This window comes from Medicago sativa, chromosome 6, assembly GCF_051527215.1.
Source record: "Medicago sativa cultivar Bolivia chromosome 6, Bolivia_mono, whole genome shotgun sequence".
In the NCBI taxonomy this organism is placed as follows: domain Eukaryota; kingdom Viridiplantae; phylum Streptophyta; class Magnoliopsida; order Fabales; family Fabaceae; genus Medicago; species Medicago sativa.
The window spans coordinates 13,480,042-13,598,304 of NC_140754.1; the positions used below are offsets into that span (position 1 = coordinate 13,480,042).

At 34.9% G+C, this 118,263-nt stretch overlaps 9 protein-coding genes, 1 long non-coding RNA gene and 1 pseudogene across 10 annotated transcripts; 2 read left to right on the top strand and 9 right to left on the bottom strand.

Annotated features, from left to right (window-relative positions):
• Positions 1-7,588: 7,588 nt before the first annotated feature.
• LOC146913002 (uncharacterized) lies at positions 7,589-9,350 on the bottom strand. The gene is made up of 2 exons (XM_085716276.1): positions 9,212-9,350; positions 7,589-8,728 (listed from the first exon to the last, which is right to left on the bottom strand). The coding sequence occupies exon 2, from the start codon at positions 8,643-8,645 to the stop codon at positions 7,749-7,751; it is 897 nt and encodes a 298-aa protein (XP_085572402.1). The 5' UTR covers positions 8,646-8,728; positions 9,212-9,350; the 3' UTR covers positions 7,589-7,748.
• A 7,969-nt stretch (positions 9,351-17,319) lies between these two features.
• On the top strand, positions 17,320-19,832 carry LOC146913003 (phenylalanine ammonia-lyase-like; annotated as a pseudogene).
• Positions 19,833-22,811: 2,979 nt separating this feature from the next.
• On the bottom strand, positions 22,812-23,411 carry LOC146913004 (S-protein homolog 5-like). The gene has a single exon (XM_085720562.1). It carries the CDS (start codon positions 23,409-23,411, stop codon positions 22,908-22,910), a length of 504 nt encoding a protein of 167 aa, XP_085576688.1. The 3' UTR covers positions 22,812-22,907.
• A 10,731-nt stretch (positions 23,412-34,142) lies between these two features.
• LOC146913005 (uncharacterized) lies at positions 34,143-36,447 on the top strand. Its single transcript, XR_015015680.1, has 2 exons — positions 34,143-34,402; positions 36,180-36,447. It is a non-coding gene; the product is annotated as an uncharacterized LOC146913005 (long non-coding RNA).
• Positions 36,448-42,383: 5,936 nt separating this feature from the next.
• On the bottom strand, positions 42,384-42,830 carry LOC146913006 (S-protein homolog 29-like). Its single transcript, XM_085720843.1, has one exon. It carries the CDS (start codon positions 42,828-42,830, stop codon positions 42,384-42,386), a length of 447 nt encoding a protein of 148 aa, XP_085576969.1.
• Positions 42,831-45,914: 3,084 nt separating this feature from the next.
• LOC146913007 (F-box/LRR-repeat protein 4-like) lies at positions 45,915-47,584 on the bottom strand. The gene is made up of 3 exons (XM_085720844.1): positions 47,389-47,584; positions 47,153-47,295; positions 45,915-46,010 (listed from the first exon to the last, which is right to left on the bottom strand). Exons 1-3 carry the CDS (start codon positions 47,582-47,584, stop codon positions 45,915-45,917), a joined length of 435 nt encoding a protein of 144 aa, XP_085576970.1.
• Positions 47,585-53,042: 5,458 nt separating this feature from the next.
• On the bottom strand, positions 53,043-57,160 carry LOC146913008 (uncharacterized). Its single transcript, XM_085720845.1, has 2 exons — positions 55,471-57,160; positions 53,043-53,176 (listed from the first exon to the last, which is right to left on the bottom strand). Exons 1-2 carry the CDS (start codon positions 57,158-57,160, stop codon positions 53,043-53,045), a joined length of 1,824 nt encoding a protein of 607 aa, XP_085576971.1.
• A 4,455-nt stretch (positions 57,161-61,615) lies between these two features.
• Positions 61,616-62,062, bottom strand: LOC146913009 (S-protein homolog 29-like). The gene has a single exon (XM_085720846.1). It carries the CDS (start codon positions 62,060-62,062, stop codon positions 61,616-61,618), a length of 447 nt encoding a protein of 148 aa, XP_085576972.1.
• Positions 62,063-64,984: 2,922 nt separating this feature from the next.
• LOC146913010 (F-box/LRR-repeat protein 16-like) lies at positions 64,985-66,166 on the bottom strand. Its single transcript, XM_085720847.1, has one exon. It carries the CDS (start codon positions 66,164-66,166, stop codon positions 64,985-64,987), a length of 1,182 nt encoding a protein of 393 aa, XP_085576973.1.
• Positions 66,167-83,414: 17,248 nt separating this feature from the next.
• On the bottom strand, positions 83,415-85,183 carry LOC146913011 (uncharacterized). Its single transcript, XM_085720848.1, has 2 exons — positions 83,519-85,183; positions 83,415-83,468 (listed from the first exon to the last, which is right to left on the bottom strand). Exons 1-2 carry the CDS (start codon positions 85,181-85,183, stop codon positions 83,415-83,417), a joined length of 1,719 nt encoding a protein of 572 aa, XP_085576974.1.
• Positions 85,184-95,233: 10,050 nt separating this feature from the next.
• Positions 95,234-106,630, bottom strand: LOC146913012 (F-box/LRR-repeat protein 16-like). Its single transcript, XM_085720849.1, has 5 exons — positions 106,604-106,630; positions 106,071-106,514; positions 105,338-105,992; positions 99,397-99,481; positions 95,234-95,519 (listed from the first exon to the last, which is right to left on the bottom strand). The coding sequence occupies exons 1-5, from the start codon at positions 106,628-106,630 to the stop codon at positions 95,234-95,236; spliced, it is 1,497 nt and encodes a 498-aa protein (XP_085576975.1).
• Positions 106,631-118,263: the final 11,633 nt, after the last annotated feature.

Sequence of the window (118,263 nt, forward strand, 5' to 3'; positions counted from 1 at the left end):
TTTGTATCTCTTGGTCAAGTGGCAGGTTCGATCCAAAGAACAACTTGTACCTATCTCTTGTCCCCTGGTTTGTCTACTTTGTCAATGTTTACCTAAATCCCCGGTGATATGACAACCCGTAGATTCCAGTCCGTTTGTCTTGCATTCATAATCAAAATGTTGCACGGCATTCATATTTTGAAAGTCCGAGAGCGTATTTTTATGTCCAAAAACAGTGCAAATGTTAATATTTAAGTATCTTCGTCCCGTCAAATCAAGGACTCCATCTCTTGACTCTCCGGACAAAGAAACTTAAATAGGGGCAGCTGTTATACCCCAATTTTGGACCTAAAAATACTAGCTCAATTCTTCTTTTCTTGCATTTCAAGTCATTTTAATTTGTCTCTGATTAATTGCATTTTTCTCTGCATATTATTTCAATGTTATTTGCAAAATTCATGAAAAAGGGCATTTTAGTCATTTCCTATGTTAAAATTTCTTTCAATCTTTGAAAAATTGTTTGAGTCTTTTCAACTGGTTTGAATAAGTCCTTATTTCAATTCCATGTCAAAATCCATTTTAAGAATTGCATTTAAAGTCATTTTAAGTCAGTTTAGCCCCTAGGGGCATTTTAGTCTTTTCATGTGTTAAAGTCCTGTTAAATCTCTTAAAATTGTCTCTGAGTCTATTAATTTGCTTGTATAAGTTCTTGCTTTAGTTCTCTGTTAAAAAATCATTTTAAAATTGCATCTGAGTCATTTTGAGTCGTTTTAGTCCCTGGGGGCATTTTGGTCATTTCACATAAAATTTCTGATTCATTTTAATCTGCTTTGTTGCTTTTAATCGTCTCACTTTACGTTAATTTTCAATTTACTTTTTCAATTCAATTTCAGTTTTAATTTTCATTTTGGTCCTTAAAGCTTTTGTTATTTGCATTTCAACCCTTTTTGAGTTTGTTATGGTCAAGGTCAAAGTTGGTCAAAGTTTGTTACTACTTAGTCCATGTGGCACTCTCCCATTGGTCAAGAATTATTGCATGGCACCTATAAATCCAACTCACCTCACAATTTCTCATTCAACCATTGCATTTTCTCACAAATCCACAAATTCACATTTTCATTTTCCCTCCACCTCTTTCATCTTCAACAACCTCCATCACCACCCTAACAAACTCTAACCACCTTCTCTCTCACCTCTAACTAACTTCCTCCACCCTAAACCACCCTAACTAACCCTCAACCACCTCTTCTAACCAATTTCCACCACCACAAACCACCACTATCTTCATCATTCAACTTCCATAACCACCACACTTCCACAATAACTACCGCACCTCCACCATAATCCACGGTTGCCGGTCCATTTCGCCACCGTATTCAACGACGCAAAACTTCAATTCTCAACCGATTCATCCACCAATCTTAGCCTCAAATTCACTCACGGATTCAACACCAAACGACTCAAATTTTTTTCGAAACTGAATGTTCACATTCTTCACTCTCTCTCTTCCAAAATTGTTACAACTTTGTTCACTCTTTTCATCATTCTTAGATTCAACTACGACGGATTCCGAGAAAGACACGGTGCCAGCTTCACCGGCGGCCACACTTGAATCACGTGAGGGAGAAAGGAGGGAACAAGAAAACGGAACCGGCACAACAGTGTTCAAAATAGATTGATCCAAACAGAAACGTCCAAATCGAAGCTCGTAGTGAACCAGCAGCAGAGTGAGACTTGCAATCCAGGCCGTTCAAACTTGCGGTGAAGCCTATTTGAAACCGAAGCTGCAGCATCAAACACGTTTAAACCGTCCAGATTGAAAGAAGAAGGATCCGCCATTGTTGAATTCAAGGTCGCGTGAACAGTAAAGAGAGAAGATCCGGACGAAGAACAGAGAGGTATTGTTCCTATTTTTTCGTTTTTGATATTGATTTGTTAGATCTTTTGGAATTTGAGCTTTAATTTTTGAGAGTATAATTAAAAAGAATGAAGAAAGGGGAAGAAATAAGGAAGGGACTGTGTGATTGTTTGTCTGGAACGAGAAAGAAGAGCAAAGCCTTGTAGTGTTTTTTTAACACAGCCAAACACCCTTATGTTGACCCGTTTTCATCAAACCCATGACCCTGACCCGTTTAAACAAAACCTACCCGTTTTCTTATCATGGAATGGGCTTGGGCCCTTGTGTGTTACTGATTTCATTTTTTTTGAAATTCCTTGCTATTCATACGCTGCAAACTGATTTTCACACCCCTGCCATGCCTAAAAGCTCTTTGAAAATTCCACAAAATTTCTAATGTTTTTCTTGTGATTATTGATGAATCTTGATGCTATTCTCCAGTTGAATTTTGATTGAAAGAGTATGAAAAATATTTTGTGTCCTTGTTAGCTCAATGTGTTGATTCTTGTTAAAATTTTGTTATAAAGACTTTTAAGCGTTTGTGAATCTTTTGTGGTAATTTTAGCATTTGAAACCCATCTTTTGGGATGTGATTTCATGCTGAAATTCCCTTCAAAATTATGTGTAACGTTTGAGTGCTTTTTGTTCACTTTTCCTTGTAGAACTTTGCGTAATTTTGGAGTAATTTTGGGTTTGGAATTTAATACATAATTGTGGCCATGAACATGTGTTTTTTTAAGTGAATTTCCCTTTGGTTTTGATATATGCTTGCTGTTTTGATATGGTCTTTTGTGAATTTTGTGTTTGGTAAATAATGTGAAATAAGAGTGCATAAATAACTTGAAAATCTTGTAAACTTTGGCATGGTTAAATCCTTAGATTCTCATGTTAGTTTTCTTGAAACAAGTCATTCAAAACTTCTCCAATATTATGAGAATCTAGGCTTCAATCTAGTTTTAGTTTATTTGCATTAAATTTCAAGTTCTTTTATCACTTTTTGTCAAGCTTGTTGGTTTACTTTTCTTGCAAGTTACAAATAGCTTCACTATGCTTTTTAATACTAGTTTCTATATCATTTGTGCTACTAACCCTTTCATTTCATGTTTCATTCATCCATGAGCATTTCATCTCCCTCTTATATTTTTAGTCTTTATTTTCTTGCAATTTAATTTCATGCAAAAATTAGAATGTAAAACTTAGGAATTTTGTAATATTTTTCTTATGCTTTTTAATTTCTTGCAAGACCATAGAATGTATCTAGGCCAATGATGTAAAAGACAATGGACTCTAATGATGTACACCGACACAAGCACCGACACATGCACACACATCACATAGATCTTTTTAGATGTATGGCTGGGATATGCATGTTTAGATGTATGTTTAGGATTGCATGTTTAGATGAATGCCTAGGATTTACACTTAGAAAAAAATCATTTTCCAAAGAAACATGAATAATATCACTCAAATCATTTTCTAAATAAACCTTGGGATCAAAATCCCATTGTAATTTTCCCTTTCATTTTCTTAATCAAATTTCAACGAAAATTAACCATACTTGACCCTTTTTTCCAAAATAACTAATCAAACCCCACTTTTTCTTAAATCTCATGCCTTTAAGGCCTCTCAATCTCCATTCTTCAAATTCCAATTTTCAAACTTAAAATCAATCAACAAAAACAAAAACATTTTTTTTGGAAGAGAACTACGGTGGATTTGATCCCTTAAACGGGTACGTAGGCAAGGACAATATTCCTTCAATTCAAATAAAATAAAAATTCAAACACTTTCTTCTCCCTCCAATTCTTCACTTAGAAACTCTTAGGTTTAAATAAATACTTTCAAAATAGCATTGAAAAATAAAGCGTGCGCGTAGAAATTAAAGACGGTTCCTATAGGATACTATAGTCGTTATGGGTGCCTAACACCTTCCCGTAGCGAAAACAACTCCCGGACCTCGATTCTCAAGGGTTTTGCTTACTTTTTCCCTTCCCAAGAAAAAATGAGATATCACCGGTTAGAAAGGTTCAAACGTAATCAATGTTTGACACCCGAAAACCAAGATAAAACACATGTCTTACAAGATCTTTCTCCTCTTCCTCATCATCATCATCAATAATAATCACGTCCTCTTCGAGAGTAGGCATACTTTGATTCCCGCTGATTTTTGGCCAGCCTGTAAGCCTTTCGAGGGTATATTCATGTTAATTAGACATCACAACCAGACTCCATTATTCAAAACCTGTGAAGCTCAAACACAAACACAAACACAAACATTGACACCGGATACGACACTAACAGTTAGATAATATATATAACTTATGAATAAACATATTTTATCATCCAGTGCTTTTCACCACACACAAACACCGATATCAGATACGACAATGATAAATGAAGATGAGGAAATAAAAAATTATAATAGAATAGAAGTTTAGCAATCAACCTGGTGACAACTTTTGTCATGTTGTTGTTGACTAGCACCAACATCACTGCCATTGAGTTGTGCTGAAAAGGAATAGATTTCCTTGTTGTTGTTAGTGTTGGGGGAAATGGATCGAATTCGAATAACATACATTTTTCTTAATGAACTTCAACAACACAACACAAGCAATCCTTCAAAAAAAGAAACACAACACCAGCAAGAAAAATCAAATAGCACAAAAAAGAGATTTTGAAGAGTTCACAAATGTGTGACGTTTGGTTTGGTTTGGATATCTTTTATAGGCTAAATTTTAAACATGAAACGGTCATATTTTCCTAGTTGAAAAGTTGTGTCCATTGGAATTAATAGAATTTTTTATGAAATTATGCCAACTTTTATTATTTTCCAAAATAAAAATACTGTGAGTTTAATACTTACTGAGAATGTATTATTTTTTTAATCAAATTTGGAACAGACATATATTTTCTTTATATTGAGATTGCTAAAATATCTTAATTTATTATTCAAAATACAAACTTATCATTGCTATCTACATTTATGAGTTTCATTCACTCTTTTTATTTGTTCATTTGCAAATCATTCAATAAAAAAAACTGATCGTAAGCGTGACTAGAACGGGTGTTTAGGATGCACATTGGTTCGGTTTTGAGGTAAAAAAAATTATGTTTTAAAATAAAATTAGACTACTATTTTTCCCAACCTACCCATTTCTCGTGCCTCCTATTCTTTTATAGACAAAACAACATCATTGTTTTATTCTAGATCATCAGAAGTATTCTTGCAAAGCATTTCCGAAACACAGTTAAAACCAGAGGCCTTGCCTATATGGAATAATTCCTCCGTAGGTTATTGATCAATTTTTTCCTACAAGGGCACTCATATTTCAGAAATAACACACAAAATGGTACAAAACAAAACCAGCAACACCAAAATCAAAAAACATATTCAAACCACAACTCACCTGCAGAAGACGCCACACAAAAGGATCACCATGTGACTAGCAAGTGCAATTCAACAGGCGGAGGTATAGACCAAAATCAACCAAGTGAGTAAGACCTCGCATGTAAGGATAACTGTGCGACCAGCAGGTGCAACTTGACAAACCGATTAGGTTATCACATCTCGACGGACTCATCACTTAGATAGTCTACTTAGAATAATTGAACGGGGCTTGACTGTTAATTAATTTCAATAAATGAATATGGAGGATTCAAAGAATCCTAATCGCTGCTAACATTTTGCAACCAAACATGTAACTTTGCTCTGTTGCAAATTTTGCAAACTCTAAACCCTTAACATTTTTATATTATTTTGTTCCCAAATAAGTAAAGCGAATTGTTTGGACGAAACGACAATCCTTGTGGATACGATACTTTACCTATCACTTTATTCCTTGGTAAACGATTTGTTACACATGCTAATCTGACCATCAAATAGCAAATACGAGCATTTATTCACGGCATGTTCCACGAAATATAAAAGAAATTTGTTATCCTATATTTTTATCTAAGCAAAACAATCCACTAGACTCACAATTATATTTTAGATATCTAACAACTTATCCAAATAAAAACGTATTTAATTGAAGTTAATCAGTTTTTTCTAAAAGTTTCTTACAAACCGAATTGAATCTCACATGAGGTTTATTATGGACCGGATACCTCAAAATAGATCCAAACGGAACCCCCAAAACCCCTTATTCACATATGATTACACACACACATATTTTGTGAGAATAATAACTGCTCTTGTGTGCATGTGCCTCGCGAAGGTAACCAGGTGGCAGACGCTTTGGCAAAGAATGGTCAGGGCCTGGCTATGTATTCCTCTCAATGGTGGCCTTCCCCGCCTCCGTTCATCTCCTCCCTTCTCTTTAGGGACAGCTCTGGGCCTTCTTATGCTAGACTGAGTAGTTCATGATTGTTCTCCCTCCCTGGCTTGTAGGGTTGGGTTTTTGTTTGGTTCTTTTTCTGTTGAATCTTGTTGTATGCGGTTCAGGCCTCTCCTGATTTTATATTAATTTTCTAGCTTGATAAAAAAAAAAAATATTCGATGTGAGTGTTTTTGTTTGCTAAAAAGCACTAGATGATAACATGTATTTATGCATAATTTATATTTAGTTGTTTATTTGTTAGTGTCACATTTGTGTTTGAGCTTCATAGATTATGTACTGAATTGTGGAAGTAAAATTAAAAAAATTAGAATCAACAGTGTGCGCTTGTTGTTGCTGCTACTTGGCAAGGCACACTCAGAAATTTAATCTGGAACTGTTTTTTTGTGAATATGATTATTGAAAAGATTGATCTACCCTTTTTGTAATCTTATAACTCATGAAAAATAAAAAATAAAAAATATTGTTTCCTGATATTTGAAGGTTTAATCTGTGTGTGTGTGTGTGTGTGTGTTTTTTTTTTTAATCTTTTTTAGTTTTTATTAATGTGCTTTTTATTATGAGAGGTGGTGGTTTGTATTGAGAACACAATTTGATGATTGTAGTTGGTATATGATTTATTATTGGAACAATATGAAAAATGAGAACTTTGTTAATGGATCTTAAGATAACGATGTTTTTTTTAGGAAGATAATGATGTTTTGATGCTAATGTCTTTATTTGGTTTGTTTTCCACATTGAAGTGCCAAAAAAAAAAAAAATTTCTGCTACATACAAAAATCCAAGAAATGGAAAGCCTTGAGTCTTGAGATTTTGCCACAATTGTATTAATATGGGGAAACGATAGAAGAGGTTTATTTTTTGAATGACCAGGTTGTGGCCAAAGTGCAGAGGCATTTAAATTGCATGTGAGTTGTGGTTTGATTATGTTTTCTGATTTCGGTGTTTTCGTTTCCTTTTGTACCATTTTGTGTGTTATTTCTTAAAAGTGAGTGCCTTTGTAAGAAATATATAGGTGAACAACCTACAGGTGCATTATTCCGTATATCCAAGACCTCTAGTTTTAACTCGGTTTCAGAAATACTTTGCAAGAAGGCTTCTGAAGATTTGAAATCGAACAATGCTGCTGGTTTGTCTTTAAAAGAAGATACTTTGGATAAGGTGTGTTGATTTTCTTCCCCATTATTTTGTAGTTTACACAATAGGTTTAATTTTCACAATACAGTTCTAATGAATGATTTTCATATTTATTATATACTCTTAAGAGCTTTTAGTAGATCAATCAAGGCAACGGTAAACTGAGAAGCAAAGCTCCCAAGGTGGAATATAAAGGGATTGAGAATAAATGCAAATAATAAATTGAGGGATGGAGAAATGGGATGGGAAACCAAAATATCACATAATAACTTAATGTACATAGCACATGAGTACTACCAATTAAGAAACCTAATTGCTAATTATAACTAGCAAAACATAACAGAAAAAAATCAAGACCTAGCTACCAGCTATCCTTAAAATAACTCCACTTCATCATCTCAAAGTCTGAGTCCTAGGTTGGGAGCACCATCTCCCTTCTCGCCACCACATCCATCAACAGCAGCAGGGTCACCTGCACCACCAGCAGCAGCTTCAGTAGCCTTGGCAGAAACAGCAGAAACAGCTTCAGCAGCAGCACTGATGCTATCATCAGAGAGGTCTTGAGAAGGTCCAACGATTTTGTCCTTGCCACCAGCACCGGATTTTTGAGAACCACTACCATGCCCGCCATCAGAACCAACACTGCCTGATGCTTGTGACTCACCGGATTCATGAGAACCACGGTCACCTGCATAAACGGTAAATGTAACAGGAGATGGGACCCAAGCTGCACTGGCAAAACCACCACAAACGCCGGGTGGGAGTTGTCCGGCACTGGTGATATTGCCAGCAACAAGACCACCTAAAAAGCCAATTGGGAGCAAAACTCTACTCTGATACCTCGCTCTCTGCACATCAAACTTTGCTCTTTTATTAATAGCTTCCTCAAGTGCGTTTTTCTTACGCTTCAGACTAAGTTTCAAGGCATCCTTCGCTTTTCTTATTCTTGCCACTTCCGAATTGATCCGGTTAACCTCAACTTCTAGGTCAGCTCTCTGACGGATGCCAAGGTTAATGGTAGCGATGAGGTTCGTTTCAAGATCAGTGACCCAGGTTCCTTCAGCATGGTAACGATTCTTTAATTTCTGAACCAGCTCTAACATGTCACGAGCATCTGAATCAGCAAGATCTGAGACGGTGCGATTTAATAATCCATGGATCAGACTACAAAGCGTAGATAGCGCAGAAACGTCTCCAGGATCCGCTAACTTAAAGGTTGCGCTGTAACAGTTCATGAAATTAACAACCAAAGTTCGGTCTTCCTCGGTAAATATTATTTCTTCGACAGATGACATTTTAAGTGTTCTCTCTTCAGGTGACTTGATAAAGGTAAATGTGATGTTGAGAAATAATTCAATAATTAGGGATGTGTTCTCTGCTGCTTGAAAAACAATTAATAATAAACATCAAATTGGATATATTATTTCTTGCATAAATGTATTTTGTATTAGATTTCAATAAAGACTACAATGATACTATTGTATAATTCAAATTAAAATCATTTTCAATATCATAAGTCAAGTTACATTCAGTGTAGAAAAAGATAAAATTCACACAATCACATATCATAATCAAAGATTTTCAAACCCTAATGTCAAGGATTTGAACCAAACAAAATTTGAGAAATCAAGGATTGACAAACAATAGAAAAATCATAAAATTCCCAAATTTTAAAACCCTAATTTCAAGCATTGGCAACCAAGGAAATTGACACAATCACAATCAATAATAAAAGGAATTCAAGCATGGCTTTCATGAAAACTGACACAATCACAATCAATATAACCATAACCAACTTTGATACCACAAAAACAAAATGAATAAAATAGCATTAATATCAAAATCAATTTAGTGATCGTACCATTTATAATTTATGGACCAAATTTGCATCACAATCACATTTTTGAAGAGAAATCGAAGAAAAAAGGGGAATAAAGGGATGGAAACTGCTGCCTTTTGGGTTGTGATCGAAGGAAAAAGAAAAAAAACCTTCAATTCTGGAAACCGTTCAATTATGGAAAGAAAGAAAAAGAGATTAATTGGCCTTTTAAAAAGGGCTTTTAATATTGGATATCATGTTGTAGAAGAAGGATCATATCACTAAAACTGCTAGTGGTGTAGTGGTCACACTACTTAGATGTAACAATATGGTGCGGGTTCAAATCACTCCAAGGATGATTTTTTAAACCCTAAAATCGGGACTGTTTAACATATAAGAAATTTAAGAATTCTTTTTCATAAAGATTTTTTAAACCCTAAAACAAAGCGGGATTAATGGTGCGGGTTCAAATCACTACAAGGATTCATAAAGATTTTTTAAACCCTAAAATCGGGACTGTTTAACATTTAAGAATTCTTTTTCATAAAGATTTTTTAAACCCTAAAACAAAGTGAAATTAGAGTTTAATCGGAACAGTTTAACATTTATATAAACAAAAACTAGAACTTTTACCACTGCTACCGCCCGATAATCATAAAGATTTTTTAAACCCTAAAATCGGGACTATTTAACATTTAAGAATTCTTTTTCATAAAGATTTTTTTAACCCTAAAACAAAGCGGGATTAGGGTTTAATCGGAACAGTTTAACATTTACTAGTCTAAATAAGTCCATAAAAGCCAAAGAGTTTTATTTGCAAAGAGGGTTGTCAATGATTCAACAACTCTCTTTGACAACACTATGCACAACCCTGTTTGTCAACTCTCTTTAACCCTCTTTATGGACTTCATTGACAACCCTCTTTGACTCAACAACTCATATCATTTATAACCTAAATGATAAGAAGGATAACTGATTATCATACCTAGAAAAATGGAATGCACTTAAGATTTATTTGCAATTGGTAAAGTCCATAAAAGTTGGTGAAATCATTGATGAATAAAGCATAATAAGGATGTACACCGAAATTTAGAATAGGTGATGTTTAAGCATCACTATGCACAATATCAAAAGGAAACAAAGTACAAAAAAATCATAAAATGGTAATCTTCTATATATATCTTTGAATTAGAAACTTGAACTATTCTTAGGCTTTCATTGTGCCTATGTGGCACCTCTAAAGAAGCTTGATTTCTACTCTCTTATTCTATCTAATCTAATAGTTGTAATAGATAGATAGATAGATTAGAAATAATGTGCAATTAAGTATAAGTGACGTAAATATAAAGATAACTTTTCACTGCTCTCAATTAATATATAAGCCAAAGAGTTTTAACGGTTACTCTACATTTCGTATGTTCATATAAAAGACTTTTTTTTTTTTTTAAGGAACACGTAAAAGACTTATAAACTAATCAAATTCTGCTTTGTTTAGTTCTATAGAGCAATCAAATTGCAGTTATAAATTAAATAAATTAAAATAGATAGTGCTCAAATAAATTAGTTATTAAATTTTAGTTACCAAAAAAATGTTACAGTATATACATACTTCCCTATCAAGTAAAAAACAATAGGTTTCATATTTTCTCCACATGAACATCAAACAAAGTTTTAAAATTATAATAGTGATCACGATACTGCCAATATTTTTATAAATACAAACAATTAAGATTAATATTAATTTATAATCACTATGATTTATCACACCAACCTTTGAACTATTTTTCTTTTTCTATTCCTTAACTATCCTACCACTCACTCACTCATGGGGTTAATGACAGTCTTTTATATTTTTTTAGTTTTCAGTTATAGTTTTATCAAGTGCTATATATTGTCACATTCATAATCAATATATATTCTTTGTGCATCGATCTGCTAAGTGTTTGTAGTGTAAAATTTGGTTTTCATTGATCAACTCTTTCTCCAAACAACTTTCGGTGGTAATTATCAATTTTATATTCTGATTTTTGGTCATCTTTCTTGCTACTCATATACATCTTTGCTATTCGTTGATTTATGTAAGATAGAGACTAAGTTAATCTATTATATAGATTCGTCAAACATTTTTCTCTACATCTTTCTCATTGACTTGAGAATTGGCGTAACATTTGTTAATCTACTATTATATAAATTGGTCAAATACTCTACATTTTTATCATTGACTTGAGAATCGACATAACATTTGTTAGTCTACTTTTCTAGCTTCTTTCTTATATTTTCTATTGTTTAGTATGGATATAACTATTTTTCCATGTGAATTAGGAGAAGAAGACTAAATGTTGTTGCTTCTATTGTGTTCTTACCGCCCAAAAACTTGTCAAAAATGGTGGCTCATATGTCTTTAATCATTATATTTGCTTCAATGAAATTAAAAATTATACAGTTTGTATCGAAGATGCTCTCATTCTGTTTCTATTCCACTTCCCATGTTAATACATAGTTTAGATTTAATCAAAACATTACTTAATTCGAGTAACTATTATCAATTTTTATTTGAGATGAAAAGGAAAAGAGGTGGCTACAGTTTTGCTTTGAGTTTAAATTGGAGATTTTTCGAAGAGACGAAGGATGAAGGTTTCAACAGAGAATGAGTTGATGGAGCTTATCTAAGTAGTTGCGTCATAAGAGATGAATGATGAAGGTTTCAATAAAGAATGAGGTGATGAAGCTTATCTAAATAGTCACATCATCATAATTAGTTTAGATAGATGTAGATTGTCTTTACCGTTAATTTTGTAAAGACATAGATAAATATAGACTATTATATATTAGAGGAGATGATCAAATTTTCTTGCTTATCGGCATGCTTCTTTACTCTTTTAACCAATTCCGAAGGTAATCATATACATATTTGTTTGTATTGAGGTTTAAATATACTTTACGAATTCAGTGTACTCTTTTATTAGTCATCCATCTCATTTTAAAAGGTCTCATGTAAGCTCCAATTAAACAATGGACCGCCATTTTGGTATACATTAGTTAAAAAAACATTTCAATAGATATTTTTATGTCTACTTTTGTAACACCCATACCAGACGGCTCCGAACATGCATAATCATCCTGCTTATCTGAAACAAATAAGGATTGGGATGAGACATAATGTCTCAGTGAGTTCCCCTAAATCCTAGGCTATAGGCAACCTTAAGGGGAAACCTACGGTCACCACATGTCTACGTTACAACCTGACGGTTGATTATACGTGTGTGGGGACTTGCATACTTAGACGGTAGTGCATACTATGGCCGTCATATTCATATCTTACTTGTTATAGGCTTCTCATCTATACATGTCATGGCGGTTGAGGGAACCTAAACCGCATTGCCAAGTGTACGCTTTACGTAACAAGGCCTAAACATAAATAACATAGCATATTCATGACATGATTCTAATCCGGACGATTAGGGAAACCTAAGGTCGTCACGGCATAGCTTTCTTTACTTGTCCTATACATATCTTGCTCTCGTCTAATAGCATTTCATGCTCTTGTACTTAACTTAATCATACGTGTTTTCATTCGTGAACATAATCATAATCATAATCATATCATACATAAATGTATCTAAGTTCATTTATTATGTTAGCGTTGAACAAACAATTATTATCTTGATTCATTTTACGGATAGTCCCGGGTGGAGTAACCCCGAGATCAATCCCATACATGACCGATGCACGTACATCGGACTCCCTCGGTGTCGTGCGGGTCCCTTGCGGCTTGAACCGTTCCCCTTAGGTCGAGAACCTCCCGTATCCCCCTGGCGTGGATAACAAGAGACACGAGCACCTACGTCTTGTTACTCAGTGACATGCGGGTCCCTTACGGCTTGAATCGTTCTCATAATGAGAACCCCTTGTATCCCCCTGTGTGGATATCAAGAGACATGTCACCTACTCTTATTAGTCATAGTCTTGTCGTGCATAAGTTAAACATATACATACTTGATTGTTTACCTCGGAAACTTAATCGAACTGATTAATGGTAAACTCTTACTTCTTCATATACATACTTAATCATGGTGGAGAGAAATAACCTATCAATCCACAACTTACATACTTGCTAAGTCATTCTAACTCATGTGCGAAGAGGTTACACTTCGCGTCTTAACACTAGGGATCTTGCTAACTTGTTAGTTCTCGACAACTATGTCGAGGCTCTAGTTTTCCCTTACTTAATATACATCTTGCTACCCCATCATACTTGAACTCTCTTGAGCCATCCTTGTAATACATGCTAAGATTGCCATGATTAATGATGCAAGGATCAATTGACGAGGTGTGCAAATTTCAATGATTTCTAAAGACCGAAAGTGTCGAAACCCAAGTTCCAATCCGTTTATGAGTTCTAAGATTTAATAAAACCAAGTTTGTTCCAGTAGAAAAATAAGTGAAAACAGCAAGAGAATACTTCGGAACGATCGCTACGGACCCCCACACGACTGCCCCAAGCACCCGAACGCAGAACAACGCGGAGGTTGTCCTGTCTGGGGCGCCAGGAGTGGGGCGCCTAGCGCTAGCTCCCTGTGTGTGGGCGCCTAGCGCCCTTGTGCAGGTGCAGCGCTCCGAAGCTTGCGTTTTCGCATGTCCCGGCTGCGGGTTTTCGCCATTTTCGACCCAAAACTCGTCCAATTCGACCCTGTAATGCACCAAATACATCCAACAACATGTATAGACTTATTTAAACATATCTCATGGCAATTTTAACATATATTTAGCAAGAGATGACATTGGGTACTTAAGTCTCATAAAACTAATCTAACATAAATCATGATTGCTACACAAGATTAATCAAACCCAAGGGTAAGTAATCTATCTATGGAACTCACCTAGGTTGTTTCTTGTGTTTGCCTCAAGCTTCAAGCTTCTCAAAGTTCAAACCCTAACTTTGAATCCAAGCTTCTACTCGTTCCCTTTGTTGTTTCTTGCTCTAGAAGTTGCCATGATCCTTGCTTGATCTCCAATTCCATGAAATTGAAAGCTTTGATGGTAGAAGATTTGAGGGAGAGGGCCGATACAAAGAGGGGGAAAAAGGATAGAACTCTTTCTCTCAACCCTAGAGAGAGAAAGATTATGAGAAATGAGATATTTTTGGGCCAATCCCACTTAAATATCTCTTTCGCGTGAAATTACCAACATTTCCTTGACTTAAGCGTGTTAAATCCGGCACTGATACTTAATTCGTAATAGGCTGATATTACATAATAAATATTTTACATACTTACTTTCCTTGAATTTAATCCTCTGATACATTTGTCTGATAAAAATTCCATTAGGTAAATAGCGGGATGTTACAACTTTCTTAACTATATCAAACGGTTTTGTTTAGAAGGTATATTTCATGAAGAAAAAAAAATTAAGGAATCATTAAAAAAAATTCATATATTTTATGTTTTCATTATAAACAATTTGTATTTTTTAATATTTATATAAATTACGTACTTTTTTAACATAATGTAAATAAAAAAAAAACAAGAACGACATAATGTAAAAAATTAGAATGCAACCAGACACTGATCTAATAACAAATAGTCTTTCTAACATATAAGAGAGGGTTGGAATCAATTCTTAGTTCTTAATATTCTAAAATGAGTACATAAATAATATTTATAGTTTGAACTAGCTCATGACAAAAAAAAATTATAATATCTATAGTTTGACTAGCTCATGATAAAAAAAATTACAATATTTTAGTTAGTATTTGTCGCTCCCTCTAATTTTTTGGGCAAGATCCGCCACTTTGGATGATTCCTTAAAATTTGGGGTTTTCTTTACTTTTTTGGTCAGCCTATTTTTTATTTTTAAATTCCTTTTTATCTTTTTTTTGTTAATAGAGCAATTGGCTTTTCAACCAAAAATAAGGTAAAATATAATTGCCTTTTAATTCCTTTACATGTCTTTCACAAACAGCAAATATATTCTTTAAAAATAAAATAAAATTTACAAACATGCACCTTTTCTTATATAACAAAAGAAAAACATAAAAAAATTATCAAATAAAATGCATTTAAGGTTGTGCGATAAAAATTTCTATAAACCTCTATTTATTTTCTTAGGGTTAATAAACCTTCAACTTTTTTTTAAACAACTAGAGAAATGCTAATTATTTTTTCAGTTCCCAATTTCTTTTTAAAAAAATGTTGTTTTAAATCCCCCTCTCTCTCTATCTATATATATAAAAAAACATTTTAAACCAAAATTGAGTGTATTTAAATGAAAAAAATTATAAGTTCATTGTATCAAGATTACCGATTTTTAGTCAATTAAATAATTTTTTATTATTTGACCTTATTTTAACAAACACGTGCAACGCACGGGTTGAATTCCTAGTTTTCATAAAATGGTAATTTTATTTGTTTTTCAAGTGGACATGAATGACAAAAGAAATCCTTCTTAAACTTATTACAAAAAAATTATTTCTTTTAAGTGAAGAGAGCTTAAAACAGGAGCACCGGGATGTACCTAGCAGTTGTGCCATAATTTTTTTGACAAAGGCGGATGGTGAGAAGTCGGTAGTGGTTAGTCTTGTGGTAATTGGATAAAGATGACATGGGCTATCACATCTCATTATCTTTGTCTAAAAATGTAGAAAATTGCTCTCCCATACAAAATTGATCACTCCCATACAAACTGACTAAAATACACCCACGTGAGCTTAAAACAGGAGCACCGGGATGTCCGAAGCGGTTGTGCCATAATTTTTTTTTTTTTGACAAAGGCAGACGTTGACGAGCTGGTAGTGGTTAGTCTTGGGATAACTCACGTTAGGGTTATAACCTACCTGAGTTAACTCACATGGGATGTACCAATGTAGCGAACGTGATTTAAGTCACGTTGGGTATAACAACTGCATGACTTAAGTCACGTTGGGTATTTTCGTCAGTTTGTATGGGAGAAGAGCAATTTCCAAAAAAAAGTAAAGTTGTTTCTTCAAATTTATTTGCATTTTAATAGGGCTTTAAAAATGAGCCCAATCATTTAAGGTGTGTAATTGTAGATATTCTGGACCAAGAAACAACGAGGGTTCCAATTCAAGAACCAAAAGTGAAGATATAACTCATTCTTCATTCTCATTAAAAGAACAATTATACTCATTTCAAACTGTATCCCTAAAAAATAAAAATAAAAACTCATTTCAAACTTATAGCAAGATGTTTTCTTAACCAAAATGGACCATAAGTGACACCACTCTCTAGTCCATAGAGTTACATTACATTTTCCCAAGTTAAAACAAAATATGCTTTCTGACCAAAAAAAAAAAAAAAACAAAATATGCTTCTTTCATGTAAATCCCACACAAACAAATTAGCCATAATGCTTGAGCAACCATTTAAAAAAAAAACATGATAGAGAAAAGGAAATGAGGTTGATACATAAGTATTCTTCCATTTTTGTAACCCATAGTCCAGAGGTATTGGATAATCAAATCAATACCTTCACATATGAGGTAAGCAATGTCAAACAAAAAGACAACTAAAGCAAAAACAAAAGATAACTAATCAAAAACAAATGCTGACTAAAAATTACACTAAGCATGTAAGACATTTGAATAGGATGAGAATACTAATTAATTAAACCGAGGGAAAAGTTTTATTAATTAATGTGACACTACTGGCCATTTTACAACGGTCCTTAATAAGATTTAAACGAGTTCCTTGAAATTACAAGGCTAAACTCGTACGACCAATATATATTAAAAAATAATTTAAGGAGTTGGAGGGTGGGCATCTCCCAATTCATCCAACCCCTTTCTTTGCGACCACTTTGAAGTGTTGTCTGCATCCATTAATTGGATCCTAGTCCAAGGACCACACCCATAATCGTTCAAACAACCTCCATTTACGTTTATTTGCCATAAACAATCTGTGCATTTGTCATGATTTTGGTCCCAAACGTCAAGATAATGACGACGGGTATCTTGAGGCCATATGAAACTGCAATAGAATAACGTAACTCTAAATGGATTAGCGCTTGGTTTGAAGGAAAACACGTAACTTTCTCCCCACAGGACTGTGTGATCTCCAAGATCGTTGTCTTGGGATTTGCAATGAAGAGTCATCTCTGTTCCGGTGCCGGTTTGAGGCTGTATGTTATTGACAATGGTAACTGTTACCCTACTAGGAACAAAAAATGCAGATAAAGTCTCTCTAACCTCAAATGCAAATAGTATGATTAAGAGTATTGAAAATTTTAAGGTAATTGGACTTGTAACTTCCATTGTTGTATGTATTATGCCTAGGAGACTTACATCAACGTTAATTTATAGAACATAAAAAACTCAACAAAGTGCTTCCAACAAAGGAAAATATTTGCAAATTCAAATACCTACTTTAAAAGATATTGAATTAGCCTGGTTGACCAGATAATTTACCTTTTATGAAATTAAATGGGAATTTATTTCAGCCAATATGGAGCTCATTAAGGGTAATACAAGTGTGGCAGGAAAAAATTTTGTTCAAAAGGACCTCTCTCAATTTTGTCAACGAAATAAATTGGCTTAATTGTGCAAAATATTTTTGAATTATTTCCTATTTTGTGATATTTTTCCGTTACTAACTAGCAAGATATCTGTGCTGACGCACCGGTACCCGTCGGTGGATGAATTATACAATAAAAACTTGAATATATATGATATTTGGATAAAAATATTTTATTTTAATATATTTTAGATAGATCGAATTGTTAAAAAAATGTTTCACACCGCCATAATAAGGAGTTTGACACAATTATTTGAGTGTGCGATATGATATTTTTTTTTAGCCAAATGTGATAATATTTAAATTAAGCGAAATTTTGTTTGACAGAAAGGACATTTTGCTACAATGAATAAAGAGCAATGAGTTGACAAAGACTAATGTAATTTAATAGTAATTAGAATTCAGCATAGTTAAGCCATCCGTTTTTTCTCAAGAGAGAATCAAATTATTGAATGGCTTTCATGAGGAGTAATCAAGTTGGCATTATGAGAAATACATGAATAATCTAAGGAAAAAAACGTAATCTTGAGTTTTCTGATCATGAAATATTCTACCCGGAACTTGAGTTTTAATTCTTCCAAAAATTGTAGCGCGATCTAGGAAATTGTGGCACGCTTTGGCATATGATTATGGTGCAAATGATCGGTTATTTATATGGTACCAACATTGTTCGGATGTGTTGTTCCATAATGATACTTTTGGATGGCATTGTTCAGATATTTGTTTTCACAATGTTTTGGTAGTTACTTTGTGATTCTCTCACTATCTTGTGACTGAGGCTAAAAAATCACTAGAACAGGTTGATAAGTTCCATAAGCAGATTTTAGCATTATGAACTATGAATGAGTTTCTACAAAGCTCTTAAATATGATTATTTCATTGCTAACGACTAGGAAACGGAGGAATATATCAAGAAATTAGAAGAGAATTTCCCAAATTGCAAGATGAACTTTGTGAAGTTGTTGTTAACGTTATTGACGACAAGGAAACTCGTTGTTTGATGCCAAAATTTTGCATAGTCACAATTGCAAAATTAAAGTCAATATTTGAATTTTGATACATGTAATTGTAACTTTTAAATGTTGTGATTGATCTGTACATTTCAAAGTGAAACAGTGTCAATGTCAAACATATGTTAATAGAATGATCATCAATTAAATGTTGATCTTAGGGAAATTGTCTACATTTCTAAACCAAAGGGTGTAAAATGATCTTAGTTGAAATTAAAGATAGTAAATCGTGATGAAATGTAAATTCTATAATGATGCACTATTTAATAAGGAAATAGAAAACCTAGTACTCTTATATTATAACAATGTTATGGTGAGAATATTTAGAAAAGTATGCAATATGAACTTATACAAACAAGTTTGGCCTTGTTTGGTGCAGTGGTTTGTTTAAAAGATTATGTATATTTTATAAAGGTCATAGTCGATGAAGGAGGAAAAGTGGTAGTGTTGCTAAAGTGAAAGATGGAGTTAGAAATTCCCAAATCTCAAATACTTATTTCTCTCTTATGTTCAAATATGTTCTGCAATTACTATGTTCTGAATGTCTTATTAAGCGTGTTGTAATGTGTGCTAAGCATGACCCTAATTTTGCTTGCTTGAAATTGTCACAAATGAGTTTATTCAATCTCTACATCATCTTGGTCAAAATGAAGCTGCAACATTGATGGAACATATTTTGTATAAAACTGCTTGTGTACGTTAGTGCAGCGATGAAAACGCATGAGATTGATTTTTATAGAAAGGCTAAACAAGATAGATATGTACTTAGGACTTGACCACAATGGTTAGGTCCACAAGTTGATGTTATTAGGTATTCAACAGAATCAATTGAGAGAGAGATTAATTCTGTGAATGATAATACTTTGATTGATGTGAAAAAGAAGAAAGCTTTACATGGTGGAAACAATATTAGCTTCGGCTGCAGTTGGAAAATTAATTTTTTTTCTCAAATGTTTGTGTTGGTTAATGATTTCTACAACTATGGTTTGCCTTCAAATCTCTTTGGTGGTAAAAGTTTAAGTTTGGATTATGGACTTGAAGACGGTGAGTTTGCAATGGCTGCATATTTCTGAGCTTCAATTTTTAGCTAATCTTGTTACTAATCATGTTCTACAACAATTGTAATTCCAGAACATATATTTAAACAAAGGAGAGAATTAGGGATTTGAGATGCGGAGATTTAGGGATTTCTAACTCCATTTTTCACTTTACTCTGCCTTTCAATTCGGTTCAGTTTCTTTCACTTTAGTCCTGAGTCCTGACTAGTCAGCAAAAAAATATTTTCCACCTCATCAGTTAACATAAGTTTTTAACGCTAGGACTAAACTAAAACCGGAAGTGCATATCTAGGTACTACTTTGTTTTTAATCTTGAGTTTAGGACCTTTGTGGCAGCCAGGTGCATGGTCTGGGCCAAAGAGACCATTTTTAAAAATTGAAGAATAACGCATTATATAGTGTTCAAACCATGGCAAATTGCACCGCAATTTCCTAGGTTGTACCATTATTTGGAGCTCGTATACAATACAATACTGAACTTGATACAAAATCACACCACCTCTATGCCAATTGCGCCACAATTTTTTGCAAACCAAAATATCTAAATTGCTGAACCAAATTGCGCCGTGACTTCTCCAAATCAGGTCTCAAATATCTAAATTGCTTAACCAAATTGCGCTGTAAGCTCAAGGTTGCATAAATGTTTAGATCATACAACCTCTTCACATAATCTAACATTATAGGGACCTCTTCGCTTGGATCTAATATTATTTGAAGAGGCAAGTGAAGATGGTACTAACATTTAGATGGTACCAACATTGGAAAATTCACAAAGAGAATTTAAAGAAATTTTTTGAGGGACTAAAATCGAAATTTGAAAATTTTATAGGGACCAAAAACTTATTTTTTTTATGATATTTAAATAAAGAGACATATGTAAACATATAATAAATGTGTGTTCAAATCCAAACTGATCCAAATAAATCCTAATGGTGAGCAGGTCGCTTTTATTGCAAGATCGGGAGTTAGTGTCTATTTTCAAGTTTTTTTGGGATGGATATGGTGTCTCCTCAAGTGAACCGAGAGTTAAGGGGGTGCTTGGTGTTTAGTTTTTGGAGTGTGGTGGACTGATAGCTTTCGACTCGAGATCGAGAGTCAGTTTCTTGACACAAGTTTTAAGGCTTGTTTTGGTGTCTTCTTCAACAAATCGAAGAAGGGGGTGCTTGTTTTGGGTTGAATGATTGTTGGAATAAATCATTTTTTGGTGTTTTGTTGGGCTCAATTGTGATGATGATAAGATGATGTTGTGTTTACATGGGGTTTTGACCGGTTGGAATGTTTTGTGGATGGATTTTTGTGAGTAGCGGTTGATAGGTACTTGAAATTTGTTTTTGTGGTCATTCACGACGATGTATGGAGGTTTGTCGTTGGTGGTTAATTTTCTTATTGGTGTTAGTGCTAGGCTTCGATTAGGTGGTGTTTATATTGGTGTTTTTATGAGTTTCTTTTGGGTATCCTCCTATATATGGTGCATTTACTTTGTAGTTCCAGTCTGTCAGTCACTGTCCGTTTTGAGCAGGGATTGTGTTATTAATAAATTTTGGGTGCGTTTGTTTCAGCTTTAAAAAAAATAGATTTTGGGTTCAAAGAATCTAGAGATTTTTTTTTAGAGATTTTTCTAAAAAAATCTAAAGCTATTTCGTTTGTTTACTAACATAAAAATCATTTTTTAAGATTTGACACTCTTACACTTGAATTCCTTGTGTTTATAAAAAAATAGATTTTGGAAAAGCTACTTGAAATAGCTTTTCATTTTGAGGCTAAAAATGATTTTTTTAACAAAATGGATTTTTTAAAAAACTTAAACAAACACAACAAAAATGAAAAAAGTGATTTTTTTTTTTTTAAAAAATAGATTTTTTTTCATAAAAATCTGAAACAAACATGGCCTTTGTTGTTAAAGAAAATAATAAATGATTTTGTGAAAGAAAGAGTTAGACATCTTAGTAAAAAGCAAGTGGGTGTAACTTTTTTTTGACAAAGAAAGTGGGTGTAACTTGTTATTTTACTATTTAGTGTTTGAAGGTGTGTGTAAATTTACAGTTTTATATATATAAATATGATACCAACATATCCATTGACACCAAATCTCATCCATTAAAATGGTTTAATCTAGAGACTATTAATTATTCACTTAAAAGTGTACGACTACATCAAATTTATTTATTTTGGTCAAGTGGCCTAGTGGCTAGAATTCACCTTTTTCAAGGTGAATAAGTGGTTTCAAGGTGAATAAGTGGGGTGTCCGGCGTTAAAACCCGGCCCCTGCATATAATAATGCATGTCCCTGTCAACTGAGTTATGCTCACCGGACACATCAAATTTATTTTACACACCTTTATTTCCACTTGATTTATTTTCTCATCCTTTCTCTCGCCATATACCATTATTGTTTTTTTTTTTACAATAACATTATCATTTTTAATAATTGAAAAACTCAACCTGCTAGGCCTGATCTTCAATCATTATTTGGTGTATTATCCAAATGATGCTCATGGAAAAATACATTGGTTGAAGAAATCAGATTAAGATCCCTAACTGCCAATCAGACTAAGATCCAAATTTTCTATCAAATGAGTTTAGAACCCCAAATTTTTATCTATTCTCTTTTAATAAAATATTCATCTTTTTTCAACTATATGTCTCTAAATTAAATGATGAGATTTGGTGTCAACTAATCCGTTGACACCTAGTGTCAACGGATCCTAACTCTATATATATTCCATCAAATATATACATTATATATATATATATATATATATATATATATATATATATATATATATATAGTTGAATGAAAAGTCAAGTGTTCATAAAATAATTAAACCTTCCTTCAAAAAAAAAAAATTAAACCTTATCACTACTACAGAAATGACATTTCACATCGGTGGAAATCGACTTTTCACGTTGGGTCCCAAATGTGATTTTCAAATGTTTAATACTTTTAATTTGCGCAATAAGTAGTAGGTTTCAACAAAATATTTAAAGACTATAAATTTAGTTGACTAAAATATAATTTTTTAGAGGTATATTTTTATTAATTAAATTGGCATTACATAGCCATTTTACAACCGTCAAATGCTAAGATTTGAATGAATACCTTGAAAGTACAAGGCTAAAGCTCCATATGAAAATAAATAATTTATGAGTTTAGAGGGTGGCCATGAGCCAATTCATGCAATCCCTTCTTCCGTGGCCACTTTGAAGTGTTGTATGCTTCCATGAACTCGATACTTTTCCAAGGTACGCACTTACCATCGTTCAAACAGCCTCCATTTACGTTTATATCCCATGAGCAATGTTTGCATTCGTCACGGGCTTCGTCATAAATGTCAAGATAATGTCGATGCGGGTTTCCAAGCCATGTAAAACTGCAGAAGAATAACGTATTTTTAAATGGAAGATGTGTTGGTTTGAATGAAAACACATAGCTTTCTCCAGGCATGACTGTGTGATCTCCAAGATCGTCATCTTTAGATTTGCAATGAACAGTGATGTCTGTGGGAGTTGGAGCCAATACCTTATTGTAAATAATAATTGTTACGTTATAAGCAAAATTGAAAGCTATAGTCTCTTTGGCCTCAAATGCTAGTAGTATAGTTAGGAGTATTGAGCATTTTAAGATAATTGTATTTGGAGTTGTCATTGTTGTATGTTTAATGCCTACAAGACTTACATCAATATTAATTTATAGAATATTAGACAACTCGAAAAAAAAAAAACATTTAATAAAAAAACCGTATGAACTAGACTGGTTGACCAGTCAATTAACTATAAAAAGATAATACCATATCATGCAAACTCAAAGACCTTTTTAAAATTATCCCAAAAAAGACACCATAATAAAACCGTATGAACTAGACTGGTTGGCCAGTCAATTAACCTTTAATGAAATTAAATGGCAATTAATTTAAACCATATTGACCTCATTAAGGGTAATACACGTCTGACATGAAAAAGAGAATTTGTACTCCCTCCGTCTCATATTAGGTGACACAATTGACTCTGTCACATATACAATGATATGTTTTACTCCATCCGTTTTAAAATACATGTCCAATTTTTGCAATGTGTATTATTCACTTGACTTACTTTGACCATATGTTTTAACTAATGTATAAATACAAATATTAGCATATAAGATGTTGTTTGATTTGTCTCGACAAATATTTTCAAAATATTAAATTTTTATAATTTTTTACTTTAGACAATTAAATATATTAACGGTCAAAATTGTGCAGTGACAGATGTGAAGTAGATGACTTGAACATGTATTTTGAAACGGAGGGAGTATTGTTAATATCTTTTATGTTCTATTAGAAGAAGAAAAAAATGAAAATTTAATATTTTAAAAATACTCATCGAGACGAATTCAATAATAATTTATATATGACACTCATTTGGTTCCTTTTTAAGTGTTTCTTTTGTAAAAATGTTTTATTTTTATTTAACTGCCACTTTCAAAGTTCAATGCAATATTAGACGTTGTTTTATAAATATTACCCTTGGTTATTTATTACAAAGAAAGAAATATATGAAAACTATATTAAACGAATAAGGCTAATATTGGAAAATAATAAATTATTGAATTAAATGTAATGACATTTATTGACTGTCTTGGCTTGTGTAAAATGTCGAAAAGTGACAATTAAAAAGGAACGGAGGTAGTATTATTTATCATTCTATACATGTAAAAAAAAAAATATGGTCAAAGTATGTTAAGTCAATATTGTATCAAATATGTCTTCTAATATTGGACGGTGGGAATATTGACTTTTTCTTATTTTGGTCAGCAAGAATAAATTGGTATAAAAAAATTTGAATTATTTCTCATTTTGTGAGATCGTAGGAGTGTGTGACCGAGGATGGAAGAGTGAGTTGTCCGAAATTATTTGGGTTTGATTCATAAAACAAGAAGGAAAAGATAGTATAGAATAGTACAAGACAAGACAAGGATATACTTAAGAGAGATAGAAGGATAGTATTTTTTTTAGGCTTAATTGCATCTTTGATCCCTTATATTTATTTTAGGTTTTAAGTTGGTCTCTTATGTTTTAAAAGTTTCAAGTTGGTCCTTTACGATTTAAAGGTTTCAAGTTAGCTCAAAATGTTACTCACGTTGAAATAAGTTAGTCCTTTCCGCGTCATGATATTGAGTTAAATAAAACAAAAAAAAAATTATAAAAATGTTTTAAAACTGATTTTCTAAATAAGTTAAATTCCATAACCCATATTTCCAACTGAATCTTTAAATTGTTAAGTAACGGAAGGGACTAACTTATTCAAATGAGAATAATGTTCTGAAACTTGAAACTTTTAAAACATGAGGGACCAACATGAAACTTTTATAACATAAGAGACCAACCTAAAACCTAAAATAAATATAGGGGACTAAACATACAATTTGTAACACCCATACCAGACGTATCTAGAAAGTCTAGCACGGGCGTTGAATTTAGTACTGGATACATTAAAATATACAAAATATAAAAAGTCCGAATGAATTTAAATACAACAAACGCGTTCGTACATTACAATACATCATATCTTATCTAAGTTAAGATAAATATATCCTTGGAATCCATATTCTTCATGCTTCGGGTACGGACGAGCTCTTGTTGATCAATCCATCCGGCTACCACCTTGACGTCCCACCTGATATCTGAAACAAATAAGGATTGGGATGAGACATAATGTCTCAGTGAGTTCCCCTAAATCCTAGGCTATAGGGAACCTCAGGGGAAACCTACGGTCACCACGTGTCTACAATACAACCTGACGGTTGATTATACGTGTGTGGTCATGCTTTCCTAGACGGTAGTGCATGCTAAACCCGTCATATGTTCATCTTACTTGTTATAGGCTTCTCTTCCTATACGTGTCATGGCGGTCGAGGGGAAAACTAAAACCGCACTGCCAAGTATACAATCTACGTATCAAGGCCTAAGCATATCATGATCATGGCACGATACTAAGCCGGACGATTAGGGGAAACCTAAGATCGTCAACGGTATCATGTTCTTTTACTTGCTCTATACATGACTTGTAATTTCTTAGAGCATCTCATGCTCTTGTTCTTAACTTAGGCATGCTTGAAATCATTCTTGCAATAACATAAACATAAGCTACATGTTTGTACGTAAGTTCATTCATTATTATGTTAGCGTTGAACACAATCATTATCTTGGTTCATTTTACGGAGAGCCACGGGTGAAGTAACCCCGAGAACAATCCCATCATGACCGATGTACGTACATCGGACTCCCTCGGTGTCGTGCGGGTCCCTTGCGGCTTGAACTGTTCCCCTTGAGTCGAGAACCTCCCGTATCCCCCTGATGTGGATAACAAGAGACACGAGCACCGACATGCGGTTATAATCTTAGTCTTGCATTTTCGGTGACATGCGGGTCCCTTGCGGCTTGAATCGTTCTCATAATGAGAACCCCTTGTATCCCCCTGATGTGGATAGCAAGAGACATGCCACCTACTTATATCTGTCATGGTCTTGTCGTTAACTTAGGTTAAACCTATTCATGCATACATGTTTACGTCGGAACCTTGATCGATCCGATTAGCGGTAAATACATACTTGATCATGCTTGTACATTTCTAATCATGGTGGAGTGATTAACTAATCAAACCACGACTTAACATGCTTGCAATCTTATACTTAATCATGTGCGAAGATAACATGCTTCGCGTCGTATCATCTAGGGATTCTTGCTAACTATCTAGTTCTCGACAACTATGTTGAGGCTCTAGCTTTCCCTTGCTTAATGTATATCTTGTTACCCCGATTCATAAATTTTTTTTCTCAAGCCATGCTTTACCATACAAATAATTACTTGCTTCACCATACTAGAGATTATGTTAAAAACTTATGCCTTGGGAACTAGTCATGAAGGTTTTACATTTAAATAAAGTTGCCAAAGCGAAAACCGAACCGACCACGACGGAAGAATCGAGACGAGCGAACAGGGCAGCAGCCCACATTCACTCGCCTTGCACTCGCAGTGGCGAGCTAGGGGGCGAGTGAACACCCTTCCCTGCCTTTCTTACTCGCAGTGGCGAGTTCATACTCGCAGTGGCGAGTTGGTGCAGACAGCACCTGCATAAACATTGTTTTTAAGCCCAAAAATCCTCATTACAAGGTGTCCAAGGCATATGGCATCTCTAGTACTCATAGGGAACCTGAAAACAATCCTTAAGCAAGCAAATACAAGTATAGATAACAATGGCAAAAGGGGTAACATAACACTAGATAAAAACCTAATATTCATTCTTACATTACAAGATAATCACATGATCCCATGGGTGGGTATGCTATCTATGGAACTCACCTAGAACAAGTTCTTGAAGCATCACAAAGTTCCTAGCCCAAACAAGCCAAAACCCTAGCTTGAACACATGCTTCCTTGACTTAGTCCAATCCATCATATTGCTCTTTCTTGCAGTCCTAGCACCATGATTCTTGATCTTGAAGAAAACCTAACTTGAAACCTCTTCCATCATACCATGAGCCAAACCACAACTCTTGACTTCAAGACAAAATCAACTTCAAGGTTGTTTTCATGCTTCACTCTCCAACTCCATGAAATAGGATCAACATAAGCTCTAAATCAACAAACAAAAGCCTTAGCTTCTTGATTAAACCAAACCCTAAGTTTTTGAATAACTTCTAAAGAGGAGAAGAGTAGAGATTAGAGACAACCAAAAAATCCCAAGCTCATAGTGACAAAGATCTTGAAAGAACCTCAAATAACATGATTCTTTGGTGGAAAGAAACTTGAGAAAGATTGGAGAAAGAAAGAGAGAAAGGGGCGTGAAGGAGAAGAGAGAAGGGAGAGCAATTCCAACATAGAGAGAGAAAGATAAGAAGATAATGAGATATTTTGCCCCAAAATCAAATAAATATCCTTTCCACATGAAATTACCTTTTCGCCCTTGCCTTAAGCGTATTTAATACAACGCTGATACCTTATCCGTATTAAGCTGACATCTCATAAAATATTTCCATTAACTTAATTTCCATGAATTTAATTCCTCTGGCACGATCAACGGGTAATATACCGATACAGACAGGCGGGATATTACACAATTAAACCTATTTTTTATGTTAGAAAATAAAATAAAAAAGTATTTTTGTATTCCTTATAATATGTACTTTGGTCAAAATTTTGTCTCATGGTTTAGTAAGGTACACCAAATTTTGATTTTCTCCAATTCGTTACTATATGTTTTGTCGAGTCCCATGATCAATTTCAAAATCAAAGACGTACAAAAAAAATTGTACAATACAAACCCTAATGGCAAAGAGAAATTATGAGTTATTTTACAAAATCATCCTTCATGTATGATATATAATTGAAAGATAAATTAAATAATTGCAAGAATATAAAATAATAGTCTATTCATTTCAAAATGAATGATGTTTAAGGTTTTAAATCACAAGTTAAGAAATGCAATGATTTAATGAAAAAGAAAGAGAATTGTTATTTTACCAAATTATCCTTATTATCTATTGATTTGTTTTTTTTAGTACAACTATTGATATGTTTTCTACCAAAAGAAAGAGAATTGTTATTTTACAAAATGGTCCTTATAAATATTTTTTTAAAACTAAATTAGCCCACTTGAGCTAATAGAACCTGAGTCCTTGAGGAGGAGCACACTTCCATCACTCAATACGACCAGGCCAACCCAAGTGGATTTTTTCTTATTAACTATTGATTTGTTATGAATTTCAGTAAAAGTAATACTTTGAGATTACTGTATATATTATCAATTGGAAGGTAAATCTGAAAAGAAAAAGAATATTGTATTAATAACTAAAAAAATTAAAATAAAAAAGTTATAATTTTTTTTTTGTTCAATTCGACCCCTAGTTTTCAGAAAATAAAACATGTAATTAATTTTGTATGGCAAAGAGAAATTATATGTTATTTTACAAAATCATCTGTAACACCCACGACGTGGCTTTCGATATCCCGCCAGTTGGATACGAAAGGTTCCCGCCAGTTGGAACGGGCACTATCTGTAACATCCCGCTCGTCAGCTAATGGAAAAATTCATCTGTTAAATGTATCAGAGGACTAAGATTCATGGAAAGTGATTATGATGAAGAAAGTTAAGTACGACGGAAGATATTTATAAGTAATATCAGTTAAGCATGAGTTATGTGTCAGGGTCAGGTAAACACGACTGAGACGAAGGGCATTTAAGTAATCTCGCACAAGGGAGTATATAAGTGATTTGAGGGTGGAAACCTCATAATTTCTTCCTCTTAAGAAAGGGAATGTATGTAGAGCCTCGGCTTAGCTAGTCGAGAACTAGAATATAGCAAGAATCCCTAGAATGATAAGACGCGAAGTGTAATCTCTTCGCACAAGAGCTAGTATGATTTAGCAAGTACGTAAGCCGTGGTTTGACTAGTTAGTCTCTCCACCATGTTTAGGTATGAATATGAACAAGTAAGAGTTTACCACTAATCGGTTCGATTAAGGTTCCGAGGTAAACAATCAAGTATGTATATGTTTAACTTATGCACGACAAGACTATGACTAATAAGTGTAGGTGACATGTCTCTTGATATCCACATCAGGGGGATACAAGGGGTTCTCATTATGAGAACGATTTAAGCCGTAAGGGACCCGCATGTCACTGAGTAACAAGAAGTAGGTGCTCGTGTCTCTTGTTATCCACGCCAGGGGGATACGGGAGGTTCTCGACCTAAGGGGAACGGTTTAAGCCGCAAGGGACCCGCACGACACCGAGGGAGTCCGATGTACCTACATCGGTCATGTATGGGATTGATTTCGGGGTTACTCCACCCGGGACTATCCGTAAAATGAATCAAGATAATAACTGTTTGTTCAACGCTAACCCATGAATGAACTTAGACACGATTATGTTTATGACGATTATGATTATGTTATGTTTATGCTCATGATCGAGCCCGTGTATGATATGTTTAAGAACAAGAATAAGAGCATGAAATGCTATTAGACGAGAGCAAGATATGTATAGGACAAGTAAAGAAAGCTATGACCGTGACGACCCTAGGTTTCCCTAATCGTCCGGATTAGAATCATGTCATGAATATGCTATGTTATTTATGTTTAGGCCTTGTGACATAAAGCGTACACTTGGTAGTGCGGTTTAGGTTCCCTCAACCGCCATGACATGTATAGGTGAGAAGCCTATAACAAGTGAGATATGACTATGACGGCACTAGTATGCACTACCGTCTAAGTATGCAAGTCCCCACACACGTATAATCAACCGTCAGGTTGTAATGTAGACACGTGGTGACCGTAGGTTTCCCCTTGAGGTTGCCTATAGCTTAGGATTTAGGGGAACTCACTGAGACATTATGTCTCATCCCAATCCTTATTTGTTTCAGATAAGCAGGATGTTTATGCATGTTCGAAGTCGGATGGATATTACTTCAAGGGTTCGTTCGTAAAGCTGCAGGACGATATGGACATCAAGGATGTATTTTTATGTATGGATGAGTTGTATTGTATTATGATTTATACGAACGTGACTTGATGTAAATATTATTCATTCGTAAAGATTTTTATGTTGTAATTTTTTCTAGATACGTCTGGTATGGGTGTTACAATTGGTATCAGAGCAGGTCGATTCAGACCGTGCCTTGGGTCGTTAAATTACAACTAAGGTAGTGGGACCATTGGGTTCCGGGTAAATGTTCTATTTGTTGATGTTGGTTGAGCCTGATGAACTCAATTTAGCATTTAACGATTAGAATGGATGCCTGAGAGCTGAATAGGACCCAGGAGGAACGAAGTATGTGATGAAGTAGTTTGATCGTGCCAAAAGGTAGCCGGTGAACTAATTAAGTAGAAGTGTGAATCCTCCAGGAATGTAAGGTATGTTAAGAAGGAATGTTCCAACAGCGTTGGGTAAGATGTTAATGATAATTCGTTTACCCATAAGTGAAGAATTTGGAATATATAAGTATGGTATGAAGATGCGGTAAGAGTTGTTGTTGGAACGGAATTATTGCATGCAAAGGAAATATATTCTGGAATGTAAGTATAAAATTAAAAGTTAAGGAGAAATCGACACATGTTGATGGAATTAGTAAGCTCTCAGGGATTGAGATACGAGAACAGAAGATTTATATGTTCAGTAAGAATAAGGTTCTAAGCAGTGAATGAATTAGCAGAGAAATAAGTTAAGTTGTTCATAGGGGATGAAGTTGAAGTATTATGTGGAAGTTTTATGTTAAGTGAGATGATGAACAAGACATTAGTTTTAATGTGCCGTGAATTGAATTGATTGGTGTTAATGCTTGCCATGCAACAGTTATGAAATTATTTTTTTATGATGACCAGAATGAATGATGTGTACTAGATTACTTGAGAAAATGAGATTTTTATGTAAAGTATGTTTTCTTGAAAACTAATTTTTTTTTTTTTTTGAAAATACGCCAATAGCGAAACTGGGGCGAAAATTTTTAGTTTTCCAAAAACTGTCATTTCGTCTCTAGCGCCTTAATAGCTATTGGGGGTTGTTTTTACAATCTTTTAGGTAACCAACACTCTCTATAACAACAAGTATCGAATGCAAATCACACCCTATGATTTCTAAGGAAGAAAATGCATGGACAACTATTAACGGGATCAATTCAGTTCAAGGTAACATTGAAAGTTAACGTGGCAAGGGCTTGGGTCAATAGTTTTACGGATTAAGTGGATACAAAGGCATGAGATGGAAAGTAAAGTGGTAGAGAATTGTGCGATGTCACAAGATTTTCGGGTTTTATGAAGTCATGAGTACCCCCGGATCTATGTTTTGCTTAATTGAATTGCTAAAGCCCGTTAAATGTTGAATTCAAAAAGTTTACAAGATTTTAGAAAGGTAGACACATATGGGTGATTAGAGTTGATGTTTATAGATTTTAAAAGAGAATTTTGTAGGTACCGGTTGTTACGCCTCACGTAGAGTGGGCTAAACTCACTGGGACTAAAGTTGGATGACACAATTGTGCTGTCAACTTATTCCGTGATTTTAGATGCAACGACTGGGGCCAAAATTATTACGTTTTTATACAAAGATAAATAGTCAACGCCAATGACCCGTGTGTTGTATTATAATGTTTCCTTAAAGAAAGAAATTAACGAGCATGCATCAGTTGATTACGCAAAACATAGTATGCGAGAATACAAGGATGCAATGAAGTATGATCAAGAAAAGTATGTATGAATTTATGATGAGTCTTCTATGGGAAATTCGAGATTGCTCGGAGACAAGTTTAAAGTACGATAAGTATATGTCATAAGGTAAACTCAACTAGTGAGAAAGTAAGGTCTATCCTCAAGTAAAGTATTATGGTAATGTGACAAGTCTACCGTGAGATTCAACCTTACAAGGTAGTGAAAGGTGTAAGATTTTGGCATTGGATGCCACATGATAGGTCTTGACAAGAGTTCAAGAAGATGATGCTCATATGGGAAAAAGAATGTGAAGTTTCAGTCATCTTAATGGATTATAGTATTGGTTAAGGCCAACTGGTGGGAATCAGAGTGGCGCAACGAAAGTTAATTGGTTTAGTTGTTAACAGTAATCATGGAACATGGAATGAGATAGTAAGAGTCTTCGTTAGAAGCATTATGGGACAAGTGAGAAGTTCTCGAAATGTAAGTAGAAAGGAGACTTATATAATCAGTCATGAAAAGGGTAAAGGTATGTGGATATGTCTCCATCTAAGTAAGATAGAAAAGGCTAGAGACGCAACATATGAAGAATATGTACTATGATAAGGAAGATATATGTAAGAGTTGAAAGGTTCCTTTTGTAACTCGGAGTAATGATTGAATTAGTAAGTGTGGAACCGGTTATGATGTTTTGAAGATTCAAGTTTAATTTCTTAGAACGAGGAAATGGGATAATGTTACGAGGGTCAAGGATCCTATATGAATTATGTTATGCAATTAGGCGAGTCTCCAAGGTATGCATGTAAGTCAAGAAAGAAGTTACTTTAAAGTTCAAGAATTTCATTCTGGATGAAGATATAAATCATGAGTTATGCACGATTAAGTGCATACTCTCTTATGTCAGACTTGTTAAATGATCACGATACTTGCTATGAAGATTTCGAACTATGATTTAAAAACTCTTAAATTTAAAATGGGTATTGAGGGACTTGGAAACGAAATTATTTAAACATGACAATTTTTATTTTTTTTTCACAAAATTCTTTTAAAAGATTATGTCTCTATTCGTCCCAAGGTTCCAACTACTCATGTTTAGAAAACTTTTTAAAGTGATATGTTAGAACGAGTATCGTTATTAATTAACAAGAAGCGACATTTGAAAGTATGCGATTGTTATGGAGATTAAGATGTGTTGATGTAGTCCACAAATTTGTTCGAGAAGTCTTATTAGATGCACAAGTATATGTTAAGAGTACACCAAACGCAAGAGGTTTAAGTCGGAAGTTTTCAGAGCGTGTAAGTTACAAGATGGGTTGATGAATGTTAAATGTAAAAGCGTAATTAATTTCATCTCTCTACGACAAGTTATATGAGTCATCCGTGAATTTGGGTGCAATAAGAATGATAATGAGATCAAAAATTTTTTTAAGACTCTGAAGAGAGACAAAGGATTCGTAGAATCATCAAGATAAGTAATGTAAGAAAGAGGCACATCTCTAAAGGTACAATAAGGAAAGTCATGTTTTAACTATGTATGTGTATGAAAAATGTTTTATGTTGCAAGTAAGCACTGCAGGGCAAACCTGGTATCCGATAGGATTCCAGTTAAAAGGCAAACCCTGAGTGTTCATGTCTATGATAAGATACTTTTATGAATGGTTTATATTAAGCGGATTAAATCCGAGTCTAAGTCAATAAGTTATGTGTAGCGAAGTAAGTTCGGAATCATAATATACTAAGAAAACTCTAAGTGAGTGAAATTAAGATCAAGAAGGTTATGTTCAGTTGTATGTGGATTAAGGAACGAGATAAGTACATGAAGCGATAAACCTTTCGGATATGTAGGAATGGAAAAAAATGCTGGACTCAGACCATATATGGTAAGTTTTGGTCATGATGATTGGTAGTTGACCTCTAAATTTCGAGGACGAAATTTTTTTTAAGGGGGGTAGAGTGTAACATCCCGCTCGTCAGCTAATGGAAAAATTCATCTGTTAAATGTATCAGAGGACTAAGATTCATGGAAAGTGATTATGATGAAGAAAGTTAAGTACGACGGAAGATATTTATAAGTAATATCAGTTAAGCATGAGTTATGTGTCAGGGTCAGGTAAACACGACTGAGACGAAGGGCATTTAAGTAATCTCACACAAGGGAGTATATAAGTGATTTGAGGGTGGAAAACCTCATAATTTCTTCCTCTTTCTCTCTCTAGGTTTTGAGAGAAAGAGTTCTCTCCTCCTTCTCTCTACCATGCGCCCTCCCTCTCTTCTCTAATCAACCAAACTTCTTCCAAATCATGATCAAGCATGATTAAGCATGGCTTAGCAAGTAAGAAACAAGCAAAGGAAAGGATCAAAGCATGGTTTGGTGGGAAAGAACAAGAAATCAAGGAATGAAGCAAAGCTAGGGTTTGAAGCTAGGTGTTGAAGGAAAGCAAGCAAACATGATTAAGTGAGTTCCATAGATAGATTACCCACCTTTGGGGTTGATTAATCTTGTAGAAAATCATGATTTATGTTAGTTTAAGTTTTTATGAAACTTTAGTGCCCTAAGCCAATCCTAGTTGATTATATGTTAAATTTGCCATGATATATGTTTAATTAAATCTATACAAGTTGCTGGATGTGTTTGGTGCATTACAGGGTCAAATTGGACGAGTTTTGGGTCGAAAATGGCGAAAACCCGCAGCCGAAATCACCGAAAACGCAGACTTCGCAGCGCTGCGCCTGAACAAGGGCGCTAGGCGCCCAAAGTCAGAGAGCCCAGTGCTAGGCGCCCTCCCTCTGGCGCCAGGCGCCCCAGACAGGACAACGTTCGCGTTGTTCTGCGCTCGGGTGCTTGGGGGCAGTCGCGTGGGGGTCCGTGGCGATCGTTTCGAAGTATTCTTTGACTGTTTTCACTTATTTTTCAACTGTAATAAACTTGGCTTTATGAAATCATAGAATTTTCTAAACGGCTTAAGTCTTGGGTTTTGGCATTTTCGGTCTTTAGGAATTATTGGAAATTTGCACACATCATCAATCGATCCTTGCATCATTAATCGTGGCAATCTTAGCATGTATCACAAGGATGGCTTAAGAGAGTTTAAGCATGATGGGGTAGCAATGAACTAAGAAAGGGAATGTATGTAGAGGCTCAGCTTAGCTAGTCGAGAACTAGAATATAGCAAGAATCCCTAGAATGATAAGACGCGAAGTGTAATCTCTTCGCACAAGAGCTAGTATGATTTAGCAAGTACGTAAGCCGTGGTTTGACTAGTTAGTCTCTCCACCATGTTTAGGTATGAATATGAACAAGTAAGAGTTTACCACTAATCGGTTCGATTAAGGTTCCGAGGTAAACAATCAAGTATGTATATGTTTAACTTATGCACGACAAGACTATGACTAATAAGTGTAGGTGACATGTCTCTTGATATCCACATCAGGGGGATACAAGGGGTTCTCATTATGAGAACGATTTAAGCCGTAAGGGACCCGCATGTCACTGAGTAACAAGAAGTAGGTGCTCGTGTCTCTTGTTATCCACGCCAGGGGGATACGGGAGGTTCTCGACCTAAGGGGAACGGTTTAAGCCGCAAGGGACCCGCACGACACCGAGGGAGTCCGATGTACGTACATCGGTCATGTATGGGATTGATTTCGGGGTTACTCCACCCGGGACTATCCGTAAAATGAATCAAGATAATAACTGTTTGTTCAACGCTAACCCATGAATGAACTTAGACACGATTATGTTTATGACGACTATGATTATGTTATGTTTATGCTCATGATCGAGCCCGTGTATGATATGTTTAAGAACAAGAATAAGAGCATGAAATGCTATTAGACGAGAGCAAGATATGTATATGACAAGTAAAGAAAGCTATGACCGTGACGACCTTAGGTTTCCCTAATCGTCCGGATTAGAATCATGTCATGAATATGCTATGTTATTTATGTTTAGGCCTTGTGACGTAAAGCGTACACTTGGTAATGCGGTTTAGGTTCCCTCAACCGCCATGACATGTATAGCTGAGAAGCCTATAACAAGTGAGATATGACTATAACGGCACTAGTATGCACTACCGTCTAAGTATGCAAGTCCCCACACACGTATAATCAACCGTCAGGTTGTAATGTAGACACGTGGTGACCGTAGGTTTCCCCTTGAGGTTGCCTATAGCTTAGGATTTAGGGGAACTCACTGAGACATTATGTCTCATCCCAATCCTTATTTGTTTCAGATAAGAAGGATGTTTATGCATGTTCGAAGTCGGATGGATATTACTTCAAGGGTTCGTTCGTAAAGCTGCAGGACGATATGTACATCAAGGATGTATTTTTATGTATGGATGAGTTGTATTGTATTATGATTTATACGAACGTGACTTGATGTAAATATTATTCATTCGTAAAGATTTTTATGTTGTAATTTTTTTTTAATGTATCCAGTATCAATTTAACGCACGTGCCAGACTTTCTAGATACGTCTGGTATGGGTGTTACACTATCCGTAAGGATGACCCCACGTTAATAAGAGGAACCGAATCACATCGGAATGAGAGGGATCCGGAGGCCGTGTAGGTATGGGACTACATGGTGGAAGGAAGGCTTATAAGAATTGTTAGGTACTACCCATATCAACAAGATGCATCTTCTTTTCGGTAGCTCATTCCATAAGAACTCCACAGTTAAGCGTGCTTGACTTGGAGCAATTTTGGGATGGGTGACCTACCGGGAAGTTTCCCGGTAAGCGTGCGAGTGAGGACAAAACACGCTGAAAAGACTCGTGTTGGTTTGTGGGGTTAGTCGGCAATCCAAAAAGCAGTCTGGGATGTTACAAATGGTATCAGAGCAGACCTCTCCCAGTACGGTGTGGTTCGGGGACGAACCAGGCGGAAGCTGGTGGGCATGTAACACCCACGACGTGGCTTTCGATATCCCGCCAGTTGGATACGAAAGGTTCCCGCCAGTTGGAACGGGCACTATCCGTAAGGATGACCCCACGTTAATAAGAGGAACCGAATCACATCGGAATGAGAGGGATCCGGAGGCCGTGTAGGTATGGGACTACATGGTGGAAGGAAGGCTTATAAGAATTGTTAGGTACTACCCATATCAACAAGATGCATCTTCTTTTCGGTAGCTCAATCCATAAGAACTCCACAGTTAAGCGTGCTTGACTTGGAGCAATTTTGGGATGGGTGACCTACCGGGAAGTTTCCCGGTAAGCGTGCGAGTGAGGACAAAACACGCTGAAAAGACTCGTGTTGGTTTGTGGGGTTAGTCGGCAATCCTAAAAGCAGTCTGGGATGTAACATCATCCTTCATGTATAGTACATAATTGAAAGATAAATTAAATAATTGAAAAATTATAAAATAATAGTCACTCCATTTAAAATTGAAGGATAAATTACACCATGGTCCTTTAAGTTGGAGGTTTGTAACAAATTGGTCGTTTAATTTAAGTTATTTTGGTCATACATAAGTCCTTTAAGTTTGAGGTTTGTTACAAATTCGTCCTTTAAGTTATTTTACTCACATAAGTCCTTTAAGTTTGTAAACATTTTCAATTTAATCCTTCTGTTAATCAAACATTACAAAAACAATGATGTGGTAGAAGGAAAAAAAATGAATATAAAAGATGAAACGGTCGCCCCCTCAAAGCTATTATGCATGGAAAAAATGAATCTCAATAACTTTACATGAGAGATTCAACAAAGTAGTTGTGTAGGTCCAAGGAGTGGACGAAATGATGAAAAAAATTGTTGATAGAGAAAGTTCTTCATTCCGGAACCGATTTAAAGAAGGATGTAGGGGTGGATGAATCTCATTCTCTAAACGAAATCATGAGAGTAGAAAATACCTACAACAATTATGAAGATAAGTTGTATACTTATAGCCTCAATAAAATGAAGAAGGAGGATCATGTGCGGCCTTGTGTGGTAAGGAGGAGGAAAGAGACTATTTATTTTTTCAATGTGACCATTATGGCCGGTTATGGCTCTTGGTATCGCAGTGGCTTGGTATTGTTACGGTTTTACATGGTAATTTACATACTCATGCTAATCAGTTTTGTGCTCTCGGTGGCTTCTCAAGGAGGTCTACGCTAGCGTTTATTATTATTTGCATTGCAGTCTTATATGTTATATGGAAAGATCGCAACAGGAGAATTTTCTAAAATCACTTTAATCATCTTGTAGCTCTTATGGAAAGGGTTAAACTTCAAACGTATTGGTGGTTGAAAGCAAACTTCATCACGTTCGTTTTTGACTATCCCTTTTGGAGACAAAATCCTTTTTGTTGTTTACAGACTATCATGTAATGTCTGTTTTTTGCTTTTTGGCTGCTTTTAGCCTTTTTGTGTTGTAATTAACACTTTTCAGCTCCCTTCGGCTCACCTTGTGCATGAGGGACTGATTGTTTATTTAATATATTTCGCTTAGTTTCTTCAAAAAAAAAAAAAAAAAAAGAAGGAGGAGGATCATGTAGTTGAATACTCCAGAAAATCACTTTTAGAAAAGTGAAAGGAAGGAAAACCTCTCCGCGAAGTCAAGGGACCAATATGTCAGTTTGCTGAATACACTCACCTCACGGTGTCTTGGGACGAGATCCTCTTCAAGATTGCCTCTACGGATTTCAAAGAGCCTGGAATCAAGTACCCAAAGGTAACAACCTCGATGGCAACTACAGATAAAATCAAGTATTGTCATTTTCATAAATGACATAGTCATACAATAAATGATTGTATCCATCTCAAGGATGAAATCGAAATCCTCATATAACCTATAAAGCTAAGGTCATTCATAAAGATCGCCTCACCTGAAAAGAAGACAAATGAAGTATTCGTCGAACGGGGCGACAACAAATAGTCCTTAAGGTGGCCATGGTAGTTGATCATTTCGAAGACTTTCTCCATTTTCCTGAACACATTGAGGTAACCCATTAATGGTTTTGGCAAGTGCCGCAAACCATTTTCAAGTTATAAAATGGTAAGTAAAATCATCTCCACATGGAGTGCCGATTCAACTAGGAAATTACCTAAACTAACTAAAAATTAGATAAAAGTAACTAAAATGGGGAGAGTTTGTGAGTTTGATTTGATTGTGCAAAACAATTAAATTGATTGCTGAAAATTGAAGGGTTTTTATTGCATATTTTTGAGGCGATTAGGATTCTTCAAATCCTCTTAATTTCATTGTTGGATTAATACAAACAATTATCAATTATGGAATAAGTGTTCAATTTAAGTGGCTAGTTCAGTGGGATATAGTTTCAGTCGGAATGTCAAGTTGCTCCTCAATCACCCTAAACCGATACAATATTGTCATTCCTATAGTATTTCGTACACGGTCGTATAGTTATTAAGGCAGTAACTACTCTCTCATAGGTAATTGAAACATAAGCATAGTAGAAATTCCTAAATTTTCATCTAAAGGAACCACCTTTAGCTATGAATCATAGCATTTGACCACATACCCTTACCTGCCCTATTAGATTAAATGGATAGGCCTAACCATATCTTACTATGGGAAAAGAATAAAGTTAATATGACCAGAATAACTTCTGCAACCTATTACTATGTTTAATCACAATTACTAAGTAAATCACACTCCTTAGAATTTGTGAAAGCATTAAGCTTGATGAATACATAAATTAAATAAACCTTAAAACATAACTTAATAAAAGACATGAATTAGTTAAATCAAACAAACTAATGGAGGTTTATCTTAGAACCCAAATCAATAGGTGTTTAGTTACTGCATTGATGCTCACAACCCTTACCTTCCTCTTGATCCGCCAAATTTCAGTGAATATTTCTGAATGAAAGCTATTGTATTTATAGGCAAGTTTTCAGCTAGGTTTGGATTGAAAAACTGGGTTTTTTCCTCAAACCCGCATGGAAAAATAGCAAAAGATTTTTTATTTTTTTGTGCCTCGGACCGCACGCGCCTTGAGTAGACATCATGTATGCCAACATGTGCGAAACTCTCTAGCTGCAGGAGAAAAATCTTATTCCCTACGTTGGTTCCTTGCTCTATGGATTTAATGGTTCCGGTACAAAACCATGGGGTTATGCCAAACTCCTAGACACAATTGGTGAAGGAAAAGTAAGAAGACATACAATAACATAATTGGTTGCAGTTTCTTCAACTGTCTATTTTAAAATGAAGTATCATGCCATGAAAAATATGGTCACAATTCTGGATGAAGACATCAAAGTTGCTCGAAGATGTTTTCTCACTGTAAACATAAATCAAAGCTCGGTCTCTGTTCCAAAAACACCTTATATTAGCAAAGATAACAAGACTGTTGTGAGCAAAACTGAGGCTAATCATGTTGATCAGCTCGACTCAAGGTTCAACAAGATAGAGATGAAAGAATAGACGAAAAAGGATCTTCTCGACCCAAAAATCTTAAGTCCCATCAGCGATGGCAATTTCGAGCGGGCTCACTTCTGCGAAGATCCATCCAAGAACGTCAAGGTACCAAGTGAAATTACGGTCGCATAGAGGGGGATCAAAAAGAATATTGTGATTAATGAACTGATTAAAAGGAGTAAAATCATCTTGCCTGTTACCGATCGTTCTACTACATCTTTCTTCTGGATACTAAATGGTATTGAAGTCTCCACAAACACACAAATTAACATTCTTATTATTGAACAACAAACCACTCAACGTCGTCCTTAGCAACAATAAATTTTAATACTTATTTTTTTGTTAGTATAATACAAAGCATTCATCTATTTTTTGAAGAAATATTATTAGTTTAATTCAAAATATATTCCACTACTTCATATGTTCAATCAAATTCCATAACTTTTATTTTGTAATATTAGTTTTATATACATACATACATATATATATATATATATATATATATATATATATGATAAAATTTAGATGCATTTTCTTAAGTACATTTCTTATGGCTTTTTACTAAAATTACTTTTATTTTGTATAAGATTCTTTGAGTAGATTATTGATTTGAGGAAATCAAAATTAGTGTAGCTAAGAGCCATGCGAAATAAAACTATATACCGATCTAAAGCACATAAGAAAATACACATAAATTTTGTGTGTATATATATATATATATATATATATATATATATATATATATATATATATATATATAGTTTAAGAGTGTTTAGATTCAAGACAATTTAAAATAAAACTATATACCGATCTAAAAAAAAATGAAAACCGCACATAACCCATTATGTTGGATCACGAGAGGAGTCTGGGGCACCACCCACATTAGGCAAGAGGAACAACACATGTGAGAGAGACACCATACTTTTATCCAAAACCTTAAGGCAATGGTTTATGGGTACTCTCACTTATTATGTGTTCAACTTCCATTTTTCTATCTGATGTGAGACTTCAACCTCATACTTGCTATAGAACAATCTCTCCCTCTAGTGTGAGTCCATCAATTTGTGATGCTCACCCCTCATGCGGAAGCTCTTTCGTCCGACCACACTTACTTGCACCTTCGTTATTGGACATAAATAACCTATCTGAAATTGGTTTTGGCATATCAAGTTTGGTGGTTTCACAAGAAAGAATGACAAAATAACACCGTTATAGTTCTGACTAGGGTTTTTATAGTTCTTTGTTGGTGGCCATCGTAAAAAATTGAACCAAACAAATTGCATTTAAAATACCTAGCTCCTTCGCTTCGAAAATCGGCAACAAAAAAGATGCTAACAAACATGAAAAGTAAAATAAAGTCAAGTTAACCATGGAGAACAGTTGGTGATTATACTTAGGGATGGTCCTAATTTTTCAGTAAGGAACCTCATATACTTAGGGACCCTAAATTACTTAAGAGTGTGTTTGGATGAGGTAATTTGGAAATTTAAAGAATTTAAAATTCTAGGCAATTTACCTCAAAGTATTTGAATTCCCTCATAACATTACATTTCCTCAACATTACATTACATTTCCCCATCCAAACAATGGAATTCACCAAAGTAATTGAATTCCCTCGTAACATTACATTCCCTCAAAACATTCCTCCATCCAAACACACTCTAAGAGTTCCTAACTTTTATAATTGACATCACGGTGTTAAACTTAATAAATGACACCTTTGATAATTTTCTCTGATAACCATTTTACAAATTTTAAATAAAAAAATAAAAATTCTCTGTCATTGGAAGTGCATTTTGGAACAAATTATGCCGTAGGAGGAGAAATTTATCACTTAAAACAAAGGTAGAAAGACGAAGTATAGTTGACAAAAATAGTAAAAAATTTAAGGTAAAAGTTTTATTAATTAATTGCAATTACCGGCCGTTACACAACCCGCTGAGATTTGAAGGAGTTCCTTGAATTTACAAGGTTAAACTCGTACAACCAATATATATTAAAAAAAATAATTTAAAAAGTTGGAGGGCGGGCATGTCTCAATTCATTCAACCCCTTCTTCCTTTCCGGCTAATTTGAAGTGTTGTACGCATCCATTAATTGGATACTTTTCCAAGGAACACACTTTTGATCGTTCAAACAGCCTCCATTTACGTTTATTCCCCATGTGCAATCATTGCAATTGTGACTGTTTTGGTCGTAAATGTCAAGATAATGAAGATGGGGGTTTTGAGGCCATGTAAAACTGCAGGAGAATAACGTAGGTATTTCATTCGGAGAAAATTCTGGTTGGAATGTAATCAGGTAAATATCTCCATAACCAATTGTGCGAGATCCATGATCAACATTATCGGATTTGCAATCAACAGTTATATTTGTTGGTGTTGGAGCTTGGACCTTATTGACAATAGTAACTATCACCATAGGACCAATAGCTATAGTATAACTAGCCTCAAATGCAAGTAGTGTGATTACGAGTATTGAAAATTTTAAGGTATTTGAACTTGGAACTGCCATTGTTGTATGCACAATGCCTACAAGACTTGCAACAATATTAATTTATAGAACATTAAACAGCTCAATAAAGTGCTTCCAACAACGGTAATAATTTTACAAATTCAAATACCGTTCAAATGGAATTTTTCATATAGTAAGTAGGGCTGGAAATGAGCCGAGTCGAGTCGAACTCGTCTGAGCTCGGCTCGACTCGATAAGAATTGGTTCAGCTCGAAACTCGGCTCGAGTTCGACACGAACTTTTTTTTCCAGCTTGAGTTCGGCTCGTTTAAAGTTCACGAACAGTTCGGTTCGGCTCGATAGGTTCAGTTCGTTTGTTCAAATCACATAACTCAAAAGTTAATTTATTTTTGTCAAAATTTATAGATCTTTGACTTATATTGTTGACAAAAAAAAGAGGAATATCATCAAATTAATCCCAGGAAAGAAACCTTGTAAAAACGAAGCATAACATTAACATCTAAGTTCATAGTAGTCAAACCAATTATGTTTTTTTCTTCTTCTTAGTAACTAGACTAGATAATTGCTTTGCATCGTAAACAACCTGCAAAAATATCACTTGGGAGTAAGGGAATAAACAATGAAACAACTCGGTAGGATAAGACACAACAAAGTGCCGATAAGAATTCATCCCAATATCATTATTTTGGCTTATAAACAAAATAAGCTAAACAAAAATAGGGAAAAGTATCATTTTTACTGTGTTAAACAATAACATCAGAATCCAATAGGAGAAATCATGGACATCTATACAAAAGAGAGAAAAAAACTACCCTTTATTTTGATGCTCCACTACCATTGGAATACAAGAATCTCAAAACAAACTCATCTATGCTCTACTACAAATCACTCAACGGTTAACATAGGAACACCACAAGATGAGAGATAAACCAAGAAAACTCAAGTAAACATACATAAAAAATTGGACTAGAAACAAATAGAGCAATATGTTTTTCCTTTTTGATAGAGATTTGCTTATTTTGCTACTGTGCTAAATTCTTGTAGGTTACCATTGTACAACAAAGGAGAGCAGAAGTTTTTTGCGTGGACAATTGAAAATGAAAAGCAACCAAAAGTAATCATAATGTAAATTGGAAATGAAATCGGAAATTGCAAAAGTAATAAAGACATATAATAAAGTTAATGTTCCTACTTCCTATGCTTTTTAAGAAAAGGAACCGAAAGGTTTAAGACTTAAGGCCTTTTTTAAAAATATTTAATTAATTTCATCAATATAAAAAGTATCAAAAACTAACTATAAAATTATTTAAATATATGAAATTAATTATATATATAATCGAGCTAACTCATGAACCAAACGAGTCGAGCCATCTATAACTCAAGTTCAGCTCATTTATTTAACGAACTTATTTTTCAACTCAAGTTCAGCTCATTAGGTTCATGAACCAAGTTCAATGGATTAATTGCCGAGTCGAATTTCGAACTATACTCGAGTTGGTTCGGTTCATTGCCAGCCCTAATAGTAAGTCATGAAATAGTGTTGACTACAATAAAATAAAATCAGATTACAATTTGCAGCGTCAACGCAAATTTTCCTACCAGTCATCCTATAAATAGTTTTCATACTCTACCACTTTATTTTAATATAGCAAGCCATTCAATGCATTGAGATACCGAATAAATTCACATTGAAGTAGAATCAAACATTTTTTTTTATAGATGTAACCGTGTAAATGGAATTTTTATTGTAATTATTTATTTCAATATAGTAAGCCATTCAATGCATTGAAATAGTACCAAATAAATTCATTACCAAAAGAAAAGTAAGCCATTCAATGCATTGACATAGTACCAAATAAATTCACTACCAAAAGAAAATATACCAAATAAATTCAAATTGAAATAGAATCAAATTTTTTTGATATATGAAACCGTTCAAATGGAATTTTCCGTACAGTAAGTCGTTGAAATAGTGTTGACTACAATAAAATAAAATCATATTACAATTTGCACCGTCAACACAAATTTTCCTACCACTCACTGAATCATTTTTATCTAATTCCTATTTTTATAAATGGGCATGGCTACCATATTCTTTCGTTGAAATTAACACAACAAAAGCAAATAGTGTTTTTTTTTTTTGCTATAATTGTCAGGCTATATAAGAAAACAAGAAAATATTTGTCGCTGATATATAAAATACACATGGCAAATATTATATAATATCATGTAACATGTGCTTGCAGAACATGAGGTTCTTAATCACTAATTCTATCATAAGGGTCTGTCTTGAAGAAAGAGTTTTAGATAAAGCTTTCATGCCATCAGCAAATTTTAAGGGTATGAACCAATCACATCTACTTAGCAGAAGATCATATGGAGATGTAAAAGGAAGTCAAAATCCAAGAAAATTTTGATGAACAAGTTACTGAATAATAGAAGTACTTTTCATTTTACTGCTAACAATATTTGTTCTTCAACCTTTAATGCAATTTCTCTATTCAATACCTAATTGATTCCTCTGATACTGTCTAGGATATGATATAATTATGTGAGGAATAACTTAAGCTACATCCAAGTGTTTATAGTTCATAACATGTAACTTTTCAACAATATGTTTAGGAACAAAAACCAGTTCTAGGATTATTGATTTTCCTATTTTGCTCCTGAATTCCTTTCTCACTATTCACAGTCAAGTAAAGGTGGTTAGTAAAACTACGAGCATAAACTGTTTATACAGATGCTGGAAATTAACTAATGCAGACTTCATTTTCTTTAGCTAAACTGTTTTCCTTTTCTACTTAGTTTGGAATTGTTGGCTGAAACAAGTTATGATTTCCCCATTCAACCAACTATGTTGACACTTTTCTAGAAACATTCTACTTTTTTTGTTTGCATTTTGGTATTAACAAACAATGAAATTCATTATGGAAATAATGCCAAGGTAACACCAGCAATCAGAATAAACAATAACATTCAGGTTAAAAAAAAAAAAAATTCCACTCAACAAAATTAGTTGGAAAACATTACAATAATCCAATAAGACGGAATATATGCTCCAAACTTTATTACAAAATAATAAACGAGAAAGTGAACAAAATAAAGAAGTTTCTTGGGTACTCAATTAAGTCTTGAAATCTTCTGTTCTAGCTATATTTTTAATTCCTAACTTGCTTAAATTTCTTTTTAAAGCAACCATCTTCCCTCGATCTCCAGTAACCTGTAGCATACACAAAAAGAATCAACAATGATAATTTCCCTTTTTTCAGATGCCACTCAATTGTCTGTGAAGCTGTCACCCCTTTAACAATCAAAACTGCAAAAATAAACATCTAACGGCTAGATATCAGAACATCGATGATGGAAACATAATGAATTTTGATCTTATGATCATATATACCTAAATAAAATGTGCTGTTAGAAGGACACAACACAAACCCACCTAGATTCCAGAAAGCAAATTTTATTAAGATATTAGGATCTCCAAGTTAAATTGATCATGCTCTTAGAACCATAACATGGCAACCCAAAAAAAATGATATAAAAATGTTGAACAAGTGAACTGATTTTATCAGATCAATATTAATATGTGTATTATTAGTATCCACTCCTTCACAAAACACACAAACATTATAATATGAAACTGCTCCACTAAAACATATTAGTTATTACCCTTCCAAGTACCATTAATCACCAAATACTGACTCAAATACTATTATGACACCAACCAAAACATTACAATTTAATGGATGAAATTTGCCTCACACACCCAATTGCTTCTTACTATCTATCACATTTGCCAAGCAATTTTTTTTTTTTTACTATCATCACAATCCAATAGATATATGATGCAAATTAATAGTTTAGATTGGACAGTTCCGAATCCTAAAATTGGAAAATAAATAGTAGGTGTGTGGTCAAATCTAATTCAAATCAATAAAACTCTAAGCATAACATCCTCAAAAATCAGCCCTCTACAGTTACAGCTAAAGAGCATTTCAAAATCTATATTGCAAAAATTAAAAGTTAAGGCAGTGCAGCTGCAGAATCATGTAAGTTAACATTTATTTGAATTTCTTAAAAAATAATTTCTTAGAGAAGTAAATATTAAACAAGGACAACATACAGTGTTCATAGCAATTTCAAAGCCCTTTTTTTATCATTTACATCAAAATCTGCGAATTCAATCTCTCAGTTGTTTGCAGTTTTCTACGACATCTTTCACATCTTTCTCTGAGAACCAGTAACAACCTATAAATGATAGTAACAAATGCATCCATGGCGAGGGGCGAATTTCCTAGTTTTATAACTTATATGAACATCTCCCAAATGAATCTCTCTCAGTTGTTTGCAGTTTTCTACCAGATCTTTCACACCTTTCTCTGTGATATGATAACAATATTCCAAGGATAGTTCCAAAAGCCCAGAACAACTCTTTGAGATTGCATTGAGTGTTTCATCATTAACTTCTGTATTTGACAAGTCCAACACCTCCAGCTTGGGAACTACAAAGTTCATTTCAAATATGTTCACATTTGAACATCCGTCTAAGTTAAAACGCCTAAGCTTACAACATATCCTTAAAACTTGCCAAATACCTTCAGTTATCCCATCACAATGATTCAAATCAAGAAGCTGCAAATTTGGGAAAGAAGAAGCAATCTTTATGATTTTTTCGACACGTAACCATAAATTGTCACCCAAATAGAGAGACTTTAATTGAGGGTATACACCAATATCCATCATAGAATCATTATCATCTGTACTCTCTTCCCCAATATTTGTGTGTTCCATTTTGATCTCACTAAGTGAAGGACAATTTCTAACGAGTGAAAACAAGGATAATTCTGTGAGGTTGGAACATTTATAAAGGTGTATAGACACCAAATCAGCAAAAAACAAAGACAACTGGGCCACATGATGATCATTCAGATCATAAATGTTGGAAGCATAGAGAGAGGTCAAAGTAGTAATCTTTTTGGAGAAAGCTCGCAACCCATTAGAAGGAAAGGTTGGATTATTGGAGATATTGAGCGATGTGATATTTAATGGGAAACGAGAGATTTCGCAGAGAAGCTTGTTGAGGTCACAGTTGGAGTGCGTGATACTGAGGGAGTTGAGGTGTGTGAACCTTTCCAAGAGGCGACCAATGAAAGGGAGTGTTTCATCCAAGATCCTAAGTGAGAATCGGAGACGGTTGGTAACGGAGTGGAACTGTTTGGAGACGAGGGATATAGAATTTAAATAGTACGGACTGTAACCTTTGATGATGAGGAATCTGAAGACAATTTCCCAACAATCATCAGGTAAATATAAACATGTTTCTTGTTGAACCAACTGTTGTGAAGATTTGAAAGAAGTTCTGATCTTTCTCCTTTTCAGTGGATTTCGGAAGAGTTTCAATGATGTTAAAGATTTTCTTTTCCTTTTCATTGGCAGGGAATGGTTTGAGCGCCGCCGACAACGTTGGGAAAGGAAATAGAAGCTATGAGAAATCATGCTGCACTGGTTTTGTGTGTTTTAGGGTTTCGAATGAGAACAGAACGAAGGGTAATTTGCTTCTTTTTTTTTTATATAAAATTAAATAGTAATATATATGGATATTAGTCAATGGGCTTTGTTGGTTGACTCAATTTCCTGAGAGTAGAAGACTTGTCCAACCCGATCTAAACAACTACTATAGTGGCTAAAAATTGACCTATTTAACAAGTAGTGTGTTTCGGAGTTCGGACCCCACCTTACAAATTTCAATCCGTTGGTCCTCGTGAGCATAGCTCAGTTGGTATGGACAATGGATAAAATATGCAAGGTCCGGGGTTCAAAGCCCGGCCACCACCAAAAAAAAAAAATTCAATGCGTTGGCCAGCTCACGAAGACTTAAAATAATTTAATTAAAATTTAAAAAATTAAAATTATGGTTTGTTATGTTATGTTATTTTTGGATTTTATTTTGTTCCTCTTAGTTTTTCTTTTCATTTTGATCTCATATGTTCGAAGTATTATACAATTTGATTCATAAGTTTTTTTTGGTTTCGATTAAGTTACTTAAATTACAATTATTCATATGTCAGAATGCTCTTCGGGGACGACTGACATTATCTAAGGGTGACTAACCTTATATGGCGTGTGATCTGGTTGCTAAGTTAGGCCAATTATGGAAAACAACAAGTAAATGGAAATTGGTATCACTTGGCAGGGGATACTGTGATTTTCATTTTGAGTTTACTGAGGATTTATCGTGTCCTTTCACTCTAAAGTGTGAAGCAAGAGTACTGAAGTGAAAGTATGTGGATAGTTAGTGGTGTTGGTAAGTGTTATGAGAAGCTGGATTTTGATGAGTGTGTTTTTATTCAAATATTGAAGCAAACTGGAACTTATGTTGTGAAGCTTTAAATAACTTTCCTTGGTGTAATCACTGACAGTATTCTGAAACAACACCCTGAGATTGTGAGGCCACATGAAGTCCAGAGCAAAAGGGTGTGTCTTTGACTTTTGACTATAGGTTGTGTGTCGAACCACATGTTCCAAATATTGTTTTAAAGGTTTGTATTTCTTGTTTCCAAGAACAATGATTTCCTATGCCCTTGTCATATTGTGCAAACAAGGGGGAGATGTTTGTGTTATGAGTAATTACTATGATGTTTGTTGTGCTGGAGATGCATAGGTTATGTCTTATTACTTATGACCTTCATGTTATATTGCTGGAGCATGGTTATGGTTTGTTTTTGTTCCGAGATGTTACAGTATTGTCGATGAAAGCTCGTGTGTATTCTTTTCGTCTATGGTGTGATGTTGAAATGTGTAGCAGATTTCTGGGTGCGTTCCACTTATCTTTGCTCTGCATATGTTCTATGGATATTTGTGCACTTATGGGCTTATGGTTTGTAATAACCTAGTACCCCTAACTATATATTGCTACTACTGTTATTTTGGTTTTATGATCCTGATGTATGCATGAAAAATGTTTTGTCAAAGTTACGGCTAAAAAGGGGGAGTAGACTTGTGTGTTTTAAATTAACGTCTATTATGTGATAGTTTATTTCTCTCTACTTGTGGAGTTTATTTCTCCTGATGTTTCATCTCTGTGAGGATGGGTTTATCTTTTCTGCTGCGCATGCATCTGATGTTCCTGGAAATGCTCCATTTTTATTGTGCGTTATTTTTGAAGATGTTCTTTTGAAGTAATGATGAAGTTTTCTTTTGTTACTACCTCCGTCCCTATATATCAGACCCTTTTGCCAAAATCACGGGAATTAAGATAGTGGATAATTGTATTAAAATTGTTTGTAATCACTATTGTTTTTACAATTTTCAAACATGTTATTTTCATGTTGATTGAAGAAAAAGATGTATAATCAATAGGGGCATGTATGTAAAGATATAATTAATGCAGTTGGAAATAACAAAGGGGTATTATAAAAAGGGACAATTTTTTTTTTCTTTTCAAAAGGGTCTTATAATTAGGGACGGAGGTAGTACTTTCTTTCAAGATGAGTTTTCTTATGTTCTTATTTATCTGTGTAAGTTTATTGGTTTATTCAAGATGTGTTATGCAAAGGTTGTTTTAGCCAAAAAAATTCAAAGGGGGAGATTGTTAGATTTGTAGTTTTTGTTGGCCACATTTTGTTAAAACAAGATGTTGAACCAGATGTCCTGACATGTTGGTATGACATCATAGCGTTCCCTGTTTTGCATTCTTGGAAGATTTGTTTTATTCGTGAGATTACTGAAGATTTGTTTAAAGATATGATTCATGAAGATTGTGCTTGAAGAAACGTATGTTGCCATATATTTGAATTGTATTTCCAAAATAGATTTGGTAAAAATATATTTTGAGAAGATTGCTACAGAAAATATAAAAGATTTGTTTCAATTATATTTTTGTGGTTCAACGAGATTGTTGCTGAAAATATATTAATGGACAACAAGTATATTTTCTTATAATGTGATGAAAATATATTTATGGAAGGAATATTTGATGCAAATATATTTATGAAAAATATATTTTGCTTCTAGAAGATTGTAGCTGAAAATATAATTATTGTCAGCTGGAATTATTTAGCCCATGTGAAGAAAAGCCCATTCAAAACCATGGCTATATAAAGGAAGACTCAAACCCTTGCGGTGCCATTTACTTTCTGAAATTTCCTTTAAATTTGTTAATTGTGCTGACAAGATGTCTTGACATTACATTCCACATTCCTGGTGTGTTGACATCGTGGTCGACATCTCTTTACTGCGTGCCAGAATTTCATATATAAAGTAAAAAATTTACACTATAAAAGAAATTTATTTTGCTCTTACTTAACATAATTATTTGTCATTTATATTATATACTTTTTAACCAAAAGGAATAATATATAGGGCCGTTCTTTGGGGTGGAAAGAGCTCAACCGAGCTGGGCCTCCTAAAGTGATGGGCCTCAAGAAAAAAAATTATTGCTCAATATCCCCACCCCCACTCAAAAAAGAAAAATAAACATGTTTCATGTTTCAATTTCTAAGTTAAAAAACACGTCTTTTGTTAAAAATAATTGCTAATTTTGATTTTGGTGGGTAATAATCATTATACAAGTGTTATTTTCAATTTAAATAGAAGATTAATCTTTTAATAAAATTGTGCGTTTTTTTATTTGGGGCCTATTTTTACTATGAGAGCCGAGCCTCCAGTTTCATAAGGATGGCCCTATATATATATATATATATATATATATATATATATATAGAGAGAGAGAGAGAGAGAGAGAGAGAGAGAGAGAGAGAGAGAGAGAGAGAGAGAGAGAGAATTAAGTATAATAAGAAAAACTGACAGACATGTAAATTCCGCGTACAAATAAATAATGGGCAATGAGTTTACAAAGACAAATGTAGTTAAACAACAATTTAGCATAGTTAAGTCGGACGTTTTTCCTCAAGAGAGAATGAAAAAAACAATTGAATATCTTTCACGAGGAATGATCAAGTAACATAATGAGAAATAATTGGATATTTTAGATTCAAATCAGAATAACTCTTATAATAATTTTAGGGAAATAATATGAAAGTCATCTTTAAGAAGAGGGTCGAACTTGGTTAGTTAAAATGGAGGACCAGAAGTGGAAAAATGTTTATTACTTAAAATGAACTTAAAATCTTTATTGTGATTTACATTGTCTTAAATCATTGTCATAGTTATCGTTTAGAGCACAAATCCAATAAGTCACTTTGTTTTTAAACACGCTTTCGCTAAAACTCGATAAATTTTGTAAAACGCTATTCATCCTCCTCTAGCGCACATTCTATCTTGCCATATAGACCAAGACTTTTAGGGTATTTAGATACTAAAAGTTGAGGGTCTTTTATGGCAATTAGATAGTAAAGGTTGAGGGGCTCTTGGGAGAGAGTTGGTGCCTTTTACTAAGAAATAGAAGTACTTTGCCTTTTACTTCTAACAATATATGGACTGTCTATATTACTTGCTAATCTTACTTTCGGTCATGTCTAATGGTCGAGCCAATTAATGTGATGAACTCCTATAAACTTAAAAACTTCAAAATGCGTATTTTAAAGTAAAAGAAACAAATAATTCTCTCATGGAGAAGCTGTCGTAAGATAGAATCTATTTTAACTTGGATCTAATCTAAGGTCGATACATTTCATCAAATTCGTTAGCAAATAAAGCATAGGTAACCCCAATCATCAGAATAAATAATAACATTTATTCTCCAGATCAATTGGAAAACTTCACTTTAATCCAATAAGTCAGACTTTTTGCTCCAACAATTATTACAAAACAATGAATGAGAAAGTGAACAAAATAAATAAATTTTTTAGGTGCTTGATCGAGCTTTGAAATCTTCTAGTTCTAGCTGTTTGTTTAGTTCTAGCTGGCAAAAATATGCATCAACATCATTGTTCACACACAATGTAAACTGCATAGTGATATAAATCAATGAAGCATCAATTCAACACTTGCATAGACCAAGATGCAAACAAGCATAAAATAACACTAATACTCAATCAGAACCGGTGCACTAGATGAAACTCTAAGCAGAGCACTATTGATGACAACAACCAACTTAATCCTCTTCCAAGTAATCGCGTTCCAAATTTATTTGAACTGAATATAGACAAAACAAGATACTTCGGTTATGAGTTCTTAATATAAACAAAACAACAGACTGGTTAGTAAATGAGCCTTTGTAAGTTGACAATTTTAAAAAAAAATTATTTCTTAGACAAGAAAATATTAAAACAAGGAGAACTTACAGTGTTCATATCAATTTCAGAACATTAGAAAAGTAGGCATTCATGGCGAGTTCCCTAATTTCATCACTTATAGAAGAACTTCCCGATACAATCTGTCTCAGTTGTTTGCAGTTTTCTACAACATCTTTCACTCCTTTCACTGTGACCCAGTAACACTCTATCAGTGATAGTTCAAAAGCCCAGGACAACTCTTTGAGATTGCATAGAGTGTTTCATCATCATCATCATCATAAACTTCTGTATATGACAAGCTCAACACCTCTAGCTTGGGAACTACAAAGTTCATTTTAAATAGGTCCACAAGTGGGCATCCGGTTAAGTACAAATGTGTAATCTTATAACATCTCCTTAAAATGTGACAAAGACCTTCAGATGTCCAATTTCTGCACCAACTAAAATCAAGCAGCTCCAAATTGGGGAAATCAAGCAGCTCCATTATGGTCTGTTATGTTATTTTTAGATTTTATTTTGTTACTTAAATAACAATTATTTCCATGTTTTGATCTCTTAGTGGCGAACATTAGACACCATGATTATTTTTGTTGTTTATAATCCCTGTTTGTTTATGTGCCCTTCCTGTTAATTACTCAATGTAATAAGATGTTCAATTGTTTTCATTGTTAATTTTGGTAAATGGATTCTGTTTGGTCTCTTTTTTGTTTTTTGAACGAATGTTTCTTACATTGTTGGATTTAGTTTTAGAAAAATAATAGTAATAATGTGTACATTTCAAAATTTACAATTTACAATACTTCATTTAGTATTTGGTTTCTACCTCAAACTTTCTAGTTAGACTGAATCATTGTCGGCAATTGCGGATCGCGCAAAATAGCGGTTAGTTCAAATTCCACCTAACAATTAATAGTGATATAACTCCACTATATAACTTGTTATACAATATTTTCAACTAAATAATGTATTGCGGCTCAATTGTAATTTGTTTGAATTCCGCTATGCAAAAGCACTATAGCAAGACTGAATATGTCGATGAAAAACGAATTTATGAGAAGATAATATTTCCTAAAGCAATTTTGGAGCTTGAGAAAGTACAATGTGTCTATATCTATTTGTTTCCATTGCTTACTATGGAGTTTCTTTTGAGATTCAGATTATGGTTTTCAAACAACCTAGCTTATATGCATTAGAAAAGTACGTTAGAAAATGAGCATATACAAATATTTAAGCAAACAGGCCAAACACCCCATAACTTAAATAGTGACTACTAGAACACTTCTTTTGTTGGGTTTATGAAGCCCGAAAATTAATGCGAAGAAATTCTATTTTAATCCTAGAAGAAAGAACCCTCTTAATATATCCATTTTCTCCTTTTTTTTTGTTCTTCTCTTTCTTACATATTTCGGATGCAAACTTAATGCCAAGGAATTCTAATGTTCAAGTGTAGGTAATCTAAAACACAGTTGTTGCTATGTATATGTATAGGATTGTTAAAGTTAAGTTAAGTTTCATAGCGAGAGCCATATAACTAATGTCAAAGTTAAGTTAGGTGGTTGGAAGCAAATAACTAGTTATGCATAGGATTGTTAAAAAAATACCAAAAAAACTGAACTTTGATTGATAGTTTATAAATTGAACCAATTCCGTTTGGTTCAGATTAGTTAATGAACCATCTGTCACAGTAGCAACCCAAAAACATAACACTGAGCCTGCAATCGACTAGCTATACATCATAGCATGAGCCGTATAACTAATGTCAAAGTTAATTTCAAAGTTAAATTATGTGGTTGGAAGCACTAGGCCTGACATTTGAGCAATTGTGTAGTTATACATACGAATGTTAAAAAAATAGCAAAAAATCATATATTAAAAAAACCAAAATTTGATTGATATTTCTTAAATTGCAAGGGATTGAAAAAACCAGTAAAGTAGCACAGCAGGAGCAACGTGGAAACGTAATACTACAGAAGTAGCCACATACAAATAAAAGAAACACATATACTCTGCGGCACAAGAAAAAGACAGTCCCGATACCAAAACATAACAGTAGCAAACAGTCCAACCCAAAAGCAATAAGAATAACTGCTGCACAAGAAAAAGGCCAATCAGAACCAGAAAACTTCCTCCAGCTGCACTGCAGAGTGATCACCGAAGCACCCAAAAACATCCCTTCCAAAACGAAGGCAGATATCAAAACTCGCAAACACCAGAAACAATCTGCTAAAAACAGATCAAAATCAATTTAGAATTTGTTTTAAAATTTGATACAGATGAAAATAAGATGTCCCATAATTGACATAATGAAACTACTTTTCTAACTAACATAATTGTGAATTATACTTTGAAAGTTTTCAACGAAGGAAATTCATTTGTCTGAAAACAAAAACAACTCACTGTGTTCAAACTTCAGCATAGTAATTAAGGAATACTAGCAAAGAAGGCATCCACGACGCGAGATGAGGTCCCTATTTTTGTCACTTAAAGGAAAATCCCCCAAATTAATCTCTCTCAGCTGTGTGCAGTTTTCAACCACATGTGTCACTCCCTTGTTTGTGACATCATTGCAATTTTCAAGTGATAATTGCAAAAGCCCACAACAATTCTTTGAGATGACATACAATGTTTCATCATCAACCTTCGTATCTGACAAGTCCAACACCTCCAGCATGGGAACTACAAAGTTCATTCCAAGTAGCTTCACTTTTTCACAATAGGCTAAGTACAAATGCCTAATCTTGCAACATCTTCTTAATACTTGACAAATCCCTCTAGATATACGATTACAAGAATATAAATCAAGCACCTCTAAATTGGGGAAAATGGAAGCAAACATTATAATATTTGCATCACTTAACCATGAATTTTCAGCCAAATAGAGAGACTTTAATTGAGGATGTACACCAAAATACTCCAAAGAATCATTATTTACTACACTACCCCCAATGTTTTCCATTCTGATCTCACCAAGTAAAGGACAGTTCCTAGCAAGTGCAAACAAAGCTGATTCTGTGATCTTGCTACAATTACTAAGGTTTACGGACACCAAATCACCAAGAAAAGAAGACAATTTGACAACATGTTGATCATTCAGAAACCTGTTATCTTCAAGATCCAAATGTTGGAAACCTTGATGACACTTGGATAACAAACAAAAGAGTCCACCATAATTATTGCCAAAACAAATGTTAAGGTCAAGTCTTGTCAAAGGAAGACGTTTCCTTGCAAAAGTGTAGAGCAACTCATCGGAGATATTCAAAGCAGACAAACCAAGACAAGTCAAACTCTTCAAACTCACCAATGAGTCAATTAAATGCGAAGCAGTGAATTCATCGTGAAGTGATATTGATAACAATAAAGACGTCAATGTTGGTCTCTCACGGAGAGCAGAAGCAATGCCTGCATCGGTTAATGCATAACAACCAAACATATTTACTTCCTGCAGAAGCTTGCAGTTGTTGAACAAGTGGAAAAGCGATTGATTGTTGATGGGAAAGTAAGAAAGATTAACCTTGCGAAGTTTGGAAAGTGCGAGTGAGAGAGCCTGAACCCCATGGACATAGCTATCAGACTTGTCTGCTATAGTGTCCATGAACATTCCAACTTCGCTGAGATCGAGTTCTTCGAGTAAAGGGAAACATTCGGCTATAAGTAACAGATGAGTGGCATTGATATCATAAATGTTGGAACAAGTGAGAGAGGTCAAAATTGTATTATTCTGAGAGAAAGCTCGCAGTCCATTTTTCGGAACTGTGGGTTGATAGGAGATATTGAGTAAAGTGATTTTCAATGATGGGAAACAAGAGATTTGGCAAAGAAGGTCGTCCATGTCATCACCACTGTATCGCGAGAGATTGAGGGAGTTGAGGTTGGTGAACCTTCTGAAGAGGCGATGGAGGAAAGGTTGTGTTTGATTCTGGCGGAGAGTAAGTAAGAATCGGAGGCCGTCGGTGATGGAGAGGAATCGTTTGGATACGGCAGAGAGAGAATTCAAGTTGCGACGGTTGTTGATTTCGTCGCCGTCGTTGATTATGAATCTGAAGACAGTTTCCCAACAATCATCAGGTAAATATAAATATATTGCTGCATCAATAGTAGTTTTGCTTTTTCTTTCAATGGAAGAAACCATTTTTTGGGAAGATTTAACAGAAGAAGTTCTCTTCCTTTTCATATGTGAAATTGTTGTTTCAGCCATTAGAGAGAGTTAGGGTTTTGAGAACACGAAGAAGATTGCGTCACACAGAAATCAGGGTTTTGTGAGCACGTAGTAAAAAAGACTGTAGAAACAATATATTTTATGATAAAAAAATTAGGGTCAAGTGTTTTTACGCTTTTTGCCCTTGAAAATTGAACCGACACCTTATGTTCCTTTTTATATTCCGAGACTATAGAAGAGTTTCTCATCCTTTCAAAATAAAAACATAAGTTCTCTCAAAAAAAAAAAACATTAGTTTATCATCCGCATTGAATATGCCAGGTCGAGCTACACTTTATAGTAATAGATAGAAGTAAGAAATAATATTGTTTACCTTTACTTAAGTAAGTCAGCCTTATAGGTTTAAAAGACTTTTTTTATGGCCTGTAATTTGGCCTTTTTAACTAATTAAACTTCCGAAAGAGTTTAAATCTTCTCTATTTATTGAAAAAGCAACTTGATCTGGCTTGTACTAGACTAGGGCGTAGGCCCTTGTAGTTCGGCTTAGCCTATTCCTATACATATATTCTATAAATATTAGGAAACAAATTACCCATCTAATTCATTGTTTTTTTTGTCAAGTAGCCTAGTGGCTTGAGCTCACACATTTTAAATGTGAAGAAGTGGGGTGTCTGGGGTTCGAACCCCGACCCCTGCATATAGTATGCAATGACCCTGCCAATTGAGCTAAGCTCACATGACAAATAATTCATTGTTTCAAGTGTTATTTCCTGCAAATGTGTCACTTATGAATATGGTTGGAAGATACGGTTCATATATGATACAATTGTTTGTCACTAGTCCATTGTTTTAATATACTAATTATAATTTATTATAAAAATCAAACACGAGACAAATGTAGGTCACTATAGTATTTCTAAAAAAATTCTTTCACAAAAAATAGAATAACTAAATAATTAGTTTTTTTAGTATTTTTTTCACAGAAAAGAGAATAATTATAATAAACTAATTTGTCAGATCTTTTGCAGCTGTTAGGGGATGAAAAGGTGTGTGTTTGTGGGGATTTCAATGTTGTCCGTAATGCGGAGGAAAGAAGGTCGGTTAAGGGTCACAGTTCAGTCCAGGAGTTCCAACATTTTAATTTTTTTTTATCGATGAGAATGGGTTAATAGATTTGCCGCTATGTGGTAGATGGTTCACTTGGTACAAAGGGGATGGCACTTCCATGAGCAGGATAGATCGTTTTCTAATTTCAGAGGAATGGTGTCTTCAATGGCCGAATTGTTTTCAGGTAGCCCTTTTACGGGGGCTCTCTGATCATTGCCCCCTGCAGTTGTCTGTGGATGAGGAAAATAGGGGACCCCGTCCTTCTAGAATGTTGAAATGCTGGCAAGAGATGTCGGGCTATAAACAGTTTGTTCAAGAAAAATGGCAATTGGTTGCATCACTCAATTAACATAAGTGGATTTTTTCTTATTAACTATTGATTTTCTACCAGGCCATCACTCTCTTTGATGTCTTCCATCACTCAAGTCATGAATACTACCAGGCCAACCCAAGTGGATTTTTTCTTATTAACTATTGATTTTCTTATTAACATAATTGGTTGCAGTTTCTTCAACTGTCTATTTTAAAATGAAGTATCATGCCATGAAAAATATGGTCACAATTCTGGATGAAGACATCAAAGTTGCTCGAAGATGTTTTCTCACTGTAAACATAAATCAAAGCTCGGTCGCTGTTCCAAAAACACCTTATATTAGCAAAGAGAAGAAGATTGTTGCAAGCAAAACTGAGGCTAACCTTGTTGAGCTCGACTCAAGGTTCAACAAGATAGAGATGAAAGAGTAGACAAAAAAGGATCTTCTCGACCCAAAAATCTTAAGTCCCATCTGCGATGGCAATTTCGAGCGGGTTCACTTCTGCAAAGATCCATCCAAGAACGTCAAAGTACCAAGTGAAATTACGGTCGTATAGAGGGAGATCAAAAAGAATATTGTGATTAATGAACTGATTAAAAGGAGTAAAATCATCTTGCCTGTTACCGATCGTTCTACTACATCTTTCTTCTAGATATTGAATGTTGTTGAAGTCTCCACAAACACACCAATTGACATTCTTATTATTGAACAACAAACCACTCAACTTCGTCCTTAGCAACAGTAAATTTTAAACTCTTTCTAGTTTCACCCCATATAATCATAGTTACACCCAAATTTATTAAATTTTTTACAATAATACCAAAATTACCCTCTTCTAAATTTCTAATTAAAAACCCTTCATTTACTATCATTCTGAACCCTCACCCCTTTTTCACCCACAAACCACCATAGATATGCAATCAATACATACTAAAATCGTCAATTGAATCAACATCTCTTCCATTGATACGTACTCGATTAATTCAAGTAAGTGAATTTCATAAATTTCTTCGAGTTTCTATTTATCGTTTGCTCTATGATTTATGGATGTTTATAGTTGTTGTTAATTTCACGTTTGTCTATCTACATAGAATTGTTTGATTTAAGTTTACGTAGAAAGGTAACGTAATTTAAGTTTACATATAGGTCTCACATGAATTTAGTTTACGTAAATATTCTAAAAAGGGATAATATACACCTAAACTCTGTTTACTTGGTGTATGTAAACTCAATTTACATAAACTACGTAAACTCAGTTTACGTGGTGTATGTAAACTCAGTTTACATAAACTACATAAACTCAGTTTGCATGAACTAAAACTCAGTCTTAACTTACTTATGTAAATTCAGTTTACATAGTGTATGTAAACTCAGTGTACGTAGTGTATGTAAACTCAGTTTACTTAACTCATGTAAACTGAGTTTACATACACTACGTAAACTGAGTTTACATACACTACGTAAACTAAATTTACGTAAACATAATTAATGTGCAGTGAACATGAATAAATGGTATATTAGTAACTCTGGGGTGTAACTTGGATTATTTGGGGTGTGGATAGTATCTGTCTAAATTTTAATACTTATTTTTTTGTTAGTATAATACAAAGCATTCATCTATTTTTTGAAGAAATATTATTAGTTTAATTCAAAATATATTCCACTACTTCACATGTTCAATCAAATTCCATAACTTTTATTCTGTAATATTATATATATATATATATATATATATATATATATATATATATATATATGATAAAATTTAGATGCATTTTCTTAAGTACATTTCGTATGGCTTTTTACTAAAATTACTTTTATTTTGTATAAGATTCTTTGAGAAGATTATTGATTTGAGGAAATCAAAATTAGTTTAGCTAAGAGCCATGTGAAATAAAACTATATACCGATCTAAAGCACGTAAGAAAATACACATAAATTTTGTTTATATATATATAGTCTAAGAGTGTTTAGATTCAAGACAATTATATACCGATCTAAAAAAAAAATGAAAACCGCACATAACCCATTGTTATGTTGGGTCACGTGAGGATTCTCGGGTACCGCCTACATTAGGCAAGAGGAACAACACATGTGAGGGAGACACCATACTTTTATCCAAAACCTTAAGGCAATGGTTTATGGGTACTCTCAATTATTATGTGTTCAACTTCCATTTTTCTATCTGATGTGAGACTTCAACCTCATACTTGCTATAGAACAATCTCTCCCTCTAGTGTGAGTCCATCAATTTGTGATGCTCACCCCTCATGCGGAAGCTCTTTCGTCCGGCCACACTTACTTGCACCTTCGTTATTAGACATAAATAACCTATCCGAAATTGGTTTTGGCATATCAAGTTTCGTTGTTTCACAAGAAAGAATGACAAAATAACACCGTTATAGTTCTGACTAGGGTTTTGATAGTTCTTTGTTGGTGACTATCGTAAAAAATTGAACCAAACAAATTGCATTTAAAATACCTAGCTCCTTCGCTTGGAAAATCGCCAACAAAAAAGATGCTAACAAACATGAAAAGTATAATAAAGTCAAGTTAACCATGGAGAACAGTTGGTGATTATACTTAGGGGTGGTCCTAATTTTTTTAGTAAGGAACCTCATATACTTAGGGACCCTAAATTACTTAAGAGCTCCTAACTTTTATAATTGACATCACGGTGTTAAACTTAATAAATGACACCTTTGATAATTTTCTATGATAACCATTTTACAAATTTTAAATAAAAAAATAAAAATTCTCTGTCATTGGAATTGCATTTTGGAACAAATTATGTCTTAGGAGGAGAAATTTATCACTTAAAACAAAGGTAGAAAGACGAAGTTTAGTTGACAAAAATAGTAAAAAATTTAAGGTAAAAGATTTATTCATTAATTGCAATTACCGGCCGTTACACAACCCGCTGAGATTTGAAGGAGTTCCTTGAATTTACAAGGTTAAACTCGTACAACCAATATATATTAAAATAAATAATTTAAAAAGTTGGAGGGCGGGCATGTCCCAATTCATTCAACCCCTTCTTCCTTTCCGGCTAATTTGAAGTGTTGTACGCATCCATTAATTGGATACTTTTCCAAGGAACACACTTTTGATCGTTCAAACAGCCTCCATTAACGTTTATTCCCCATGTGCAATCATTGCAATTGTGACGGTTTTGGTCGTAAATGTCAAGATAATGAACCTGGAGGTTTTGAGGCCATGTAAAACTGCAGGACAATAAGGTAGGTATTTCATTCGGAGAAAATTCTGGTTGGAATGTAATCAGGTAAATACCTCCATAGCCAATTGTGCGAGATCCATGATCAACATTATCGGATTTGCAATCAACAGTTATAGTTGTTGGAGTTGGAGCTTGTACCTTATTGACAATAGTAACTATTACCATAGGACCAATAGCTATGGTATCACTAGCCTCAAATGCAAGTAGTGTGATTATGAGTATTGAAAATTTTAAGGTAATTGAACTTGGAACTGCCATTGTTGTATGCACAATGCCTACAAGACTTGCAACAATATTAATTTATAGAACATTAAACAGCTCAATAAAGTGCTTCCAACAATGGGAATGATTTTACAAATTCAAATACCGTTCAAATGGAATTTTTCGTATAGCAAGTCATGAAATAGTGTTGACTACAATAAAATAAAATCAGATTACAATTTGCAGCGTCAACGCAAATTTTCCTACCAATCATCCTATAAATAGTTTTCATACTCTACCACTTTTTACACCTCACAAAATCATTTTTATATAATTCCTATTTTTATAATTGGCTACCAACTATCATTTTTATCTTTGTCAAAATAAACTATCATTTTTATCTAATTAGTTTGGAGGAAACCATTCAAATTATTTATTTTAATATAGCAAGCCATTCAATGCATTGAGATACCGAATAAATTCACATTGAAATAGAATCAAACATTTTTTTTTATAGATGTAACCGTTTAAATGGAATTTTTATTGTAATTATTTATTTCAATATAGTAAGCCATTCAATGCATTGACATAGTACCAAATAAATTCACTACCAAAAGAAAATATACCAAATAAATTCAAATTGAAATAGAATCAAATTTTTTTGGTATATGAAACCGTTCAAATGGAATTTTCCGTACAGTAAGTCGTTGAAATAGTGTTGACTACAATAAAATAAAATCATATTACAATTTGCACCGTCATCACAAATTTTCCTACCACTCACTGAATCATTTTTATCTAATTGCTATTTTTATAAATGGGCATGGCTACCATATTCTTTCGTTGAAATTAACACTGTAGTGTTTTTTTGCTAGAATTGTCAAGCTATATAAGAAAACAAGAAAATATTTGTCCCTGATATATAAAATACACTTGACAAATATTATAGAATATCATGTAACATGTGCTTGCAGAACATGAGGTTCTTAATCACTAATTCTATCATATGGGTCTGTCTTGAAGAAAGAGTTTTAGATAAAGCTTTCATGCCATCAGCAAATTTTAAGGGTATGAACCAATCACATCTACTTAGCAGAAGATCATATGGAGATGTAAAAGGAAGTCAAAATCCAAGAAAATTTTGATGAACAAGTTACTGAATAATAGAAGTACTTTTCATTTTACTGCTAACAATATTTGTTCTTCAACCTTTAATGCAATTTCTCTATTCAATACCTAATTGATTCCTCATACTGTCTAGGATATGATATAATTATGTGAGGAATAACTTAAGCTACATCCAAGTGTTTAGGAACAAAAACCAGTTCTAGGATTATCGATTTTCCTATTTTGCTCCTGAATTCCTTTCTCACTATTCACAGTCAAGTAAGGTGGTTAGTAAAACTACGAGCATAAACTGTTTATACAGATGCTGGAAATTAACTAATGCAGACTTCATTTTCTTTAGCTAAACTGTTTTCCTTTTCTACTTAGTTTGGAATTGTTGGCTGAAACAAGTTATGATTTACCCATTCAACCAACTATGTTGACACTTTTCTAGAAACATTCTACTTTTTTTGTTTGCATTTTGGTATTAACAAACAATGAAATTCATTATGGAAATAATGCCAAGGTAACACCAGCAATCAGAATAAACAATAACATTCAGGTTAAAAAAAATTTCCACTCAACAAAATTAGTTGGAAAACATTACAATAATCCAATAAGACGGAATATATGCTCCAAACTTTATTACAAAATAATAAACGAGAAAGTGAACAAAATAAAGAAGTTTCTTGGGTACTCAATTTAAGTCTTGTAATCTTCTGTTCTAGCTATATTTTTAATTCCTAACTTGCTTAAATTTCTTTTTAAAGCAACCATCTTCCCTCGATCTCCAGTAACCTGTAGCATACACAAAAAGAATCAACAATGATAATTTCCCTTTTTTCAAATGCCAGTCAGTTGGTTGTGAAGCCGACACCCATTTAACAATCAAAATCGCAAAAATAAACACCTAACGGCTAGATATCAGACCATCGATGATGGAAACATAATGAATTTTGATCTTATTCATATCTACCTAAATAAAATGTGTTGTTAGAAGGACACAACACAAACCCACCTAGATTCCAGAAAGCAAATTTTATTCAGATATTAGGATCTCCAAGTTAAATTGATCATGCTCTTAGATATTCATAACATGATAACCCAAAAAAATGATATAAAAATGTTGAACAAGTGAACTAATTTTATCAGATCAATATTAATATGTGTATTATTAGTATCCACTTCACCTATACACAATGCTTAAAAGCACTACTCCTTCACAAAACACACAAACATTATAATATGAAACTGCTCCACTAAAACATATTAGTTATTACCCTTCCAAGTACCATTAATCACCAAATACTGACTCAAATACTATTATGACACCAACCAAAACATTACAATTTAATGGATGAAATTTGCCTCACACACCCAATTGCTTCTTACTATCTATCACATTTGCCAAGCAATTTTTTTTTTTTTACTATCATCACAATCCAATAGATATATGATGCAAATTAATAGATATATGATGCAAATTAATAGTTTAGATTGGACAGTTCCGAATCCTAAAATTGGAAAATAAATAGTAGGTGTGTGGTCAAATCTAATTCAAATCAATAAAACTCTAAGCATAACATCCTCAAAAATCAGCCCTCTACAGTTACAGCTAAAGAGCATTTCAAAATCTATATTGCAAAAATTAAAAGTTAAGGCAGTGCAGCTGCAGAATCATGTAAGTTAACATTTATTTGAATTTCTTAAAAAATAATTTCTTAGAGAAGTAAATATTAAAACAAGGACAACATACAGTGTTCATAGCAATTTCAAAGCCCTTTTTTAATCATTTACATCAAAATCTGCGAATTCAATCTCGCAGTTGTTTGCAGTTTTCTACGACATCTTTCTCTGTGAACCAGTAACAACCTATAAATGATAGTAACAAATGAATCCATGGTGAGAGGCGAATTTCCTAGTTTTATAACTTATATGAACATCTCCCAAATGAATCTCTCTCAGTTGTTTGCAGTTTTCTACCAGATCTTTCACACCTTTCTCTGTGATATGATAACAATATTCCAAGGATAGTTCCAAAAGCCCAGAACAACTCTTTGAGATTGCATTGAGTGTTTCATCATTAACTTCTGTATTTGACAAGTCCAACACCTCCAGCTTGGGAACTACAAAGTTCATTTCAAATATGTTCACATTTGAACATCCGTCTAAGTTAAAACGCCTAAGCTTACAACATATCCTTAAAACTTGCCAAATACCTTCAGTTATCCCATCACAATGATTCAAATCAAGAAGCTGCAAATTTGGGAAAGAAGAAGCAATCTTTATGATTTTTTCGACACGTAACCATAAATTGTCACCCAAATAGAGAGACTTTAATTGAGGGTATACACCAATATCCATCATAGAATCATTATCCTCTGTACTCTCTTCCCCAATATTTGTGTGTGCCATTTTGATCTCACTAAGTGAAGGACAATTTCTAACGAGTGAAAACAAGGATAATTCTGTGAGGTTGGAACATTTATAAAGGTGTATAGACACCAAATCAGCAAAAAACAAAGACAACTGGGCCACATGATGATCATTCAGATCATAAATGTTGGAAGCATAGAGAGAGGTCAAAGTAGTAATCTTTTGGGAGAAAGCTCGCAACCCATTAGAAGGAAAGGTTGGATTATTGGAGATATTGAGCGATGTGATATTTAATGGGAAACGAGAGATTTCGCAGAGAAGCTTGTTGAGGTCACAGTTGGAGTGCGTGATACTGAGGGAGTTGAGGTGTGTGAACCTTTCCAAGAGGCGACCAATGAAAGGGAGTGTTTCATCCAAGATCCTAAGTGAGAATCGGAGACGGTTGGTAACGGAGAGGAACTGTTTGGAGACGAGGGATATAGAATTTAAATAGTACGGACTGTAACCTTTGATGATGAGGAATCTGAAGACAATTTCCCAACAATCATCAGGTAAATATAAACATGTTTCTTGTTGAACCAACTGTTGTGAAGATTTGAAAGAAGTTCTGATCTTTTTCCTTTTCAGTGGATTTCGGAAGAGTTTCAATGATGTTAAAGATTTTCTTTTCCTTTTCATTGGCAGGGAATGGTTTGAGCGCCGCCGACAACGTTGGGAAAGGAAATAGAAGCTATGAGAAATCATGCTGCACTGGTTTTGTGTGTTTTAGGGTTTCGAATGAGAACAGAACGAAGGGTAATTTGCTTCTTTTTTTTTTATATAAAATTAAATAGTAATATATATGGATATTAGTCAATGGGCTTTGTTGGTTGACTCAATTTCCTGAGAGTAGAAGACTTGTCCAACTCGATCTAAACAACTACTATAGTGGCTAAAAATTGACCTATTTAACAAGTAGTGTGTTCCGGAGTTCGGACCCCACCTTACAAATTTCAATCCGTTGGTCCTCGTGAGCATAGCTCAGTTGGTATGGACAATGGATAAAATATGCAAGGTCCGGGGTTCAAACCCCGGCCACCACCAAAAAAAAAAAAATTCAATGTGTTGGCCAGCTCACGAAGACTTAAAATAATTTAATTAAAATTTAAAAAATTAAAATTATGGTTTGTTATGTTATGTTATTTTTGGATTTTATTTTGTTCCTCTTAGTTTTTCTTTTCATTTTGATCTCATATGTTCGAAGTATTATACAATTTGATTCATAAGTTTTTTTTGGTTTCGATTAAGTTACTTAAATTACAATTATTCATATGTCAGAATGCTCTTCGGGGACGACTGACATTATCTAAGGGTGACAAACCTTATATGGCGTGTGATCTGGTTGCTAAGTTAGGCCAATTATGGAAAACAACAAGTAAATGGAAATTGGTATCACTTGGCAGGGGATACTGTGATTTTCATTTTGAGTTTACTGAGGATTTATCGTGTCCTTTCACTCTAAAGTGTGAAGCAAGAGTACTGAAGTGAAAGTATGTGGATAGTTAGTGGTGTTGGTAAGTGTTATGAGAAGCTGGATTTTGATGAGTGTGTTTTTATTCAAATATTGAAGCAAACTGGAACTTATGTTGTGAAGCTTTAAATAACTTTCCTTGGTGTAATCACTGACAGTATTCTGAAACAACACCCTGAGATTGTGAGGCCACATGAAGTCCAGAGCAAAAGGGTGTGTCTTTGACTTTTGACTATAGGTTGTGTGTCGAACCACATGTTCCAAATATTGTTTTAAAGGTTTGTATTTCTTGTTTCCAAGAACAATGATTTCCTATGCCCTTGTCATATTGTGCAAACAAGGGGGAGATGTTTGTGTTATGAGTAATTACTATGATGTTTGTTGTGCTGGAGATGCACGGGTTATGTCTTATTACTTATGACCTTCATGTTATATTGCTGGAGCATGGTTATGGTTTGTTTTTGTTCCGAGATGTTACAGTATTGTCGATGAAAGCTCGTGTGTATTCTTTTCGTCTATGGTGTGATGTTGAAATGTGTAGCAGATTTCTGGGTGCGTTCCACTTATCTTTGCTCTGCATATGTTCTATGGATATTTGTGCACTTATGGGCTTATGGTTTGTAATAACCTAGTACCCCTAACTATATATTGCTACTACTGTTATTTTGGTTTTATGCCCCTGATGTATGCATGAAAAATGTTTTGTCAAAGTTACGGCTAAAAAGGGGGAGTAGACTTGTGTGTTTTAAATTAACGTCTATTATGTGATAGTTTATTTCTCTCTACTTGTGGAGTTTATTTCTCCTGATGTTTCATCTCTGTGAGGATGGGTTTATCTTTTCTGCTGCGCATGCATCTGATGTTCATGGAAATGCTCCATTTTTATTGTGCGTTATTTTTGATGATGTTCTTTTGAAGTAATGATGAAGTTTTCTTTTGTTACTACCTCCGTCCCTATATATCAGACCCTTTTGCCAAAATCATGGGAATTAAGATAGCGGATAATTGTATTAAAATTGTTTGTAATCACTATTGTTTTTACAATTTTCAAACATGTTATTTTCATGTTGATTGAAGAAAAAGATGTATAATCAATAGGGGCATGTATGTAAAGATATAATTAATGCAGTTGGAAATAACAAAGGGGTATTATAAAAAGGGACAATTTTTTTTTTCTTTTCGAAAGGGTCTTATAATTAGGGACGGAGGTAGTACTTTCTTTCAAGATGAGTTTTCTTATGTTTGTAATATCCCGCCTGACAGTATCGGTATATTACCCGTTGACTGTGTCAGATGAATTAAACTTATGGAAAAGTAAGTTATGGAAAATATTTTACAAGATGTCAGCTTTTTACGGGAAAAGTATCAGCGATGTTTAAAACACGTTCAAGGCAAGGGTATAATGGTAATTTCATGGAAAAGGATATTTATATGTTTTGGATGGAAAATATCTCATTTTCCCTTATCCTTTCTCTCTCTTGATGGCAAGGCTTTTCTTTCTTCCTTCTTCCTTCTCTCTCTCACGCCACTCTCCATTATTCTTCACCATCAATCTTTCTAAGTTTTCCCTCCTCTCCCATGATAAGATTTCACCCTTGCTCTCTCATGTTACCACAAGTTGTGTAAGCTAGCTTTAGGATGAATCTCTTCTTTTTCTTTCATGAAACTCATCCATCTCTTTCTCTTCTCAACATCACTTCTTTCAAGTTGTTTAAGTGATGGATCAAGCTTGGATGTGGCAATTTTGGGAGCAAGAAACAACTATGGTTTTGGATTTAAGGCTTCAAGGTTGCTATGGAAATTCTAGGGTTAGGGTTTGGAGTGGTAGTGGATCAATTGAAGACTTATACATGAAGTTTCATCAAGAATGGTTTAACTCCAACTTCTACAAAGACTTGATATTCTTTAAAAGGATGTTTTATGTTCTAGAGTTTGGATTGAAATCCCTCTTCACTTTGGGTTCTTAAGAGTTGTGATCATGGAAGCTAGGGCTGATTATTGATTAAGAGGTTAGGGTTTTGGTTCTTGAGCATGGGAGTTTATGTCGAAGCATGTATCATGAAGTTGTTGAGCAAGATCAAGAATTTGAGTTGAGAATGTGAAGTGTAGATGCTTGATAGCTTGGGGATCAAGTGCTAATCATTAGGTGAGTTCCATAGATAGAATTTCCACCCTTTTGGGATTATGATCATGTCATGTGTGTTTAATATGAATAATATGTAATTCTGGGTTTTATGTATTAGTCTAGTTGCCCCTTTTCTTGCCATGCTTACTAAACATGCTAATACTTGCAATATGCATGTTTTACAAGTTTCATATGATCAATTATGTTCCAAATTACTTAGAGACATTTGGTTTGAGGTTTTTGGGTCAAAAATACCATTTTTAAGTGTTCTGGACTGTCATTACTCGCCATGGCGAGCTATTACTCGCCACGGCGAGTTACAAGGTCGAGTGGGGGGTACCACTCGCCCCCAACTCGCATCTGCGAGCAGCTACTCGCCACGGCGTGCAAGCTTACTCGCGAGGCGAGTGAACAGGGCACAGTGCTCTGTTTGTTCGTTTCGCGTGATGTTGGCATGTCCCGGCTCAAGTTTTCTTCAAGCAGTCTTTTACAAATTAAACCCCTCAAACCAAGGTCTTAAATGATGATCAAGGAAAGCATGATTCTTATGATGTGAAGCAAGTATTAAGTATGTTAGTAAGGCATGGCACACGAGAGAAATCATGTCAAGAGACGGGTAGCAAGTTATCCATAAGTAAGGGAAAAACTAGAGCCTCGACATAGTTGTCGAGAACTAGCAAGTTAGCAAGACTCCTAGAATGCTAAGACGCAAAGTATAAACTCTTCGCATATGTTTAAGAGTGTTTAGCAAGCATGATAAGTTGTGGTTTGATTAGTTAATCTCTCCACCATGTTTAGGCATGTGCACGCATGGACAAGTATAAGCTTACCGCTAATCGGATCGACTCAAGGGTCCGAGGTAATAGGCAAGCAAGTATGAATATGTTTAAATATATGTATACGACAAGACTATGATTTAATATGTGTAGGTGACATGTCTCTTGCTATCCACATCAGGGGGATACAAGGGGTTCTCATGATGAGAACGATTTAAGCCGTAAGGGACCCGCATGTCACCGAGTAAGCAAGATGTAGGTGTTCGTGTCTCTTGTTATCCACGCCAGGGGGATACGGGAGGTTCTCGACCTAAGGGGAACGGTTTAAGCCGCAAGGGACCCGCACGACACCGAGGGAGTCTGATGTACGTACATCGGTCATGTATGGGATTGATCTCGGGGTTACTCCACCCGGGACTATCCGTAAAATGAATCCAGATTATAATTGTTTGTTCAACGCTAACATAATTGAATGAACTTAGATACGTTTATGTATGATTATGATTATGATTATGATTATGATTATGTTCACGAATGAAAGCACGTATGATTAATTTAAGTATAAGAGCATGTGATTCTATAAGACAAGTTCAAGTCATGAATAGAACAAGTAAAGAATATGAGATACCGACGACGATCTTAGGTTTCCCCTAATCGTCCGGTTTAGAGTCGTGTCATGATTATGTTATGTTTAGGCCTAAATACATAGAGTGTATTTTTTTGGCAACGCGGTTCTAGGTTCCCCTCAACCGCCGTGACACGTATAGGAAGTGAAACCTATAACAAGTGAGATAAGACTATGATGGCTCTAGCATGCACTACCGTCTGGTAAGCAAGTCCCCACACACGTATAATCAACCGTCAGGTTGTAATGTAGACACGTGGTGACCGTAGGTTCCCCTTGAGGTTGCCTATAGCCTAGGATTTAGGGGAACTCACTGAGACATTATGTCTCATCCCAATCCTTATTTGTTTCAGATATCAGGTAGGACGTCAAGGTAGTAGCCGGATGGATTTTTCAGCAAAAGCTCGTTCGTACCCGAAGCATGAAGAATATGGATCTCAAGGATGTATTTATTTTAAATAAGATAAGAAATGTGTATTGATATTGTACGAACGTGTTTTGTTGTATATAAATTCATTCGAAGTTTTTATGTTGTATATTTTAATGTATCCAATACTAAATTCAACGCACGTGCTAGACTTTCTAGATACGTCTAGTATGGGTGTTACAATGTTCTTATTTATCTGTGTAAGTTTATTGGTTTATTCAAGATGTGTTATGCAAAGGTTGTTTTAGCCAAAAAAATTCAAAGGGGGAGATTGTTAGATTTGTAGTTTTTGTTGGCCACATTTTGGTAAAACAAGATGTTGGACCAGATGTCCTGACATGTTGGTACGACATCATAGCGTTCCCTGTTTTGCATTCTTGGAAGATTTGTTTTATTCGTGAGATTACTGAAGATTTGTTTGAAGATATGATTCATGAAGATTGTGCTTGAAGAAACGTATGTTTCTAGAAGATTGCTTTGTCGGTTTAATGTTGCCATATATTTGAATTGTATTTCCAAAATAGATTTGGTAAAAATATATCTTGAGAAGATTGCTACAGAAAATATAAAAGATTTGTTTCAATTATATTTTTGTGCTTCAACGAGATTGTTGCTGAAAATATATTAATGGACAACAAGTATATTTTCTTACAGTAGTGCTATATTCTACGAAAAAGTCACAAACGAATTTCAAGAATGTCATGTATATCGCTGCTTTAATGAAATGAATAATTAATAAGTCCATATTTTGTGGAAATCATGGCCATGCAGTGATAAAAAATCAACGGAGGATAACAGTTCGTGGTTTTCGTTGGTTGGGAATTCGTGGGATCAAGCATTATCCATTTTCTTATCATGTGATGAAAATATATTTATGGAAGGAATATTTGATGCAAATATATTTGTGAAAAATATATTTTGCTTCTAGAAGATTGTAGCTGAAAATATAATTATTGTCAGCTGGAATTATTTAGCCCATGTGAAGAAAAGCCCATTCAAAACCATGGCTATATAAAGGAAGACTCAAACCCTTGCGGTGCCATTTACTTTCTGAAATTTCCTTTAAATTTGTTAATTGTGATGACAAGATGTCTTGACATTACATTCCACATTCCTGGTGTGTTGACATCGTGGTCGACATCTCTTTACTGCGTGCCAGAATTTCATATATAAAATAAAAAATTTACACTATAAAAGAAATTTATTTTGCTCTTACTTAACATAATTATTTGTCATTTATATTATATACTTTTTAACCAAAAGGAATAATATATAGGGCCGTTCTTTGGGGTGGAAAGAGCTCAACCGAGCTGGGCCTCCTAAAGTGATGGGCCTCAAGAAAAAAAATTATTGCTCAATATCCCCACCCCCACTCAAAAAAGAAAAATAAACATGTTTCATGTTTCAATTTCTAAGTTAAGAAACACGTCTTTTGTTAAAAATAATTGCTAATTTTGATTTTGGTGGGTAATAATCATTATACAAGTGTTATTTTCAATTTAAATAGAAGATTAATCTTTTAATAAAATTGTGCGTTTTTTTATTTGGGGCCTATTTTTACTATGAGAGCCGAGCCTCCAGTTTCATAAGGATGGCCCTATATATATATATATATATATATATATATAGAGAGAGAGAGAGAGAGAGAGAGAGAGAGAGAAACAATTAAGTATAATAAGAAAAACTGACAGACATGTAAATTCCGCGTACAAATAAATAATGGGCAATGAGTTGACAAAGACAAATGTAGTTAAACAACAATTTAGCATAGTTAAGTCGGACGTTTTTCCTCAAGAGAGAATGAAAAAAACAATTGAATATCTTTCACGAGGAATGATCAAGTAACATAATGAGAAATAATTGGATATTTTAGATTCAAATCAGAATAACTCTTATAATAATTTTAGGGAAATAATATGAAAGTCATCTTTAAGAAGAGGGTCGAACTTGGTTAGTTAAAATGGAGGACCAGAAGTGGAAAAATGTTTATTACTTAAAATGAACTTAAAATCTTTATTGTGATTTACATTGTCTTAAATCTTTGTCATAGTTATCGTTTAGAGCACAAATCCAATAAGTCACTTTGTTTTTAAACACGCTTTCGCTAAAACTCGATAAATTTTGTAAAACGCTATTCATCCTCCTCTAGCACACATTCTATCTTGCCATATAGACCAAGACTTTTAGGGTATTTAGATACTAAAAGTTGAGGGTCTTTTATGGTAATTAGATAGTAAAGGTTGCGGGGCTCTTGGGAGAGAGTTGGTGCCTTTTACTAAGAAATAGAAGTACTTTGCCTTTTACTTCTAACAATATATGGACTGTCTATATTACTTGCTAATCTTACTTTCGGTCATGTCTAATGGTCGAGCCAATTAATGTGATGAACTCCTATAAACTTAAAAACTTCAAAATGCGTATTTTAAAGTAAAAGAAACAAATAATTCTCTCATGGAGAAGCTGTCGTAAGATAGAATCTATTTTAACTTGGATCTAATCTAAGGTCGATACATTTCATCAAATTCGTTAGCAAATAAAGCATAGGTAACCCCAATCATCAGAATAAATAATAACATTTATTCTCCAGATCAATTGGAAAACTTCACTTTAATCCAATAAGTCAGACTTTTTGCTCCAACAATTATTACAAAACAATGAATGAGAAAGTGAACAAAATAAATAAATTTTTTAGGTGCTTGATCGAGCTTTGAAATCTTCTAGTTCTAGCTGTTTGTTTAATTCGAAACTTGCTTAAATTTCCTGAAAATCGACCATCTTCCCTTGAACTCAATTTGCTGTGAAGCCCACGCCTAAGCTTAACTTCCTCTTTTTCAAATGTCACTCAATTTGCTGTGAAGCCCACACCTATTAAACAATCAAAACCGCGAAAATAAACATAATGACTTTTGATCCTATTCATATATACCTAAATTACATGTGTTATTAGGAGGACACAAACCCATCTAGATCTCCAAGTTAAATTGACCATCAATAACATGGCAATCCAATATATGTAAATGTATTAACAAGGGAACTACTTTTATTACATCAATATTATTAATGTGTATTAGTATCAGACTAGACACCCACCAGCTACCACTAGTTAACAAAGCATGTAATTGATGCAGAAAATTCATTTGCAACAAACAAGGCTGGCAAAAATATGCATCAACATCATTGTTCACACACAATGTTGTTGAAATATGATGCACATTTCTAGATATTTCTAGAATACATTAGAGAAAACTAGAATAAGCTTAAAGTTATTATATATTTCTAGATTGTTCCATTAATGTCTAGGTTAAGTTGTAGCCTAGAAACATCCATAATATTCTAATGTAGAAAAGGCAAATAAAGGCCTAGATTATTCTAGTTCTAGAAACATCTATAAGCACCTATAAATAGACTTATATGGGTGCAATTGTATTCAAGCCTTTAAGCATTTGAGATGCAATGTCAATAATATTGAAGGCTTCACCATATCACTAATGTATCTCCTCCTACAATATGCTCATCACTAATGTGTCCCTACCACTAGCTCCCTCACGCTCTATATTTTCCAACAGTGGTATCAGAGCTGCGTTCGGTCATTAACAGGGCGTAGCAAAATATGACCTCGTGTCACCAACTATATGTTCTTCTATAACATGAATTCTACAAAAGTAGAAATTCTCAGTCTATGACTCAAACGCAAAAGGAGTACATGTAGCCACAAGGCTCTACTCTGTTTGAGTTCAAACAAAAACACTAAGAAGCTATATAGGAGTTCAAGTAGCCTAACAGCCCGATCCTCTAAAGTTCAAGTCCGACTAATGTCGAAGACCTATGGCGAATAAGACACTCAAGTTCGAATAGAGCACAAGTCCAGGCAATAAATATAAATGGAGACCTGTGACCTCTGATGCTTAACTTGAGTACAAGCATAGGTAACTACTAAAGCAAGAATGAGTCCCTGTCAAGAATCTACTACATGAGTGACAAGGAGACTCACAAGCAACTATGAACAAGAAATTCTCCCTATCAGAAATCTTCAACAATGTCGACAAGGAGATTCACATGCAACTAAGGAGGAAGAATGGTCCATGCAGAAGTCTTCATCAAGACCAATAACAAATATCATGGCAAGAGGTGGCACAAATTTTCTATCATGTCAAATTGATCAACTATGAAGAGTATCAATGCAGGAGGAGATGATAGCACAAATCTATGTTTGAGCAACTACGTACTACATTTGAAGTTTTCGAAATATGCATCAAGGAGGAGTGTTGAAATATGATGCACATTTCTAGATATTTCTAGAATACATTAGAGCAAACTAGAATAAGCTTAAAGTTATTATATATTTCTAGATTGTTCCATTAATGTCTAGGTTAAGTTGTAGCCTAGAAACATCCATAATATTCTAATGTAGAAAAGGCAAATAAAGGCCTAGATTATTCTAGTTCTAGAAACATCTATAAGCACCTATAAATAGACTTATATGGGTGCAATTGTATTCAAGCCTTTAAGCATTTGAGATGCAATGTCAATAATATTGAAGGCTTCACCATATCACTAATGTATCTCCTCCTACAATATGCTCATCACTAATGTGTGTCCCTACCACTAGCTCCCTCACGCTCTATATTTTCCAACAAATGTAAACTGCATAGTGATATAAATCAATGAAGCATCAATTCAACACTTGCATAGACCTAGATGCAAACAAGCATAAAATAACACTCATACTCAATCAGAACCGGTGCACTAGATGAAACTCTAAGCAGAGCACTATTGATGACAACAACCAACTTAATCCTCTTCCAAGTGATCGCGTTCCAAATTTATTTGAACTGAATATAGACAAAACAAGATACTTCGGTTATGAGTTCTTAATATAAACAAAACAACAGACTGGTTAGTAAATGAGCCTTTGTAAGTTGACAATTTTAAAAAAAATTATTTCTTAGACAAGAAAATATTAAAACAAGGAGAACTTACAGTGTTCATATCAATTTCAGAACATTAGAAAAGTAGGCATTCATGGCGAGTTCCCTAATTTCATCACTTATAGAAGAACTTCCCGATACAATCTGTCTCAGTTGTTTGCAGTTTTCTACAACATCTTTCACTCCTTTCACTGTGACCCAGTAACACTCTATCAGTGATAGTTCAAAAGCCCAGGACAACTCTTTGAGATTGCATAGAGTGTTTCATCATCATCATCATCATAAACTTCTGTATATGACAAGCTCAACACCTCTAGCTTGGGAACTACAAAGTTCATTTTAAATATGTCCACAAGTGGGCATCCGGTTAAGTACAAATGTGTAATCTTATAACATCTCCTTAAAATGTGACAAAGACCTTCAGATGTCCAATTTCTGCACCAACTAAAATCAAGCAGCTCCAAATTGGGGAAATCAAGCAGCTCCATTATGGTCTGTTATGTTATTTTTAGATTTTATTTTGTTACTTAAATAACAATTATTTCCATGTTTTGATCTCTTAGTGGCTAACATTAGACACCATGATTATTTTTGTTGTTTAGAATCCTTGTTTGTTTATGTGCCCTTCCTGTTAATTACTCAATGTAATAAGATGTTCAATTGTTTTCATTGTTAATTTTGGTAAATGGATTCTGTTTGGTCTCTTTTTTGTTTTTTGAACGAATGTTTCTTACATTGTTGGATTTAGTTTTAGAAAAATAATAGTAATAATGTGTACATTTCAAAATTTACAATTTACAATACTTCATTTAGTATTTGGTTTCTACCTCAAACTTTCTAGTTAGACTGAATCATTGTCGGCAATTGCGGATCGCGCAAAATAGCGGTTAGTTCAAATTCCACCTAACAATTAATAGTGATATAACTCCACTATATAACTTGTTATACAATATTTTCAACTAAATAATGTATTGCGGCTCAATTGTAATTTGTTTGAATTCCGCTATGCAAAAGCACTATAGCAAGACTGAATATGTCGATGAAAAACGAATTTATGAGAAGATAATATTTCCTAAAGCAATTTTGGAGCTTGAGAAAGTACAATGTGTCTATATCTATTTGTTTCCATTGCTTACTATGGAGTTTCTTTTGAGATTCAGATTATGGTTTTCAAACAACCTACCTTTAGAAAAGTAAAGGTAGAAAATGAGCATGTACAAATATTTAAGCAAACAGGCCAAACACCCCATAACTTAAATAGTAACTACTAGAACACTTCTTTTGTTGGGTTTATGAAGCCAGAAAATTAATGCGAAGAAATTCTATTTTAATCCTAGAAGAAAGAACCCTCTTAATATATCCATTTTCTCCTTTTTTTTTCTTCTTCTCTTTCTTACATATTTCGGATGCAAACTTAATGCCAAGGAATTCAAGTGTAGGTAATCCAAAACACAGTTGTTGCAATGCATATGTATATACTCCCTTGGTTCATAGCGAGAGCCATATAACTAATGTCAAAGTTAAGTTAGGTGGTTGGAAGCAAATAACTAGTTATGCATAGGATTGTTAAAAAAATACCAAAAAAACTGAACTTTGATTGATAATTTATAAATTGAACCAATTCAGTTTGGTTCAGATTAGTTAATGAACCATCTGTCACAGTAGCAACCCAAAAACATAACACTGAGCCTGCAATCGTGACGCAGTACGGAAGCGTAGGGTTAGCAAACGCTAAACCTAGATAGAAAAGAACAAGTTTGCAAGCGACAAACTTGTGAAAATAGGGTTGCAAGCGACAAACCTATCAAAATAAGGGTTCCGGAATCCACCAGAATTGAGAGAAAATCTCTAATAATTTTATTGAATCAAAAGTGTGCCTCTTAGGCTGCATAAGTTCTGCTTATATAGGGAAAGAAATAACAAACCCGTGGGCCAAAATAAAACAAAACGAAATAATAATAGAAAGTTCTAGATAATTACTAAGATTTGGTTAAAATAAAATACTACGAAATTACTAAGAAAGCCCTCCTACATCAGTCTCCTCCACCTCTGAAGAACTCGACCCCGAGTTCTCATCTTGATAAAGGACTTCATCTGCATGGTATTCATGAATGTCTGCCACATTGAAAGTGTTGGAAATGTTCATAGAATCTGGAAGTGCTACCACATATGCATTATCATTGATCTTGCGAGTCACTTTGAACGGACCATACTTGCGGGGCTGTAGCTTGCTATAGGTACCAACGGGAAATCTCTCTTTTCGCAGAAACACCATCACATCATCCCCCACATTGAAAACCTTGACTCTTCGCCGTTTATCTGCAGCAGCTTTATTTTTCAACCCGGTAGCTTCTAACTTGGCCTTGACAGAATCTTTCACAGTCATAATCCCTTCAGCCATCTTTTCAGCAGCTATGCTAACTCCAGGAGCTTTAGGCAACTTAATCAAATCAACCACATGTCTAGGGACAGAAGTGTAAACAAGTGCAAAAGGTGTTTTTCCGGTAGCAGAATGCACGGTGCTGTTATAAGCAAATTCAACCTGAGGTAAAGCCAAGTCCCACTGTTTCGGTTTGTCACCACAAACACAGCGAATCATATTTCCCAAAGTCCTGTTCGTGACCTCAGTTTGTCCATCAGTCTGGGGGTGAGCGGTAGAACTCCTGTTCAGTGATGTTCCAAATAATTTCCACAGAGTAATCCAAAAATGACTGAGGAATTTGGTGTCTCTGTCGGAGGTAATAGATGTAGGAACCCCATGAAGACGCACAACCTCTCTGAAAAATAATTTGGCTATGTTGGATGCATCCGCAGTCTTCTTGCATGCAATGAAATGGGACATCTTGGAGAATCGGTCCACAACCACAAACACAGAATCCACACCTCGCTGGGTACGAGGCAAACCCAACACGAAATCCATAGATAAATCCTGCCAAATGTCATCAGGAATGGGTAAAGGCATGTAAAGACCAGTGTTTTGCGACAGACCTTTAGAAACTTGGCAAGTGTAGCATTTCCTGACAATGGTTCCAACATCTTTTCTCAAGTGCGGCCAATAAAACCTTTCTTCTAGACTAGCAATGGTCTTATCTCGCCCCATGTGTCCACTAAGACCGCCACTATGTAGGTCCCTAATTAATTTCTCCCTCAAGGATGAGCAAGGAATGCACAGTTGGTCTCCTTTAAAAAGGTATCCTTCTCGAATATGAAAATCTGCACAAGGATGCTCCTTGCAATTGGCCCATAATTCTTTGAACTCAACATCACTCTCATATAATTCTTTTAGGCATTCAAAACCCACAACCTCTTGTGCTAAAGTGACAAGCAAAGAAGCTCTCCTACTTAAAGCATCATCTACCTTGTTGAGAGCACCAGATTTATGCTGAATAATAAATGGGAATTTTTGCAGAAAACTCACCCACCGAGCGTGCATCTTGTTGATTACTTTCTGACTATGGAGAAATTTCAGAGCTTGATGATCAGTAAACAGAATGAACTCTCTATGAATCAAATAATGCTCCCATTGGCGAAGGGCTCTGAAAACGGCGTAAAATTCTTGGTCATAAGTACTCCATTTTTGGCGAGCTTCACTCAACTTCTCACTAAAGAAAGCAATTGGCTTCTTCTCTTGAGACAAAACAGCTCCTATTCCAATTCCACTAGCATCACATTCAACTTGGAACACCTTTTCAAAATCAGGAAGAGCTAAGACTGGGGCGGTGCACAACTTCTTTTTTATTAAGGCAAAACTCTGATCTTGCTCGGAACCCCACTTGAATTTTCCTTTCTTCAAACATTCTGTGATTGGTGCAGTGATAGTGCTGAAATCTTTGATAAATCTTCTATAAAAAGTGGCCAGTCCGTGAAAACTACGTACTTCAGTAACTGATGTGGGTGCAGACCAATCTCTGATAGCCCTCACCTTTTCCTCATCAACCTGGATTCCTTCTTCACCAACTATAAACCCCAAGAAAAGTAACTTGTTGGTACTGAATGTGCACTTTTTCAGATTAATGTACAACTGATTATCTTGTAAAACTTGCAAAACCAGCCTCACATGTTCCAAGTGCTCTTTCTTGGACTTACTATAAATCAAAATATCATCAAAATAAACTACCACAAAGGATCCAATAAAGGGGCGTAGAACCTGATTCATTAATCGCATGAAGGTGCTAGGGGCGTTTGACAATCCGAAAGGCATCACTAGCCATTCATAAAGTCCAACCTTACTCTTGAAAGCTGTCTTCCACTCATCTCCTGGTCTAATTCTGATTTGATGATATCCACTACGCAGATCTATTTTTGAAAACACCTTAGACCCTGACAACTCATCAAGCATGTCTTCTAAACGGGGAATTGGAAACCGATACTTGATAGTTATCTTGTTGATGGCTCTACTGTCGACACACATCCTCCACTGATTTCCTTTCTTTGGTACTAAAAGGACTGGGACAGCACAAGGACTCATGCTCTCACGGATGAATCCCTTTCTTAGTAAATCTTCAATCTGCTCCCTTAAAATCTCGTTCTCTTTAGGACTCATGCGGTAATGAGGAAGGTTTGGTAGGCTAGATCCTGGAATCAAGTCTATCTGATGTTGAATATCTCTCATAGGAGGTAAATCATTTGGAAGCTCATCTGCAATCAGCTCATTGAAATCTTTTAGAATTTCTAAGACTTCACTTGGTATCGGAATCTCTTCTTTCACCACATTCATCAGCCCTTTGATCACAACCGGACAAAAACACTCAGTTTCCTTAACAGCATCATCAAGTTCCTTTTCATTCTGAGTCATCACTAGGAAACTCGTTTTCTTCTCTTTCGGGTTCTTATCAAATTGTAAAACAGGTGTCATAGCAATCTTATGGGCTCCCCAAGTAAACAACATCACATTATCCCGTCCCCGATAAGTAATATCATTATCAAACTGCCAAGGTCTACCAAGTAAAATATGACAAACATCCATATCAAGAACATCACAAAGTACCTCTTCTCTATAATGTTTGCCGATGGATATAGGAACTTTGCAGGACAGCGTCACTCGTACCTGGGATCCCTTGCTGACCCAGCCAAGAGAGTATGGCTTCTCATGAGGCTCCGTGGGTAGCTTGAAATAATCCACCAATTTTTTTGACACCAAGTTCTCCGTGCTTCCATTATCAATTATTAGGTCACATACTTTGTTATTGACGGAACAACGAGTCTTAAATAAATTTTTGCGTTGGCCTTCCTCTTTGGATGCCAGCAACGTTCGCTGAAGCACAAAGTTCACTCTCTCTTCAGAATCTTCCTCAGCAAACTCAACTCCTACATATTCATCTTCCTCGTCAAGTTGCTCATCACCATCATCCAAACCTTCTGCTACTCCAGCAACCCTCCTTGATGGACAAACATTGGAATTGTGACCCTTCCCACCGCAGCGGTAACAATTATCACCACTAGGATACGCATAAGGGTTGTTCTGCTTTTGAACGGGGGCCTTGACTGGAGGTGCACTGCCAGAACTGCTTGCTTTGCTAACATGGTTTGAATCTTTGACTGCTGCACTTTTCTCTTTGTCATCAGCTTGGTTCTGTGGAGAATATCTTCTGAAATTTGAGAAATTTCTAGGGGATTTCTCTATTAATTCCGCCTTTAAAGCTAGGTTGGACGCTTCAGCAACGGTCCAAACAGTCTGTAATCCCATTTTTTCTTGCAATGAACTTTTCAAACCGCTAATATACCGAGCCACCTTCTGATTCTCGGACTCGCCTAATTCATTACGTTCAGAAAAACGCAAAAATTCAGCCGTGTACTCAGTCACTGATCGCTTGCCCTGAACACATTCAATATACATCTTATATAGAATCTGTTCATAATCTTCAGGTAAAAATCTGTCAAGCATCAACTGTTTCATCTTTCTCCAAGTTCGAATAGGGGGTTTATTTTGTCTACGCCTCTAAACAACGAGCTTATCCCACCAAACAGCTGCGGTGCTTTTCAGCCTGATCGCAACCATCTTAACCTGCTTGTCTGTCGGGATACCCATGACTTCGAAAAATCTATCAACATCGATCTGCCAGTCCAAGAATTATTCTACTCCCATCGTTCCGTGAAATAGGGGAATATCAGCCTTAACGCGGTAATCTTGGTGATTCCCACGCTCACTCCCATCATCGATCACGACTTCATCCTCATCAAAACTCAAATCATCATCAGAAGGGTTGTTGACATAACGAACCCTAATATCCGGAGTTGGTCCTCCTCCCCTGTTGTTGCGGTTGTTGTTGTTATTTCGGTTGTTGTTGTTGTTGTTTCGGTTGTTGTTTTTGTTGGCGAGGTCGTCCACCCTAGCCGTCAACGTCGTTATTTGAGCCGTCGTTGCCGTTGTTGTTGTGGATATCACTGCAATCTGATCTGCAAGAGCTTTGATGGTTGCAGCTAAACCGTCAAAATCTGCCCTGGTAACTGGTTGATCTCCCATGGCTGATCACGTTAGAAAAAAGAACAGGAGAAACCTGCTCTGATGCCAACTGACGCAGTACGGAAGCGTAGGGTTAGCAAACGCTAAACCTAGATAGAAAAGAACAAGTTTGCAAGCGACAAACTTGTGAAAATAGGGTTGCAAGCGACAAACCTATCAAAATAAGGGTTCCGGAATCCACCAGAATTGAGAGAAAATCTCTAATAATTTTATTGAATCAAAAGTGTGCCTCTTAGGCTGCATAAGTTCTGCTTATATAGGGAAAGAAATAACAAACCCGTGGGCCAAAATAAAACAAAACGAAATAATAATAGAAAGTTCTAGAAAATTACTAAGATTTGGTTAAAATAAAATACTACGAAATTACTAAGAAAGCCCTCCTACATCAAATCGACTAGCTATACATCATAGCATGAGCCGTATAACTAATGTCAAAGTTAATTTCAAAGTTAAATTATGTGGTTGGAAGCACTGGCCTGACATTTGAGCAATTGTGTAGTTATACATACGAATGTTAAAAAAATAGCAAAAAATCATATATTAAAAAAACCAAAATTTGATTGATATTTCTTAAATTGCAAGGGATTGAAAAAACCAGTAAAGTAGGACAGCAGGAGCAACCTGGAAACATAATACTACAGAAGTAGCCACATACAAATAAAAAAACACATATACTCTGCGGCACAAGAAAAAGACAGTCCCGATACCAAAACATAACAGTAGCAAACAGTCCAACCCAAAAGCAACAAGAATAACTGCTGCACAAGAAAAAGGCCAATCAGAACCAGAAAACTTCCTCCAGCTGCACTGCAGAGTGATCACCGAAGCACCCAAAAACATCCCTTCCAAAACGAAGGCAGATATCAAAACTCGCAAACACCAGAAACAATCTGCTAAAAACAGATCAAAATCAATTTAGAATTTGTTTTAAAATTTGATACAGATGAAAATAAGATGTCCCATAATTGACATAATGAAACTACTTTTCTAACTAACATAATTGTGAATTATACTTTGAAAGTTTTCAACGAAGGAAATTCATTTGTCTGAAAACAAAAACAACTCACTGTGTTCAAACTTCAGCATAGTAATTAAGGAATACTAGCGAAGAAGGCATCCACGACGCGAGAAGAGGTCCCTATTTTTGTCACTTAAAGGAAAATCCCCCAAATTAATCTCTCTCAGCTGTGTGCAGTTTTCAACCACATGTGTCACTCCCTTGTTTGTGACATCATTACAATTTTCAAGTGATAATTGCAAAAGCCCACAACAATTCTTTGAGATGACATACAATGTTTCATCATCAACCTTCGTATCTGACAAGTCCAACACCTCCAGCATGGGAACTACAAAGTTCATTCCAAGTAGCTTCACTTTTTCACAATAGGCTAAGTACAAATGCCTAATCTTGCAACATCTTCTTAATACTTGACAAATCCCTCTAGATATACGATTACAAGAATATAAATCAAGCACCTCTAAATTGGGGAAAATGGAAGCAAACATTATAATATTTGCATCACTTAACCATGAATTTTCAGCCAAATAGAGAGACTTTAATTGAGGATGTACACCAAAATACTCCAAAGAATCATTATTTACTACACTACCCCCAATGTTTTCCATTCTGATCTCACCAAGTAAAGGACAGTTCCTAGCAAGTGCAAACAAAGCTGATTCTGTGATCTTGCTACAATTACTAAGGTTTACGGACACCAAATCACCAAGAAAAGAAGACAATTTGACAACATGTTGATCATTCAGAAACCTATTATCTTCAAGATCCAAATGTTGGAAACCTTGATGACACTTGGATAACAAACAAAAGAGTCCACCATAATTATTGCCAAAACAAATGTTAAGGTCAAGTCTTGTCAACGGAAGACGTTTCCTTGCAAAAGTGTAGAGCAACTCATCGGAGATATTCAAAGCAGACAAACCAAGACAAGTCAAACTCTTCAAACTCACCAATGAGTCAATTAAATGCGAAGCAGTGAATTCATCGTGAAGTGATATTGATAACAATAAAGACGTCGATGTTGGTCTCTCACGGAGAGCAGAAGCAATGCCTGCATCGGTTAATGCATAACAACCAAACATATTTACTTCCTGCAGAAGCTTGCAGTTGTTGAACAAGTGGAAAAGCGATTGATTGTTGATGGGAAAGTAAGAAAGATTAACCTTGCGAAGTTTGGAAAGTGCGAGTGAGAGAGCCTGAACCCCATGGACATAGCTATCAGACTTGTCTGCTATAGTGTCCATGAACATTCCAACTTCGCTGAGATTGAGTTCTTCGAGTAAAGGGAAACATTTGGCTATAAGTAACAGATGAGTGGCATTGATATCATAAATGTTGGAACAAGTGAGAGAGGTCAAAATTGTATTATTCTGAGAGAAAGCTCGCAGTCCATTTTCCGGAATTGTGGGTTGATAGGAGATATTGAGTAAAGTGATTTTCAATGATGGGAAACAAGAGATTTGGCAAAGAAGGTCGTCCATGTCATCACCACTGTATCGCGAGAGATTGAGGGAGTTGAGGTTGGTGAACCTTCTGAAGAGGCGATGGAGGAAAGTTTGTGTTTGATTCTGGCAGAGAGTAAGTAAGAATCGGAGGCCGTCGGTGATGGAGAGGAATCGTTTGGATACGGTAGAGAGAGAATTTAAGTTGCGACGGTTGTTGATTTCGTCGCCGTCGTTGATTATGAATCTGAAGACAGTTTCCCAACAATCATCAGGTAAATATAAATATATTGCTGCATCAATAGTAGTTTTGCTTTTTGTTTCAATGGAAGAAACCATTTTTTGGGAAGATTTAACAGAAGAAGTTCTCTTCCTTTTCATATGTGAAATTGTTGTTTCAGCCATTAGAGAGAATTAGGGTTTTGAGAACACGAAGAAGATTGCGTCACACAGAAATCAGGGTTTTGTGAGCACGTAGTAAAAAAGACTGTAGAAACAATATATTTTATAATAAAAAAATTAGGGTCAAGTGTTTTTACGCTTTTTGCCCTTGAAAATTGAACCGACACCTTATGTTCCTTTTTATATTCCGAGACTGTAGAAGAGTTTCTCATCCTTTCAAAATAAAAACATAAGTTCTCTCAAAAAAAAAAAACATTAGTTTATCATCCGCATGGAATATGCTAGGTCGAGCTACACTTTATAGTAATAGATAGAAGTAAGAAATAATATTGTTTACCTTTACTTAAGTAAGTCAGCCTTATAGGTTTAAAAGACTTTTTTTATGGCCTGTAATTTGGCCTTTTTAACTAATTAAACTTCCAAAAGAGTTCAAATCTTCTCTATTTATTGAAAAAGCAACTTGATCTGGCTTGTACTAGACTAGGGCGTAGGCCCTTATAGTTCGGCTTAGCCTATTCCTATCCATATATTCTATAAATATTAGGAAACAAATTACCCATCTAATTCATTGTTTTTTTTGTCAAGTAGCCTAGTGGCTTGAGCTCACACATTTTAAATGTGAAGAAGTGGGGTGTCTGGGGTTCGAACCCCGACCCCTGCATATAGTATGCAATGACCCTGCCAATTGAGCTAAGCTCACATGACAAATAATTCATTGTTTCAAGTGTTATTTTCTGCAAATGTGTCACTTATGATTATGGTTGGAAGATACGGTTCATATATGATACAACTGTTTGTCACTAGTCCATTGTTTTAATATACTAATTATAATTTATTATAAAAATCAAACACGAGACAAATGTAGGTCACTATAGAATTTCTAAAAAAATTCTTTCGCAAAAAATAGAATAACTAAATAATTAGTTTTTGTAGTATTTTTTTCATAGAAAAGAGAATAATTATAATAAACTAATTTGCCAGATCGTTTGCAGCTGTTAGGGGGTGAAAAGGTGTGTGTTTGTGGGGATTTCAATGCTGTCCGTAATGCGGAGGAAAGAAGGTCGGTTAGGGGTCACAGTTCAGTCCAGGAGTTCCAACATTTTAATCTTTTTATCGATGAGAATGGGTTAATAGATTTGCCGCTATGTGGTAGATGGTTCACTTGGTACAAAGGGGATGGCACTTCCATGAGCAGGATAGATCGTTTTCTAATTTCAGAGGAATGGTGTCTTCAATGGCCGAATTGTTTTCAGGTAGCCCTTTTACGGGGGCTCTCTGATCATTGCCCCCTGCAGTTGTATGTGGATGAGGAAAATAGGGGACCCCGTCCTTCTAGAATGTTGAAATGCTGGCAAGAGATGTCGGGCTATAATTAGTTTGTTCAAGAAAAATGGCAATCATTTCAAGTTGAAGGGTGGGGTGGCTATGTTCTTCGAGAAAAATTAAAATTGATTAAGTGAGCATTGAAGAAGTGGCATATGGTTCATGTTAAAAATATTCTAGGTAGAATTGATGCCTTAAAATCTTGTCTTTCTGAGTTGGACGTTAAAGGGGAGGATGGTGAACTGTTGGAGGATGAAATTGATGAAATGAGAGGTTTAACGCATGACATTCATTCTTTCTCACGTGTTAGTACGAGTATTAGTTGGCAACAGTCAAGGATGCTTTGGTTGAAGGAGGGAGATGCTAATTCCAAGTATTTCCATTCTATTTTATCTAGTTGTCGGAGGAGAAATGACATTGTGTCTTTGATGGTCAATGGAGAGCTTGTGGAAGGTGTGCAGCCAATCCGAAATGCAGTTTTTGATCATTTTAAGAATCATTTTGCGGATCAGCATGTCATAAGGCCCGAGGTTGGAAATTTGCGGTTTCGAAGTTTGTCTCATGTGGAAGGTAGCGGCCTAATAAAACCTTTTTCAGTTGAAGAAGTAAAAGCGGCGGTGTGGGACTGTGATAGTTATAAAAGTCCTGGTCCAAATGGTGTGAATTTCGGGTTCATTAAGGAATTTTGGGAAGACTTGAAAGGAGATGTGATGCGCTTCATTTCAGATTTTCACCGCAATAGCAAGCTGACAAGAGGTATTAATTCTACTTTTATTGCTCTTATACCAAAAGTGGATAGTCCTCAGAGAGTACAGGATTTTCGGCCCATTCCTTTGGTGGGATGTTTGTATAAAATTCTGTCGAAAGTGTTGGCCAACAGGTTGAGAATGATTATTGGTCAGGCTGTATCTGAGACTCAGACAGCTTTTGTGAAAGATAGACAAATTTTAGATGGCATTCTAATTGCAAATGAAGTGGTTGATGAGGCAAAAATGAATAAAAAAGAATTGATGCTTTTTAAAGTTGATTTTGAAAAAGCCTACGACTCGGTTGATTGGGGGTATCTGGATGCGGTAATGCAAAAGATGGATTTTCCTGTGTTATGGAGGAAATGGATCAAAGAGTGTGTCACAACAGCCACTACTTCTATCTTAGTAAACGGAAGTCCAACTGATGAGTTTCCTCTTCATAGGGGATTGCGGCAGGGAAAATAATTTATGATGCAAGCGCGATACGAAGTTGGATTATCAAGATCGGTTCTGGTATCTCATTTGAAATTTGCGGATGATACACTACTTCTTGGTGAAAAGAGTTGGGCCAATGTCCGAGCATTAAGGGCGGTTTTGAATTTATTTGCGGATATGTCTGGTCTTAAAGTGAACTTTCATAAAAGCTTATTGGTTGGTATTAATATTGGGGATTCTTGGTTGACAGAAGCATCATCTATTTTAAATTGTAAAGTGGGCAAAATACCGTTTGTGTATCTTGACTTGTCAATTGGTGGTGATCCTCACAAATTAGTCTTTTGGGAACTTGTGGTGTCTAATATTAAGTCTAGACGTTTAGGGTGGCACAGTCGATTCCTGTCTTTCAGAGGCCGTTTAATTCTTCTTAAATCTGTCCTGACCGCGCTTCCTGTCTATGCTCTTTCCTTCTGCAAAGCTCCGTCAGGTATCATTTCTCATTAATTCTATTTTTTCTAAATTTTTTTGGGGAGGGAGTGAGGATAACAGGAAAATTTCCTGGATTGCTTGGAACTCTATTTGTTCAAAAAAGGAGCATGGAGGGTTGAGGGTGAGGCAGTTGATGGAGTTTAATTTAGCCTTATTAGGCAAATGGTGTTGGAGATTGATGGTGGATAGAGAGGGGTTCTGGTATAGGGTTTTGGTGGCGAGATATGGTGAGGAGGCAAGGAGGTTGGCGGTTGGGGGCCGGAGTGTTTCACCGTGGTGGAAGGAGGTAGCGAAGATTAGGGATGGTATAGGAGAGGCGCATGGGGGCTGGTTTGATGGGATGGTCTCGAAGGTGTTAGGGGATGGATCGAGTATTTTTTTTGGTTTGATAGATGGTTAGGAGATGTTCCTTTGCGTATGAGATTTCCGCGTTTATTTGATCTTGCGACAAATCAGTATTGCACAGTCGCGGATATGTGTATGCTAGGTTGGGAGGAAGAGGCGTGGGGTTGGAGGAGAAGACTGTGGGCATGGGAGGAAGACTTATTAGGGGAGTGTAGGGCTTTACTTGATAATGTTGTTGTGCATCCTAATGTTTCTGACAGGTGGCAGTGGGATCCAAATCCCCACGAAGGCTACACAGTGAGAGGTGCATATCAGGCACTGACATCTATGGAAGGATCCATTGTTGAAGGAGAAGAAGATCTCATTTGGCACAAAAAGGTTCCGTTGAAGGTTTCATTCTTGCCTGGCGTTTGTTGAAAGACAAGTTACCAACCCGAAGTAATTTTCATAGGCGCGGTATCCTTGCGGCTACAGACATCACTTGTTTATCAGGTTGTGGCATGGAAGAAACCGCCTCCCATCTTTTCCTTCATTGTGAAGTTTTCGGTTCTTTATGGCAGCACATCAGGTCTTGGATTGGCATGTCTGGAGTTTATCCCCATAATATTAGTGAGCATTTCCTTCAATTCATTCATTCTATAGGGCATTCGAAGGTGCGTCGAACTTTTTTACAACTAATTTGGCTCCTTTGCGTCTGGTTGATTTGGAATGAACGTAACAACAGGTTGTTCAAGAACATAGAGACACCGATTTTACAGTTGTTAGAAAAAGTAAAATATCATTCGTTATGGTGGTTAAAAGCAAATAACACCAATTTTGTGTACGGTTCTCAAAGACTCAAAGATGGTGGTTGGACCCTTTACTTTGTTTGGTTATCGACTGATTTTTACTGTAACTATGTTGTAAACAATTCTTATTCGGGGTGAGTTTTCTCTAGTACACCTTGTACCGAGAATTTTTTCATCGCCGTTGTTAATATATATCATTTTGATTTCTTCAAAAAAAATTATAATAAACTAATTACATTTTTTTACACTTCATTATCTTCTTGTTGTTTTTCGCTAAAAAAATGTCACCTCACCATAAAGTTATGTTGGTTTTTTTACACTTCATTATTCATACGCATGACAATTGTTAATCACTAATCAATTAGTTGATTTTTTTTTATATTTTCTAAATAGAACGAAATAATTATATTATAATAATTATATTTTTAAGTAAGTCAAGAGTATGTACTTGCATCAAAATGATGTGTACCTTATAAGAGGATTTTTTTCTTTTCTCGCACAGCGGTAACTAAGTCGGTTAGTTATACAAAACACAATTATCGATGTGTGAAAGAGTTTGTTTGTAACAGATAGTAAAAAGGATTAAAGATAAACAAATTGTGTTGAGACTAGACGACTTTAGCTAATCATTCAATGCATTCTCTTAATTGATTATATGCATTCTCTTAATTGATTATATACTTTGTAAAATTCAATTATATTTTTACAAGTCCCGCATTGTGTGTTTTCATGTCTCGCAAACGACGTGAAACACATCTAGGAAATTTAAACTAAGCAAAGAAAGACAACATTAGAGAGATGTTACAAGTTAGTTAAAAAAGAGCGGTTTGTGATAACAATAGAGAGATGTTATAGCGTATATTAAAGAGAGACAATGAAAACATATTTGTTCATTAGTTTATAATTTACTATACATTGCCTTTAATTTTGTTATAAGTTAGTTAGATAATTTCTCTGAATATATTATATACTCAGTTTATAGGTTTTCAATTCATTCAATAGAAATGAAGAGAGTTTCAGAGCAATTTTCTAGTCTGTTACACCCTATGGGTTCTTACTTTGGTAGCAGGGTGACAAATTACCCTAAGGTGAAAATTTGTTTTAAAAATATAACAACTCAACTGAGAAATTTTAGTACAGACGTGTCAAAGGTGTGAAAAACAAGGAAGTGATGATATTTTGCTTGAGTGAAAGTTGTATGGTAAATTGATTGATATGTATGTTTTTTACACATGTATGACATGATTTTTTAGACTAACTAGTATGACATGATTTTTTAGATAATGGATGTTCCAAGTCTATTAGAAGAAGAACCACAAGCATCCCAAGATGGAGGCTGTTGCTCTTAAAATGCCGCATTGTGAATATTTTGAACAAATCCTATATAACATGTATCTGTTCGTTCATTTGATTGACGTTTTGTTAGATATGGATGCCGACAAAGTGGGATATTTCATTCATTTGAAAACACATTAGAAATAATTGAAAAGTAAGATAGTGAAGTACTGCAATACTCGCTCCTCTGGATGAAACAATAAGAATAATATGTTTTTCTTCATCCTTAATCCAGAATTATTTATAAACCTACGGGTAAAAATTGATAATGTGGAGGTTTAAAATTCTGATGTTTTTCATGGAAACATCGATCAAAATGTTTCGAACAGACGGAAAATAAACAAGTAGTCAACCTTAGGTTGAGTTGCAATTCCAAAAATTACTAAAAACAACCTAAAAGAATGGAAAAAGAATGGAACAAGGCCCAAGGGACATAAACCTACTGAAGTCATTACAAAGAATGGAACAAGGCCCAAGGGACATAAACCTACTCATTAATCTTGATCTAATTTTAAGATCAAGTTTGTAGCAACAAAATTAGATCAAGATTAATGAGCAAATGCACATTTGTAAGAGAAGTAAATCTTAAAACCAAAACAGTTAACTTACAAAGTTCAAACTAGCAAACAAGACATCCATAATGCAAGAAGCGTTTCCTCATTCTTAATGATGGAGCGATGATCTTTCGTAATGATGGCCTTAAAACTATCATTAAGGCAATATCATTAGCTTGTACTTTATAACAATCTCTCAAATTGATCTCCCTCAATTTTGTGCAGTTATTAACCACATGCTTCACTCTGTTCTAGGTGACATCATCACAATTTTCCAGTAACAGTTGTGAAAGCCCACAACAACTCTTTGATATCATACTGAGTGATTTTTTTTTTTTTAGAATCGGCATATATTATTAAACACCATCCCCGCAAGACGTGAGGAATGGACGAAACAAGATACAAATGGTGCCGCATATAGACGGTACACCATAACCACCTAAAAACACCCTTGAAGATAAACCCACCAAAACACATCACCACCTAAAACAAACTCCAAAAAAAAAAAACAACCCATGTAAACAAGGTATCCACCATCGCCCAACGTCACTACTCACACCCAAAGAACACCCTCAAAATAAAACTCCCAGACCCCAACACCCAAGCTGAGCCACATTTCGAAGAGCACCTGACCGAAGGATTATGCATCTTCCACAACCTCGCGACCTCCGATCCACCGAAAGAGCACAAAACAAAAGCCCAAAAACCAAACTGAGACAAAGAACTGACTTTCGATCTCGAATCAAAAGTGATCGGCCCACCAGTCTTTAGAACCAAAATAGCAGGGCACCCCTCGCCCCCGGTACACCAGAGAAAAACCAAATCAAGTCAAACAGAGATTGCAGCTAGACCCCGACTCCCGATCTCGAAGCCAAATGAACCGGCCCATCGAAAACCAGCACACAATATGTAAGACGAAAGACATGGCATGCAAAGTTAGACAACAAACAAATCAAAAGGAAAAGGCTCAACAAAACGGGACACGCACCCTCCAAACTCCGTAAACACCTAAACCACCCAAAAAGCACAAACAAGAGCTAGAGATGACGAACATGGACCCGTGTAACAGATGTTGCTTCCAAAGGAAATCACCCAAACAAGCACCCGCCTCCTCACCAAAAAGACCAACCACCACCACACATCAACACCCCCACCACACCCCACCACACTTCACCACCACCACGCATCACCACCACCACCACTATTGAATAACCTCCACCACCATTGCATCATCACCGCACATCACCACCACCACCCCTGCATCACTACGCCGCCAAACAGCCTCACTAAGAAAACATGCAGCAACACAAATCTAGATCTAGAGGAAGACGAAATCCAACACCAAAACACGGGCAGCGACGCCGGTTTGAAGCGGAAAACACAACCCGATCGTAAAAAGGCAACCGCCGGTGACAAGGATAAGGCGTCCGTCGCCAGAGTAAAAGAGAACCAATGGTGGAGCGAAACAGCAAATCTGAACAGCACTTCCCGAATCTCTAAACCCTTATCCTCCTCACACCGCATCACGACCACCACACAACCTAAACCGCCATGTTTTATCTTGGTTTTTCGGGTGTCAAACATTGATTAAGTTTGAACCTTTTAACCTTTGATATCTCATTTTTTCTTGGGAAGGGAAAAAATAAGCAAAACCCTTGAGAATCGAGGTCTGGGAGTTGTTTTCGCTACGGGAAGGTGTTAGGCACCCATAACGACTATAGTATCCTATAGGAACCGTCTTTATTTTCTACGCGCGCTCTCTATTTTTTAAATGCTATTTGAAAAACGATATTTACACCTAAGGTTTACTAAGTGAAGAATTGGAGGGAGAAGAATGTTTGATTTTTTTTGTTTTATTTGAATTGAAGGAATATTAGTTCCTTGCCTAAGTACCCTTTTAAGGGATCAAATCCATCGTAGTTCTCTTCCAAAAAAATGTTTTTGTTTTCGTTGGTTGATTTTAAGTTTGAAAATTGGAATTTTGAAGAATGTAGATGAGAGGCTTCATGAGCATGAGATTAAGAAAATAGTGGGGTTTAATTAGTGATTTGCAAAAAATGTCCAAGTATTATTAAATTTCATTGAATTTTGTTTAAGAAAGTAAAAGAAAAAAAAATGGAGTGTTGACTACTTTATTTAGAAAATCTTTTCAAGTGATGTTGTTCAAGTTTTTTTTTTTTGGAAAGTTGCAATTTTTCTAAGTGTAAATCCTAAGCATACATCTAAGCATTCAATCACCTAAACATACATCTAGGCATGCATATCCTAAACATACATCTAGAGTCTCCATGTAAGGTGTGTGCATGTGTGAGTGTTTAGTGTCCATAGTCCATAGTTCATATTACATCATTTGCCTAAATACACACTACTTCCCTTGTGAGAACTTAATCTCACATAAAATGAATTAAAACCAAAAATAAAGTGCAATAGAAAAGAAATGGAAAGTGAGATGAAGATGATGAAGGATGCTTATGAAACAATGAACAAAGTGGTTAGTAATAATGGGCATAGAATGATAGAAAAATAGGCAAGGAAATATTAAGCAAAACAATGAGAAATAGCACCAAAAAAAGTGGCAAAATATGCCTAAAATTACCATAATATGAAGGCAAAATGGTGACCTGTAATTTTCATATCCTTTGCAAATTTTCAAAGAGTTTTATTTCACCATGTGATATGAAAATTATAAAGCCACATCAAGCTTCCAAAGTGTTGGCACCTTTTAGACCTATTTTACACTAATTTGCACATAATAACATTCAAACAATTTGCAACATGAGAAACCAATATCACATATCACAAACAGCACCAAATACTTCAAATCCATCAACAAACAAAGCCTCAAAATCATTCATCAAGCACCAAATATTATGAGCCAAAATATTAGAAAAAGAACATGCAAAAAGTTTCACAAAATTGGACAAAAAAACCAAGAAAATCACAAGCAAAATTCACATACATTTCCAACAACTTTCAACATGCAAGAAATAACAAGAAGCAACTCTTAACTATCCCAAAACAAAAGTAATAGAACTCACCACATTTTTACAAGTTTTTAACAAGGTTTTTCAACAAAAATTAAAAAGAAAAGAAATAAGTAAGGCAAAATAATTTTCTAATATTTCTTTGATCAAAACTTACATGCAATATGTCAAGATTGATCAAAAAAATACAAGAAAATTAATAGCATTTTTTTTCAGAATTTTTAATAAAGCTTTGAAGCATGCAGGGGTGTAAAAAGTGAAAACAGTGTGTAAAATAGCAATAAAACTGCAAGAAAACGAAAAAACAGCAACCAGAGGCCCAAGCCCAGAGTCTGAGTTGGATCTGGATAATCCAACTGCTTTACAGCCGTCAGATTGATCCAGCTCCTCTCAAACCCTAGATCCAAGGGTTAAGGGCGCGTGGTTCACTACAAGGCATATCAGGCACACAACAAGGATCAATCCACACCATACACGTGGCAGACAATAGATCAAAAGGTTGAAAAGCAAACAGGGCCATAGCAAGGCCTATAGGCTAGCACGCGTGGAATCATACGGGGAGTATATAAGCCAAATCCATGAGAAAAACAACACAACACATCTTCGTTTCTCTCTCTAACATGAGTTTAGAGAGAGAAACTCTCTCCTCCCACCTCTTCTTCGAATCTGGAAAAAGCAACGGAAGAAGATGAAGACTCATCTTCTCCGGTAAGACTTAGCACGGCGGCGCGGTGGCCGGAGTTAGTTTCCGGCGCCGGCGAGATTATTTTTTACTTAGAATCAAATTTTCTTTAAAGTTTTATGGATCTTTTCTCCTGCTTTTTCCAGATTCAAGGTTGAAAGTTCAAGGAGAGTCACAGAAACGCATAGATCTACGTACATCTCAAATTCGTAAAAAAATTGAAAGTGAAAAAGAGAAGAAGAAGCTAAGGAAGGAATACCTTTGTTTCGTCTTCTCTGTTGTGGTTCTGGCGTCCGATCTACTCTTCTTCTTCCTCTGAGAACTCGTTCCGTTCACCCTCCATTTCTATCCATTCCTCTTCGCAATTCCGGTCTTGAACCTGGACAGTGTTGCTGGTTGTTTCCGGTTTCGTAATTGCTCAGATTCACTCCGTTCGTGAATCGACGATATTGAACAGTGAACTTGTTTGCTTGAATTCATCAATTTGCAGCGATTTGTGTGGGTTCTTGGATCGGTTTTGATGAAAAGAAGAGTTTGGATGACGATGACAGTTGTGGTGAATTGGTGGTGGTTGAGTGGTGTGGACGGTGGTTTTGGAGAGTTTGAAGGTGGTGGAGTAGGTGGTTTAAGTCTGTTAGGATTAGGAGAGGGTGGTTGAGGAAGGTAGTTACAGATGAGAGAGGGTGGCGCGTGAGAAAGAGAAAAGGGAGAGAGAAATTTTCTCTCTCTCTGATTTCTCAGATTTTGGGAAATGTGTAATGATTGGGAATCTGGAAAATTGACTTGTTGACTGCCTTTTATTACCTGCCATGTGTATGGATTGGATCAATGGGTGCTTGCCACGTGGTGTTTGGACTTGTAACTAACTTTCTGGACAAATTTGCAATTAACCAAAAGATAAGGACTAATCTGCAAAAACTGAAATAAGAAGGCTAAAATGCAAAATAACAAAAGGACCAAAATGTAATTAAAATAAAATTGGTAAAAAAAAATGTAATTTGAAAATAACGTAAAGTGAAACGATAAAAATAACAAAACGGACTAAAATGAACCAATTACTTAAATGAGGTACTTTAAAGTAACCTCTCTCTGTCAAAATTTCATGTGAAATGACCAAAATGCCCCTAGGGACTAAACTGACTCAAAATGTCTCAGATGCAATTTTTTTGCAATGGATTTTGACAGGGGGTTAAAGCAAGAGTTTATACAAGCAAATTAAAAGACTCAGAGACAATTTTTAGGGATTAAAAGGAGTTTTAACACAGGAAATGACTAAAGTGCCCTTTTTCATGAATTTTGCAAATAAAATTGAAATAAAATGCCGAGAAATATGCAATTGATCAGAGACAAATTCAAATGACTTGAAATGCAAGAAAAATGTTTTTGGATGACTTGAAGTGCAAGAAAACATAGACAAATACATAGTTAAAAAGATTGTTAACGCTAAATTGGGAGAGAAAGCAGAGTAAAATGTTAGTGTAAACACTAGCAAATTGGCAATTCTTCAAGAATAATAGACATGTATCAAAGATGAAAGAAGATTTTGAACAAGTATTTTTAGGTCCAAAATTAGGGTATAACACGCCACCCCTATTTAAGTTTCTTTGTCCGGAGAGTCAAGAGACGAAGTCTTTGATTTGACGGGACGAAGATACTTAAATATTAACATTTGCACTGTTTTTGGACATAAAAATACACTTCTCACATTTTCAAAAACATGAATGCCATGCAACATTTTGATCGTGAATGCAAGACAAACAATGGGAGTCTACAAAGTATGTCACATCACTGGGGATTTAAGTAGACATTGACAGGGTAGACAAGCCAGGGGGTAAAAGATAGGTACAAGCTGTTCTTTGGATCGAACTCGCCACTTGACCATGCAATACAAACAGAAGATGGGTACAAGTTGTTCTTTGGATCGAACTTGCCGCTTGACTGGGAATAGAAATACAAGACAGGTACAAGCTGTTCTTTGGATCGAACTTGCTACTTGACCGGTAATATAGACATATAGGTAGACACAAGTTGTTCTTTGGATTGAACTTGCTACTTGATTGCAAACACAAACAGATAGGCAGGTACAAACTGTTCTTTGGATCGAACTTGCCATTTGACCTGGGGGTATAGACAAAAGTTGATACAAGCTGTTCTTTGGATCGAACTTGCGGCTTGATCAATATCACAACATGTAGGTTGGTGCAAACTGCTCTTTGGATCGAACTTGTCGTTTGACCGATACCAAAACATAAGCAGGGTACAAACTATTCTTCGGATCGAACTTGCCGTTTGACCGGAAACATAGGCATATAAGTAGGTACAAGCTGTTCTTTGGATCGAACTAGCCACTTGACCCATAACAAGACATATAGCAAGATACAAATTGGAAGTTTGATTTAACAAGATACAAATTGAAAGTAAGTTGACATTGCCTTGACTTGAAGATAGACATGACCATTATTGTTGGCCCAAAAGCAAATTGAGAGTGGATTAACATTGACTTGAATTGAATTGAAAGTTGACGTTGAAAGAGACATTGAAAGTTGAGAATAATCAGAGACATAGACGTAGACATAGCATTGAATTGAATTGAGAATTTTAGCAGAAACCTAGACATTGGCATTGAATTGAGAGTTTGAAATTGAATTGAATTGGAATTTGAGATTGAATTGAATTTGAAAGTTGAAATTGAGTTGAATTGAAAGTTGAAATTGAGTTGAATTGAAAGTTGAAATTGAGTTGAATTGAAAGTTGAGATTGGAAATGCAACATGTATGTATGGTATAACAAGATCATTTAATGTATGAGCACATAGAATGCATGATTATGCATGTCTGAATGCTTGAAATGCATGATTGGTTTGTAGTTTGACAGAGAAGTTTCACAGAGACAGACAAAACATTGGAAGATTGGGCCCGTAGTGGCTCGTGCTATAACATATTCATATGGAAATCCTCTTTGGAGAGACCGTCGTTGAAAGACGTATCAAAACCATGGCTGAGGGCAATAAAAACTTGTAGAAGAGGGACCTCGGAAGATTCTTTGATACAAGTCTCCGTTGTTAGGCGTGTCAGTGCTGAGTAAACATTGGATGTTCGCATCTGTGGTCAATGCTTTTCATTCTTTCATTCTTTCTTTCTTCAAACCCATTTTTGCCTGAATCACCCTTTCGGGTTTTCGATTCACCGGGAATAAATTCTTTCATTGCCCCATTTTTGCCTGAATTGCCTTCATAGGTTGTCAATCAGCGGGGTGCTCATTTTTGCCTAAGCCGCCCTTTCGGGTTTTCAACTTAGCGAGCTTTTTATTTGCATTTTTTCCAAATTTTCATTCTGTTTTTTCATTCTTGCCATTGACCACATATCATCCTGGGGAACAACCTGCTTGTAACGTGTATTGAAATGGACATTGATATACATTTATTCATGCATGTTTCACTGGAATGTACCCTATTGCTCATATTCGCTTTCAAAATAGACGGAAAAGCTTTTTCAATTTTCAAAAATGTTTGTTTCAGACGTTGATATTATCAAATAGAAAGAAAATATTTTGTATATAGCATTGAAAATAGAAAGAAAAATAGAGTTTCAAACAATAGCACAGACTCAAATTGATGTAGAAGAGTAAAGTCAGCCAAAGACATAACTCTACGGATTTACAAAGCTTGGAAAATGGTAATTTTATTGGTTGGTGGTACATTGAACACGATGACCGCTACATTTCATAGAAATTTTGAATTCACAAGTACAGAAGCTTCTGATGAAGACAATCATTGACAGCTGCAGATGCCCCAAAGAGTGATGGTGGTTTGCCAGATATAGTTACTTGTCTTTTATTATCAATCTCATTTTTGCATGAACCGCCCTTTCGGGTTTTCGGCTCATCGAGACGCTCATTCTTGCCTGAGCTGCGTACAATCTCAGCGAGCTTTTTCATATTCATTTTTTTTTATCCCTAACTTTTGCCTGGATCGCCCTTTTGGGTTTTCGATCCACCGGGAAGCGCATTTTTGCCTAGGCCGCCCTTTCGGGTTTTCGACCTACCACACTGTTCTTTTCTTTTTAGACAAAGTATTTCTTGACTATATCGGCATTAACAGGATTTGGAAGTTCAACACCATCCATGTGTGTAAGAATCAGAGCACCACCAGAGAAAGCCTTCTTGACAACATAAGGACCTTCATAGTTTGGTGTCCACTTGCCCCTTGGGTCGGGTTGCTGGCTTATCCTCCTTTTCAATACAAGTTCGCCTTCCTTGAATTCTCGAGGTCGGACTTTCTTGTCAAAAGCATTCTTCATTCGCACTTGATACAACTGTCCATGAGCCATAGCGTCCATACATTTCTCTTCAATCAAATTCAATTAATCGTACCAACTTTGACACCATTCAGCCTCATTTAATTTTGCTTCCATGATCACTCGAAGAGACGGAATCTCCACTTCCAGAGGGAGAGCTGCTTCCATACCATACACCAAAGAGAAAGGAGTTGCCCTGGTTGAACTGCGCACCGTAGTACGGTACCCATGCAAGGCAAACGGTAGCATCTCATGCCAGTCTTTGTAAGTAGTGACCTTCTTCTGAACAATCTTCTTGATATTCTTGTTAGCGGCCTCAACTGCACCATTCATCTGAGGTCTATAAGGAGAAGAGTTGTGATGTTCGATCTTGAATTCTTCACATAAAGCTTGCATCATGCTATTGTTCAGATTGGAGCCATTGTCAGTGATGATCTTGTTGGGAACACCATATCGACAGATGATGTTATTCTTGATAAACTTCACTACCACTTGTTTGGTCACATTGGCATAGGAAGCAGCTTCAACCCACTTGGTAAAATAGTCAATTGCCACTAGAATGAAACGATGCCCGTTAGAAGCTTTTAGTTCAATTCTTCCGATCATGTCAATACCCCACATAGAGAAGGGCCATGGGGAAGATATAACATTGAGAGCATGTGGAGGCACATGAATCCTGTCAGCATAGATTTGACATTTGTGGCATCTCTTGGCATGTTTGTGGCAGTCACGCTCCATAGTTATCCAGTAATAGTCGGCTCTTAACAGTTTTCTTGACATAGTGTGACCTGTAGCATGGGTCCCAAAGGTACCCATGCTATTTCAGCTGGGGTAGGCATCAGCTGAAAGTCAGGAAAAGTGAAGCACCGATACTCCCGATCATAGAATTGCACTAGAGTGTGCACAAGCTTCTCATCCACATTAGTCCGGAGAATGGTAAGTAAGTTCCCATGACGGTGTTGGAAACCAATCGGATTCTTGATCTTGAGTGCCAAATCCCTCAAACTAGCCAAATCAACCTCCATGAACTTGTATGACTTAGTCTTCCCCATTCCTACAATGTTTACAAATTCAATTTGTCTAAGCCCTTCGATAAATGCATGGGAAAAAAGTTTATGCATGTATGCATGTATGCATGATCACATTCGAGTACGGAGAAAACATGGTGGGTTGAGATTCAAAGTCAAGGAGTCATGGGTGGACACGGTGTCCGGTGAGACTAGGGCTTTAGGAAATAGTAACCGGGTTCTAAAAAGGTTCCCAAGTTGCAACCTCTCTTGCGTATATCATGGTGCCACGAGACGAACACTCGCTCCATGATTATCCGTAAGAAGGTCTAACTTGAATGTAGTATCGCGTGACGACTAAAACTCGAGACAACACTCGGTTTAGCCTCCTCACTACATCCTAGAAAATGGCCATGGATGGGTTTGGTTATCTACGGTTCATAGCGTCATAGAACAATTAGAAGTAAAGTGCCTAAACGCGACAACACGCGCCGACAACATCACCCCCAAAATGCCTCAGCTATGTGGGATTGATCGCATAATCCAAAACACGAGGCAACCCCCGGAATGAATTGTCGATTATATCCCCCCTAAATCCTAAGTTCACTCAGCCCGGGTGTAGGACTTTTGATATTCTCACCCCACACGTTTGCAAGAATTTAAACATTTATTCACATAAGGAAGCAAGTAAAAGGAGCAAGTAAAAACAAAGCGCAAGCGTGGAAATAAAGACTAGGCGTAACTCTCGAATCTCCCCAGTGAAGTCGCCAGCTGTTTTATCTTGGTTTTTCGGGTGTCAAACATTGATTAAGTTTGAACCTTTTAACCTTTGATATCTCATTTTTTCTTGGGAAGGGAAAAAATAAGCAAAACCCTTGAGAATCGAGGTCCGGGAGTTGTTTTCGCTACGGGAAGGTGTTAGGCACCCATAACGACTATAGTATCCTATAGGAACCGTCTTTATTTTCTACGCGCGCGCTCTATTTTTTAAATGCTATTTGAAAAACGATATTTACACCTAAGGTTTACTAAGTGAAGAATTGGAGGGAGAAGAATGTTTGATTTTTTTTGTTTTATTTGAATTGAAGGAATATTAGTTCCTTGCCTACATACCCTTTTAAGGGATCAAATCCATCGTAGTTCTCTTCCAAAAAATGTTTTTGTTTTCGTTGGTTGATTTTAAGTTTGAAAATTGGAATTTTGAAGAATGTAGATGAGAGGCTTCATGAGCATGAGATTAAGAAAATAGTGGGGTTTAATTAGTGATTTGCAAAAAATGTCCAAGTATTATTAAATTTCATTGAATTTTGTTTAAGAAAGTAAAAGAAAAAAAAATGGAGTGTTGACTCCTTTATTTAGAAAATCTTTTCAAGTGATGTTGTTCAAGTTTTTTTTTTGGAAAGTTGCAATTTTTCTAAGTGTAAATCCTAAGCATACATCTAAGCATTCAATCACCTAAACATACATCTAGGCATGCATATCCTAAACATACATCTAGAGTCTCCATGTAAGGTGTGTGCATGTGTGAGTGTTTAGTGTCCATAGTCCATAGTTCATATTACATCATTTGCCTAAATACACACTACTTCCCTTGTGAGAACTTAATCTCACATAAAATGAATTAAAACCAAAAATAAAGTGCAATAGAAAAGAAATGGAAAGTGAGATGAAGATGATGAAGGATGCTTATGAAACAATGAACAAAGTGGTTAGTAATAATGGGCATAGAATGATAGAAAAATAGGCAAGGAAATATTAAGCAAAACAATGAGAAATAACACCAAAAAAAAAAATTTTAAAAGACTAACATAAATTTAAGAACCCCATAGATACAAACTTCTACACCATAGACATCAAATCACAATTTACTCCTAAAGTCATTATAAATCTTTTTGTACACATGACAACCTGCTAGTTACAAAAATTAACAGCTTGCATACTACGAAATTCTCCTAGAGCCACTGCTGATGTGGCAAGGTTAGGTATGAGGATTAGTTAACCATTTAATAAACTGGAGTGTCTGAGGATTATGATTACCATAGATAAGTCCTTGTGTGTTTGATGAGTGTCCAAGGTTTGTCAAAGCAAATTAAGAACGACTGTTTAGGACTGAACACTTCTCTACTTTATCCGACATGTATCGTACGGGTATCATATCACGTGTTATTAAAATAGTGCTTCATATAGAGATACTAATGTTATATAGAAAGTCAAGGAAATGACTTGTATTCGTGCACTTGTGGATTGAAGGACATGACTTGTATAAAAGAAGATAGCTTATGATTTTGTCACCACCACGTATAATTTTGATAAGATTTGTAACGAGAAAGTAGTTTACTCTGGTAGAGTTGGATTTTTGTGGCTTAAATTCACTATGGAAACAATGTTTACATAATCAAATCAAATAATGAGCAATTGATTGTGGTCTGGAGGATCGATGCTTTGAGAAGCTTCAAATGAATTGACGTGGTGTACAAAATATTGAGCAATTGACTAGTTCTAATGCCTGCAAGTTTCATAGGAAATAGTCAAATTTATGTATCTCAAAAACATATCAGTTTTAGTCTTTAATATCCCAAAGTGATTCACATTGGTTTAGTGTTCTTCCAAACAGATGAGTAATTTAAACTTTAGATAACATCCTAATGTTAATGTATAAGTGAATATAAATAAGGAAAAAGGAGTTATAGTGTATCAGTATAGTTAATTAAATAAGATAATTCATCAGTAGGTGGAAGAAGCCTTCAATTCTGGGGCAATGTCAAATGGCGAAACCTTGCATTGCTCAGCTTGAACAGGTTTTCTTCTGGAATAAGTAATAAGAAAACAGGAAACTCTTCCATATATGCAAAGTTTGACCCCCCCGGAGTGGTTACAATTACCGCAGACGCTTAGCATAAGATCAGACGATGGATACATTTGGAAGAAGATATGGTCAAAAACAAGAAAATGGAGTGAAAATCCAAGAAACTTTAGATGGACAAGTTACTGAGAAATAGAAGTACTTTTCTATTTACTTCTAACAAGATGTGAATTGTCTGTATTACTTGCTTTATAATAAGAAAAGATTTATGTGGTTCATTCTAGATAGAGACTTGAGGTTCCAAAATTCAGTATGTGGTTCATTCTACTCAATACCTGATTGAATCCTATATGATGTTGTCTACAGTTATGTGTGGAATAACTAATGGTAGCCAAGTCGTCCAATTCTTTCAATCAGACTTAAAAGATGCATAGATGAATCTATCATTTGCAGTGTGACCAACTAAGTAATACAACTATCAGCTTATAGAGGGAACCATGCATGTATTGAAAATTTATTTGTGGATCTACCTTTTTAGTTTTGTCATCCCAATTTGGTAAATTATAACATTTTAATTGATTTTCCTTTTCAGAAGCAAAGCTCTGATTTCGATCACCACCACTATTTGCACATTCAACCAACTATGTTGACTCTTTCAGAAACATTCTACTTCTGTGGTTTACCTATTCATATTACCAAACAATGAAATTTAAAGATTAAATTACTCACACCTGAAATTTTGTCCAGGCAATTAATGTGATGAACTCCTATAAACTTCTAAATGCTTTTTATAAAGTAAAATTAACAAATAATTCTCTCATTGAGAATCTGTCATAAGCTAGAATCTATTTTAACTTTGACCTTACCTAAGGTTGATACATTTCATCAAATTCATTAACAAATAAAACATAGGTAACCTCAGCAATCACAATAAACAATAACAATGAAGTTAATAAAATTTGCCAATCAATAGATCAATTGGAAAACTTCACTTTAATCCAATAAGACAGACTTTTTGCTCCAATAATTATTAAAAAACAATGAATGAGAAATTGAACAAAATAAAGAATTTTATAGGCACTCATTTGAGCATTGGAATCTTCTAGTTCTAGCTATTTCTTTAATTTCAAACTTGCTTAAATTTCCCTCGATCACCGGTAACCTGTGGCATACACAAAATGAATGAACAATGATAAACATTTCTGAAAAAACTCATTCAAAATTTTTGAAGAGATTTCTTGAATATTCTAAACATTTCTGCAAAAACTGGTTCAAAATTTTGAATGATACACATAGGTTGGCAGAAAAGCTGTGACCAAAAAGGTGAGGTAAAACTTTTTGGAGACCAAAATTGGGAGAAATTTTTTAGCAGGACTAAACAGAAAAGTCTGAATATTTATAGAGGATAGGGACTAAAAACATATTTAGTGTCGTGAGCATATTTAGAATGAAAATTTTTCAAGAGGAGAGGGACCAAAAACATATTTATCCATTTTCAAAATTCAGTCCGGTGAGCATAACTCGAATGGCAGGGGATGTTGCATTATAGCCAGTAGGATATTTGACCCTCCAAAAATCGTAAATTATAAAATATTTTAGTCTCAAGAAGAAGATAAAAACAAAAGAACTAAATATTATATTCAATTGAAGATGATTAATATCCTACTAGACACACACCAACCTCCACAGTGCTGAATCAAGCTCCTACCACTAGTTATACACCCAGGATTAAATAAAAAGTCAACTGAGTGGCACTACTCCTACTGAAAAAACACCAACCCCCTAATATGACCATTACCCTTCTTGCCAAAAACCCTTAATATACCTTTGATACACTGCTCATGGAAATCACACCACCACCATTAAACACCAAAATTCATTTGCGAAAAACAAGGCTATCAAAATCATTTTTCACACAGCTAACTGATATAAATTCAGCAGCATCCATTAAACACTTGCATAGATCATGATGCAAACAAGCACAAGATAACACTCATACTCAATGAGAACCGGTGCACTACATGAAACTCTAAGCAGATCACTATTGATGACACAAACCAACATATTTATATCATCCAAAAAAGTAATCATGTTCCACACCATGCTCATTGTTTCAAATTTATTTGAATTGAACATAGACAAAACAACATACTTCAATTATGAGTTCTTAATATAAACAAAACAACAAAAACAGCAGACTGGTTAGTAAATGCACCTCTTTAAGTTTACAATTTTTAAAAGAAATTATTTCGTAGAGAAGTAAATATTAAAACAATGAGAACTTACAGTGTTCATATCAATTTCAGAACACTAGCATAGAAAGCATCCATGGTGAGTTCCCTAATTTCATCACTTATATAAGAACCTCTCAATACAATCTGTCTCAGTTGTTTGCAGTTTTCTACCACATCTTTCACACCTTTCTCTGGGACACGATAACAATATTCCAGTGATAGTTCCAAAAGCCCAGGACAACTCTTTGAGATCACACAGAGTGTTTCATCATCAACCTTTGTATATGACAAGTCCAACACCTCTAGCTTGGGAACTACAAAGTTCATTTCAAATATGTCCCCAATTGAACATCCGGCCAAGTACAAATGTGTAATCTTATGACATCTCCTTAAAACTTGCCAAATACCGTCACTGCACCAACTCAAATCAAGCAGCTCCAAATTGGGGAAAGAAGAAGCAAACACTGTGACATTTTCGTCACTTAACCAATAGTTCTCACCCAAATAGAGAGACTTTAATTGAGGGTATACACCAACATCTGTCAAAGAATCATTATTCTCTGACGTCTCTTTCCCAATATTTGTGTATTCCATTCTGATCTCAGTAAGTGAAGGACAATTTCTAGCTAGTAAAATCAAGGATACTTCTGTGAGCATATAACAACCATTAAGGTTTATAGACACCAAATCAGCAAGAAACAAAGTCAACTGGGCGACATGTTGATCATTCAGAAAATCACTACGACCAAGTTCCAAATGTTGTAAATGACACTTGGATAACAAAGAGTGAATTGCATAAGTGTGACTTTTTCTCAAACTTTTACCGAGGTTGAGTTGTTTGAGCAAAGGGAAACAATCGGCAATGAATAAAAGGTGAGAGATTTTAAGAGAATGAATGTCGGAAGCATTGAGAGAGGTCAAAGTAGTAATCTTTTGGGAGAAAGCTCGCAACCCATTAGCAGGAAAGACCAAATTATTGGAGATATTGAGTGATGTAATATTTAATGGGAAACGAGAGATTTTGCGGAGAAGCATGTCCAGGTCACATTTGTAACGCGAGAGGTTGAGGGAATTGAGGTTTGTGAACCTTTCAAAAAGGCGATCAAGGAAAGGGCGTGTTTGATCGAAGATAGTAAGCGAAAATAGGAGACCGTTGGTGATGGAGAGGAACTGTTTGGAGACAAGAGATAGAGAGTTTAAATAGTGATGACAGTTGTTGTCGTTGATGATGAGGAATCTGAAGACAATTTCCCAACAATCATCAGGTAAATATGAACATGTTTCTTCCTGAACAAACTGTTGTGGAGATTTGAAAGAAGTTCTGACCTTTTCCTTTTCAATGGATTTCGGAAGTGTTTCAATGGTGTCAAACTTACTGGTAAAGATTTTATTTTCCTTTTCATTGTCGGGGAATGGTATGAGCGCCGCCGACAACGATGGGAAAGAAAATAGAAGCTATGAGAAGTCATACTGCACCGGTTTTGAGTGTTTTAGGGTTTCGAATGAGAACAGAACGAGGGATAGGTGAAGTGAAAATAAGGGTTTTACAGGATACATGAATATCTATTCTCTAATTATAAAACTTAATGTCTACCAAAAATACAATCTGTAACATCCCGCCTGTCAGTGTTTGAACTGTATCAGTCGATCGTCCCAGAGAACTTATTTTGAAAGATAGTTTAATGGAGAATATTTATTACGTAATATCAGCTTATTACGGAGTAAGTATTAGAGACGGATTTAACACGCTTGAAGAAAGGGCAATTTGGTAATTGCGCGGTTAAAGGATATTTATTTGGGAAAGGGACCAAAATATCTCATTTTTCTCTTCTTCCTTCTCTCTCTAGGTTGGAAAAAGGATTTTGCTCTCCCTTCTCTCTTCTCCATCGATCTCCTTCCTTCTCCTCACCTCACCACTTCACCAAAACTACTTCCTCACATGGCATGCTTCTAGATTATGTTTCTCAACATCTCTTAAGCTTGGGGTTTTGTTTGATTCTTCTTTTCTTCCTTTCAAGAATGGATTCAAGTTAGGGTTTTGATCAAGTTGGAAGTTGAAGCATGTTTTGGTGTGAGCTTGGGTTGATTCATGGTTAAGGAACAAAGAGGAAGATGATTGAAGATTGATTAGTAAGCTAAGGCCATGGATGTGAACAAATCAAGAACTAGGGTTTGTTGAATAAAGCTTTGAATTGGATTTGTGATGAGTTAGCAAGGATGAAGATGTTATGGATTGCAAGAAAACTACAAGAGTGAGATGGTTTGATCAAGGAAGCAATAAGGACCAAAGCTTGGGTTTTGAGGCATGAAGTGAAGTTGATGCTTGGAAGCTTTTGGGAATCAATTGTAATCTTTTAGGTGAGTTCCATAGATAGTTTTCCCACCCTTTGGGATCATGTTTATGTCATGTTAGAACATTAAGAATAATATGATAATTCTAGGGTTTTCAAGTATAAGTTTAGTTGCCCTTTTCTTGCCATGCTTGCTATACTGGTATGTACTTGTTCCATGACTGTTTTACAGGTTCCTAATGATCCTAAGGGTCATATAACACTTGGAGATGCTTGGTTTGAGGATTTTTAGTCAAAAATATCATTTTTGAGGTGGTTGGACTGTCATAACTCGCCAAGGCGAGCAACTGGCTGCCTAGGCGAGCAAAATGGCAGTTCTGGAGGTCTGCTCGCCTCCCAGCTCGCCATGGCAAGCAACCACTGGCCACGGCGAGTAAGTGTACTCGCCTAGGCGAGCAAGTAGTGCCATCTGGTGCTGCTTGCTCGTTTCAGGCAGTTTCGGTGTTTTTCGTTCCGGACTTTCTCGAGCAGTCTTTTATAAAAGTAAACCCCTCAAACCAAGGTCCCAAATGATGAAAAATGAAAGCAAGATTTTTATGTCAAAGAGGCAAGTATTATGAAAATTAGTAAGGCATGGCATGCGAGAGAATCATGTTATGAAATGGGGTAGTAAGATATACCTTAAGCAAGGGAAAACTAGAGCCTCGACATAGTTGTCGAGAATTAGCAAGTTAGCAAGATCCCTAGAATGATAAGACGCGAAGTTTAAGCTCTTCGCATATGTTTAAGAATATTATCTACTTAAAGAAGCAAGAGCCATACGAGTATGGCAAGATGTGAATCGATTTTATATCCATTCACAAAGTAAGTTAAGCAAGGCTTAAGTTTACCTCTAGTGGGATCGTTCAAGGATCCGAGGTAAAAGAGATGGTATGTTTAGGTTTAACCTTCATACATGCATAAGACCAAGAATTTAATAAGAGTGTTATGTCTCTTGAATTCCTTCCAAGGTTGGGTTCAAGGGGTTCCCCAAGGGGAATGGTTAAGCCGAAAGGGAGCCGCATTTCACTAAGTTAAAGTGTCGTGTCTTTTATATACCTTCCAAGGTTGGATATAAAAGGTTCTCCTAGGGGAATGGGGTAAGCCGTAAGGGACCCGCACGTTCACTAAGGGAGTCCGGTGCGCTATTGCAAAGCATTTTCACCGGTAGCAAGGGATTAACTTCCGGGGTTGCTCCACTCGGGACTAATCCATAAAATGAATTCAGATAATGTTGTTTGTTACACGCTAACATAATCAATGAAGCTAACTATGCATATTGTTCATACATTTATATGTTATGTCATAGAGCCTTGACGTAGATTGTCAAGAACAAGTAGAGACTTGGCGTGGTTCGTCAAGAAGTAGTAAGATAGCAAGAATCACTTATGTGATAAGAGATGATATGTTGTTGAAACAACATATTAAGCAAGTAGAAGCGAGTATAGAAAGATATGCCGATGACGAACTTAGGTTTCCCTAATCGTCCGGTTTAGAGTCGTGTCATGAAAATAGTATCAGAGCCCTGATGCATAGAGTGTATTCTTGGCAAAGCGGATTTAGTTTCCCCTCGACCGCCATGACACGTATAGAAGAGAAGCCTATAACAAGTTAAGAATATTATGACGGCCCTAGTATGCACGACCGTCTAAGAAAGCAAGTCCCCACACACGTATAATCAACCGGCAGGTTGTATTGTAGACACGTGGTGACCGTAGGTTTTACCCGTGGTTGCCTATAGCCTAGGGTTAGGTGGAACTCACTGAGACATTATGTCTCATCCCAATCCTTATTTGTTTCAGATATCAGGATGGTTTGCAAGCTAGTAGCCGAATGGATGCTGCGACAAGTGTTGGTTCGTACCCGATGCCGGATGTTGTGGATCTTCAAGGATGTATACATTATGTATTAGGAAAGTTTAAGATGTAATTTCTTGTACGAACGCATGTTTGTTGTATAAACATTCATTTGAAGTTTTATTGTTGTAAATTTTCAATGTATCCAGTACTAAAGATAACGCACGTGCTAGACTTTCTAGATACGTCTAGTATGGGTGTTACACAATCTTACCCCTTCTTAATTTTTTGACACGTCATCAAAATTATATCATTTTGTGTCTTTTGCTTCAACCTCCCTCTATTTTTTCTCTTTTAAAAACAAATTAAAACAAACTCATTCGATAAAACACACTGACTTAATCTTTTTTTTAAATAACAAAAAAACTTAATCTTTTAGTTTCTAATTATCTATGATAAAATAAAACACACTAACTTAATCTTTTTTTAAATAACAAACAAACTTAATCTTTTATTTTCTAATTATCTATCTATTCTCTAATTATTAAAATTAATGTGTACCAAAAATACAATCTTACCACTTCTTAATTTTTTGAGTCGTCACCAAAATTGTTTTCTTTTGTGTCTTTTGCTTCAACCTCCCTCTATATTTTCTCTCTTAAAAACAAATTAAAACAAAATTACTAGATAAAACACTCTAACTTAATATTTTTTCTAAAAAACAAACAAACTTAATCTTAATCCAAATCAAAATAATTTTTTCTATAATTCAACTTCTAAATATATAAAGAGTTAAAAACAATTTACAATATATTATCTTTCTCTAATTATTAAAGTTAATCTTTCTCGAATTATTAAAGTTGATGTAATTTTGTAACAAAAAATCCATTTCTTTATAGTTGTATCCAAACAAATTAAATGTGACTTTAATTAAAATAACCAAACAAAATAAATTGTGATTTGTTTTATAAATTCTCTTAATTAATAGATATCGAAATCACTTTATCTTAATTTGTAACAAAACAGGTCATGAATTGTTTTTTTTAAGAGGTTGTTTTTATCAAGATAAAAAAATCTATAAATTATTGAACGTTGTTTTTTGAATTCGTAGCAAATTTGTCATATATTTAATTTACATTTACTAAAAATACACCTTATGGCATACATGTGAGTTTATCTCAACGTGTGTTTCTATTTAAAAAACATTAATAAATACACTTCACTTATGAATAATATAAAAAATATAGGAGAAACATTTTATACCTGATACTTAAAAAACACGGGAAAAAAGAGTAAATTAAAAAGAAAAAAGCATAGGATTTTTTTTTGACAAAAAAAAGCATAGGACTATTTCTCACTGATACATATTTTTACATCTAAATTTATTCAATTATAACCAATTGAATGATCACAAATAACATAACTTTGAGAGGGTTACAATATCTTTCTCATTTATAAATTATACACGGGGTTAGTATTTATTATGAGAAATACAACTATTTTACATAAAATTACACATCTTCAAGATTACTTCTTTTGTATAAATGATTTTCATACGTTCTTTGGTTTATCTTAGTGTCACATTATAAAATTATTATTTTAAATCATTATTCATTATTAATCATTATATCCTTTCAAAAAATGACTATAAAAAAACACAAGACAAATGTTACTCTCTAATTAATTATACACTAACTAATATTGTTGTACAAATCATACATGGGACAACAATCAGTCACATATTAATTAGTTAAGTTGGTTTTTTTTTGTTGTACCAAAAAAAAAGTTGGTTTTTTTGTTATGTATTGTATCTAGGCATGACAACAAAACTCATACCCGCGAGTCCTCATCCGAACCAAACTCAATTTGACGGGATTTTCCCGCTTTGATTCAGTTTGAGTTTGTTGGGATGAGGAGGGATACTCTCAACCCGTCGGAGACGAGGATGAGATAAAATTTCTTATCCCCGTTGCCCCATTACCATGCCTACTTGTAGCTTCTAAATAATAGTGGGAGTAATTATAATATACTAATTATAATTTGATACAAGAATCTTGCACGATATACATATTTATTGTTTATAAATTCATATAAAAATAAAAAAATGCTAAAAAAGTTACAAATATTTTTCAATGATATATAAAAATCACGGGTCTTATTAACGTCCCCGTTATCATTATTGTGATTTTATTATTTGTAATATTTTCACATTTTTTTAGTATACCACTTTATAATATTTAATAACAACTATTTCAATGTTTTTATTATTATTTTCATCTTTATCATTAATTTTTTTTCGTATTTCTCAATGTAAATATTATTGTAAACACGTTTTGACGTATAAATCATGATTTAAGGATCAGCCCCGTGTGGTGCACGGGTATGTTGCTAGTTAAATAAAAATGACGCTACAATGGTGAGGTGTTTTCAGGCTTTTTATTAATTATTATTTTTTTATTTTGAAGGAAGGCTTTTTATTAATTTTTTGTTAACATGGAAATAACAATACGAATAAGATTTTATAAATAAAAAAAAAAGGAATACGGAAAAATAAAATCAATTATGTTAATGTTCATGGTAGAGTAAGAAGCACTGGAAACCTATCTAAAATATATGGAAAATGTCCATTGAGGCATTACAATAGAAGGTCGGTTCATTCTCATGTCTTTCAGGGTGTAAGAATATATAAGGAAAATGTATCATATAACACCTTAAATATATCTTAGCATAATTCTAAGGTAAATTAGATCAGATATTATAAAAATTTTTTTAGGAATAGATTAGATATTATAATTTGTTTTTTGTATATATTTATTTCGATTAGGAGTCTAATATATAAATAGATATAAGGAATTAAGGATTAACGTCACATCTTTTGGAGTAATATGATATATCATTCACATTGGTATCAATACAGTTACTATTTTGAGTAACTTTTCCCTCCATCTTTACCTAAATAAAAGACTAAACCCTGTTGCTCTTAACACATTGGAATTCTCGGTCATAACTCATAAGCATTGATACAGAGACACTACTTGAGGATTAAAATATCAAAGTATGTTATATTCTCGTAATAATATAGTGCTTCCGGCTTTAGTTCTTTGTGTGATTTGAGTTATTCAATGTGTACAGTTGTTTTTCATGGCTAACCTTTCCAAATTCGCGGTACGAAGGATTTCTTAATTTCCGATGATTCTTTGTTAATTGTGTGTATGGTTATTGGTTCATTAAATTCAGTTTACCCACTTAGTGAGAAAAGGTTTGTCTGTTGTTGTAAAAGCTGGTTTGTTTTGGATGCCACGGGATTCTACGATGTTTCTTCTCTTGTATCGGAGATTCTTAGAGGTGCATTATCATGTTACTTTGAATATGTTTCGGCGCAGTTTGAGAAGGCACACTATGAGTTAGTTGATAATTTAGAAGCTGGTCAAGCCTTTAGTCTTGCTCGTCAAATTGAACCTTATAGTTTGGAAGGGATGAATATATACTTAACCATCCTTTATGCGAGTTGACATACATTTTCTTTGTAAAAAGAAAACATGTATCCTCTTTGTTCTTTGTTTATGTTGCAGCTATTTATGTTGAAGGTTTCTTGTTTCATGATTGTCATGTACAAATTACAAGAGAAGCTGGATTATTGATAATTATATATGGCTATAATGTTTTAACACTACATCCTAGTATTTCTTTACCTTCCTGCTCCCACTTTAACTTTAGAATTTTACATGCATGTTTATTGCTTGACCAAAAGACATATCTCTGCTTCAGCATTTAAAGGAAGATATGAAGCTAAGCTACATGGCACTGGAACTGATTTCAACTGATCGGTTCGATCCTCAATCTTTGTAGGTACATATGCAAGCATATGCAGATCATGTTCTGTTAAATGTTGTGGCAGGTGTGCCACAGGAAAATGCTACAGCCTGCAGATCATCAAACTGCACTGAAAAATTTCAACGAGCATTTCAACACACCCTTTGTGGACTTGAGTAAGAACATTATCCTTTTCTTTGTGGTACACACGTCGACTACATGCTCTGTCTTGTCACTCGTTCCCGTTTGCGTTTGTAGATAAGTTAGACAAGAAGATTTTTAAAATGAGACTAAGAGCTATCTAAGAGCACTCATGGTTGACCCAAGGCACTTCCGTAAGGCTTTAAGAATCGACTCAAAATCTTCTGTGATATTGTGGTACCTTGTTTCATTAATAGTTTATAAATTGAAGCAATTAGTTCAGTTCAGATTAATGTCAAAGTTAAATTAGGTGGTTGGAAGCACTAGCGTGACATTTGAACAATTAACTAGCTATGCATAGGATTGCTAAAAAACTACCACATAATCGAACAAAAAACACTGAACTTTGATTTATAGTTCATGAATTGAAGCAACTTAGTTAGCTTCAGATTAATTCATGAACCATCCGTAATGAACAAACAAAATTGCAAAGGGAGTAGGACAACAGTAGCAAAACTGATAGATACTTACATCAACCACATACACATAAAAGACCAAAACAAAAACACATACGCCATAAAACTACAGTCCAGATACCATAAAACTACATCAGCTGCACTGCGGAGTGATCACCAAAGAACCGAAAGAACACACCGCAAAACATCCTTTCCAAAACGAAGGCAGATATTAAAACCCGCTAACACCAGAAACCATCTGGTAAAAACCGATCAAAATCAAATTAGAATTTGTTTTAAAATTTAATAAAGAGAAAAATAATATGTAAGTGTATCTAGAACTCTACAAATTATGCTTTTGAAAGCAGACTAATTGGCAACAAAGAAAAATCAATTTCAGACTAAATTTTCGATGAACGAAATTCATTTGTTTGGAAACAAAAACAACTTACCGAGTTCAAACTTCAGCACAGTAATTACGGAATACTAGCAAAATCAATTTCAGACTAAATTTTTGTCTGAACACATCAAATCAACATCTGATCTGATGCACATGATCCATACGCAACAAATCCATTCATAATGATAATTACTTTTTGATCAATGGCTTTATCAAAAACTAAGTGAAGTACCGGTTAATGATGCAAATGGTATTTTACTCGCAAACGATTAATACATATAAAACTGATCAAGTGCAGTAAAACAGACTTTGATGCAGCTTTTGAATATATTAGTCCAATTGGAATTCTCTGACTCGTACTACATGCATTCCTTCAAATGTTCCGTTATGTAGTCCGATTCGAATTTTTTACATCTTAGAGCTTACAACAAGCTCAATTCTTTATGTCTTTTTTAAGAAAGTAGTGATGAATTTAAGAAAACCAGAAATTTAAATCTGTTGTGGCATGCCATATGGTGCTAATTGTAAGTGTTCACTCATCATTTTGATTTTTATTTGTTTCTACGATATACATTATATAAATTGTATCATGAGGGTATACAACATCTAGCTTAAAATTCTCACAGAATGTTGCACAAATTTGGCAATCATAAGGTAGAAACTATGTTAATGGGGACATAACCAAATGTTGATACATTTCGGGTAAATTTTTTTTTTTTTTTTTTGAGGTTATAGGGTAAGAATTGGTCCCTGAAGAGATATTAATCGATTATATCCAATCACTTCACCACAAGGTAGAGGTGTGAATTATTTACTGATGTTTTCACGCAAGTGCAGTAGTCGCAAAAACAATTTGAGATGTCCAAGCTTGTGATTGTGAAGCTTTTGTTACTCAAATCTAAGCAATTGACTAGTTCTACTGCAAGTTTCATAGGAAATATTAAAATTTATGTATCCCAAAGTGAGTCACATTGATTGGAATAAGTAATAGGAAAACAGGAAACTCTTCTATATATGTAGAGTTTCACCCAACAAGAGTGGTCACAACCACAGCAGACACTTAGCGGAAGATCAGACGACGGATACATTTGGAAGAAGATATGGTCAAAAACAAGTAAATGAGTGAAAATCTAAGAAACTTTAGATCGACAAGTTACTGAGAAATATAAGTCCTTTGCCTTTTACTTCCAACAATATGTGGATTTTCTATATTACTTTCTTATCTTAGAAAAAGATTTATGTGGTTTTTCCTAGATAGAGACTTGAGGTTCCAAAATTCAGTATTTGTTCATCAACCATCAATGCAATCTCTCTACTCATTATCTGATTGAATCCTATGATGATGTCTACAATTATGCAAGGAATAACTAAAGCTACATGCAAGTTGTTATAATTCCTAACATGTAACTTTCCAAAGTGTTTAGGATTTGTGGTTGGACAAAAACTAGTCTTATGATCATCCGATTTACTCTTTTGTTCCGCAGTTCCTCTCTCACTTATTGAAGTCATGTCTAATGGTAGCCAAGTCATGCAATTCCTTCAATCAGAATTAAAAGACGCATAGGTGAATCTATCTTGTGCAGTGTGTCCAACTAATTAATACAACTATCAGCATATAGAGGGAACCATGCATGTATTGAAAATTTATTTGTGCATCTACCTTTTTAGTTTTGTCATCCCAATTTGGTAAATTATAACATTTTAATTGATTTTCCTTTTCAGAAGCAAGCTCTGATTTCGATCACCACCACTATTTGCACATTCAACCAACTATGTTGACTCTTTCAGAAACATTCTACTTCTGTGGTTTACCTATTCATATTACCAAACAATGAAATTTAAAGATTAAATTACTCACACCAGAAATTTTGTCCAGGCAATTAATGTGATGAACTCCTATAAACTTCTAAATGCTTCTTATAAAGTAAAATTAACAAATAATTCTCTCATTGAGAATCTGTCATAAGCTAGAATCTATTTTAACTTTGACCTTACCTAAGGTCGATACATTTCATCAAATTCATTAACAAATAAAAGATAGGTAACCTCGGCAATCAGAATAAACAATAACAATGAAGTTAATAAAATTTGCCAATCAGTAGATCAATTGGAAAACTTCACTTTAATCCAATAAGACAGACTTTTTGCTCCAATAATTATTAAAAAACAATGAATGAGAAATTGAACAAAATAAAGAATTTTTTACGCACTCATTTGAGCATTGGAATCTTCTAGTTCTAGCTATTTCTTTAATTTCAAACTTGCTTAAATTTCCCTCAATCTCGGGTAACCTGTGGCATACACAAAATGAATGAACAATGATAAACATTTCTGAAAAAACTCATTCAAAATTTTTGGAGAGATTTCTTGAATATTCTAAACATTTATGCAAAAACTGGTTCAAAATTTTGAATGATACACATAGGTTGGCAGAAAAGTTGTGACCAAAAAGGTGAGGTAAAACTTTTTGGAGACCAAAAGTGGGGGAAAATTTCTAGAGGGACTAAACAGAAAAGTCTGAATATTTAAAGAGGATGAAGACTAAAAACATATTTAGTGTCGTGAGCATATTTAAATTGAAAATTTTTCAAGAGAAGAGGTACCAAAAACATATGATGACAGTCAATTATTCGCTATTTTTAGTGTCATTTTCATCACATTTTGGAGTTCACAAGGCAACTTAAGCAGCAAGAAAAGCATGAAAAGTTGAAGATTTTGAAGAAAGTAATTTTCTGAAGAATATTTGAGTTCATAGTTATTTTGAGCATGATAAAGTGCGAAAAAGAGGAAATATTGAAGATGCTGGAAAAACGCCAAAAACGTGTCACGATTTACCAAAACGTGACACGATTTTACCAGACCTGAAAAACATGCTCTCGGCGTTGGGGTAAAACGTGTCACGATTGCAAAAACGTGACACGATTTCTTCAGCTGTTTGTAAAAACGTGTCACGATTTACTTAAAACGTGACACGATTTTAGGCGAATTTATATGCCTATTTAAGAAGAAGTCTATTCCAAAAACAAGGGTTACGAATTCTGGAGAGAGAAAGTGCGATTTGCAGACCTGGAGGCTGAAGAACGGGGCAATTTCCTCCATTCTTTACCAGTTTATGTATGTTTTAATTCTTTCATTGATTATGCTATTTGTAAACTCAATTATGAGTAGCTAAATCTCTTAGAGATTAGGTCTGAGATGATTCTTTGTAACCCTAATTGATACATGATGCTGTGAAACTCTATTTATTGTGAATGATTATTTAGTCTTTATTCAATTCAATTGTTCTTAATGCTTTTTATATCCTGATCAAATATAAACATGATTTTGTGAGAACGAATGACTACTGACCATAGCTTTCGACTTAGACCAAATTGAATTGTTCTGATAAACATGGTTAGTCTAGGAATAGATAATCGTTTGTTAGTGATATTAGGTTAACGTGCTTAAACCTTCAAATATTATTAGACCACCTAAGGGATTAGGGGCTGTAGTGTGAGAAGAGGGTCATAACTCAAGGGATTGATTAGGACTATTTTGTTAACTATCGTGGGACTAGGAAATCAGTCATAAGAATAGGTGCAGTATACCAATTAGGGGAACATAGATGATTCGAAAGACCTGATCTCATCTCTCTATTATTTTCTAACCAAATCTTTATTTTATGTTATTTAATTTTATGCAATCAAATCTACTGCCTAGTGGCAAACCAAAAATAACTTTTACGCATCCTAAATATTTTACCTTATTGTTGAATTGAGATTAACACAGTCCTCGTGGGATCGATATTTTTACTACTTCGATAGTATTTGGTGCACTTGCCAAACGTCTATCAACATATTTATCCATTTTGTAAATTCAGTCCGGTGAGCATAACTCGAATGGCAGGGGATGTTATATTATAGCCAATAGGATATTTGACCCTCCAAAAATCGTAAATTTTAAAATATTAAAAAAAAAAAAAAAGAATAGTCTTTTAACAAACCAAGAAGAAGATAAAAACAAAAGAACTAACTATGCAATCTAATGTCTAAACACCCCAGGGATATTCAATTGAAGATGATTAATATCTCCACAATGCTGAATCAAGCTCCTACCACAAGT

Bases quoted from the DNA above. Each gene is read 5' to 3' on its own strand.
- LOC146913002 (XM_085716276.1), bottom strand. From the start codon at position 8,645: ATGTCATCTGTCGAAGAAATAATATTTACCGAGGAAGACCGAACTTTG.
- LOC146913004 (XM_085720562.1), bottom strand. From the start codon at position 23,411: ATGACAACTCCAAATACAATTATCTTAAAATGCTCAATACTCCTAACT.
- LOC146913006 (XM_085720843.1), bottom strand. From the start codon at position 42,830: ATGGCAGTTCCAAGTTCAAATACCTTAAAATTTTCAATACTCGTAATC.
- LOC146913007 (XM_085720844.1), bottom strand. From the start codon at position 47,584: ATGGAACACACAAATATTGGGGAAGAGAGTACAGATGATAATGATTCT. The intron at 47,296-47,388 runs GTATTTGGCAAG...TGAACTTTGTAG, and splicing joins TTGTGATGGGATAACTGAAG to TTCCCAAGCTGGAGGTGTTG. The intron at 46,011-47,152 runs GTAGAAAACTGC...TGTATGCTACAG, and splicing joins AGAAAGGTGTGAAAGATCTG to GTTACTGGAGATCGAGGGAA.
- LOC146913008 (XM_085720845.1), bottom strand. From the start codon at position 57,160: ATGAAAAGGAAGAGAACTTCTTCTGTTAAATCTTCCCAAAAAATGGTT. The intron at 53,177-55,470 runs GTGACAAAAATA...ACTGGGTCACAG, and splicing joins TTTGGGGGATTTTCCTTTAA to TGAAAGGAGTGAAAGATGTT.
- LOC146913009 (XM_085720846.1), bottom strand. From the start codon at position 62,062: ATGGCAGTTCCAAGTTCAATTACCTTAAAATTTTCAATACTCATAATC.
- LOC146913010 (XM_085720847.1), bottom strand. From the start codon at position 66,166: ATGAAAAGGAAAAGAAAATCTTTAACATCATTGAAACTCTTCCGAAAT.
- LOC146913011 (XM_085720848.1), bottom strand. From the start codon at position 85,183: ATGAAAAGGAAGAGAACTTCTTCTGTTAAATCTTCCCAAAAAATGGTT. The intron at 83,469-83,518 runs ATTAATTTGGGG...GGACCTCTTCTC, and splicing joins ACTGCACACAGCTGAGAGAG to GCGTCGTGGATGCCTTCTTC.
- LOC146913012 (XM_085720849.1), bottom strand. From the start codon at position 106,630: ATGAAAAGGAAAATAAAATCTTTACCA. The intron at 106,515-106,603 runs GTAAGTTTGACA...CAGTTTGTTCAG, and splicing joins GGAAAATAAAATCTTTACCA to GAAGAAACATGTTCATATTT. The intron at 95,520-99,396 runs GTGCGCAGTTCA...TAATCCTAACAG, and splicing joins TGCATGGGTACCGTACTACG to ACTTAAACCACCTACTCCAC.